The sequence below is a fragment of the Protopterus annectens genome, chromosome 13.part0 (assembly GCF_019279795.1).
Source record: "Protopterus annectens isolate FY-2018-M chromosome 13.part0, PAN1.0, whole genome shotgun sequence".
Lineage (NCBI taxonomy): Eukaryota > Metazoa > Chordata > Ceratodontiformes > Protopteridae > Protopterus > Protopterus annectens.
In genome coordinates, this window is record NC_056747.1 from 434,098,036 (window position 1) to 434,242,214 (window position 144,179).

Below are 144,179 nucleotides of genomic sequence, written 5' to 3' on the forward strand. Positions count from 1 at the left end.
ATAGATGAGTTTAAACAGCATGTTATGTTCTATCGTAGGTTTGTAGATGACCTTTTTATTCTTTGGAATGGAGATGAAAAGGATTTAGATGTATTTTTTAGGAAAATAAATGATCTTACTGTTTTCCTTAAATTTACTATTCAGAGTTCTAGGTCCAGAATAGACTACCTGGACTTATATATAGAAAGACTAACAGATGGATCCTTTAACACTGGTGTATATCGTAAATCTTGTTATCGAAACAGTCTGCTAGCAAGATCTAGCATGCATCCCAACTTTGTATTTAGAAATGTCGTTAGGGGCCAAGGAATGAGAGCTTCTAGATTAAATCCATCAGAAGTAGGATTTATGAATGAGCTTGGTAGCTTAAAACAGAAATTGATAGATAGAGGCTATAATGAAAGTGAAATTGATGAGCAACTGGTAGTAGCAATTAGCCATAGGGGAGATACAGCCGCACCATACTTTGGCCCAAGGCCTGATATACATAGGGATGTCCTATGTAATAGACCATCTCTAGTTAAGATCTTCACTTTTTATACCAGTGACAGAGCGGTATTGAATAGAATTATATCCAAGAACTGGCAAATACTACAGACAGATGAGGACATAAGAGAGATAGTGGGTGAAAGACCCTATTTTTTTATATCGTAATAAGCAGAATTTGAAGAGAATTCTTTGCTACCCCAAGAATAAGATAGTACAAAATGGTGATTTTTATACTAAACCATGTGGCCATTGCAATTTTTGTCAGTATATAGATATTAGTGATAATTTTCTTCATCCTGACTCAGGTAGAAATTTTAGAATATCTGTTAAAGCAAACTGTATGACATCAAATTTGGTTTATTTAGCTGTATGCCAGCAATGTGCCTCCTTTTATGTTGGAAAAACCAACAGGATTTTTAAAGACAGGATACGTGAACATGTATACCACATTAAGAAACAGCTAGAGCATAATGCACTAGCTAAGCATGTTAAACATAATGGTATAAATCATAGTTTCCTCTTTCGAGCCCTAGAAGTGATAGTTCCTAGTATATGAGGAGGAGATATACGGAACCATACTGAGTCCAGAGAGAATGACTGGATTATAAAATTAAGGGCAGATAGAGGTAAGGGGCTTAACGAAAGAGCATCTATAAAACCCCTATTGAAAAAACGTCGTAACATCAGATGATGGTATTATATATTATATAGTATTGAGGTTTGTGTATATATACGTACATATATATATGTTTATTTATATTTGTACTCGTAGCATACTGTATGCATACATATATATATATATATAATTTTGTATGTATCTTTATCTGTTTAGTAGTTGTGATATTAATATTTGTTAGTAGAAACATCTTTACTCTATAACAATATGTATTAGTAAGTTATTGATATGGAATATTTCTTTAAGGATTTAATTAATTATCAAGTCTGATTGGATAAACTTTTTTTGAATTTATTTATATATAGGTGCTATAATGGTGTTTTTTATATGGATCTGAAGAAGCTGTATTAGCGAAAGCGCGCTTATCCTGTTTTATCGATTTTAATGTGAATAAATACAGGTTTTATTGGGACATTCCTACTTTGCTTCCGTTATTACAACAGTGTTTTTTTATAAACAGTTAATGATCAACTTATATTCAACAACGGCTTGATAGTAATATAGTCATTAAGTCCTGGTGTATTAGAAGCGTCAGTGTATAGCAGCCACCAGATTTCTTTGTAGGACAGTATTCCTTTGTAATCACCCCCTCTTGTGTCGATTTGAACACTGTCTAAAATTGCAAATTTAAAATAATGTCTATCCCCATATTTTTTAATGTGCCTATATAAGGCATTATTTACATCTTTGGTCTTAATACTGTATAAATGTGCATATATACGTTTATTAAATTTTCTTTCTGTTTTTCCTATATAAAATCCAGGAAACACCATACATTTTGCTAAATATATAACCCATCTAGTGTTACAATTACCTTGAATAAACCTAATACTTGTCTTATTTACATTTTCTAAAATGATGCTCCCATCCTCTAAAATGGCATGACAATACTTACAACTTCCGCACTTAGTAGTATTTCTGTGGGTAACAGTCTTAGTAACACCAGCTCTCTCTTAATAACTCTTGATGTTACGCCCCATTTTGTTAACAAATAGTGGCTGGGTTCCCAATATCTTAACTATATCCTGGTCTGCCTGTATAATAATCCAATTGTTAAACATAATTTTCTTGATTTTACCAATATGTGGACCAAATTCCAAAACACATGCTCTCCCAAAATCAGTGCCAGATTTTGTGTTGGTCTGTTTTACTCTACTACTCCCTCTATTGTTATAATTCTGACCTAATAACGGTGTATATTTCTCACCCCATTCTTTAATGATTATGGTACTTGTGTGAGCCATCATATTAGTGTCATAACCTCTATCTCTGAAAAGAGAGGTAATAAAAGACACTTCTAACATCTCTTAATGTGTAGAAGTCATTCTAATAGCACGTATGGTTTGTCCTTTGAATATGTTAGTAAAAAGTTTCCTAGGGTGATTGCTAGAGAATTCTAAATAACCGTTAGAAAAAGTGTTTTTTTCTGTAAAGTCTGGATTTGAAACCGTTATGACCTTTGGAGATGTAAGTATCTAAATATGGAAGACCTTCCCTATTGTAAGATGATGGAAATTTCAAAAACTCACTACTCAAATTTAGATAATCTAAGAATTGCTTTAACATGCCTGTGCCGCCATCCCATAAAATGTAGATGTCGTCAAGATAACGGGAGTAGTATTTAATATGTTTGTTGTACTCACTTGTAAAAACCTTGGATTCCTCCCAGTCCAGCATAACCAAGTTGGCGTAGATGGGAGCACATTCTGTTCCCATTGCAATGTCTTTGGTTTGCCTAAAGTATTCCCCCTCATATTGGATGTAATTTTGTTCCAAAACCAAAGAAATCAGTTCTAAGATCAAACAAGCTTTGTCCCATTCTATTCCAGCGTACTTTCTAATACTGTTGGCAAAAGCCTCCAAACCTGCTGCTTTCGGGATCCAAGAGAATAGGTCGACGACATCCACAGTAACAAAAAGTAACTCAGCATTCCAAAAGTGTAATGAATAGTTTCTCAAAAATTCCCACGAGTCCTTTACTAAATGTGGTATTGTGTCATAAATGTGTTTGAGAAACTTATCAACAGTTGTCCCCATAGGGAAGGTTTTGGATCTGCTGCCTGATATGATAGGTCTAAAAGGGGGGTTGTCAATATGCTTGTGTACTTTAGGGATGCCTACTATGGACGCCAGAACAGGATGTTCTACCTTTAAGTAGTTGTAGGTGTCCATGGTGATTCTTTGATCAGTCAAAAATTCTTCTATATGAAGGTCGATGTGTCTGTAGGCAATATTAATTTAATTTAAAGAAACTATCTCATAATTGCCTGAATTATATAGTAAGTCATGCATTTTAGAAGCATATTCAGTGCTATCGTAGATGAGTATACCTCCCCCTTTGTCAGGTTTCATTACTCTGATGTTCCTGTCATTTCTAAGCTCTTGTAAAATCTTATACTCCTCATCAGATGGATTAAAATTGGTTTTAGAGCCATTTAAATGGTTCTGTAATTGGTATATTTGCCTAGACACAGATTTGTCATACACTGAAATAATAGGATGTATGGGAGGCATGTAGGTGCTTTTCTTTCTCAACATACCACATTCTTTTTTATGTAGTGGTTTATCCTCTGTACTGTCGTTGAACATGATGGCTAGATTTAATTTCCTAATATATTTCTTAATCTCATTAAGACAGTCAACAAGTCTAAATTTCGTGGTTGGGATGTATTTCATCCCTTTAGAGAATAACTTAAAGTGAGAAGTGTTCAATGGAAGGTCTGTGTAGTTGTAAATATTAAAGTTTTGATATGAATTGATAATACCATCTCTGATAATATACTCTCTGTGCAAACTGTGAGTGCAGGTTGGTGTCTCATCTCTACCTTCATTTCTACAAAAAACTTTTCCCTCATTTCCTATGAGTATCCCTGATTTTTCTGTGGATATCTTTGATTTCCCCAACTCATAACCTTGATTTTACTGGTGATACCCTGGATGTCTCCAGTGATATCCTTGTTGCCGATACCCTTGATACCCTTTGTGGTACTGATGGGGTCTGTAAAATGTCTGAGGGTGGTGTTTCCTCCAATTCCTTCGCCATTTCCTGTCCTGTTGTTGTCCCCTGTTGTCCCCTTGATATAAAAAATGTGATGTCTCTTCCCCCTGTGGGATATGATCTGAATAGTCATTAACATGTGGATTGGTGTGTATGTACTTAATATCAAAATGTTCATCAAGATTTTTGCCCCAAAAATAGGCCTTACCCTTTTTATACTGTTCAATATCTCTCCGAAGTTTTTTATTTTTTCTTTGGTATGCTTTCTTGGTGTTGGTATCGACTGTGTTAAACTGTTTCACATATAATTTTTCCCACTGGGGAAAAAGTAAATCACTTTGTATCTTGTCATTTAACTTTTCTACTTCATGCATTGTTTTAACCAACTTCCCATCATTGCATTTAATTAATAACTGCATGAACTGTATACCAAATTGATCAAACATCTTGTTACATTCAGACTTAATGTCCTCTGTCATTTCTATTCCCATAGGTGTTTTAAAAAATCTAAGTCCCATAGGGACAATTTTCAATTCAATACATTTTGTGAGATAAGCATTGTCTAGCTTCAAATTATTAATAATACTGAGCTTTTTACCTAAATAATACATAACGTTTCTGAGAGTACCTTGCAGTACAGGTGAGTCTCCAGACATATTGTCCATTGTTCTGTGATCAAATATGCAATCAGTATCCAAAAATTGTTTTAAAGGATCGGAATGAATGTACTGTGACTTGTCCTTAAAATATGGTGATTTCGTGGTACATGCATTGATTTGACCATTGGTTATACTCCTATCAGTTTGAGCATAAGTCTGCTTAGGCAACGGCCACTTTGGTTTGGTGCCTATGCATTTCATCTCATCCTCTAGTTCACCAAAGGAAAAATCAAAAGTGAAGTTGGAGATACCCAGCCTGCTGCTGCTCCATTGTACCATAGGCTGTAAGGGAACAGGTAAATCTATTCGACTCGCACACCTCTGTGCTGTCCCTTGTCCGTTAGGTATATCGGACAATTATTGACAAAAGTTGGTGGATGCTTCTTTCACATTTCCTGAAATGTTGTTCAAAGCTTCTTCTTGATGAGGAATGGAAGCAACAGTGTTGTAAACTGAAAGGGCTTCCAAGTTTATATCACCACTGGCCGTTGTTTTACATTTTTCAGTACTATTATGACCTAAATTAGTTAATAAAAGAGACAATTTGCATACTTCGCCCCTTAATTCAGCCAATACCATTTTGACCTTGCTTGATTCACCTCGAGAGAAGTACCGTGATAGAGGTGGGGTGGCGTCCTGATCAGACTCCATGAGGACAAATTCAACAGAACCAAAACCAAAGCAATTCCAGCATTCAGTGAAACAACGAACTGAAGCAAATGTGATGAACGCTGATCCCCTGTGTCTTGACATGCCAACCTCAAGATAAGGTCACAAAAAATGGAGAGTTCAGCCGATATATATTAAAATAAAGTATTATCAAAAGTTAAGCGGTTTCACTTGCTACAATGTGAGCTTCATCAGAACTCCATAAAAGTGTTGTAGTAACATTTAAATAACCTCATTGGTGCCAAAATGCGCTGTGTTAAAGCAACATACACTTATAAAGCAAACAACAGTATGAGTTCCTTAAAATACTGAGTGCCAGTAAAAAGTCATTGAAATAACACAGTCATAAAAATACAGTCATAAAAATCATTTACACTAATATAAAAATAATGATTAGTGTACAAACAAACATGTATCTGAAAACCTGTAACCCTTGAAACATAGCAGATTTTCACAAGTCAAGAGGATGATGATTAACTGTTTATACCTATTTTTATTTTTATACTACCTGACTTGTGAAAATCTACTATGTTTCAAGGGTTACAAGTTTTCAGATACATGTTTGTTTGTACACTAATCATTATTTTTATATTAGTGTGAATGATTTTCATGACTGTATTTTTATGACTGCATTTTTATGGCTGTGTTATTATTTCAGTGCCTTTTTATTGGCACTCAGTATTTTAAGGAACTCATACTGTTGTTTGCTTTTTAAGTGTATGTTGCTTTAACACAGCACATTTTGGCGCCAGTGAGGTTATTTAAATGTTACTACAACACTTTAGCGAGTGAAAGCGCTTAACTTTTGGATAATAAATACTTGATTTTAATATATATCGGCTGAACTTTCTGTTTTTTGTGACCTTATCTTGAGGTTGGCGTGTCAAGACACAGGGGATCAGCGTTCATCACATTTGCTTCAGTTTGTGATTAAGGGTACTGGTGGTACTAGTCTATGCCATTTGTGCGTCTCTTATTGTGTATGCAACATTATGTCAAGTCTCTAATTTGAGGTATTTGTGGAAATGCAGGTTGTGCTGCCAATATTAAGTTTATTTTGAGTGAAACTGAGCCTGCTACATGACAAAGTATTTGCCCCAATGTTCTGTCTAAAGATGTCAAGGGGTGTTATTTCCATTATTCACGGAATATCTGGAGGCAGGCTCAGTGCTTGGGTTTGGCAGTTTGGCTCCTTTATACACTAGCAATTCCTGTTTTCAAATGCTAGTGAAACAGCTGGTATATCTGTGCTTTCTGCCTACATGAATTCAGATTCAAGAATCTGATGCCAAAAGACAAAAAACAATGTTTATTGCAAAGCTTTCGGGTCACAAACAGTCTTCCTCAGTGCTACCTGATTTGCAATAAACATTGTTTTTTGCCTTTTGGCATCAGATTCTTGAGTCTGAATTCTACTGCTGCTTCTTCACACCATTTATTGCCATACAGACTGTTGTTTTGACTTTCTGCCTACATCACAGGTAGTGACAGTTTTTGAGATTTGTTTCCAGATGTTCTTAAAATGCTTGGAAGACTACCATATTTTTGGAAAGTGTCATCCTGTCTGTACTAGACCTGACCTTTCTTGTTGGCTGGCTCAGCTATCTCCTCCATCACTGTGGTGTGTGTACTCTTTGAATGAGTTTTATTTGCCTTGGACAAAAAAAAGTTGGTGAGGGTTGGTATCAACAATTTATCTGCTTACTTGGATGCCACACTATTAATCTGCATGTAGTCATATTTTGCATTTTACATGCTTTTTGTAGTTTTCAATGTTACTTAACAACTTCTTTTATTTCTTTCCTGGTGATTGTTCTTAAGCAGAAGGGAGAGTAGGGAAAGATTCCTTATAACGGTTCATTTGGAAAGGGAGTAGTTTGGGCAATAAATTGTATATTCAGTAGAGCAGGTATATGACTAACCTATTCTTTAATTTCATTTAGAAGTCCTAGAGAATGTTTTGGCAGCTTTATTTGTGGTAGTGAGTATTTTTGTTTGAGCCCATGGTTTAACTGTGTCCCAGAATTTCATTGACATTTTTAATTGTGTTTCATTGTGTTTCCTATAATGTTTTACACTAATTACCTTTAGCAGTAGTATTATTAATTGTTGTATATTTTCTATGGTATTTGACAATGGCAATCTTATTTTGGCCAGTTAGGCTACTTTTCTATTCCTTCCAGGCTGTAGTTCTATTTTTTATTTGCTTGTATAAGCTGCTTGCTTAGCCATGTTTTTTTTCTTCTACTTTAATGTCCTATTTTTTAAGGGGTATACTTTATCTTAAATTTGAGTAAGAATGGCATGTAAAGTTGTGTTGTGGTTTGTAATACTATACAATAGGGTCCTGACAGATGAATGTGGTTCAATACATTGATGATCCATTAAAGATTCAGACAGTGCTGTAATTGTTATATAAGTTGAAGGAATTATTTTTGATTTTACAGTACAAATTGTAAGAACTTGGTTATGATTTCTCATAATGGTGGGGAGAATTGGTAACGAGTGTAGCCTTTTAGGACCGTTAGTTAAAAGTAAGTCTTGAGCTGTGAATTTTTTTTTTAATCATCCTTGAGACTGTCTTTGCCAGTTGAGTTGGACTATATGATAGTGATAATTTGTTTAATTGAGTTTTGAAGTGGTTGTTCCAATCTAGGTCTATGTCTCTGAATACCATTAACTTATGATGCATGGTATGCATTAAAATGCTGCCCAGTATGATACTGGGAAGACTGGGGCTTCCTGGAAGGGGAGTATATACCAGTGTCATGAATATTTTTGCATGGTTATCAATAGGCTCTAGTAACAAAAGTCAGTTTGGGATCAGTGTTATTATTAATGTTTCTTTTGGGTGTTAACTTTGGTGATAATGTAATGTCTTTTTGTGTTAATGTTAAAACTCTACCTCTGTGTCTTTTTTGTGGCAGAAAGCCATTAAATAATGAGTAGTCACTGACTTCATCTGGAGCAATCCATGAGTTATCCTTGAGCTAGATCTTGATGACAGTTAATGTTTTAGGCTTGTGCTTTTGGAGTCAGACAATCAATTGCTGTCATTTCTTATAGATAATGGCTATATTCATGGTCCTATTATAAATGTATTTTGTGGATGAGTATGAGTTGTTAATGGACCCCTGAGTTAAGATAGTGTCATCTGGTTGTATTATTAGTAGATGAGCATTAATAAGGTTTTTGATGGTTGATATTTCTTTGTGATATAAGGCGATATAGCCTTTATTTTGGATATTAAATGTAGGCATTTAAAGTATTTGGTTTACCACACTAGCATGTTGAGTTTGTTCACTTATAGCAGTTTGCATCGTTATGCCAAAATTAAATTTTTTTCCCTTTTTGGTGGTGGCTATTATGAATAATGTATATCAGTATAATAAATATTTTTTTCTTATTTTTGCATGATTGTTAATAATGCCTCATTAGAACACGTCACCTAACTTAAGTAACTCTGCTAAGCCAACTAGTCATAGTAGTGTACCCACTTTGGACTGTTAGTCTATACTCATCCCATCTCTCCAGGAGTTAGGGAAAACTACCCCAGCAATGTTGAGCTTTCCATAAGCAACTAAAACCAGGAGAAGACATATTGTAAATCAATTTGTTATCCTTCTCAACTAAAACTAGGCAAAGACATATAGTGAATCAATTTGTTATCCTTCTCAACTATAGCAAGCATCATCTGCTCTCTCGGAGCCTTATTCTACGTCTCTCTGCTTTTACTCTGATAGCAAATCTATCACAGGAATCCTAAACTTAGGAATATCTTCTAAAATGTAACATTATATTTTAGACAACGAATGTATCCTATCTGTTAGTTAATATGTATGTCAAAGTCTCTTCTATGGAAATTGTATGTCAAAAGTCTGTCCTTAAAACTATGTTTTGTAAAAAATTGTTCTCTTCCAGCTTTTCTCCCTGGGTCTCCACTAAAAATGGACTTGTAATCCAATTGGACTCTCCCGGTCAACAAATGTAAAAATAAAATAAATAAATACACACTTACAAATGCCCATTAAGTATCAATGTCAATTTCTAGTATTAGTTTTAGCTGTTACTTAAAGTTATTAGAAACACTAACCATCCAATCCAATACCATATCCATGAGTAACTTTAATTACCTCACTATTAACTGGGAATCCTATACGGCACAAAACATACATGCACAGAGATTCCTGAATTTTGTAAACATAAACTCCCTGGACCAGAAAGTCAATACACCAACCAGGGGTGCAACCATACTGGATTTGGTCCTCATTAATATGGAAGACTGCTGCACACCCCCTACTATAATGCCTTCCCTGGTCAGGTCACACCGCAAAATTGCCTCCTTTGAAGTAAAAATAAAACCTGGATCCCCAGCTAAACCTAAATATTCAGGAACTATTCTAAGGCTAACCTCCTGCTGTTAAGTGAGAACCTGGCAAAATTTCAAGCCCCCATAAACCCTGAGAACACTTCTGCCTATGCAGAACTGTTCACAGAAACCCTGTACAAGCATCTTAATAGCTGCATAGAGGCAGCTGAACCCACCAAGAAGAACTACAGAACTAACTCAAAAAACAAGCCACCCTGGTGGAATCACAAAATCAATTGGCTGTGTAACAGGAGAAAGAAAGTCATGGCAAAAATTAGGAGGTGCAACACCCAGCAGGATAAAAACACTCTCATCAAACTAAACAAACAACGCAGAGGACAAATAAAGTCTACCAAAGCCAAATTTGAGGTAAGTTTGGCCTCCCAGGCCAAAGACAACCACAAAACATTCTTTAGCTATGTCCGCAACCTCAAAGGCAATACACAGTTGTGTGAAAAGCTCATTGTAAATAGAGCCACCTATACTGAGTCAGAAGATATAGCAAACCTCCTGGCTGATAAAATCAGCTCCAACTTTATCCCTCTCTCCCCCTCAACCTTCCCTCAGGAAATATCCTCAAATGTAACTCCCCCTACTATCACTAGGGAACAGGTCCTTAATTATCTCTCTAAGACCAAGAACATTGCATCAATGGGCCCAGACAATATCCCAGGATGCCTTCTAAATAGCATGAAACATTTATTTATGTATTTATTTATTTACAGTGGATAAAAACATTTTACACACCCCTGTTAAAATGCCAGGTTTTTGTGATATAAAAAATGAGACCACAATAAATAATTTCAAAACATTTCCCACCTTTAATGTGACATATAACCTGTACAATCCCACTGAAAAACAAACAAATCTGTTAGGGGAAAAATATAAAAAATTAAAAAGTACAATACGCTGGTTGCATAAATGTGCACACCCTTAAACTAATACTTTGTTGTGTGCACACCCGTAAACTAATACTTTGTTAAAGCACCTTTTGATTTAATTACAGCATTCAGTCTTCTTGAGTACACACCTGCCATCAATTAAAGAGACTCTGATTAACCCCAAATAAAGTTCAGCTGTCCTAGAAGGATTTTCCTGACATTTACTCAGCTGCCTGCTACAACAAAAGTCATGGTCCACAGAGAGCTTACAAAGCATCAAAGGGATCTCATTGTTAAAGGGTATCAGTCAGGAGAAGGGTAAAAAAAAAAATCCACAGCATTGGATATACCATGGAACACAGTGAAGACAGTCATTAAAAAGTGAAGAAAACATGAGGCAACAATGACGTTGCAAAGAACTGGACATTTTTCCAAAACTGATGAAAAGACAAGACAAAAACTTGTCAGGGAGGCTGCCAAGAGACCTACAGCAACACTGAAGGAGCTGCAGGAATTATTGACAAGTACTGATTATGTATTACATGACAATAATCTCCCGTATTCTTCATATGTCTGGGCTATGGGGTAGGGTTGCAAGATGGAAGCCTTTTCTTACAAAGAAAAACATCCAGGTCTGGGTAAAATTTGCAAAATAATGCATCAAGTCATCCCAAAAGCATGTGGGAAAATGTGTTATGGTCTGATAAGACCAGTGATGAACATTTTGGCCACAATTCTAAAAGGTACGTTTGGCGCAGAAACAACACTTTGCATCACCAAAAGAGCACCATCCTCACAGTGAAGGATGGTGGTGGCAGTATCATGCTTTGGGGTTGCTTTTCTTCAGCTGGAACTGGGGCTTTAGTCAAGGTGGAGGGAATTATAAACAGTTCCAAATCCCATCAGTTTTGTCCCAAAATCTTCAGGCATCTGCTGGAATGCTGAAAATGAAGAGGAATTTCACCTTTCAACATGTCAATGACCCCAAGCATACATCCAAATCATCAAAAGAATGGCTTCACCAGAAGAAAACTAAAGTGTTGGAATGGCTCAGCCAGACCCCAGACCTAAACGCAATAGAAAATCTGTGGAGTGACCTGAAGAGGGCTGTGCACAAGTGATGTCCTCACAATCTGACAGATTTGGAGCACTTTTGCAAAGAAAAGTGGGCAAATATTGCCAAGTCAAGATGTGCCATGCTGATAAACTCCTACCCAAGAAGACTGAATGCTGTAATTAAATCATAAAGGTAACAAAGTATTAGTTTAAGGATGTGCACACTTATGCAACCGGCTTATTGTACGTTTTTTATTTTTTATATTTTTTCCCCTAACAAATTTGTTTGTTTTCCAATTGAATTGTACAGGTTATAGGTCACATTAAAGGTGGGAAATGTTTTGGAATGATTTACTGTGGTCTCATTTTTTTATATCACAAAAACATGGCATTTTAACAAGGGTGTGTAAACTTTTTATATCCACTGTATTTGCATTTGTTTATTGGGATGGTCCACTGGGCCAAAAGTGCCCATTTTCAGTGGAGGTCTGAGGGGAAAAGCTCCACAGTGATTTATACAAAACAACACAGTAAATGTTGAGGAAAACATGACCTATCAGGGCCTCTGGAATTACTATTAGACTGTAGCTTCCAAACAGGCTTTGTGTCTCATGAAAGGAGAAAGGCAATAATCATCCCTCTGCACAAAGGTTGGCCATCTACAGACCCTGGAAACTACAGACCCATAAGTCTCACTAGTGTGGTATGTAAAGCCATGGAAAGAATTATCATGGAGATGATCAAAAGAGATATAGTAAACCTCCAGACACTGGACCCAACTCAGTTTGGTTTCGTCAAGGGCAGATCATGCCTACTCAGCCTGGCGGACTTCTTTGTGAAGGTCATCAAAGCAATGGATGACAGCAAAGTCATTCACACTGCCTACTTTGACCTGGCCAAGGCATTTGACACAACACCCCACTCGGGTATTGTTGACAAACTCATGAAGTTAGGTACAAACCCATATGTCACCTAGTGGCTAGCCAACTGGCTCACAGACAGGACACAGGAAGTTTGAATTGGGGGTCCACCGCTACAGAGTCCAGTCACAAGTGGAGTCTCTCTGGGACCAGTCCTTGGACCGCTCCTTTTTGACATTTACTTCTCAGAAGTCAAGGCCAATGTCAGTGGTCTCTGGCTGACTAAACTTGCAGATGATTGCAAATTAGGAGCTGTCATTGAATCTCGCACTGACAAAAATGTTCTCCAGGAGAGGTTGACACAGACAAACAACTGGTCTTAGAGCCATGGACTAAAACTAAATGCCAATAAATGCCTAATAGTATCCTTTGGGAAGTCATCCATCCCTGGTAACTATCATATTGACAACACATCCCTTAAAGTTGATGCAGTAGTCAGGGACTTAGGGACACACATAGTAATCTAGCCTTTGATCATCACACGTTAGCAGTGGTGAGGAAATCATTATGATGTGCAACTTATAAATAAAGGTATGGCATCTAAGTCCAAGGAAGTCATTTTTCCACTGTATTCAACATTCAGCATACATATCATTGAGTACAATGCCCCCTTTGGTATGTACCTAACCAGGCATATCCGACAGTTGGAACATCCACAAAGTTTCCTCCCTGAAAAAATACAAGGCGTAAGTAATATGTCCTATGCAGACCACATCAAGGACCTATCCCTGTATTCTGTCTCCTACACGCTTTTGAGGAGAGATCTATGCCTGCCATACAGGGCATTGTTAAACCCTACTCCAGTGGACCTCCTGCATATCCACAAAACAACCCACACCAGAATTATCCATTATAAAGACTTAAACCTTGCCTGTAATATAAATAGTACCTGCTGGAGAGATAGGCATGTATCCCAGAGACTACCTCGTCTATGGAACAGGCTCCCCATCCATGTGAAGCAGACTTCCTCCCTAACCCAATTCAAGTGCAACTTAGATAATTGGATAGGAATCCAGAAATACATCCCTGGTTTGGCACATATGTCTCTAATGGACAGAGGTAACCTATAAATGGCTCATCTGCCAGGCCTATGCTTACACTTATCAAGGGTATCAGAACTTGTCAGAGATTTGGGATGTGGTTGTTAGTCTTGTAAACACCTATGACCCTATAACTGTGATGGTAGTTTAGCATTGCTCTGCCAGAATGCCTCCTCCTTGTCTTTTTCCTGGCAGAACATCACAAAAGAGCAAGCAATCCTTAGCTGTTTCCAGAACAATCCATGACTTATCCTTGAGCCAAGTCTCAGTGATGATTACTATTTTAAACTTGTAGCATGGGGACCTGTACGATTGGTAAGGGAAGAAGAGTAAGTGAATAGGCATTGTTTTCTCACCTATCCAGGTGGGAGGGATGGAGGGAGAAAGGTGGGTCTGGCTCATCACATAGGTGACGTCTAGCAAGAGCACTAGGTTTTCACCTTATTGAGTTCAAGCCAAGCAAGCCTGGGCTACTATGTGCAAGTTGCACAATATGTCAAGAGGAATTCAACTTGTGGTGGCATGCTTCCCTTCGAAGAGTAGCTATAGCAGAGATTGAAAAAAGCTGCCAAAGGAGGGGATGATCTGCCAGTGGTGACTGAAGACCACCATGAAAGAATGGCAAGCTGACCCAAAACCTATCACTTAGCTGTTGCCATAGAGACACTGAGCTGGTTGGGAATTCCCAGGCAGAAACAAATGGGTCATAGTGCTCTTGCCTTGCATGGTGATTCCTAGCTCTCAATATAGTGGGATGAATAAGCTAGTTGTATGCAAGTTGAAGAGCCATTGGTCTCAGTCCTGTTTGCCAGGGTGGAGATAAAAAAAGGTATTTTAGGTATATGTAAAAAAGTATTTACGTATATGCTTTTAGAACTAGATAATCAGATGAGGCTATCTTTTGTTGACAGAGGATATATTTACACTTCCTGTTGTAATAGCTGTGTTTGGTGGAGGAGTATGGGTTGTCAAGGGGGCCCCTGAGATAAGGTAAACGTCACCTGTTTGTAGGGTAAGATTTTTTGTGGAGCTATTAGATGTAGATATTTAGTCCACCATACCGGCATGCATGTCAAGTTCTGGGTGCTCACAGAAGTTTGTATTGTTCATTGCTGAGATATCGCTCAACATTTACTTTTTTGTCAAATGAAAAAGGTTGTGGATATTAGGAATAATGTAAAGATGTACACTGGGAGTTTTCATTTAAGAAATTTGGTTGTTTAACTTGGGGTTCTGATTATAGTTTAGGGAATATTATGGAATGTTTGTAAAGGTATAGCTGTCCACAGCAAGGTTCTTTTGTATTGCAATGTTATTATTGTCATAATGTAATATTTATGAACTTGTATAATATTGTAGGATCTCATGGCATGTATCTAAAAGATTGTGAGATTTTTAATGAAATTACAACATCCGAAAGTTATATACACATATTACACCTTCAAGAAAATATAAATCCAGTCAGCACAAAAAAAATAGTGACCCATAATTAAAAACAAAGACAATTCCCTTACAATTTTTGCCATGACCATTTCCACAATTTGTGCAAAATCAAAAAATGCTCCCACAATTTATTATAGAACATTTTTTTTACAACATCTTACCCAAAGAGTCAATGCTGTACTGAAAATTAATTTAGCACTGAGATAAACATCTATATATAAACCATCTGGATAAGGACAATACAAAATCATGTTCTTATTGATGAGATATAACTACAATAAATTATAGGTGGTGTGACAATAGGAGGTACTGCCGGCAATATAGGTGGTGTGACAATAGGAGTTACTGCCAGTAATGCCAGGGAGAAGTAGGGTAGTGGATGCATGTCTTGTGCCAGCACATCTAGCTGGAATTCTGTAAATAACTGTATGCCATTTGTATATCAAGATGATTTGTACAGATGTTTGTGCTGAAAATGTATTTGTGAGCTCTGCTTGTGTTAATTGTGCTAAAATGCATCAACAGCACACCCTGCTGAAATGAAGAGAACTGTGCATGTATTATGGTATCTGAATTAAATGTATATGTTTTTATAGAGGACACTGGCACAGCAAAGATTAACAAGCTGGCTTATTTTAAGGAAAGTAAGGTAAATGTAAATGAACTGTTAAAACATTGAACGGCATCCCACAGTCCTGAGTAGGCCCAGAAAGAGGTAGGTCTGGAAGCAGATATTTCTGTTAACTTTTTGTATAGAAGGTGGTAAGTGTTGTAAATGTTTCTGGCTCCAGGGATTGCCATAAAAGCTCTAAATGTGTATTGTAGCAGTCTTCTAAAGTCCTGTCTCAAATCTCAAAAGGAGATCCTGTGAGAACCTAAAGTCGTGCCCAGATGAGGTCATTCTGCAAGTCATCTTAGATATTATATTTTACAGGGAATAATCTCTATTATAGAATATTCTGTTTGGGAAGCCTGACTAGAAAGACTGCTCGTGTATTTCCTCTTGCCTTGCCTAAGTACGTTATTAGGGAACAGTATAATTCTCTTACCTTCAGTCAAGAATATAGTGAAGCTTAGTTTAGATATTAGTTTTCTTAATTTGTCTGAGTCTGTCCTTCAAATATAAATATATATATATATATATATATATATATATATATATATATATATATATATATATATATATATATATATATTCAGTCATTTCATGTTCCTTTATTATTTATTATTAAATATATTTAAAACTTTTATCATGGCTGGTTCTTGTAGAGAGCATCTAACCTTTGAGAGTACTTATACTTATTTGTCACTGTGTGGGCCACTCCACAAGGCCTGGCCATCTTGGTGAACTACTACTATTTGTATTAATAGTAATATTAATATTACACACTATAACTGGACACCCTTTGTTAAGGGCCATAGAGTAGCTGATTGAGAAGTGTCTGATGGCAGTGATAGCTACCTTATACTCTGGGCAGAAGGGGTTACAGCAGGTAAACCTGTGCCAACCTTTCCCAGGTGTGTGTGTGTGTGTGTGTGTGTGTGTGTGTGTGTGTGTATGTGTGAGTGTATATGTGTGTGAAAATCAAATTTCTCAAAGTTTGTGTGGGCCAGCTACTTGGGGCAAGGACACAAAGCACTGGGTTTACAGAGAAGGTGCTGGAGGACTTGGCTTGGACACTTGGCTGAGGAATTAACCCTACAGCTGTACCAGTGGAAGTCTTATTAGGGATCTGGATGGAGACAGATATAGAGACACCCAGACCCTGGGTTGAGTGCATTCCCTTTGTTGTCTTATGGGAAATTGTACTTGATGCAGAGATGACTGCATCTGGAAATATTGAGTTTCTCCTTTTATATTCCAAGTGCACATCGCTCTCCAGTGTCAGGGGTGAGGATTCAGGCTACTTGATTACTGATCTAGCATGGGGATGACACATATTGTTACCCATCACATATTGGCAGCAGTTGTGGGCGTCACAGGTGTTAAGTAATTAATTCCAAGAATGCAATTGTAATATGTGATGAGAACATGTCCCAATGTTTCTTCCACATTAAAAAACATACATAACTACTCTTTCTTCATTTTGTATTTTATCTAACTCTTTGCAGGTGATTTGGCAAGTATCAGCTCCCAAGAAACCTTGCATTTCAGAAGTATGTTTATAGTTGTCTTTTCAGTAAGATCTACAGAACTGAATGGACTTATCTAAGTGCCTACCATAAAAAATAAATAAATAAAAATAAAGCTGTCCATAACCTTTTCATACCATCAGTTTCTACTCTGGATAAATTCTAATATAAACAACTTTCATCAAAATATTTTAGAAGCATATTTCCTCATATTATAATATGTAATCAGTCTCCTTTCATTATTCTGAAAAGTTTTATAGCAATTATTAAATTTCTCCAAAACGAATCTACCTAATATGACGAACGAAAAAGCTGAACAAACTTTTAAAACACAAATTACGAGGAGATCACCAGCAGGTACTGCCCAACTTAAATTGCGAACTATCACCAAAATCCAATCTTCTTTAACACAACTTTATTCGTGTTTTCGGAAACGTCTATGCGCTTCCTTCTTCAGAATACAAAGCTAAAACAGAGCAAAATGAAGCAAAATGAAACAGTCCTATACAGCCCTTACTTAAAAACATTCAAAACTGTCATGTGGTACTAATTAATTAATTAATACTTTGCATCACATGGCATCAACCCTTATTAACATACTCAAAACTTGCAATACCCCACTAAACATTAATTAAAATTGCTATATACTGAATATATTATACATTGTTGAATACATTTAAAATAAGCATAATTATAGAAAAATATGTATATATGCAACATATAAAAAATAAAAAATAGAAAATAAGTTCATGTTAAATATGCATATAAATATAAATAATAAAGTCATTAAAACAGTAACCTATAATAATCCATATTTAAAAATTAAAAACTTTAAACAGAAGTAAACAACTGATCAAGGTTTTTATCATAGAATTAATTGCTAATAATCATTTAATGTATACTTTTTTACTTAAATATGTCCAAAAACACTATGATCTTAGGGGACACAAGTAATAGGCTCAAATGAGTTCTACTCTGCTAAGAAATATAGTCTCCAAAAATGTTCCAACCACCCATCATCTAGTGCCAAAAAAGTGGCCGCTGAATCCTCAAGTAAGGGGTGTGGGGTTATGAAACAGAACCTCTTTATCTGTTACATGCCAACTTTTTTAATACACAAATGATAGATACATGCTCGTTTAGGCCAGGGGGGAATGTAGCTCCAGTTCTTATCTGCCAACATAATTCTTGCATCTCCAAATGGATTTGCCATGGCCCCACATATAGAGCATCATCTATCTTTGTCAATGGATTCATGGATTCAGCGGCCACTTTTTTGGCACTAGATGATGGGTGGTTGGAACATTTAACATGAACTTATTTTCTATTTTCTATTTTCTATTTTTTATTTTTTATATGTTGCATATATACATATTTTTCTATAATTATGCTTATTTTAAATGTATTCAACAATGTATAATATATTCAGTATATAGCAATTTTAATTAATGTTTAGTGGGGTATTGCAAGTTTTGAGTATGTTAATAAGGGTTGATGCCATGTGATGCAAAGTATTAATTAATTAATTAGTACCACATGACAGTTTTGAATGTTTTTAAGTAAGGGCTGTATAGGACTGTTTCATTTTGCTTCATTTTGCTCTGTTTTAGCTTTGTATTCTGAAGAAGGAAGCGCATAGACGTTTCCGAAAACACGAATAAAGTTGTGTTAAAGAAGATTGGATTTTGGTGATAGTTCACAATTTAAGTTGGGCAGTACCTGCTGGTGATCTTCTCGTAATTTGTAATCTACCTAATATGTCATTGTTAATATTTTCTATATTATATAAAACCAAAAATAAATGCAAAGATGATATATTATATGATTTATTAAACAGAACACTGAATCTTCTTTATTTTTCTTCTCTTGATTGGTTTCAAACAGGTGTTCCATATAAAATTAAAGAAATTATCTAACAAAATATTGGTCTTATCTCTAAGAAATGGAAAACTCATGGCAAAATAACCTAACTTTTCCAATACCATTTTATGTATCTGTTCAGTGATTTGTATCCGGTAACCCAACAATGTCAGTTTGAAATTTCTTTCAAAAGTCGAGTATAGAAGTACACCTATAAGTATTAACAGGTAAACTATGTAAAGGTTATCCCATCTGTTTTAGCAGTCTTTTTGTGCCTTGTTTCAATTTCCTTTTACTCACACTTTTACCTATAATAGTAGCTTTTCCCTGCAAACTGTAACTCACATCATCATATAGACCTTTACTGAAACAACCATTTCAAACTCATCCTTCATTAGCAGAACATACATTACTGTACACATCAACCATCCACAACATAAATGAATGTACACATCACCATCCTCAACATAAATTATTGTACACATCACTCACCATTCAACATATATTACTGTACATATCACCCTCCCCATGATATACATTACTGTACACTTCACCCACCCCACTACATGCATTACTGTACATTTCACCCACCCCATGACATGCATTACTGTACACGTCACACTCCCCACAACATATATTGTGGTACACATCACCATCTGCAACATAAATTACTGTACACATCACTGTCCTCAACATAAATTACTAAACATGTCACCTACCACACAAAATAATTACTGTACATATCACTCTCCCCACGACATACATTACTGAACACATCACCCATGCCACAACATGCATTACTGTACACATCACCCACCCTACAACATACATTACTGTACACATCACACTCCCCACAATATACATCACTGTACACATCACCATCTGCAACATTAATTACTGTACACATCACTGATATCAATGTAAATTACTCTACATATCACCCACCAAAAAACATACATTACTGTACACATCACCCTCCCCACATCATGCATTACTGTGCACATCGCACTCCACACAACATATATTACTGTACACATCACCCATCACCCAACATACATTACTGTACATATCACCCTCCCCACGATATACATTACTGTACACATCACCCTCCCCATGACATACATTACTGTACACGTCACCCACCCCACAAGATACATTACTGTACACATCATTCTCTCCACAACATACATTTCTTTACAACTCACTCTCCCCACAACATACATTGTGGTACACATCACCATCCGCAACATAAACTACTGTACACATCACTGTCCTCAACATAAATTACTAAACACAACACCTACCACACAAAATAAATACTGTACATATCACTCCCCCCACGACATACATTACTGTGCATGTCACCCACCCAACAACATACATTACTGTACATCACCCACCCCACAACATACATTACTGTACACGTCACCCACCCCATGACATAAATTACTGCACATCACCCACCTCATAACATACATTACTGTACATGTCACCCACCCCACAAAATACATTACTGTACAAGTTTCCCACTCCACAACATAAATTACTGTACACATCACCCACCCTGTCTTCACTCACTTCAGTAGGAAATTTTTCAGAATCATGTTGAGCTTCAACTCTGCCACACTTAATAGGGGTGTGTAGCTCTATGTCATCTAAATTCTGATCATAGGACAAAGCAAGAAATTACTTTTGCTTTGATATTTTCTGCAATACTTTTCACATTTTACTTTTGTATGTTCTATTTCCACACGTTGTGTACATTTTCTTTTAGGATAGGATTGATTAAGTGCATATTATCTCCACAAGAAAAAAAATAATAATAAAAAAGTTTTAGGTTGAATAGAATAAACTCTGTATCCTGCTATGATAATTACACTAGGTATATTACAGCCTTGTCCTTCTACAAGGTTTAACACCGCATATACTTCCCAAGCCTTATTCCATAGTTGTCTAGTGTCATACATTTACATATTTTCTCTGACAATTACCTCTCATCTTCTAATGCACTAAACATAGGTGTCCCCAGGGATCAGTAGTAGGGCCTTTGCTGTTCTGACTGTTTATAAATGATCTTATGCATAAACATTCATACCTGGATGTAGTTATGTACACTGGTTCAGGCCCATAGGCAATGAGACGTTTCCCAGCTGTACATTTGATTGAGGCATGTACATGGCTGCAGTGACAATCAGCTGCAGAGACATATAGCTGTTGTAAATTTCCTGTGGTCAAAAAAAGCATGCAATGCCACATGCAGCACTTCAATAACCAAATGCACAGGTGGAAAATAAGGTCTGTGCCCCAAGATACCATGAGACAGGAGGCAGTATGGCAGGTATCAGTATTGACTGACCAGTGGGCATTTCACTGTTAGTAAAACTGCAGTACTGAATGGACAGTCTGCCTTTATTATTGGTGTGGTCAATTACCCTCTTCACAGAGCCTGGGCAACATTTCCTAAAATGCATACTAGAGCCTAAGTATGATTACAATACTATGCAGGATTTCCTCAATGCTGCAGCACAATTGTATATGTTGTACTTACATAAGGCATGTACTGTACAACAAGCACAACAGACATTATTTCCCCTGCCCACATGCACTTGTTTATTGAAGTTGGGGGCATGGCAGTGTATGCTTTACTTTGCCCATAGGAAATTTGCAACAGCTATATATCTTTGCAGCCAAATGACATTTTAACTATGTGTCCACAGCCACATGTACCACAGAGAAAGGTCTCACCACCTAGGAGCATGAACCTTATGTACGTAGATTATATCTTACTAGTTGTTGCACTGAAATCCCACTGTAGGCATCAAATATCCTTGCAACTCAAACATCTTCCCTTTATAACTATACTTTAAATAATAAAATCTTACCAAATGAACTTTTGTGTTGTTCAATACCACACAAAATGTATCAAACCTTTCTCCCTTCTCTCTCTCTGTTTCAGATAACCAGTTGTTTAATTATGAAAATGCCTTGTAGACACTCTGGACCCCACCCATTTCTTCACCTCACACAGAAAAAAAATATGAACTAGAGACGTGCACAGCATAAAATATGTACCAAAATCTCCGTTCTCCACTCTTCACCTATTGCATGCAAGTCTCTGGATAAAAATGTACTCTTCTTAAATTTAAAATATAGACTCACACTACTCTGTCTTCAGCCTAGCACCAATCTTCAAAAATGTCAGATTACTGAAAATAAAATTTTGTAGATATATCCTTCTTGCCAACAACAGGACCCAGCATTGTGAGTTATGGAAAGCATGCCATACGTTTCCCATAAATAGCAGAACCCTAACTGCTGTTACCACACTAACCTTCAAAATAGCCGTGTTTGGCACTGCCAACCACTAAGATTGTTGCTTGCTATATTCAAACTATCCTCAGTCTCAGAGGAAGCCATAACAATGGTATTACGCTTATGAGACCTAGATTTAGGGCACCAGTTAAGGAGAACATTTTCTGCAAGATAGGTCCTGTAGCTTGGAATCATTTCCCTGCTGAAGCTGGATCTCAACTTGCTCTAATTAAATTCAAAATATCACTAAAAGAGAATCTTCTATTGGACAGAGTATGCAGAGCTTTTAGAGACCTGGCATAATTGGCAGATTTACCTGCAGCAAAACTTTACTTGTCTACTAGGATTCTTATTTTACCTACTGACAATGCTTAATTGGTCATACAAATGTGTATGTAATGTATATATTGCCATGTGATCATTTCTTTATGTGCCATACAAGCCTGTACATAACGTATATATTACTGTGTGATAATCTCCTTGCTCTGATTACTGCTTACAAATAATGTATATATGCAAAACAATTACCAGTACCTTGTTTACTTCAGTAAATGAAAATCAGAATGTACAACTATGGATTCCACAGTCCATGTCCTTGCATTTGTACTTCACCTGTTGTATGTGTGCTCCTCTGTGACCATGGGTCTTGGCTGGAAAGTCCCAGTAGACCAACCCAGTTACATGGATAACACATTTCAAATAAATAAACAAATAATTAAATAAATGTGTGTGTGTGTGTGTGTGTGTGTGTGTGTGTGTGTGTGTGTGTGTGTGTGTGTGTGTGTGTGTGTGTGTGTGTGTAAATAAATGAACAAATTGTTGCATGTTGCTTCACCATAGTAATCTCCCTTTTTTGTCATATAAAAATCAGTTTTGGTCATTTGTTAATGTCTCTGGCAGTGCTAATGAAATCAATTTCATAACTTCATAAAGAGCAAAATAATGCTTCTCATTATCAATGTAAAATGCTGTATATTGCTGCCTCTAATCATAAATTGCAAATTAAGAATGCTTCAATTATTTACTCCTATAATTAACAGCATTTGTGAAAATGATGTAATTGCCTTTTTTCAAGAGCAAAGTACGCCATTGTCTTATGATAACGTCTTTTACTTCAGATCTTATGAAATAATGTTTAGCTGTTTCCAAGCACCACTAACAATTCCTGTGAAAATAGTATAGGTTTGCTATCCAGAACAAAATATTCTCAGTAAATGCAGGAGAAGTAATGTTTTAGCTTCACATTGGTAAAATCAGTACCACTCATTTGCAAGCACTTCTGACATTACTTTAGCAAGAAATGTAACTGACTTTTTATTAAGATCAAAGTGCTGCATCTTGTTTTCTCATTATATTATTTGAAGCTTGCAAAATCAGTGTCATTTGTTGACTTACATTTTGACAATGCTTGTAAATGCATTGCAATTTGTTTTTATCAAAACAAGAGTGATGAACATTTATACTGTAATCATTCTGACAACATATCTTTAATAACTACTGTTCCAATATGTTTGATAATATTCCTGCATCTGTTTCTCCATCTGCTACCTTAGTATATGTGGATTAACCTAGATATCTGCTTAAATGGATAATATCCTGCAATAACCTGCAACTTCTAACTTGTGTCTGTGTTATTCACTTTCAAATATCTTCTGTTAGATTAGGTAATACGTTTTATTTTTACAAAATTCTTTCAAATTTTGTTATATGCTGTCATGCAATCCTAAACTCAAAACATTTTTTCCAGCTATAATATGTATTCAACTGATCTCAAAAATTGATCTTATCCTAACAGTAAGCAGCTATTTAAATGTGGGGCATGTTAGCTTCCTAAATTTCCTTCCTCTCTGCAGGACAATTAGCTTACTTGCCTTTACTTCTACTACATGTTTCTAGCTTTATTCTCTGATATCCTTACTCTCTCTCTTCCTTCTTGCTGCCCACAAGTGCAGCCATCCCTCTAAACACAGTATTCTGTCTTGGAATGTCTTGAAGTCATGCTGTTATCAGATGTTGATGTTGATTAAGAAAACAGGAAAATAAGATTTAATCTCAAATGACCAAACTTATAATTGGTGGTTCTGGAAGGGTGATTAGTGGCATCTGAGTTTCCACACTCCATGATTAAGTTTATTTTCCCCAAAATCCCATGTAATTGTAAAGTGTAGGATGACAAATAATGAGTTGCCTGATCTGATTATTAAATTAAAGGAAACAACTTTTGATGATGAACTCTTAATGATATTTGAAAGAACAATTTCATGACCCATGACATGGATACCTTACAAGACCACCCAGTTGCACAGAAAAATACAGATGGATTGGATGAATAGATAGCTGTAATGGGAAAATGGAATGATGCCCATTCATTCTATCTCTAAACAATTCATAGGAGGATGAGAAAATTAGAACTGATAAATCAGCAGCAAAGAAAGAAAGAAAACTAATGGCTTAGAAAAGTGTTCTCAATAAAACTATATCTGAATAATATGTGTCCTTTTCTCCAATCAAATTCCCAGTTAATGACTTGTGGGATTTTATTACTAGAATTATTTCTAAAAGGGTCTACTTCATTAGATCAAACTTTTACTTACCTGACACTGAAGTTTCCCAGATGAAAGCACCGACAGCTTCAGAAGACCAACATCCGGAACACCGTCTTTGCATGAGAGTTATGTTACCGCTTGGCCATCCTGTTGAACTTTTCCCCTTACCCCTCGTGGTAGTGCCATCTCACAGTTAGTATATTTAGTTAGGGAGGTGTTGGTGGGTTTAGTTTAGTTTAGTTTCATTTATTGTTTTTGTTTAGGATGGCCAAGCATTTACTTACCTCGTGTGCGAAGTCGGTGTTCTGGATGTCGGTCTTCTGTAGTTGTCTGTGCTTTCGTCTAGGGCAAGTGAGTGTAGGGTAAGTAAAGTTTGTGCTACTGAAGTAGACCCATCTGAAGATGTATATCCTCAAAAGACTACAAGTGGAATCCAGAAGGAGTAACGGAGTCAGGTGAAATACCGGTTATAGTAGAAGTGTGCTGCATGTGCTAATGGTCCTCCATTCTTTCCTAGCAAAGGAATGACTTATAGCAAACAGGTGATACTATAGATGTATTCAAAGAAACTGGTATACTTCAACATTTGCTGTGGATTGTTCAAAAGATGTATTTCACAAGAGGAAAGTAATGTTATTTTATAAGTTGCACTTTTTAAGCCATCATGCCTTGGTCACTTCACCAGCCCTCCTTTTGGTTTGACACTGAGATAGCAAAAAAAGTGATTTTCTAGTCTCACACAGAAGTAGACAAATTCCTGTGTAGTATGGATAAAAAACAAGCTGAATTTGGAAAAATCTTTGTTCATTGATGTACATAAGATGGAAAGCATATAAGAGATGTGAGTATTCTAGTTTTTACAATCCAGAGCCAGATACAGATGAGTCATATTGCAAAAGGACAAGCCCTGGATCAAAATTCAAAACTCATGCAGTGCAGAAATTCAAGAAATAAGGAGAGAGTGGTATTCTGGATGCAGATGCTTATGGAGGACGTGAAGAAAGGAGCTGCTTCCAGCACAGCTAGCTGGAATTTTGTAAATAATTATATGTTATTTGTGAATATCATACAAATTTATATGAGATGCTTGTGTTGCAAATGTATTAGAACTGCACGTCATGTGTATGCCAAACTGCTTTGTACAGATGTTTGTGTTGAAAAGGTATTTGTAAAGTGCTTGCTTGAAATGCATCAACAGTGTTTCCTGCTGGAGAGAACAGACATGTACATGCACTATTGTAACTATTTAAACGCATATGTTAACAGAGGAAACAACAGTGTTCACCTCAGTCCAGCAAACTGTAGAAAGATATCTGAAATTACATTACTTTATAGGCTAGGCCAAAAGATGTTTCAGTGTAGCTACAGACACAAAGTCTGTATTAGGAAGCTTTCTGTATTGTCTTTGGAGTGAACTAATTGCTACTTTGGAAGCATAATGGAATGCAATTGTTTTATGACTTCCAGCATCTGCCAGAAATCTGAGCAAATGCACTTGTGTGAGTATTTTTACAGGTAGATGCTAAATACTGCCATCTTCAGCCATGTGGGGTTACCTGGGAACTAGAAGTCAAATGACCAGAAATTATGACATTCTGCAAGCTACCCAGCAATAATATTTTTGATGTTATTTTGAGAAGTCTCTTAGTGTGATAGAGCATATTGCATTCTGTCTTAGACCTGACAATAACAAGAAGCACCATTTACCACATCTGCCTTGCTCTATTAGAAAGTTTTTAGGGTATAGTAACACTCTTAGATACAGTCAGGAATATAGAGAAGCTTAGTTTAGATTTCGTTTTTCTTTATTTGTGTGAGCCTGTACTGCAATGTTATTTTTAAAATGTCCTGTGGTTTTAAACTTTGATGTCACTGTGAATATATATTGGGTCTATATTAAATAAGCAAATGCTTAAAAAAGTGAATGCTTAATCATCGACCGTAGTTCAGCGAATGCTGAAAATGTCGAACACTCGGAACGGCGATTTTTTTCCCCAGGGAAAAAAAATTGCTGTTCCGCAAAAAAAAAAAAAAACTTAAAACATTATTTCATGTGGGGGGTCTTCACCCCCCACAACACTGATGTGGGGGGCTGTGCCCCCCATATCCCCCTACTTAAATATACCAACTCCGAGATTGCACCACAGTGGAGGAAACGGCAAACTCCCAAAACCAGCCCAGCAATTTTTTTCCCTGAGAAAAAATTTGCTGTTACGGGTGTTCGAGATTTTCAACGGTCACTGAAATAGGGTCACTGGATCAGCGTTCACTTTTTTAAGCATTCGCTTATTCAGTCTAGACCCTATATATATAGTATTGTTTTGTTTGTTTATTATTCATTACTAAAAATATTGTAACCTTTCATTGTGGCTGAACTTTGGCATAGATATTTAAGTTTTGAAAGTACTTGCATTTTTATTGGGTGACAATGTGTGGGCCACTCCTAATAGCCTTGCTGTTGGTCAAACTACAATTTGTATTACTATTAATATTAATATTACACAGTAGATTTGGTCACCCTTTGTAAAGGGCCTTAAAATAGTTAGCCACACTAGGCTAGTAGCCGCTTTTCAGTTGACACCTGGATGGTATTTATACTACTGAGGAAATTTGGCCAGGGCATTATGGAGCATTATGGAGATTCGTCTACTATTTTTGATCAGTGCCATAGGATATTTTATATCTACCTGAGCTATCACCAAATGAACCAGTTGGGACCTTGGTTCCAATGTATGATTACATTTATAGGTGTTTCGTTAATGTACTGGTTATCAATGATAACCTTCAATAAAATCATTTATTAAAAAAATGAAGAGTGACATTTTGGTGCATGCAATAAGTTAATGTGCACTGCATTGAAAGCAGAAATCATCAAAAATTATTTATATGTTGAAGCATCCATAATGTATGAGAAGACCCTGTCACCCATTTTTAATATGAAAAAAACAGCCTTATATCCTGGATTAAAAGGGAAAGCAAATCATATAATGTGGCACCAGACCTCTCAACTGTCCCTGTTTTTGGAGCCATTTCCCTAACTTGATTTAGCCCTTCACACAACTTTCTGAATCTCACTCAACACCTGTGAGTTGTGAAGCTGTCTGTTAAACAGAAAACCACACTACATGGTCAACACACTAATGGCCCCAATAATTTAATGAAAGAGGACACATGTCTTACTTCTCCCCTTTTCAGAAGCAAAAATAAATGACCTTGTATGGTAGAATTTTGCAATACAGACTTTACACTGTCTCTTTGATTATGTACTTATATTTTTCTATCATGTTTGTTATTCTTCTGTTTTTACATGGATTTCAGAGTAGTACTTCACATTACTACAAGAAGCAGGACGTGTTATGTGCTATTTGATGTTCCCATTTTATAATTGGATGTCCAGATTTTTGGCTGAATGTACCTACTTTTCAAGGCCCTATGTACCTATTTTCAATGTATGTAGGTTGAGACATATGTACAGTACATTGTAACCAAAGTGGTTTTGCCATCTTGGGTTTGAAAGATTTTAATTCATATAACGTTGACTTGTCAAAAACAAATACAGCTAGTAAAACAAAATTCAGTGTAGAAGCAGATCTGTAAGTCCAGTGAAAGAAATGCAGGCAATTCTAATACCGTTGGCATAAAGAAATGAACGTGGATACAAAGAAAACTCACAGATCAGCACATCAGGTCATCATCCGTCAAAGTTGTTCTTCTTTCGGCTTTTCCCAGTTAGGGGTCGCCACAGCAGAACTCCGGTCTGCTAATGATTGGCAGTAGATTTTTTTACGGGTGCCGAGGTGCCAGCTTGACGCCCAACCTTCAGCGAAGGCATGCCCATTCTACGCATGTCTTTCGAATGCCACTCGACCACGGGGAGAACATGCAGACTCCACACACACAGAAAGCGATCCAGCTGCGAATCGAACGTGAGAACCTCTTGCTGTGAGGCAACGCTACCGCTGCACCACCAAGTATGAAAGGAAATGTTAGCAGAGAAAAGGGCAATCAGTCCAATAAAACTAGTGTAAACTAGGAGAACCGTGGCTTTTCCTTTGGACAGGAAGTGATGCATCAGAGTTAACTGTTTTTAAGAGGCACACCTCTATATGTGTCATACAACACTGTGCTGTAAAGTTGCAAAAGAAAGAAATAAGGCAGTTACCTGTCTGAACACTTTAGAGAAAGGCTGATTCTGGCAGAGCTTATTGAATATAGGAAGTCAGTAGTTCTTCTGAGGTATAACATGATGTCACAGACAGACTGTAAATATTTGTTTGGTTTGCCTTTCTTAAACAGATAAAATCCACCACACAAAAATAAATTTCAGTTTACAGCAAACAACAGGAAGCTTTGGCTTACTGAAAATGTACTGAGAATTGCACAGAAAAGAAGTAGAGCCCATGAGAATCAAACCCAAGTCTGGAAGTTGCACCTGAAATCTGTTTAATTTAGGAGTGCAATCCATAATCTTGAGAGCATAGACATTGAAATTATGAAAGCCTGACAATCAGTATCAATTTGGCTGTGCAAAACAACTTGCTCATATTCATTGTTGCATACAGAAATGTGAAACAGAAGCTCAGGAAGGGACTGGAGCAACATGGTCATATTACTGACACAAGACAGTGAGAAATTTTAAAATGAAAAGTAACAGAAAATGTATAGGTGGAGGTAAAATACAAATTCAGCCAGAGTGAGCAGGGAAAACAGATTACAGTCACTATGTGGTCAGCAAGCATCATACCTTGAGGAATATACAAAAAAAAACAAGTATACTGGAATGGATGCCATCTGTGTATACCATCCTTATCTAGAAACAAGCAAGGAGTGAATAATGGTAGAACACAGTGTGTGAATGAACATTTAGTCAACTAATTCATGCAAGCCTTGGTACTACAAGGAATAACTAAAGAAATGCAACAGACTTCAGCATATGTACTCCTGACTTAGTAATGGCTTTGTCTGCAACAAGACAGAAGCTTTGCAAATGACATCCATTCAGATATGGTACAATCATATTTCTGTAGTCTCCTGACAGGTTAAATGAGACAACATGAATACCTAATTGAACATAACTAAACTTTGCTGTATACGTTGCAAGCAACTATCTCCAAGATATTTAGGTCATTCAGCCTTTAATACTTAGCGGGAATGTTGCTTTATGTCAACAACTTCCCACCAAACAACAGACTTTGCTTGAGATTAAAAGAGAAGTGTTGCCTCCCTGTTTTCTGCAGTTGCAATATTGTACTGCTATTTTAAGTGATATGACTGGGTACTTGAGAACAGAATCAGGCCTGCACTAATAAAGCAGGGTGGGAGCTATATAAGTCTCTCTCACATGCTGCAGTTATCTCTGTGTGAAATTCTGACAGCCAGAGAAGGAATGACCTTCTGATTGTCCAAATCAGGCCTTCTCTAATTTGTTGGAATATGGACTGAGCAGTTAATGCAGCACCCACTGAGACAGAGATGAAGCTATCATGGGGGACTTTGGGAGGCAAGTAAAATTCACAGTAATATGACACTGTGTGACTGCAGGACACAGCGGTATAGCAGCATATCATACAAAACAGACATTGTTAACTTTTTGATTGGTTAAAAAAGACAGAGAGAGAGAGAGAGAGAGAGAGAGAGAGAGAGAGAGAGAAACAAAGAAATCACTAGAGAAAGACACCATCAGGAATGAAAATGAATCACTAGTGCAGTAGTGTTTTCATTATCAGAAAATATACACACACACACACACACACACACACACACACACACACACACACACACACACACACACACACACACACATATATATATATATATATATATATATATATATATATATATAAAATTTGATACAAGGGTAGATGGGCAGTCAACATGACATAAAGATATAAAGCTTAGTTTCACATCATTTCGTTTCTGAGTTCTACTGCTGCTGTATTATGCATTAATTGGCTCCCTTTAGACAGTAGAAGGTTAGGTTAGATATTCCACTAAGTTGTGCCAGAGCTCAAAAGTTTTCTTGAGGGATTTTTATTTAATGTTAAGCTCCTGCCCTCGTCTAGTTCAGACCTATAAAATTATGACAAGTTTATTAGCTTCAGTGGCAATAAATTCCATGTCATAGGGACTGAAATGAAAACCAGCCATCCTTTTTTTATATTAATATCTAGATGTGAAGTGTCTCACATGGTCTAGGAGAGGCTGAAGCAAATCCGAAGAGCTGTCTTCTTGATGATGGAATTTGTATAGCTTTTTGTAATAGTCTGTTGCCTCATGCAAAAAGACTGCAGTTTGTAAAATACTGTATATTTTTAGAAATTGATACTGACTGAAAATTTTATAGATCCAAGATGCTTTTACAGATGAAATGGTAAGGGGGAACTGTGGTAAATTGAAAAACTGGATAGCTATGTAATGAAAGGAGCTTAGCTTCTGATGTGCTTTGTGAATTATTTTACTTTACAGTGGGTAGTGATATACATTATCATTTGTAGATATTTAAGGATGTTTTGTTTTTCCTAGGGTATAATGAGGCTCTGTATACAAAGTCTGAGATTGGTTTTCATAACTTGCTCATTATGAGTATAAAGATTAGAAAGCAATGGACACACTCCTCTAGTAACAATAATACACATTTGTTAACTAGGTAGACACACTGGACATGCAGTCCCTTTTCAGGGGTGACCAAAGAGCAATGTCTGGTTAAGTGACATGCTCAAGGTCACACAGTAGTCAACTGATAGCTGAGGGAATCAAACCTTGGACCACAGGTACTACAGCTCACAGTCTTAAACTTCTGTGCCAGCTGTGAAGTTGAGCAGAATTTCACTTGAGTAAGAAGGGAATTACATCATTCTCAGGCTCTGTATCTACTTTCTGGTTCCATTGACAATGTTTTTATGTTGTTGTTTGTCTTTCGGCTTTTCCCGGTTAGGGGTTGCCACAGCGGAACTCCGGTCTGCTAATGCTTGGCAGTAGATTTTCACGAACGCCGAGGTGCCAGCTCAACATCCAACCTTCAACAAAGGCACGCCCATTTACGCATGTCTTTCGAATGCCCACCCAACCGCGCGGAGGACATGCAGACTCCACACAGAAGGCGATCCAGCTGAGAATCGAACGTGAGAACCTCTTGCTGTATGCCACATAAATTCCACACCTCAGGAGTAGTTCATCAGGCACATTCAGAGCAGTGCTATGCTCCTAGAACTTGCAGTGATGTACTTGCTAGCATATTGAAAGCAGCACTGAAATCCAGACTGAGGGTATTCGTCACTATTATATTAAATACCGAGTTTCATAAGGAACCTGTTTGCTGAGAGTGTTTGTAAGCTCTCAATATGTCAAGACTGTCACAATCATAATTTATGTGTCACCATAACTGCTTGGTCTAATATCACTCTTGCATGCAGCACTACTACAGGCACAAAGGTAATTGAAGTTTTGTAAGGATTACTACCGCAGTGAGATGTGTCATTTTACAAACTAGTATATACATTCATATTACAGCTTTGTGAAGTGTGCTGTGTACATAGTGTTGGTACTTAAATCTGCCATGATATTATTAATGTGCCCTTGTAATATCAAGTACCAGAATATCTGTAGTCAGTCGCTTAGCACACAGCTACCACATAAAAGTAGTCTGTTGCCTGACAGTACTTGTCTTGTTTAACATGAGTTATTGTTATGGACTAGCATGTGTGTATGTTGTGATCCTTCCTGATTATATCAATATCTGTAAAGGTTGATAAGGGCTGTAGTCCTTGGTTCCATTCCACTACCCATATTAATGTGATGGTTACCAAGAGTGTAACAGTCCCTAATCCGTGCTGGTAATCACCATTGACACCTGTGAGGTATGGCCACTAGGAACAAAAATGGATACACACGGTATTTTCAGATGCATATCTCTGCACCAAGCATAATTTCCCTTAACACCACACAGGGAGCACCCTTCAGACCTGGGGCTGGAGACTCTTTCTCTCTCCAAGCCCTAAACAAGGCTCCACACTGACCACTTTGGAGCAATGTGTCCCTGTTCCAAGAAGCTGGCATACATATTTGGATATTTGATTACACACACACACACACACACACACACACACACACACACACACACACACACACACACACACACACACACACACACCTGGGAAAGACTGGCACAGATTTACTAGCTGTGCTCCCTCTACCCAGACTATAAGATAATTATGCTGCTACCGGACAGCTACTGTAAGGCTTGTATAAGGGTACCCAGTTATACTGACTAAAATTAATACTAATGCAAATGGTAGAGTTTGACCAGTGCAGCAAGGCTTTCAGGAACATCCACAGTGTCACTAAAATAAGCATAAGTGCTAAGCCGCAGTGGTGCGGCAGTAGCATTGTTGCCTCACAGCAAGAGGTTCTTCTGTTCGATTCTAGGCTGGAGCACCTTCTGTGTGGAGTCTGCATGTCCTCCCCATGGTCGAGTGGCATTCAAAAGACATGCGTGAATGGGTGTGCCTTTGTTGAAGGTTGGACGTCGGGCTGGCACCTCAGCATTGTAAAAATAGACTGCCAATCATTAGCAGACCGGAGTTCTGCTGTGGCAACCCCTAACTGGGAAAAGCCAAAAGAAAAAACAACTCTTAAGATGTTAAAAATATTCTCTTAAAGACCAGCCACAATGAAAGGTATAGAAATATTTAATAATAAAATAGAAAACATGATAATACTGAATATCTAGTTACAATAAACAGAGTTTCAATCACAGGAGATATAAAAAAATAACATAGTTGAATAGATTCACATAGATACAGAAAAGCAATACTTAACTAATCTCACTATATTTCCCCTGAATAAACTAAAGAATTACTATCCCCTGATTACTTAATAAAGCAAGGCAAGATGAAGTGTGTTGAGTTGATTACTACAGCAAGATAATATGAGGTGTGAGGTTGTGAGAGATATCTGTGAGAGTTCTTTCCTGTCAGGTTTCAGAGCACAAAGTGCTGCTGCTAGAGTTTCATCATATTCTCACAAATATCTAGAAAATCATTCCAGTGCTGGTTCTAGAATAACATCACATCTGGTCATCTGACGCTGGTACAATTCACACCCAGAGTTTTGCTAAAATCTGTTGCTGCATCTGAAAGCTATAAAACAATTTCATAAAATTTCACCCCTTCCAGGGTAGCAATTAGTTCACCACTAAGGACAATACAGAAGATCCCTAGTCCTGGTTTTCCCAGACATTTTTGCCTCTGGCTGCAATTAGACCTTTAAGATAAAGTATTTATGCATAAACCAATCCATTTGATCTTCAACCTATTTTTCAAAATCAGATAGAATGAGATTAACCTCTTCCCTTCCAGAAATCTCTGTTAAAACATATACATTTAATCAGTTATAATAATACCTTCTGACATACATGTATATCTCTTTTCTGTCCAGCAAGACCAACTGTTGATGCATTTTAACACATGCAACTTTACAAATAAATTTTTAACACAAGTATCTGTACAAATCAGTATGATAGTCAAATGATATACAATTCTTTATAAAACTCCAGCTAGTTATGCTGGCATATGTTGCACATGCACTGCTCTACTCTTCCTGCCACATATGGCACTGTCTCATATTATCACAAAGGATATGGTCTTATGATACACCAATCAAATTGAAATATATAATGTACACCAAAATGAATAAAAAAATAAAAAAAAAAAACTCACTAAGTGAAGATTGGCCTCAGGAGTATGAAGGCAAAATGTACTGCTTCCTTTGGTATGGGCTTACACCACCCATTCTCAAAAATAGGTTTCACACCATACCCCCACTCGTCAGGGATTTTTAGCTTCCCATACCCTGTTTCCACTTCCCTATAGAGTCAGTGCATGCCAGTGCTTCCTTACCGACTGTAACAGAACTTTAAATAAACTATTACACAAACACACACATGCACACACACATGCACACACACACACATACACACACACATGCGCACACACACACACACACACACACACACACACACACACACACACACACACACACACCCACACAATCACTCACTCACTCACTCACTCACTCACTCACTCACTCACTCACTCACTCACTCACTCACTCACTCACTCACTCCCAATACTACAGCTTTGTCTCCTGAGCCAAGTAGATCACCACAATCACAACAGACATATTAATTCACAGGAAAACTTTAATTACTGTTCCGGTCTTGAGAAATAAACCAAATAACCATAAACAAGGGTGGTAACGTATAGCTGAGCAGTGCACACAATCAGAAATGGATATCAGCAGCTAGGTGGCTTACACAGTAAGTACTCTTTTGTCAACTAATAAATAAGCAAATCAGTATGTAAATAAACAAATCAGCCACAAACTTTTAAAGGCAAATCATTTTTTTATTTATTGACATTTGATTACCTTGAAAGTCTTATTGGGTAGGAGCCGCAGGGGCCTGGGTAGAAAAGCTCCAAAGTTTTACAAAACATTTTAAATATAAAAATTGTACAGTCTTTAAAAATAATACAAAAAAGAAATGCAGTTTAAACAATTATACCAAATTAGAATAATATGAGAACATTGGTTAAGAGTAGATACAAGTTATATGATACTGATTTAGAGAAATTTTAGCCAGTTTATAGAGCAATTAAAATTAAGATAGTATAATGCAAATAGGAATTGCAATACACACTGAGAGAAAAGCAGAGAAAGCTGAGGAGCAAATTGATAGGAATAAGAAAGTGAGTGAAGAAGTGGGAATAAGGAGCTGTACTGTATGAACAGGTATTTTTTATTTATTTTTTTTTTTACAATGACAATTGTAAAAAATAGAGACAATGCCCAGAAGATTTCATAGGTTTGTTGACAGACAGGAGATTTTGGTCAGTCAGTTGTAATGACCGACTAGGAACATAGTTGTGTAGAATGTTATTCACTGCTGGATAAGCAGATGCATTTTGGATAATTTTATAGGTGGTAACACACTGTGTATGTTAGTAGATGGGGTAGTTCTAACCAATTTAAGGTTTTTAGTGCTATATAGTAGTGGGTTGTGACATGAGTGCTTGTTGCAAATTTAGCAACTTTATTATATAGCATTGTTCAAGTTGTGATTTTTGTTATGCCTGTAGGTTTTTATGGATGGGAGCACCATAAAGAAGTGCAGGAAGGAGATACGTAGTGGCAAATATAGCTTTATTCATGTTCGTGAGCTAGTTTTTGGCTCTATAAAGCATACCTAGCTTTTGATGAGTTTTTCTTATGCAAATGTGTACATGCAGGTCATATTTACGTTTATCATCCACTATCACTCCTAATAATGTGATACCAATGGTGACTTCAGTGGTTATATTATCAAGTGAGAAGAGTTTGAATTTTGTTTTTTCCCATGGGAGAGGGATGTGGAGAAAAAGTAGAAGTTTTTTTTTTTTTTAGGGATGAGCATGAATTGTGAGTTACACAGTAATGTTTCAGTTGCTGTTAAAGCTTCTTGAGTGTTATTTGGATGTGTACCACTTCGTCAGATGTACTAATGATTGTGGAGTCATCTGTGTACTGTATTACAGAGGCCTATTGAATGAATGTGTTGTGGGTGTTGGTGAGAATGTTAAAGAAGTGGTGACCAAGGATAAAGCCTTGTGGTACACGGTTGGTAACTGGGAGGTATGGAGTGAGGATGGAGGGCCATTTTACTGACTGATGCCTTTTGGATAGGTAGTTTTTGAATCATGAAGGGTGGGCTGAGAGAAGAGTAATGAGGACATTTGAAGTAGAAGTTTGCTGTGACAAACTGTGTTGAAGGCTTTAGCGAAGCCTAGAAATAAGAAAAAGATATTTTGCCATTATTTCTAGCTTTATTGACAGTACCTATATAGATTAGAAGTGCAGTGTTAGTACTAAGGGAAGCAAATAGGAAAGCCATGTTGTGTGAGGGATAGGAGTTCTTCCTGCAGGATAGAGTTTAGTAATTGTTTTTGAATACATTTTTCAAGCATTTTGTAGATGGGAGATAAGATTGCTATATTTCTAAAGTTAGTAATGTTTGTTGAATTTCCTCCTTTGTGCAGAGGGATCATGTGTGACTTTCCAGAGTGACAGAATCTGGGATTCCTGGACTGACCAATTTATAAGGATTGAAACAGGGTAGGCAATTCTATCAGCTATTATTTTAAGGAATTCATTTGGGAGGTCATCAGCTCCAGCTGAAGAGGGCAGGGTTTGAATTTGATTAAGTGGGGTATTATATAGCATGTGGGCACAGGTTTGATGGTGAATGTGTGAGCATTGGATGTTGAGGAATCCTTGGTTAGAGGTGTTATACTACCTATGAAGTAAAAGTTGAACTGTATTGTGGTTTTGAGTGATGAATTATTGGGAGAAGGGTTATAGCTGAATTTATGGTCGGGATGCAATATTTCTTTAATGGCTGTCCAGAATTTTTTAGGGTTGTGTTTATTATTATTCTAAAATGCATTATAGTATAATTTTTTGTCTTCATTAATTTGCCTTTTTAGTATGATTTTGAAGTATTCTGAAGTTTTCAAGATATTGTGGTGTTTTATATCTTTGCCATTTTTTCCATGTTTTTTCTGTATCTTGCATTAGCATTCTACTTTTTTGTTTAGCCAGATTGTATTATTTGTCTTTAGTTTCTACCTCCTAGGAAGTGTAAGACTGTTAGGACATTCAGGAAAAGTTTTACTGAATTCATTTACAACATCATCTAAGGAGAGTATTTTTAGGAAGCTCCAGTTAAAGATGGTAGGTTGGTAATGAACATTTATGAGTTAAACTTGGAATGGTCGTGTGTTGTTTCATAAACATGCTGTTTAAGTGGATGTGTGAGATGTCTTGTTGTATATATTGGGAGATGGTCACTAAGACAGTCAGACATAGTACTTTGAGGTATTGTATTTCTAGGATCCAATACTAGGATCCAGTCTAATAGGGAATTTGTTGTATTGCTATAATGTGTGAGGGTATTAGTTGTGTAAAACCAAATAAGTTCATGCTAGATGTAGGTGAGATCATTAAAAACACCTTACATAAAAAAGAAGTTGAACATGAAAAGAAATATATAATTACATGGGGCACAAAGATAAGAAAAACATTTGAGGAGGGAGGATGTTAAAAAGAAGAATCTGTCAAAGCAGCTAAATCTTTTCTAGTAATATGTAACTCAAAATAGTAATGGTAAATATCTACACAGTTTAAATCTGAAGCAATTAGCAAGCAGAGATACAAATGCAGAAATAAATTCTCTGGAACAGAGTAGCAAGACAGTCCACAGTCAGCATAGTTCTGTGAAACACTTGTGCAAGCAATAAAATGATGGCTACAGGTTCAATAGTCCTTGGAGTAGGGCATTCCATCTGGCCCCTGCAGAGATACCATAAAACGCATTCTCAAAGGGAGGCATACCGTTAAACAATTCTTCCACATCCTTCTGTCCTCATTGAATCACAGTCCATGGTACTTTCTAGAAACTTTCCATGAGTTCTGTCCTGTTTTAGTTAATGGGTTTTGTTTTTTTTTACCTTTTGGGAAACAAAACATTAAATTGTGTACAGATTACATATAGTTGTGTTGCTGAAAGAGAAACTCACAACGACTTTCAATTTACTCCCCACAGCTAAAGACGATTTTATTTTTTGCATTCTACATATCATCTGTACATTTTATATTTTATGTTTTTATGTATATATATATATATATATATATATATATATATAGAGAGAGAGAGAGAAACTCTGCATACCCAGAAGAACACAGCTGCAAGCCTTACACACATACATATCTGTGCATATATCTATCTCTCTCATATATTTATAGGAGCAATACATTTTGTCTGAACTATCTTTGGTCGACATTTGGTCATCTAAGCAGATGCTCTATGGGTGTGAGAGATCACACAATTCTCGGGGTTGGGGAATATACCCTTTCCCTGATATTGTGTGATCTCAGAGTTAGTGTGTATATAATTAGCAAGGGGGGTGGGGAGGTGCAATCCCCCTACAAAATATTATGTTTTTTGATATTCTTTTATTTTAAATTTTACTTGCATCAGGGTTATTGCACAGCACATGTGTAGTAGAGTTTTGGTGTTTCTGTTGTTGACATTTTCATATTTTGATGAAATTGAGTACATCCACATATAAATAAGTACCCTGCAAAAAACAAGTTTTGTTCTTTTGGTTAGGTTTTTTTTGTTTTGATTGGCTGCTAACTGACAAGTTGTGCTTGATCAGTTGCCTTTCAATGAATGTCATTTTTTATAACTTTTCAGACATCAATATACATGTGTGTGTGTGTGTATATGTGTGTAGATATACATATGTAAGTGTGTATTTAGCTCTCTCTCTATATATATATATATATATATATATATATATATATATATATATATATATATATATATATATATATATATACACACACACACAAACACACACACACACACATATATATATATATATATATATATTTTTTAATAATTTTATATATATATATATATATATATATATATATATATATATATATATATATATATATATATATATGTTCTACTTCACTTTACTGAATTACCATATGACTCAAACTGAAAACAAGATGACAACACTGAAATGGCACAACAATGAGCATTCACAGATCTGAAACTCTAGATACTGAAACACCATCTGTGGATGTTACTCATCATTTTTTTTTGGAACCTCGTAGCTTTTGAATGGAGATCAAGGTATAGTGATGTTCAGGAAATTCACTCTTTTCCCCACTGTAGTGCTATCTCAGAGTTCTTATTATTATTTTTCTTTCCGGCTGCTCACTTTGGGGGTTGCCACAGTGGATCATCAGTTTCCATTTCTTCTTGTCCTCTGTATCTTGCTCTGTCAAACCAACCGCAAGCATGTTCTGTCCCACCACATCTATAGCCCTTATCATAGGCCTTCCTCTTTTCCTCTTATCTGGCAGCTCCATCCTTAGCATCCTTCTACCAATATACCCATCATCCCTCCTCAACAAATGTCCAAACCAATGCAATCTCGCCTCAGTGGCTTTGTCTCCAAACCATCCAGCCTGAGCTGACCCTCTAATATACTAATTTCTAATCCTGTCCATCCTCATCACACCCAATGCAAATCTTAACATATTTAACTCTGCTAACTCCAGCTCTGACTCCTCTCTTTTTTGTCAATGCCACCATCTCTGACCCATATAACATAGCTGGTCTCACTACCATCTTATACACCTTCCCTTTCACTCTTATTGGTACCCGTCTGACACAAATCATTCCTGATACTCTTCTCCACCCACTCCACCCTGCCTGCACTCTCTTCTTCACCTCTCTTCCACACTGACCATTACTCTTACATACTTCTCTGCCACTCCTGACTTCCTCATATAATACCACAACTCCTCTCTAGGCACCCTGTCATATGTTTTCTCTAAGTTCACAAAGACACAATGCAACTCCTTCTGACTTTCTCTATACTTCTTCATCAACACCATCAGAGCAAACATTGCATCTGTAGTGCTCTTTCCTGGCATGAAACAGTATTGCTGCTCAGTAATAATCACCTCCCTTCTTAACCTAGCTAGCACTACTCTTTCCCATAACTTCATGCTGTGACTGATCAATTTAATCCCTCTGTAGTTACTACAGCTCTCCACATCACCTTTATTCTTAAAAATCGGTACCAACAAACTTCTTCTCCACTCCTCAGGCATCCTCACCTTTTCCAAGATTTTGTTAAACAATCTTGTTAAAAACCCCACTGCCATCTCCATGCTTCCACAGGTATGTCATCTTGACCTACAGCCTTTCTCTTCTTCATCCTTTTCATAGCTGCCTTACTTCCTCCTTGCTAATCCGTTGCACTTCCTGACTCACTATCCCCACATCATCCAACCTTCTTTCTCTCCCTCATTCTCTTCATTCATCAGCTCCTCAAAGTACTCTTTCCATCTGCTCAACACACTCTCCTTGCCTGTGAGTATGTTTCCCTCATTATCCTTTATCACTCTAACCTGCTGAACATCTTTCCCAGCTTGGTCCCGCCATCTAGCCAATCAGTACAGTCCCTTTTCTCCCTCCTTTGTGTCATCCTTTCATACAACTTGCCATACACCTTATCCTTAGCCTTTGCCGCCTCTTTTTTCACCATACACTTCATTTCCTTGTACTCCTGTCTGCTTTTTTCATCTCTTTGACAATCTCACTTTTTTTTCACCAATCTCTTCCTCTGTATACTCTCTTCTACTTCCTCATTCCACCACCAGGTCACTGTCCAGATGTCACACCAAGCACCTTTCTAGCTGTCTGCCTTACCACCTCTGCTGTAGCTGCCCAGCAGTCCAGTAAAACTTCACTGCCACCCAGGGCCTGTCTTAACTCTTCCCTGAACTCCACCTTACAGTTATCCTTTTTCAACTTCCACCATTTCAGCCTTGGCACTGCCTTCACTCTCCTCCTCCTATACTGCCTAACTATGCTACAATCTCAGAGTTGGTATATATCATTTGTAGGGGGTGTGAGGGATGCAGTCTCCTACATGGGGGGTGCAGGATGGTTCAGTCTCCTATAAAAACATAGAAAAGGGTAGTTGTGAAGCTAAATTGAGCACTACATTCATCATTTCACTGGCACAATTAACATCTAGAAAGTGCTCTGTGTTTGCCACAGAAGTTGCTGTAAATCACAGTTTAGTTTAAAGGGACAGACATCTATTTCTCCTGTAATGGACTAAATGTGTTTGTTTTGATCTTGTAAGTTTCACTTTTGTGAATGTTCATTGTTCTGCAGTTTCAATGTTGTCTTATTGTTTTCAGTTTTGGTCATATGTTAATTCAGTAGAGTGACATAGACCCGTGTGTGTGTGAGTGTATGTGTGTGTGTGTGTGTGTGTGTGTATATATATATATATATATATATATATATATATATATATATATATATATATATATATATAGATATATATATATATAATATATATATATATATATATATATATATATATATTGTGAAGATAGGTGAAGGCTGCCAGCCTAGCCAGGTAGAATTTTGTAGATAATTCTGTCATTAGTAAATATTAATATAAGCCACAGGCTTGTTCTCTTAAATGGGAAAAATGGTGTTAAATGTAGAACTGCAAAAATGTAACAACAGTGCACTCTGCTCTAGGAAAGCTAATAAATCAAGCATTGTGTAATTGTTTGATGTCAAAACTCGGAGCCGAGATGTCTGAATGAAGGAATTCTTCCTATTGTTTTGAGGCCAAAATTTACATGTATAATTTATTTTATTGCTCTGGCTTCCTGACCAGCTGCAAGATCAAAAGGGCTATTAAGAATGATGTAATTTGAAGCAGCACTGTGTTATCAATTTAAAGAGAGAGAATCAGAGAGCATTTTTGCATTTGTCTTGAGAACATCAAACTCACCAGTATCTGTCTGTGTTCTGTATGTAAGTAGGATCTTAGACTTCAGTATCTCTTTTAGAAATAGCTAGGAAATTAGAAGATTAGACAGTTGTTTTCTGTATTGATGTCAGATCTATTCTACTGTATTATTTTATGCATTTTACTGTGTCTGAATTCTTGACTAGCACTGTGTAGTAAGAAGTATTGTCTTGTGTATTTATTATTTATTATTAAATATTTTTAAACCTTTCAAATGTGGCTGTTTTGTGGAGAGATAAATTAAGCTCTAGAGTGCATTGCATGTATATAGTAATACTGTCCAAGCCACCCCAAATAAGCCTTGCTGTTCAGTCACACTTATCCTTTGGATAATAATAATATTGCAGAGTAATAATTGGACAGCCTTTGATAAGGGCCTTTTTAGTAGCTGATAAATATTAATGGGTGGTGGCAGCTGGTCCTACCTTTTAGACTGGGCAGAAAGGGGGCACAGCTGGAGAATCTGTGCCAGCCTTCCCCAGGAGTGTCTGTGTGTTTGTATATAACTCATATCTCAAAGTGTGTGTGTGTCAGCTACTTGGGCAGGGGCTCGAAGCACTGGTTGGACAGAGAGGGTGCTGGAGGTTTTAGCGTGTCTACTAGGCTGAGATATGAACCCTATAGCTGTGCCAGTTGGGAGTCTCATTGGGGATCTGTAGAGAAAGGGAGAAACCAGCCCCAGACTGACTGTGATCTCTGTGTGCTCTTAAGGCAATTTGTAATTTACTGTGTGTGTATTTGCTATTCTTTCCAATGTGGACGCCCCTCACTGGTGTTAGTGGCAAGGATTGAGGATTCTGGGCCAGTGCACGGGCATCACATATATATATGCTTTTAAATGCTTTTATTTCCCCTTTATTTTGGTCTTTAACCTAGATATTAATTTTGGTGAACATTGTACCTTGTGGTGACATTATGTTTTTGTGCAAAGTATGTACTTACTTTTTTATATTGATGTGAATAGGAGACATGGTCTATGTTGTTTTATTATTATTATTATTATTATTATTATTATTACTATTATTCAATTTCCTTGTTTAAGTTACGTGTAGATCTGGGATTCAGGGATTCTTTTTACATGTATTAGCTTTTGTTTGTATGTCTATCTGTTTATATGTCTGTCTATCTTTCTCTGTCTCTGTGTTTTGACTTTGCAGTGTGTGAATTTAGTGTTAGTGAGTAGCAGATGGTGGGTTTATAAGACATATGAGGTATGGAGAATGCAGAAAAGGACTAATGATGTTCTAAAGATGTAGCTAAAGTTTTAATGGTGTGCCACAGACTGCATATTTACAGGATTCAATGTATTATTTGTTTGAGACATGGATGTCAAGAATCTCACCTTGACAGTTTGGAATCCATTTCAGGAACATAAAATAAAGGTTAAAATTGGACAAGTCCAATCATAATTCATTGTAGTTTTAAAACTGGACAAGTCCAATCATAATTCATTGTAGTGCATGGAACTTTATCAGCTCAATGTACTACTATTTACAGAAAAAAAAGGAAAAAAGTGATTTGAGTCCCAGGTGAATTACCTGCTTTCAAAGCCAGTGAAATACTTTAGCATTGTAAATTAAAAGCAGGCATAAACAAAGCAATCTTCTAACGAATAAACTGATTTGAAAGATGCTGGATAATGTTCTACCACTCTTTTTGATTATATGGCTGTTAGAGGGAAGTATCTAATGGTTTTAAAGTAATGTTACCTTCTGACCCTATTCACATACTGCCCAATGTCAATCCTCAGCATGAGTCCTCATCTTAGTGCTTATGATTGCTTAACAGAACTCATTAAGCACCTTTTTGATGTCAGAAAGGTACTTAATAAGCTTGTCTTTTTTTCAAGTTTCTGGAGAGTAATAGCAGCACTTCATGCACCACAAAGATTTTCTACAGTGCACCAGATACACATTTGTTATTACACCCTTTTTGTGGGGCTACCCTTACAATATATATATTTTTTATATGTGTGTATATATATATATATATATATATATATATATATATATATATAGAGAGAGAGAGAGAGAGAGAGAGAGAGATAACATGAGAGAGAGGGCAGTTGCGCTTTTATACATACTATATATTCACTGTAGAATTACAGATTTTTTGGTAAAGCCAAGAGTCAGAAAGTGAGCTCCCTAATCTTACAATTCATGTGTCACAAGGACCATTTCCTGATTTATTCCATTTATCTGTTTTTAACATGTTTGTAAGTTGAACTACTATCTCCCATTCAAATTGTTTGGGATGCAGTGAGTATATTATTTGTATGGTTTCCCCATTAAGTAGTTTCCTTAAATGTCCATTTGTATAAATGGGCTGTCACATGACACTTTACTTCAAAACTGTGAACAACTTAGAACACCTTATTGACAGATAGTGTCAATGTAGCCATGTTATATACTGAAAAGTAACTACATACAAATGCAAGGTAGAACAGATATTACGCAAACACACTATTTTTTTAACAGTGTCTGTTTCAGCATTTTTAGACTGTTTCAGCTTATTCATTCATATACTTTGTTTCTCTTTGATAAGTATCAGTCAGCTTTTTAAACACAGCATAAGACCCCACTTTACGTATTCTGTCAGGTTGTGAGTTACCACAAAATATCCTTGAGGAATTCCAGCTCTTCTGTTCCTGGTAACAAAAGCTTTCACATCCCTTTTCTACCAAATTTATTAACATCCGTCGTATTTTATCACTTTTTGGGAGCTGTGACTCAAATCCTGTCCCATGTTATAGGAAACCTCTGTTTTTCTGTAACATACTTGTAACCTGTGTATTTTTGCATACTGCAAAATTCATCAACTTTACCTTATTAGGTTCCACCACCAGCCAGACCTCTGCCACCACCCCACATCCACCACTCTCCATTCCATTATTTTACTTTAAACATGTTAAGGTCTTTATATTGACCCAGTCCTAAACCATATCCAAATGGATTGTTCCCTAGGTTTAGAGAACCTATAGGGATACATATATAAATGCTCTATCTTACTCAAGATTGCATAGAAGGCATCTAGAAATCAGCCATAATTAAATCATTATGCAAAGAACCTAAGCTCTCCACAGCTGCACACCACAGTCCAATTTATATAATTTCTACATTAAGAAAAATTCTTGAAAAAGTATTTATACCAAACTTCTGCAATACTGCCTTTCTGGTAAACAACATGGATTTTGGACTGAACATTGAACTACCACAGCAATCTGACCTCTAACAGATGAAATATTACTTATCATGGATAAAGACATGATTAAAAGTGCCATGTTTGTAAACTCATCAAAAGTTATTGACATTATCATCCTTACACGTCATATGTTTGATATGGGTATTATTCTAAAAGTAAATCCTTGGTCCCAAAACTATCTTACTAACCCCAACTTTGTACTAAAAATTGCATTCTCTAAATCACTAAAAGTCTAACTTGTCAAAAGAGTTCCTTAAGGTTCTATCCTTTTTCTTATTTTCAGTTTTCTTAAAAAAAACCTCCAGAACAATTTACCACATCTTTCAATAACTGTACATTTACAACATGCTAATAATCTACTCTAATCAGTCTCTTCTTTCCCCACAGCTGGACCTGCTAACATACTTCCAGTCAATTATTCAGTTTATCAGAAATAAAAATCTAATTTTCATCTACTCCATAACTAGAACTATTATCTTAGGGAAAAAGTCAGAAACTCTAAAAAACTGCCAGTACACTGCATTTACAGATCAGTACAACTCAGCCATAAAGAGCATTTCCTCCTGTAAGTGTTTTGAAATTCCACTTAGCCCTTCACTGAACTTCCATCTACATGTAGAAGAAAAGAACAAGACAAAACTCATGTCTGTTTCAGGACAGAAAAACATCCCCCCTCTTTTTTCCCATTAGAACAGCCATGATATCCTACTCTCTCATCTGGAATATGAAACTCCATCTTACAGCTTCAGCCACTAAAAGGAGCACCACAGCTATTCAGTCCTTTGGTCCTGACATCTGTAGATTCATCACATTCTTCCCAAGGCAAGAACACCACTGTAAAACAATAAAAAAATGACATTATAATACATGAAGAAAAGATCTAATCTAACTTCTAAAAAACTAAATGACCAGTATCCAAGCAAAACTCTAATGTCCTACTCATGTTTTAGCTAGTTAAACTTCTTAAAGCTCAGACAAATACTATTCCATTCCTACAAACTCAGAGATTATAACCATACAATACCTCTTTTACACCCCCCACCAAATCAAAACTGCAGAACTCTAACCACTACGTTTAAATCTTAGTCCCAAAACTATAGGAATCTGCCCTTTATCTCAAGATATATGCTCTGTTTCCAAAAAATTCCATGCCCAGCTAAAATGCTCTTTTCAGAAACAGGCAAAATTCAACTTCCCTTCTGTAGAACATATAACATAACTTAATATACCGCCAAATTAAGTTTTGTCAGCCTCTATACATTTCATCTCAGCTATTAGCTATCTGTGATCCATGTTATCTGGTTTCAACTATGTGTCCATCTGTACGTAAAAATCTTGTAGACAATGTATGGAATGTTTGCTGCATATGCCATTTATTCCACTTGCTTTTTCTTGCATTTATTGTACTGATATATTTCTTTTTACCTGTCTAGACTGAACTTGAAATTGGTCTACCCTAGTTAACACATTTAAATAAATAAATGTATGTTGCTTTGATGTGTTGGGTTGGGATACCTTGTAATTTACTTGTCTTACTCTTGCAGGGGTTTATACAATGACTGCCAACTAGCCAGGAACTTATTTTCAGATGTTGGTATGAAAACTACAACCTGTTCCCCTGGGTAAAACTGCTTTACTCTTGAAGTCCTATTGCAAGTGTGTGATTGCACTTTCTTAGGTATTTATCATATGCTCCTTAACAAGTGGTACTACAAATCTCCACTATTTTTTATAATACCAGAAACAGTCTCACTGTAAAGTTTTACTGCGTTTATATCACGTTATCGAAAGATGAAAATAGCGAATGCTATTTCATCGGCCCCAAAACATCTAAACATGAAAATATCAAACATTCAGAACAGCAAATTTTTTCCCATGGAAAATAATTTGCTGCTCTGAAACACATACACACAACACAAGCACATCAAACAAACAGCAACCGCACACATACACTTAAATTCCTACATCTAACGCTACACTAAACTAAACATACACTACTATCTACCCACTTACCTCCACCCAAACCCTAACCCTAAGGTCCATCACTATCCATACTCACCTAACCCGTGCCCTAACCCTAACTCACTTAACCCACCCCTAACCCTAACGTACAAACAATAGCACATTTACCTGAACTCAACCCGTAACTTTCCACCACAGAGGTAAGAAAAGCAAAGCCACAGAAATGGCCAACCGAATTCTTTCCCGAGGAAACAATTTGCTGTTATGCAGCTTTGCTGTTCTTAGCCTTTGCTGAATAGTGTTCGATATCAGAACATTTGAAGTTTTAATACTGTGATGTTCTGATATAGACCCGTTTTACCTGTGTTTGTGGTGGTATTTATAATTTCACTGCATTCACTGAGGACTCTTTCTCTCAATCTAGGTTTCTTTCACTATATCTAACAATTCTTGGTTTAATGCAAATGAAGGAATTCAGTGGGAGGCAACTCCATACAAGACTATTTCATTTCATACAATACTTGGTTCCAGAGTTTCCAGGTATAACACTTCTGAATAATTTTTGATGGTTTGTTGAACTATGTAAGCAATCTGTTGCTAGGAGAATGTCAGACTAATGCCCTTGCTTACTTATTTGAGCTGTAGTCCATAGTACAAAGTTACTACTATCAGGGACTTGATGAAAATACCTTGGTGTGTCAGAATTTCATTTGGTATCCAAGTCTAGCTACACAACAGGATTACCTCTATTGTCAGGGTTTCATCATTGGATGTCTGTAGTGAAATGACTTCTAGGTTCCCGGAGGCATCATTTAAAATTACTGGTAATAAAGGCACCCTCAGCCCTGTTTTGGTTGAGTTACTGGAGTTATAGAGTATTTTTTCACATGGCTTTTATGCTGCTGGCATGGACACTAAGTGAGCCCTGATGGATTTTTGGACAGACGTCCACTGACTTTTTTTGGACACAGGGGACATCTTTATTGTATTGCTGCATTAAACCCTGGACAAAAGAACTCATTGTGTACCTTTCCCTTCATCTTTCCTGTATTAAAGTATCTGTGTACTAATCTAGTATACAGTGTGTGCACTGTACTACAACATACAGTAAATTTAAAATGTGGCCTAAAGATTTATCTGAGAAGTCTTTGGAAATGTCCAGCCATGAAAGTGCTGAAATAAGTGTAATACGAAATGTGTATCTTTCTCATTACACTTTCATATGGAATTTACAGTAGCCTGACATTACTGTATGGTTCAGTATTATCTAATATGGAACAAGGGACCGAGATAATGCACTCTTTAAGACTGGAAAGGTGCTGCTATTATCTTAACAGGGTGGAATATGGGGTCATACCTGAGAACAGTACCACTTCATATCTAACAGATTTTACATGCGGTGTTAAGCCACATTTCCTCCTGCTCATCTGAAGTTTCTTTCCCATTAGATTTTATGAAAGGAGAGTGAGAATTCCCTAGAGCCTCTTGGTAACAATATCCAGGTATGGTTTAAACAAAACAGAGGCTACTTTATAAACAGTTCATGAAATTTCACTTTAATCCCCAATGCATACAACTAACTCCCAGTGGTGTTTATTGGTGACTAACAGATGAATTTCCTGTTCTTATTTTACTGATTTATGACTTACTCTGTTCTTTTAGTTGTTTCATATGTATGTATGTATGTGTGCTATATAGATCTATAACTGTCTAGCAATATCTATATATTTATCTATATATATATATATATATATATATATATATATATATATATATATATACACATATATATATATATATATATATATATATATATATATATACACATATATATATATATATATATATATATACATATACATATAGATGGATATAGATTTTAAATATAGATTTGTATATGTCTGTCTATCTAGATAGCTGTGTGTGTGTGTGTGTGTGTGTGTGTGTGTGTGTGTGTGTGTGTGTGTGTGTTTACAATTAATGTTAATGAACATTCATTTTATTTATGTTAACTGCAGGTTATTTTGGCTGAATGTCTGCTTTATTGAATCTCTGGCTACTTATATGTTGATGTTGCAAAAAAGGAAGGTGGTATGTGTAAGAAATGTGTGTGTGCATACATTTGTGGATTAGGGTTAGGGTTGAGTATAGTTTTAGTTATGTGTGTGTGTGTGTGTGTGTGTGTGTGTGTGTGTGTGTGTGTGTGTGTGTGTGTGTGTGTGTGTGTGTGTGTGTGTGTGTGTGTGTGTGTGTGTGTGTGTGTGTGTGTGTGTGTGTGTGTGTGTGCCTGAGTGTCTTCATTAGTCTTATTGTTAGGGAAAGACTTTTTCGTTAGTTAATGTGACAGGTTCAGAGTTAGGGGTTTAAGTCGCAGACATGAGTAAGGTGAAGTGGGATGAACCATAATTTTAAGTCATAATGCTAATCCATATTTAAGTAATACCATTGAAATATATTAAAATCATCGGCATCCGTAGCATTGTATTATTAATGTGTTTATGTATTTATTTATTGTTATTCTTTAAACAACACTAGACATTAAAAAGCGAACATATGTGTACAACTCATATATTCAAAATACATTTTCTGAAGATGTTTTTAGTATATAAAAAAATCTTTAAAAAGAAATGTGTATGTCAAAAAAACTCTATACATAGGAGATTTCAGAACTTTTGAATTAAAAAAGACAAATTTCACATTTATTTATTTATTTATTTATTTATTTGTTTGTTTGTTTGTTTGTTTATTTATTTATTTATTTATTTATTATTTATTTATGAGTGGACGTAGGTCCATTTTCAGCAGAGGCCCGGGGAGAAAAGCTCCACAGTTAAAATAAACAGACAGTAGTTACGTTGGATTACATAGCGATTAACAATTTAACATAGCAATTACTTACAACATATTTACAGATGAAGAACATAGTACATCAGTAGACAACTAGAATCTTTATCTGTGAAGTACATAACAGACATTAACAAATGTTACAATAAGAAGTTCCTGCTGTATAATAAGTACTAGGCTTATGAGCATCTGAGCTTGCTATAATCAAGGTAGTTAGGGGAGTGGAAAGAAAGGTAGTGGTTGGATGGGGTGGGTGATATTAGAGTGGGAGTTGCAAGGGCATAGCCAGCATGTTTTAGGTGCACTTTTAGTAAAGTTTTGAAGTGGATGCATGATGGTATGGAGGTAATTGTGGGTGGGAGGGAGTTCCATAATTTGGCTATGGTGCAAGAGAATAGTGCTTCACCAGCAGAGTTATTGGCTTTAGTGATTTGCAAGTGAATTTTGTTGCTGGATCTTCGTGGTCTGTTGGTGCGATAGGGTTGGAGTAGATTCTGGAGTGATGGGACATTTAGTGGATTGTTTACTAGTTTGTGGGCGAGTGAGAGTTGATACCACTGAAGGAGGTGAGGGAGTTCAAGCCAGCCCAGTTCAGCAAGTGAGAGGCAGTGATGACTATGGTAAGATGTCCCTGTGGCGAATTTGGCGATTTTGTTGTAGCAGGTCTCTAGCTTGTTTAGATCGCATTGCCTTAGGTTGGTATATATTGGAGAGGCATAAAGTAGGGTGGAGATAAGGTGGGAATTTGCTATTGAAATCTTTGCTGCTTTGGTGAGAAGTTGAGGCAGACAGACATCTTTTTATAAGCTAATGCACCTGCTTGTATTACTTATGACACTGGGAGATACATGTTTTGTTAAAAAAAAAAAAAACTATGTAAAAGCAACATATATCCAGTCATATTTTTAAAATGTAACTGACATGATTTTATAAATAATTCAGAATGATCTGTGTTTTATGATGAAAAAAAACATAAAATGTAATATTGAATGATAAAACAATTCTCCCTTCTTTAAATAACTTTCTACACAGCCCATGCAAACAGAAATCAAATAAAATTAATATAAAAAATAACAATACATATTTCCTAGCAACTTTCTGAACATAATTTGTCAATATGGAATTCAAATGATAAGTTATTATCCACCTACTCAACTACATTTACAGTTTTTTCACAAACATGAATATTTGATCTGCCCACAAAAAATGCCATGTTTTGTTTTTGTTGCATTAATTGCTGGAGTGTTCAATTACTCATTGTTATAATTTATGAAAATCTGACCGAGATACTTTCACAACAGAATTCTGTTTAAATTCAGAAATAAATAAAACAGTGCAATCTGCATAGACTAAAGTCATTGATTTCAATTTTAAATAGCCACTGGTTTCATAATAATGAGAAAAATAAAGACCCAAGTAAGGAGCCTTGAGGTACCGCTTATAAAAAGAGTCAAAATTGGACCCCATTGACACTGACTTGCTTCATTAAAGTCTGTCTGACATGTATAAATTTTTAAGTAATCTTTTAATAAATAAACAGCTGTATGGCCTTGTATTACCAAACTTATCTTATAAAATTGTTCTACTTATCTCTCCCTTAAAAAAAATCAGTCCACACCTACCACTAACCTGCTAATTTAATTTTCAAGCCTTTGAAAACTTGTAGCTTTTACTGTAACTATTATATAACTTTGCTTTGTATGCCAATGTGCTTCAATTTGCTGGCCTATCCTGACCTGTGCAAGACTGTTACTTCTGCTCCTCACTTTGATTTGCATTTAACCAGCCCCTTTAAGGCTAGAGAAATGAATATGTTTTTTGTTACTATTTCCAGCTACTGTACTGCTGTTTTTTGCTGATTTTGTTACCACTTATTGTGTCAATTGTTTTCCTTTAGTTTAGAATACTTAGATGTAAGTTTATCTAGTTAAAACTGCTAACATTCTGTGCATCTACTCATGCCCGGTGTAGCCACGAGTACTTTTTTGATGGCTTCTTAACTTTTTTTTTTTCTGTAGCTGTTACGTTACTCTGTGTACCAATGCCATTTGGCTGGGCAGCTCTGAGCTACACTTCATGCACCAGTGGGGAATAGTGCCCTTTATTGTCAACAAGTCATTGCGTATAAAGTTCAACCACAACTTCTATGATTTTTACACTATCTCCCAACACACAGAACTGAGATTCCCACTTGGAGTTACATGCTTGCTGAATCTTTGCTGTAGTATATTCTAGGGGTACCTTGCTGCACCAAGCTGCAACCTCCAACTCTTGTCTGTATGGAGAAATGCTTCACTGTGCCAAACTGTGTCCTGTTGCCCTTTTCAGAGCATTTCCCTCCTCCCATCATGACTTGGCAGCTGAGTGAAGTGGTTTGCTGTTACAAGATGGGCCCAGGGTAAAACAGATACATTTCTTTAAATCTGATTTAATGGCAATTTCTCTCCTAGATATATAGTTAGCTTATAAAAATCCTATGCGACCCCTCTATTTTTCTACTAGACTAGATATAATGATAATCCTTTTACCTGGTCCATAGTTAGTTTATTAAAAAAAAAAAAAAACGTACATGACTAGAATTGTTTTGCTATGCAGGATAAAAAAGCCTAAAATAGATAAAACTCCCTGCTAGTTTATTATGCAAGAGATTGCCTATTATCTGCAAGTTCTTCTTTTTCTTTTTGTCTCATCACTGCTGACTTCAGGTACTCGCCATGCATTTTTCTATGGCCCCTACATCTGCAGTTCCCATAACTTGATTAGCTCCCTGATGTGGCCTACATCTGGTAGAATGACACAATGGGAGAACACCTATACATGGATTCTCCAGTTCAATGCACAGGCTGTAGGGTCTGTATCTGCTGGCATGACAGAGTGGAATGGGAGAAGCAATGTGCCATCATATTGCAGCCAATGAGGAATTTTTCTCCCAGAATTAACTCCACCCCTTTACTGACCCTTTTATTGCATGTGTGCTAGGTAGGACATGAGTTTTAGCTTCAGTGTATGCCAAGTCCACCACTGCAACCATGCATTTTCAAGTCCCCTGCCCACCTAAGAATGGAAATCCCTCTCTGAGTGATGGCCTCCATCAGGCCCCATGAGATGATCTGTCAAGCATGGCCCTGCCCCCACAGTGGGCATGCCCTTACTCCCACGTTGCATCATTGAGCATTCTAAGCCACTAATCAAACTTGGGTTCCCTGGGCTATAGTCTGGCAGTTATCCTTCAGTGCCACTGATAAGGCATAGCTTGCTTACTGAACCACAGGACCACAATTTACCCTTGTGCCATTTGCTGCCAGCTCAGTAACACTAGACATGTTTAGGCAGTGCACAGTCTGCCTCATGCTTACTGACAACCACTTACTTTTATCACATATTGAATGTACATATGATAGGTGTACATACCTACTAAAGTTGGATGTCAGTCTCTCAGTATAATAGATTGTTAGCACCAACCAGGTTGCCATTTTCCATGATACCCTCACATTAGTGTTTCTCACACTAAAATTAGGCCTTCTTATGCTGATGTACCTAAGACGTCCCTGTCTAGGTTTCAAAGGACTCCAAGGAATATGCTCAACTTACCAACAACTGAGCAACACAAATGTAGTCCACCAAATGTATTTATAGTAATATCCAACACAAACACTACAAAAAGGATTCTCCAAGATGGCTTATCTCAGCTCTGACTGTTTCTTGGGCCAGCTACTGCAAGCATTAATATCCTAGTCATATATTACTCCATAGTGGAACACACAGATTTACCACTCACCTCTCTGAGGTGTGGTAATCTCGGAGTTAGTTTATATAAGTTTGAGGGTTTGGGGTTTACCTCCTGCGAAAAAAGAAGTTCACTCTTCTTCTTCTATGATTTTAGCCTATTTTTTACATTATGTTGGCACTCGGCATTTCAAGAACTGACATTTCAATAGGGAGTCTGCCTGTACACACCTAAAATAGATCAACTCTGATTAAGTCCTAAGTAGTCACTCTGAGATAAAAAAAACACTATCTGTGTGGGACCTGACAGTATTTCAGGGTGCTTCCTTGTTAGTGTGAAGCAGAAACTCACTGACCTACTCTTGAATCTGTTCATCCTGTGGAGAATGGCTGTTGTCATCTGCCTGCACAAGGGTAGACCCTTCATTGATCCTGGCAGGTACAGACTAATAAGAATTACTATTGTTATTTGCTAGATAGAGGAATGCAACATTATGAATCTTAAAAACAAAGACATTAACAGCTCATAATCCTTCAACCCAAACCATTTTGGGTATCTGAACAGATGTTCCTACATGGTTAACCTAGATGAATTCTTAAAAAAAGTCACGCAGAAAGTAGATGATGGCAAATCAGTGCACACAGCATAGTTTACCTGGTTAGTCCCTTTGATACCATTCCACTCATGGTCATTAGAATTAAGTTAATTGAAGTAAATGTAAAAACTTATGTTATCTAGTGGATAATAATCCAGGCAGAACAAGTTAGGATTGGGGACACACTGTCCTATAAAAGGTTCGCTGCTACTGGGGTCCACCAGGGACTGGCTCTAGGGCCACTCCTATTTGGTATTTCCTTTTCAGATGTCAAAGTTGATTTCAAGGTTTTTTTGTTGAACAAGTTTTCAGATAATTATATATTTGGAGCTATCATCAGCTCTATGAAAAACATGACAAAAAAGAAAGCCAGCTCCTTAGGAGCGTGAAGATTTATTGAGAAAACCAGACCGGTTTCAGCTTATTGCTTTCATCAGTGGTACATGTTCATGCTCCTAAGGTGCTGGCTTTCTTTTTTGTCTGGTTATAGTTTGCCTGGCCTGTGCATCTACCGTACTTGCTAGCCTGCCTCTTTGTGACTATGAAAGACATGCAGATTCTACAAGAAGGGCTAAAATATACAAATAAATGCTGGCAGGACCGTGGTCTAAAAATAAATGGTAAAAGGGGTGGTATCATTTAATTTGGAAAACATGTGCAACCATGTACCTACCATATACATTATGCCCCCACTCCCAAAATCAGTACTTATTTGTGACTTATATTTCAGACAGTGAGCTCAACCACTGTGCATCTGCAGTCAGTAGAAAATACCACTATCTAGCCAATTTCCAAGGGTATATTTTCTAGGTTCAAGGATATTCTCCTCCCTCTCTATACCCTACTTATTAGGCCCGTAATAGAATATCACTCTCCCTTTAGCACAGATTTGTCCAGACAAATGATCCAGCTAAAAAATCCTCAACATTTCATCACTAAGGAAATTAAGGGTCTGAGTTCCATTACTTATGCAGAATGCCTTAGAAGTCTGGTTCTCTTTTCTGTCTTGTACAGACTCCTAAAGGGTGACTGCTGACCAGCCTACAAATGATCCTGCAATCTGTGACCTCCTACATGTTTGCAGTGGTGGCTGGTGACTTGAAATCAAAGGGGGGCTGCAGGAGACTGCGGAATGGGTGGGGCCAATGGGAAGGGGTGTGACCAACTAGAAAGGGGTGGAGCTATGCTCAAAACCACAAAAACTGGGACTTTAAATATGCTGCCCTGGGTGCCAAACAGTCATTATGAGAGTCCAATAAAGACAAAATGAAGTGAAGAAGAAAAAAAATATTTCAGTGCATTGGCTACATGAGAGCTTACTTAATATCTAGATGGAAACAAAAAGGTTGTAAGACATGAAAAAATAAATTACTTTTTAAATACATTACTGGAATGCCAGTCAAAATCAGGTATAAAAAAAACAAGCAGCTCTCAACTCAAACCACTTCTCCTTGCACTGCAGATTTAATTATAATTGATATTTAGCTTTATAAAAGTACCAACCAACATACTGAAAGAAGCAATACCCCCACTTGTAAAAATGTTTCTTATCCAAAAAGGACCTGCTGCCTGACAACAACTATCTTCTTGTTTCATGGAGAAAACATGATCAAAGTAAAAATTGAATAGCAAACAAGAAACAAGCTCAAGATAAATTGCTTAAAGAATTACTGCACAAGTTACAGACTGGCATTGTGTTTAGTTTACAGGTAAAGCCTGCAAAGATGACTGAAGTTCTCAACAAATGTAATGAGCTTCTGAAAATACCGTAATCCTGTCATTTATTACAAATAATGTCATATGCATTTCAGTACTTAAGACTTACACGCTATCTAGTTATGTAAATATTCTCTGCATGGCAACAACAAAAAGGCCTTCAATGTTGGTAATTCTTTAACAGCATGCTTATTAAAGCTTACTTGGATCTTACAGTCTCAGACAAGCTTACCTGATGGTTATTAAAGCATTGTTACTTAAACACAGAGCAACAGGCACTGCAATGACATGCATTTTCTGAATAAGAAGCATAAATCAACAGTATAAAAATATGACAGAAAACCAGAATAGTCTTCAAAATCAAGGACAGATGAAAAGCCACTGTAGTACTTGTGTTTACTTTGGATGGGGGGATACTCTGCACATTTACACTGCATAACTGCTCCTTGCCTTGCTTGGACACATCCAGAGTCACTAAGTGGGGGAGTGAGTTGCAACAAGTATGTCACAATTAATTGTCTCTGGCTGATGGTGATGGCCTTGAGCAAGAAATCTGGACAAAGCCATACAGAGAAGTGGGACAAATGCCCAAAAAAAGGGCAATTTTTAAATATTGCTCTAATAAATTTAGAAAGATAATAGAATAGTAGGTCTTACGTTAGTATGAATTTTCTGAATGGTATGAAATCTGAAACTCAAATGTCTATCATTATTTTCTCACTTCAGTCTGTAATGATTTGCCACTAATTTGCCAAAAAAAACCATAATTTTATGAAAAACGGACCAAACATGATGCAAAAATATAAAATACCCACACAATACAGCTGAGAACCTGTCAAAGAAGGGACACTTGTAATATTAGTACTGTTAACTTGAGCAGCCAACAAAATAAGAGAATCTACATGCATTTCCGAAATTAAAAGTAATCTGAAACCAATCATTACAATTATTTATTAATTGTAAACCCTCCACATTTTCTTCCAAATTTGTCATTTTGTGGAGGGATTGTTAGGGGAGAGCAACATTTTGAGCCAAAATCAGGGACAGTTGAGAGTTTTGGATATACCTAATTCTATAAAGTGATTTATTTGAGTGCACCTCTCATCCTCTTAGCACAGGAAATTTGGACAAGGCCAAATATATTGGGGGAACATATGAACAGTACTAAAAGTTGCTCTTGTATAAACATAGTCAGTTGACAGAACAACAGGTCTTGCTTTGGCATGCATTTTTCTGAAAAGTATGAAGTCTGAAACTCAATGTCTGTCATTATTTAGTGACTTCATTCCTAAATGATTTGCCAGAAAACCACAATTTTTATGAGTAACAAACCAAAAATAAGAAGCAAAAATCTATTAATTCTGCAAAAATCTGGACAGTTAAGAGGTATAGTTCAGCTGGGGCTGTCTGGGTTTGCCACCCTTCTCCTCCTCACAAAATCATGGTCAAATGGGGCCTCCCCCCTGCAGCTATTCCAATGCACCATGATTTGGCTATTTCACCACATTTACCATAAACACTGTAATGTGCATACTGCTTTACTTCTACAATGATTTGGATTTCATTTAAAAGTTTTATTTTACATTTTACAGCACAAACAATAACAGAAATCTGCTAAACAAAGCAATTCAGTCTCACAATGAAAATAGACAGCATTAAAACTTCTCTGCTCTTGAAACTCACATTAATTGAAACAGCATTGAAACCCACATTCAAAGAAAATACATTTTGCCAGTGGCAGATAAAGATTAATTTTGGGCTGTTTTCAAATAATACGCCCCTTGAACATGAAACGTACACAATATACTTCATACCCTGATGCAAATTCATGCTAATGCTAAACCTGTTATTCTATCAACTTTCTCGGTTTGTAGGGACAATTGTCCCTTATGGCTTTGTCCAGATTTCTTACCCTGATGGGTTGGGAGGTGTAATGAGTGATCTTGCTCTATTTAAATTGCCATACAACAATTCTGGTGTGCAGGAGATGTGTGTATTGTGAGAAACCTGCTCTCAGACACAGCCCCTGCATTCTTACACAGAATCATGTCTGTATTAAAACACGGCAGAACCCCTTCATGAATATGCATGGTGCACCGTCATGCTGCACAGGAACAGTCCCTTCCATGCAGGAATAAGCTATTCCTGCATGGAAGTTTACTGAATCCAGGGGGTACAACCTTAAGGCTTCATAGTCTGAACACAATTATAACACAACTGTGCATGACTCCATAAACTCCATAATGCTTTGTGACACAAACACTATCAGTTTTATTAAATGTATTATGTCTATAAAAATAAAGAATTAATTCCCTTGTCAGGAATTAGGAGACGAGTCAAGGTATGACAATCCCATGTCATGCACCCATTGTTTTCAAGAAATGTATTCAGGACACAAAGATGGGTGGTAACCTTGGTGTTGGTGTTAGTTGGAGAAGAGATCTAGTAAACACCTCCCAACAAAACTAGGTTCCACTTTATCTTTTAATAAACATTGAAATGAACCTTTTGCTTTTTTAACACTATAGCTGGATAAAGGTAAATGAAGTAGAAGAGTAATATGTGATGGACATGCTTTATGGCTGCTTCAACAAAGGTGCTTTATCCCAGAGCAAATGTGCTTAAAACCTCAAAAGACTGCAGCTCTGTGCACAACAGAATGGCTACACCTTGCTTTTTCTCTGATGCATGCAATGAAGATGCTGCATTATATATCTGAAGTCAGAATGTTTGGAGTGATCTTCCAATATCAAATGAGTCTCCTGCATGACCAGTGAATACAGTGTCTCGCTCTTGTCCGATCCAAATAAACTGCCTTGCTCTTTTTATAGGGAGAAATTAATTCCATTAATTTTATCTGGTAGAAGTTTCATTCAAGATCCCAGGACAACTTATAATTAGATTATCACATATAACAGGGCTCACTATTTTCAGATCAACAAAAACAATTTCTGAAAATTGCTGCAACCCCACCTTTCACTGTCTAAAGCTGGAGTTTGCAAAGACCAGCTTACAATAAATTTGAAGACAAAATATATACTACTGATATACACCTCATAATGTCAACTGAAGAAACTGTCACACAGAACCATTGACAGTGAGAAGTCATACCAACTACATAAAATTAAAACTAACATGGCTTCCAAGACCCTCTGGCATATCTTGCTATAATCATTTATCCACCTGCAACTATGTGACAAACTAGGTTCCATTAACATTTTAAAAACCTAATAGCAAACCATGTTTAGTATTGGCATTACATTGAAACACCTGAAATAAACAGTTTGCCATAGACAAAATAAGTAACTGTCATTGTCAGAATACTACATACTATAGCTTCCAAAATACCTGACTGCTTATAATTGTATGACACATTTGTAAATAAGTGTATTATAGTTTGGATGTATGTTTAATATAACACTATTTATTCTTTTTATATGTAGCCTGTGTGTGAAAGTGTTACTTGATTTTAAAAACTAATCTATAAAGATTTTTGAAAAAAAAAGAATACTGCATACTACTGGTATACAACTATATGACAGAGTGCTATGTTTATCAACATTAATATATTGTAGAGTCAGTAAATAAGCAAAATGCAGTACACAGCAAACACAGAGGGTAAATAAATTAAATCTGACAATAAAAATGAAAACTTAGGATGAATAACCATCTGTGCCTACAAACTGTACTGACACCAACCCTAAACATTGGAAAAACAAACTGGACAGCATTTGTAATTAGCTGCTTCAGTTATAACCAGTAATCTTCCAGACACCCCACAAAAGTATAAGCATTACGTAATTAAATGCCCCAAGACCTTCAAGAAAAAAGGATAATATTCACACATCTCAGCCAAATTCTCCTAGCATTGGGAAACTGACACAGCTATCCAACATCTCACTACATCCACACTAAATATTGGCGGAAGGTATTCACTCATCCATCAGAACCAGATGCTGAGTGATTATATTTGTAACACATCTCCATGTAGATGCATCTGTATACAGGGACAATACATTTGATCAACATATAAGGGCATGGAGACCCCTCGAGCATGCAGCCTCTGAGAAGTACCAAGCTTGCATGAATATTGCACTCTGAACTAGAATCTTTATCTTTAACAAGGATAGGAGAGGGGACATAGGTAAGTAAGATACAGTCACTTAATTACAGTAGGTATCTTCAACCATGGCACCAAGTCTAACACAATCATGTGCCATTGTTCTGTACATCATAGTAAATAGTGTCTGACTATGGTCATGCTTTAACTTCAATTACAACAACATGGAATTAAAAAGTCACAAGGGTAAGGTCATGTACAGCAGTGTACTGCACTGCTTCATAATGTTTTTTGTCAGGTTTAAGTGTAGCATATGTTAAACTGTACTGGCATTATTTCTCCCATTGAGGTGAGCAGTACATCTCTTCCAAAATCCGGGCTCAGATCCTTGTCTTATAGGACCTGCATGGCATATCCAGGATCGACACACACACACACACACACACACACAGACACACAGACACACACACACACACACACACACACACACACACACACACACACACACACACACACACAGACACAGACACACACACACACCCTTACCTGCTGTTTCCCCGATCGGTCCGCTCTTCCAAGCGATCCATGAATGCCCCAATCGGTCCTCCTCTACTAGTAGCAATCCTCCTAGCTCGGTCTCCCACGATATCCTCCATAAGCGGTGGTCCTAGCCCGCGCTCGGTCTCCCACGATATCCTCCTCCTCCATAAGCGATCCACATAGCCCGCGCTCAGTCTTCCATGATATGGGAGGAGGCTGGAGCCTCCTGCAATTGCCCCAGCCTGTGGGCGATGCAGTCCTGTGACCGTCTGGTATGTGCAGTCATCACCGCACAGATCTCTGGGTCGGAAGAGAGGAGTTAACTCCCTTCCCTATCCGGACTGCTTAACTAAGCAGTCTGGAGCTCAGGAATGCCTGAGCATGCATGCTTTGAGTTCTGGTCTGCCTAACACAGCAGCCAGGAACTAAGCACGCATGCACAAAGTCCAAGAATTTTTATTTTATTTTTTTATATGTTCTACGGGACGGTGGGGGGACTGGGGACTGGGACTTTATTTTATAAACAGGTGGGGGGCACATTTTACAGGTGGGAGGGCTGCAGTCCCGCAGTCCTATGGCACGAGCCACCCCTGCATTTTTGCAAAACCCATAATACCACAATCAACCAGGCAAGAGTCCTGAACCTCCACTGTAGCGTAAACAGAACAAATATCTTTCCCAAAGAATTCTTGTCCTTTGGAACAGATGGTAACAGAGGAAATTGCACTGACTAGACTAAAAAATGATGTATCCATTTAACTGCCTAGTAAAAGCCTATGACTCTAACAGCCTACAAAACAGTAGAATAGGTAAATACGAATTCTGTTCCATAATGGTAACCTAAAATGTTTATCTTTCAGCATGACTAAAATTAATTAAATGAAGTTGTTCTGCATGGGAAAAAGAAAAGGAAAACATTGTTTTCAAAAACAGAAGCATAAAATTGCCAGCAGATGTTTTGTGCTGTGATGAAGTATAGGATACAGCATGCAGTGCTCATTTTGGGATTAAACCTGAATTAAAATGTTGAGGCTATATTCACGGAATCTCCTTTCCACAGAGGTGTCCTGAATAAACTTTTTTGTGTTACAAAGCAAATTGTCATCTGAAAAATGAATTTTTGGAAGAAGAAGCATTTTGAAATCAAGGTCATCCTTCAAGGAAAAGGAACCAGTAACACCCTTTACCCTTTGTCAGTTTTATTAACTGATTTATAAGGCGCATCCCATTTTCAGGTGGGTGATAGATTTTTAGGCATAATAATTTAGTCCACCACATTTTTCAGCTGTTTGAAACAGGAATAATGTTAGAACAGTTCTCTTCATTTAGTGGAATGACATGCATAAATTTGGAATTAATCAAGTTGTTAAAAAATGAAGTTATATTATCTAAAGGATAAACCTATCACAGGATGTCCATCTACAATTTAGCACAGGATGCACTTAATGACAGTGAGCAGTGTCTAATAGTTTCAGGGTCTGGTGTTCAGTTTTGGTTACTATCTGTGTAGAATTTGCAAGTCCCCCTATGTCTGAATGGGTTTTCTCCTGTATTCCCTAAAATGGGTTGGTTGAATGGCTGACCTTCTTTGAGCTATGCCTAGGGGCCAATGCTAGTCATGAGAGGGGTCTATGTGCCTCTATTTGTTATTGTGTGCTCACCATAAAGCCCATCAGCACCGGCTTATTAAGCTGCTGGCCAGCCAATGTCTAGTGGCCCAGCCTAGGTTGCCTGGGATATCTCTTTTGAACAAAAGCTGTACTTAAAACCAATTAACCTTCCAATCATGAAGTAACGATTGCTAACTGAATATAAGTTTACTGACAAGATGCAGCTTGGAAATAGATGACATGGTGTTATGGAGGGGACTGGACATCCTGTGTATCCAAAGGACAAGGTGGAAGAGTAGTACAGCAAAGCCACCCTAATTTTAATCCAGAGTATACTACACACGAGGAGGGCAGATTATTAATGATGTGTGAATTTTGTTGAGGGAGGAATATCTGAAAACAGTAATGGATGTCATCCGAATAAGTGATGGACACGTGGCAATTAGTCTCCATTGTAATGAGAGAGCAATATTCTTTATCTCAGTTAATGCCACACAGTACGGTTGTGATAGTGGAGAAAAGAGTGGATTCAGGCAGCAGCTGTAGGACCTACTTGATAAAGCAAGATGACATGAGTTGGTTCAGTTAATGGGGGAATGGAATGCACAATACACAGAAGAGAATATTAGGACTGCCTGGGTCCACATGGATGGGCTACAGGTAATAGTGAAGAGGAAGCCATCCTAGACTTCTGTTTGGCAGATAGCTTGAAGGTGGCTAACTCCTGGTTCAGCAAGAGAGAGTCATTCACAAGCTTACATACAAGACTGGTCATCATGTAACTTAAGAAGTCTTTCTCCTAGTTTGTAAAAGGCATTGGGGTGAATCAGGGACTGCAAAGTCATCTCCAGTGAAACAACCAGACAACTGCATAAACTTCTGGTGACCACAGTCAGCTGCAAGCAGTAGTCAGAGAAGGCCCTAAGTTCAACAGAGACCAGAATGAAGACCCGCAGGTTGACTGGATTGAAAGCAGCACAACAGTTCAAGGAAATACTCGTGGTTCGAGCACCTCAGAAAGAAGAGGAAATAGAGTTACAGAAGAATAGCATATTTCAAAACAACATATGTGAAGATCATAGAATAGGTATGCTGCCAAGCCGGGCAACACAAGTACAAAAGGATAGCTGGTGGCAGAATGCAGAAGTATGGGAAGTTATCAAAAGAAAGCAACTGTGCAAGAAAAAGTGGGGGTAGAAAGGATGGAACATGCTAAAATAGAATACTGGTTGGCTGGCAAAGAGACCACGACAGCATCTGCAATAGCAACAACAAGGAAATAGTGACAGTCTACCTGCTTCGGGAGAGTTACACAGTAGATGGCACAAACAAACTCTATTGGGTTGCAAGGCAAAGAGTGAAAGATTAAGAAGAAGTCATCTGACACCATTAATAAGGGATGCCAACAACAACTCAGTCACCAGTCCACAGGACTTCAAAGGCAGAAAAGGCAGAGTGAGAGAATAATTCCAGCAACTTCTGAATGAATAAATTCCCACAGAAGCTGTACAGCCCTAGACACAGCTTGCAACATGAGAGCAAGAAGAGCCCACCCTAGAAGAAGTAAGAACAGCACTAAGGAAAATGAAGCCATGGAAACATCCGGCTCAGATAAGGTCATTAATGATATGCTCAACATGTTGAATGAGTTGGAGGAAAAATAGATTCAGAGGGTACTCATAGCAGTATGGAGAGAAAAAAGTACCCATGTTGACTGGAGAATAATCATTCCTGTGCCAGTGTATAAGAACAAATGGGGGGTGTCACTGAAACTCATATCACACTGCATGAAAATGTTTGAGAGGCTGTGTATTAAATGAATATGCAGAGCAGTAGAAAACAATATCAGAGATGATGGCAGTTTGAATTCAGATCGGCATGCAGTACAACAGACCCAGTGTTTGCAGCGTGACAAATAGTGGAGAAGAAGCTAGGGATAAGGAAAGGGTGCAACCGAGCATTTCTAGACTTGAAGAAAGCAAATAACAAAAACCCAGGAAAACTGACTTAGGCAGTCCTGTGATGGTTCAAATCCCCAGAAAGATTGCAAGAAGTATGGCAGGCAAGGTGCAAGAACAACAAGGACATAGTGACATAAGCACAGTGCTCAGCCTCACAGAGGGTCCCAGTGGGAGCGGGTGTGTTTTGTGTTCAACTCTTATCCTACCGCTCTTCATACTGATAATGGACTACATTAAAAAAGAAGTCAGGAAGCACAGATCAACAAAGCTGCTCTATGCAGACAATGTTGCATTACAAGCAGACTCTGAATAAGAACTTCACAAATGATAATGGAACAGAATACAAAACTGAAGGTACCTGGGATGAATCTGAGTACAGACAATAAAGTTGCCATGGCAGTAAATGAAGGGAAATCAGGAAAAAAAAAACTAAATTGAGATAAAAACAAAATTAGAGGAACAGATCTACAGCTTCAAGAATCTGGAATGGGTTGTTCAGAAGAGAATTCTCAATGAGAAGGTCAAAGCTAGAATTGCAGGGGTTGCAGTCAACTGGTACAATGTGTCAGGTGTATTTTCTGACAGAAGAATGCCAACAAAGCTGAAAGATAGGTGTACAAATGGTTTGGGATTAGTGCTTCTGTATGGTGCAGAAACCTGGGCAATGAAGGCAGAGCAGTTGGGAAAATAAAGTACCTTATAAGGTTGGTAAGATGCACACTGTAAAACAGACAAAGAAATTATACCAGAGCAGAAGCCAATATAGCCACAACTGCATACAAGGCCAAACAGAACAGATTACTGTGGTTTGGGAACATGTGCAAGAAACTAGAGGATGAGTTGGTGATAAGATTTGTCAGAAACAGGAAGAAGGCATGAGGAAATGAGGATGTCCAGTAAAGTGATAGATATATTGTACGAGAGAAGACTTGTGACAGTCAGACATGACTGCTAAAGAAGGTAGGAGACTGGCACAAAACTGAGAGAGATGGCAACAGTTGATACAACAGCCAACCTCATGTAGAAAATGGGGGTGGATGATTATTTATTTATTTACTTACCAGGGAGACCCAGGCTTAAAAATAAAATAAGAATTTAACAATAATACATGAGCAAAAAATAATATGTATAAAAGAGGACTAGGCTGAAAAACAAAATTTAAAAATAATAATACATGATTAAAAATATTCTAACCCTAACATAATACAAGAGTTAGAAAATGTTTATTATACACAGAAATAGTACGCATATGTGGATGTACACCATGATTAGGTGAATGAGAAGGTATGAGAAGAGAGGAAGAGTGCAAGCGAGAAAATGTAGTTGCAAGAGTGAAGTGAAAGTGTCAAGTTATGGTATGGTCATCCAGGTGCTGTGCATAGGTCGAGGCAGTTATTGGTGTTCCTTGAGGAAATATTTAAACCTGGATGGGGTTGTGATATGTATGACTTCCTGAGAGATGGAATTACACATTCTGAATATTTGACTAGAGAAGAGAGAGTCCCCAAAACTATTGTTTGAGTTAGCAACTTTTAGTAGGAATTTGTCAGATAATCTCAGGGTTCTATTATTAAAGTAGGGTTGAACCAGATTTTGTAGGGCTGGGCATTTATTGGGTTGGTATATGATGGTATGGGCAGCTGTAATTTGATTGAGAGATAGCAGATTGGGTAGCTCTAGCCATTTTTAGTTGGCAGAGAGCAGCACAGTGGTGGGATCTGTAAGGGGAGTCTAAGGTGAATCTTGCAATTTTGTTGTAACATACCTCAATTTTCTTTTTTTTTCAGATTTATGAGGATAAGAGAGGTGTACAGTATGGTGTAGAGTAGGTGAGTCCTTGCAATTGATTGTCTGGTGGAGTGAGTTAGAAATGGCTTTACTCTATAGAGTGAGCCTAGTTGTATTTGGACCTTTTTTATGACGTGCTAGCTGTTTGTCAAATCTCAGGCCATTATCAATGGTGACTCCAAGCAGTTTGGTGTGTGTGTGAGACTAGTTCAGTTTTGGTTTTGCTGAATGAGTAGATGAGAAAAGGAGGAATATGGTCAGTAGATTTGTTATTAGAGAAAAGCATTCATTTAGTTTTGTTTGGATTGAGAATAAGTTGATAGTTAAAGAGAATGGATTCGACACCTGAGAATGATTTCTTGGGTTATATCTTGGAGTTGTGAGAGTGATGGTGCAGCACAGATGAGAGAGGAATCATCTCCATATTGAACGATGGTGGCAAGTTTAGTACCGGTGTAGAGTTTGTTGGTAAATACATTAAAGCGGAGAGGTCCTAGTATTGAGCCTTGTGGGACACCAACAGTGACAGGTAATTGAGAGGAGAGATCATTTTGCCACTTAACACCTTGTTGGTAGTCAGGTAGTTGTGAAACCATGATATAGTTGCTTGTGTTAAATTGAAGGATGAGAGCTCTTTGAGTAGAACTTGGTGGGAAATGGTATCAAAAGTTTTGGCCATATCTAGGAAGACAGAGGAAACAAGCTGTCTGTTATTTCTGAGTTCATTTATTGTATTAATGAAACTTATTAGGGTGGTTTTTGGTGCTGTGTCTGAGATGGAATCCATGTTGGGTGTTAGTAGGTTGTTATGTAGTGATAGTCCATAAGTTGTGAGTGTATACATTTTTCTAGAATTTTGGAAAGTGGAGATAATATGGCAATAGGTCTATAGTTTGGTAGTTCTGTTGAGGTGTTGCCTTTGTGCAGAGGGATGACATAAGATGTTTTTCAGAGTTTAGGGATATATTGATCATTAATGGATTGGTTGTTAAAAAGAGAGATGGAGTAAGAGCATCTGCTGCTAACTTAAGCTATTCAGTTGGGAGTTGATCTGCATCGAGGTATGTGGGCTTCAGTTTATTTAGCAACTTTTTATGGTGTTTGGATAAGTTTAAAAGAGAAGGAGTCAGGCATTAAATCTGTTCCTGTAGGAGTAGAGAGGGGTGTAGTATCATTAGTTTTCACTAAGGATAGTAAAGTGTTGGTAAAGTATAAGTTATATTGGGTTTCTATGCTTTCTGTGGCGTTTTTAGTGGTAGGGGTTGGAGTTGGGGCTTGTCTGGGTTGTAATAGTTGTTTGCTAGAACTCCAGAATTATAGGTGATCGTTTTGGTGTTGTTGCTGGATTATAGTGTAATAGTTTATTTCTCAGACTTAATATGTTTTTGGATTTATTTCTTAGTTGCCAGTAATTGTCAAGGGTGGGTTGGCTTTGTTGCTCTGATATTGGGGCCAGGCTTTGTCTCTCTGTTTTAGTAATTGTTTGGTATCCTTTGTTAGCCATGGTAAATATTTAGGGTTAACTCGGACTTTTCTGAAAGGTGCAAGATTGTTTAAGATGTCAAAGAATTTGTCATTATAGTATTGGACAACAGAGTCTAGCTGGAGGTCTTTTAGTGAGGACCAGTCTCACCATTGTAGTACTAAGTTAAATATATCTGGTGATTTGTTTTTTTATTCCGGATTTGTTTATGTATCGGATTTTTTGGGGGGCTTGGTCAATGTCTGAGTAGATAGATAGGAAGATGATCACTGAGGCAGCTGGAATCATAGATCAGTGAGGGTTTATTGGTTAGGGTCCAATCAAGTATGGACTGCCTTTAGCTGTGCTTATCTATCCTGGTTGGAGATTGTAGTGTTATAGCCTGGGGTCAAAATGTCATTGTCTTTTATGCAGGGTTTTAACCAGGTTTCTATTAGAATTGCGATATCAGGAGAATAAAGGGAGAAGGATGTAATTTGTGTATTTTGTTTAACAGACATTTCCTATTCATGTTGATGAGTAGAAGGTCTGAGCTGTTAAATGGAAGGTTTGTGATGATGTGAGAGTTAGTAGTTTGTGGGGTTTGGGGTGTTTGTTGTGATGATTTGGGGCCTGGGTTAGGGTTGATGTCTCCACTTAGTCTGAGCTGTGATGTTGTGTGTAGGAGTGGGTGTAAGAGTTTTGCTGAACCCAATCAGAGCAGTGCACAAAATAAATGACTAACTTGCAGTCAGCTCATACACAAGCTAAGGAAAGCTAAGGAGAATAACGAAAAAGAAGTTGTCAGAAACTAGTGTTTACTACTGCAAGTTATTAATAGTGAGAGAAAAGTAAAGACAAAGTTAATAGGAAGTAGGTGGTGCTATCAAAAAGATTGGAGGCTTGATAAAGGTAAAAAAGTATCATAATGGGTAGAATGAGAGAGACAAAAAGGGACTGAGATATAGAGTGAAAATAAAGAGAATAGTTACGTTTTTTTTTTAAAAAATATTACATGTGGTGTTTAGGGGTAGCTAATATGTTATAACCTTAGGATTTATCAGAGTAATGCCTGTTAGCTAGATAGAGGACATTAGAGACTAGAAAAGATATAGTAACAGATGGAGAAGGAGAGAGAAGAGAGTGTGCTGTGGTGATATACAAGGAACCGATTATTAGTAAAAACCAGGTTATAAAACGATTTAACCATTAAGTAGGGCAACATACATCAAAACAAGGAGGTAATAAATTGCAGGGTTTCTGTAGCTTAGTGAGACGTCTTTTCATCTGTGCCAAAAATATCCAGAATTTTCTGTTGGGTCTTGAGGTTTAAGGACACTGGACTGTAATAAAGAGTATTTACCTATGAAAAAAGGAGGGAAAAAGGGAGAGGTTAACTAGAGGAAAGATTATGGATATTGTAACAATGTGAGGTATTGCAAGCTATGCCTGAAGATGTAGGGCAGTGGATATGTATAATATGCCAGCAAAGCTAGCTGGAATTTTGTAAAGAATTATATGTAATTTGCATGTCAAACTGATGTGTACATACTTGTGCTGAAACAGTGGATTTTAGTCTCTCATCCCCATTATTTCTCTGACAGTGGTACACTTCCCGATCCCCTTAGCGACCACTTACCCACTTTCACACATCGACTCCCTTCACCCTTACACCATACACATAATTATATTACTATTCGCAACCACAAAAAACTTTAACCCAATTACCTTTTCTAACTCTCTAAAAGCAATACATTGGAACATTCTAAAAACACTATCTCTAGATAATGCTGTTGCCCACTTCAACTCAACCTTCTTAAACCTCCTAGACTACCATGCTCCCTTAAGGGCAAAAAGAATAATCAAAACTGCCCCTTGGCTAACCAAAAACACACTAGCAACCATGTGACACAGAGATAAAGTGTGGGCACATTACCAGAAAAATAGGACTCCCCCCATCCATAAAGAATACAAAACACTTAGAAATAAAGTAAAAAAGCTCATCATCACTGATCGACAAAATTACTTCTCCATACTCCAAAACAACAATAAAACAAACCCTCAGAAATTTTGGAAAGGAATCTCCACCCTCCTTAATCCCAGCAAAACAGACAACCCCAGCCCAGACCCCGATGCTCCTGACATAGATTTGGCTACACAATTTAACTCTTTTTTCATTGATTCTATTTCCAAACTAACCTCATCATTCTCTAACATCACCACACCCTCCACTTCACCCCCATCCTCCTCCACTAACACTCTACCCTCCACTTCTACTTCACCCCCATCCTCCTCTACTAACACTCTACCCTTCACTTCTGCTTCTCCCCCATCCTCCTCTACTAACACTATACCCTCCACTTCTACTTCTACTCTCATTTCTTCTCCATCATCATCACCTTCAAATACCCCCCTTCCCATCCCCCACCTTTCTCATTAAAACCTATACCCAAATCTACCATAAAAAAACTCCTTCAGAAACTGAAGCCATGCTCTAATGCTCCAGATAACATTCCTTCACACTTTCTTAGCATAGCTGCCGAAGTCATTGCCTACCCCATTAGCATTCTAATCAACCGCTCTATCCAAGAAAGCATAGTACCCCAAATTTGGAAAAAGGCTTTTATCATACCTTTACATAAAGGCGGCAATAATAACAATGTTACTAATTTCTGTCCCATCGCTATCCTGTCTCCCATCTCTAAACTCCTAGAAAAGTGTATCCATCTACAACTCCTACCACATCTCTTAGACAATCACCTACTAACTCCCACACAACATGGATTTAGACCAGGTCACAGCACTATGACAGCCCTCCTCTCCTTCCTGGAAACTGTATATAAAGCCCAGGACTCTGGTCATATTGTTTCTACCCTACTACTTTACCTCTCTAAGGCCTTTGACACTATCTCTCTCAACCCACTTCTAACTAAACTCTCTAAGCTTAACCTATCACCTTCCTCTCTGAACTGGTTCTCCAGCTACTTATCCAATAGATATCAAGCAGTAAAATGGAAAAAGGCCACCTCCTCATTCCTTAATACCCCAACTGGAGTTCCCCAAGGTTCCATACTGGGTCCCTTACTTTTTAATATATTTATAAACTACTTCCGCAATTCTATCCATTTCTTAAATATTATCCAATACGCAGATGATTCAACTATTATCTGTTCTGCCACATCCATCCCTACACTCGTAAAGCTTACACAAGATGCATTCTCAACCACTTAACAATGGATGAAAAAAAATCACCTAGCACTTAATGCCTCTAAAACCAAATTAATGGTATTTAATCCCTCTAAAGTCACCTCTTTTAATACAAACACATTCTCTATCACTAGACATAACAACACATCTCTGGAACTGGTGTCAGAGGCCAAGTTAATAGGGGTCCAAATTGACAGTCAGCTTAAATTCAATTCCCACCTTCAACTACATATCAAAAAAGCCCATCAAAAACTAGGCATGTTCTACCGACAAAATCATTATCTCACACCCTCCACTAAAATCACTCTCTCTACCTCATTTCTTATCCCCTCCCTTCTCTATGGAGCCCCACTCCTAACTAATCTACAATCTTCCCTTAAAACACAACTTTCCTCTTGCTACAACAAAATCGCCAAGTTCGCTACCAGCCATAAGTCCTCCACCCACCACTCTTCTTCTCTCCACAAACTAAAATGGCTAGAACTATCCAATCATCTCACCTATACTCAACTTACTCTTGCACATAAGCTCATTTTCAACCCCTCCCTCTGTCCCTCCCTTTCCTTTGCCTTTAAAATGCACCTACCTGACAGAGTACTAAGGTCTAACAACCAAAACCTAATGGAATTGTACAAACCAACTTGTCCCCCAGGTAAAAATCTCCTATCCTATGGTCTAGCACATCTCTGGAACTCTCTACCACTATCCATTCGTACCACCTCTAACCACTTTATATTCAAAAAATCTCTTCACTCACATCTAGTATCCCAGTGGAAATGCTCCTGCTCCCACCCCACATAATTTATACTGGCAATTTCCATTTTCTTTTCTCTCCCCCTCTTTATACTGGCAAATTCCATTTTTACTTTCTCTTCTAACTCATACATCCTTCCCTTGTACTTTCTAAGCTATTTACAAAGAATGCATTAGAATGTACCTCTTAAGTGCAAGCTTCCTAAGATGTAATGGCTTCTCAGTATTTATACTGTAATGTTCCTTTTTTACTATTCTGTATCATCTGTAATGTTCTTCACTAGTCTGTACTATTTGTAATGTTTTGCTCTAGTCTGTAACATTTGTAAAAATTGTAATCTAAAACCTATTGTAACCTTGCTTGTTTTGGAGCTTTTCTCCCCAGGACTTCATTGAAAACAGGTTCATCTTGGCCCAATTGACTATCCTGGTAAACCAACTGCAAATAAATAAATAAAATACATAAATTAAGTCTGCTTTTGTTACAAATGTACCAACAGTATGCCCTGCTGGAAAGATAGAGAAATATACATGCATTTTTGTAACTGCTTAAATGTATGTGCTTTAACAGAGGTTACTGGAAGAGATGAGGTTAATCTCAAACTTTGAAAATAGTTTGAAATTAAATTACTTAATTTAAGCCATAACTATTGTATCTTACAGTCTTGAATGCAGCCAGAGACAAAAAATCTGTACTAGGAAGCTTTCTGTATTATCATTGGGATGAACTAATTGTTACTGTTGAATGGTGGAGGTCCTGGAGCAGCAGATCTTAGAAAGGCTAAGTCTGTATGTGTGTGTGTGTGTGTGTGTGTGTGTGTGTGTGTGTGTGTGCATGCGTGCGTGTGTGTGTGTGTGTGTGTATTATTAACACGTGTGTTAAATCTTGACAGCTTCTAGTCAAGGAGGGAAGCATTGTTACCAGAAGTCAGATGACCAGATGTATGTAATGTCATTCTGTAATCCATTGCTAAAAATAATGTTTAATACTAGGTAAAACTGAAGTCTCATAGCACTCTGTTTTTGTAACCTGACAAAAAAGGATTTCTCACCTACTTCATCTTGCCTTGGTCTAGTAAGTAACCAGGGAATAATAAGCCTTTAAATCAGTCAGGAAAAAATAATGAGATTAGTTAAGTATTATTTTTTTCTGTAACTGGGTGAACCTGCCCACCTGTGTTATTTTTAATATTTCCTGTGATTGATGTTTATTGTAAATAGATATTTAGTATTTTCACGTTCTTTTCTTATTATTAAATATATTTAAATGTTTCATTGTGGCTGGTCTTTTAGAGGATATTTTAATGTCTGAGAGTACTTATATATATATATATATTTGCTGACGACTCTGGCCACTCCTGAAAGCCTTGCTGTTGGTCAAACTACCATTTGTATTAATGTTAATTTCACTCAGTATAATTGGGTACCCTTGTAAGAGCCTTAGAGTGGCTGGCTTTGGAATGTCTGGTGGTGGTATAACTACCTTACAGCCTGAGCAGAAGGGGGCATAGCTAGGAAATCTGTCCCAGCCTCTCCCAGGTGTGTGTGAAAATTAAATATCAAAGTGTGCGTGTGTCTCAGCTGCTTGAAGCAGGGACACAAAGCACTGATTCCACAGAGAGGGCACTGGAGAACTTGGCTTGGACACTTAGCTGAGGACTCAACCCTACAAGTGTGCCAGTGGGGAGTCTTATTGGAGATCTGGAGAGAAATAGAGAGAGAAAGAGGACCCATCCCCCAGACTTACTGCGTTCCATGTGTGTCTCTTAGGGAAATTGTGCTTGATGCAGAGAGCTACATCTGGAAATAATGGGTGAATCCATTTTTGTTCCAAGTGAGTGCCACTTTCTAGTGCCAGTGGTGATGATTCAGGCTCCTTAATTACTGGCCCAGAGTGGGGACATCACAGATATAATGTAGTTGGATTACCGTATTTGGAGAGAAATTTAATAAATGGTAGAGTGTTAACAGGTATAAGGAAGGGAAGAATTTGCTAGTGTTTCTTTGGATAGTTTTAAGGAAGTTATAGATAAAAAAAGGCTAGATAAGAGGATAATGTGTTTAGTAGTAGCAGTATAATAGGCTGGGAAAGGTGGTTAGCAATAATAGTAAAATAGGGGTTGAGATAGATAAGATGAGCACAGATATGTACTCTAATGAATATAATAAACATTTAACCAGTGAATACATGCATTCAACTATAATGAATTAACTAGTGCCTCTGCTGATTTGCCAGTGTTCACAGTAGTTTTAGAATATAACTGGTTAGCTCTTCATACATTTCTTGCAATTCAAAAATAGATAAGAAAACCTTCACATAGTAATTGACCATGACAATTAAATCCTGGTATGCAATGCACACTTTTATCAGCCCCTTCATTCATTTTCAGTAATTCAAGAAATACATTAACATTCGTATTTTAACTAGCCAAGTCTAATAAGTCCAGTAGTCAATACACAGGTATATCAGCTTTAGGTGATATTCAATGATAGTTGGACATTCTTTAACATGGTTGTGATCCCCTAATCGCAGAATGTAATAGCCAGTAGTTTAAAATTAATGTCTGTAAATGTAGTAGCCAGTAGCTTAAAGCTAGTTTCTGGAAAGCTTTCAAGCAAAGTAGCAAATAATTGAACAAAGATACTTAGTGGGACACTCTTTAAAGTGGTTGCAATCAGCTGATAGCAAAATATAGTAGTCAGAAGGATAAAACTAATATATAAAAGCATTCAAACACTGCCACATCTGTTAATTAGGCATAGGATGCTCAAGTGTGACTAGCGTTGTTGTCTCACAGCAAGAGCTTCTCCCGTTCGATTCTCGACTGGAGTGCAAGGAGTGCCTTCTGTGTGGAGTCTGCATGTCTTCCCCGCGGTTGGGTGGGCATTCGAAAGACATGCGTAAATGGGCGTGCCTTCCTTCGTTGAAGGTTGAACATCGAGCTGGCACCTCAGCATTCGTCAAAATCTACTGCCAATCATTAGCAGACCGGAGTTCCGCTGTGGCGACCCCTAACCGGGAAAAGCTGAAAGACAACAACAACAACATGCTCAAGTGTGACTACAAGTTCTTTTGTCTGGTGTTAAGCGTCATAGTTTAGATAGTGATTGTATGAGTATTGTAGCATCCTAATATTGATAAATACCTTACAGACTGAACAATATATCCTCTGTATAAGGAACATTCAAAAACGGTGATTTTACATCACCCGAACAGCAGCAGGTAGCAGGGATAGAGTCATACTGAAGAAAAGGTGGTGCCAAACAGAGCATTTTAAATGGTGCAGGGCATCAAGGGAGAAAGGAAGTGAAGAAAGCTGGAAGGAACAGTGTGGGAATGGACAAGGAGCGAATTACAGAATAGGACCAAATTGGAGCTGTGCACAAAATCAATCATAAACTTGCAGTCAGCTCATAAACAAGCTACGTTTTAAGGAAAGCTTAGGAAAATAATGAAAAAGAAGTTGTTAGAAACTAGTAAAGTTTACTACTGCAAGTTATTAATAATGAGAGAAAAGTAATGACAAAGTTACTAGGAAGTAGGTGGTGCTATCACAAAGACTGGTGGCTTGATAAAGGTGAAACAAGTATTATATGGGGTAAAATGAGAGAGACAAAAAGAGACTGAAATATAGAGTGAAAATAGACAGACTGATGGCAGTTTAAATTCAGTAACATATGATAAGACACAGCCATAGCTGACTCATCTACCACCCTGAGCCAGTACTTCATGCCCCACCTTTTTGAGTGATGAACAAAAAACAAGACTTCTGCTTACTACAGAAAGAAGATTGGCTTCTTACAACTCAGCACCCAATCCCCCCAGCTTTTCCAGAGAAGAGCACTAAAAAAAAAAATCTTCTGATTATTGTTGGAAATCACCTGTCATCTTAAAGTAAATCTGCCAATCACAACCAAACCCCTTAAAGCTCTCAACTGCAGAGTAAAAAAAACACACTAACATCCTGCAAGAAGGTCTAAAGGACACAAATAACTGGTTCCAAAGCCACAGATTAAAACTCAATGCATTACAGTTCCTTTAGGAAAATATCCTCCCAGGCACATTACTTCATTGATAAGACATCCCTAAGAGATGGCCCAGTAGTTAGAGATCTGGGACCATATGTAGACAGTAATCTAGCATTTGAACAAGACATTGCCAAGGTAGTGAGAAAATCATTCTATGCCACCAATTTATAAGTAAGGGTATGGCATCCAGGTCCAAGAAAGTCATAGCACTACTCTACTCAGCCCTAATCAGATCCATCATTGAGTGCAAATCCCCCTTCAACATGTACCTGACTAGGCATATGCAGTAGATGGAATACCCATAGAGGTTCCTTACAAAGAGAATCCAGGGTATTAACAGAATGTCCAATACAGATCACTTTACAGCAATGTCTTTATACTTGGTACCTTATGAGCTGATGAGACGGCATCCTTAGATCCAGCCCTGCTGGATCTTTTGCACATCTGCAAAATGAGCATCATCAGAAACACTAGACCTATTTTTGCTGAATTTTGCTTGTGACATAAATAGAACATGCTAGCGAGACAGATATGTGTCTCAAAAGATCCCCAGCCATGTGAAAGAAAGTACATCCCTAACCTTATTTAAACATAACATTGACAATTGGATGGAAAATCATAAATTCATCCCCAGGCTGGTCCACATGTCTTTCATAGACAGAGGCCAACAGTAAACATTCTATAACTAAGATAACCTACCCCCAACATAAGTCTTTGGCATCCTCCAAGTAATATACCCCTCCTAACTAACATCCCCCTCCAATTAAGATGTACGTGTTACAAGGGGGCACATTTCAGTTGGGTTGTGTGGCTATGGTTCTAAAGACTCTGGTGGTCGATAGCCTAATATATACCTCTGAACCTATAAAATGACTTTGAGTTTACTGTGTGATTGGCTATCTACAGTATGACAGCCAATTTACAGCCACCAAGTAAAATAGAAAAAAAAGCACATGAAACTCAACTGAGTTTCTGTACAGCATTCTATACAGAAAAGTACCGCAGAGCTTTTGATCATGCACTTTGCAAATGGAGCAATTGCTCCCTTCACCCCACTCTTTCTATGCTATTGTGATTGGGTTATATAAAATCACAGAGGAAATTGATTGAGACACTGAATTTACCTATTTCATCTAACACATTGTACATCACTAAACAAAAGTATTGAAATACAAAGACTGCAAATGTAAACATTCCATTTACATTTGCAGGTAAACAATAACATATCTAGTTAACATAAGCTATAAAACAAAACCCAAAACACCTAGATAAAAAATGCACAATTCCTACACAAATAAACAAATTATTTTTATGTGAGGAGGTCTGACCCATTATGCTACAGTCAACATAACACAAGTCAATTATAGCATAATTTAACAAAATTTACCACCAGAGCTTTTCTCAAAAAAAATCTGTCAGCTACAAAATGAAAATGTGAGCAAACGTGTGTGAACATATTTAATGAAGCAACAAAACATTTTCAGAAAGCATACCCTGTTCTGAATTTTAAAAACAAACAACAACAAAAGACAAGGAGTGCTGCATACAACTTTAATTTAAATGTGGGTACTTTTCCGTTAAACCCTACAATTCATCACGCAGCAGAGACTTGAATTAGCTACTTCATGCCAGGGGGAAGTAATAGGTGCCCTTTTATTGGTAGCATAGCTGAAGCCCGAAGTGTCCACCACGCTCATTGGTCAGCAGTCTGTCAGTCAGTGTGAATATTGTAGTAAGTGTACCTTACCTTGTCAATGGCGCCTCCTGCCAGCAATCTTGTATTATCAGATTGATAGACAGAGCCCATTCAAAGGAAAAATAGCCTGGAAATAACATCTCTGCGGAAACAGAAGTGAACGTACCTGGTCCCGTATTGAACAGAAAAGTACCCAAAATGATTTTACATTGCAAGTGGGATCATAAGCAAAAGAGTTATATTTGGGTCTGACTGCCCAGTTGTCCCAATCCTTGCAAACAGTGTGAAAGAACTTACACCTACCACAGCAAGAAAAAGTTGTTTGTCAGTTTTAGAGATCTAGTTGTCACACAGGAAATGAAACACCAGCATTGCAAACTGAAAGGGTTATTTATCATCAAAAATAAGTACTGCACAATGTTTAGAAGATGTAGCTGATATGTTGTTTATTGAGGTGATGGGTTATTCACGAATTTACAATCCCTTACTGGATGTAAACTCTTCAGAAACTTTAATTTACTTATTCTGTAGTGTATGAATACTTAGAAATGCAACAGCATGAGGTACGGCTTCAGTTCACAGCAATGCGAAGTGGTAGGGCTTTAATGGAAAAGTACCTAAATATGTTTTTCACCAGATGTGATAAAGGCCAAATTCAAAGCTTAAAGTTGGTTGTTATGTGCAACATTCCCCATTTTTTAATATATGTGTGTGTATGTATATGTATATATATATATATATATATATATATATATATATATATATATATAGAGAGAGAGAGAGAGAGATGTGTGTTGTGTGTGTGTGTGTGTGTGTGTGTGTGTGTGTGTGTGTGTGTGTGTGTGTGTGTGTGTGTGTGTGTGTGTGTGTATATATATATATATATATATATATATTTAATTATACTATGAGTGGGTATGTATGTGTAGATGTATATATCTATTTACATTTATCTACTCTCTGTGTGTCTATCTACATTTATCTGTCTGTCTACCTATATATACATATACTTAGTTCAGTAATGTAGCTAGGGAGTGACAAAGCACAAGCTGTTAGAGGTACGATCACAGTGCTGAAGAGTTGCTGATGAAGATATGTCAGTACCAGCATTCATTTAAGCAAGCATGGCTGATATTCTGATTGCTTAAATCAATAAACAAATGTGTTTAGTAGTTAGTAACTATTGCAGAGAGGGGTTTTGGTATTTTGGTTGATAGAGATGCCAGTCTGGGGATTGTCCAGTATGTTAAATGATCTTGCAACATAGCTCTGACTCTTTATTTACCCATACCCTTGCGGCACTTGTCAAGGTTAAAATGAAACACCTGATCAACATGATTATGAAATGAAAAATGAATATATATATGTGTGTGTGTGTGTGTGTGTGTGTGTGTGTGTGTGTGTGTGTGTGTGTGTGTGTGTGTGTGTGTATGTATATATATATATATATATATATATATATATATATATATATATATATATATATATATAAATTAACTATATGCTGATAATACAGAGCAGTGCAGCATGGTGTACACTTTAGTCAAAGTAATGTACAAGGTGCGTTGAGGGTTTACCGAGAGTGAAACGTAGCACAGCATTTTGAACTGAATTCTGTGATAGTGGTTACATCCACAGACAGCTATGTGAACGAAGGTTTTATAATCACATTCAGGATATGGAAAAGTCTATGTAGAACAAAGGTACATGAAAGATGTATTCAGGAGGTAGAAAATGCATACAGAACAAAGGCACTTGTAGCAGGGTGCTGGGAATGAAAGCTGTTTTCAGACACTTTGTACTGCTTTCTATTCATATTCTTTCTAGTTGGGTTTACTACCATTTCCCCATCTACAGAATCAACAAAACATTATTCAGAAGAAACAAACTAATCACAGCTTCAAATAGGTGATAAAATCAACAAAAAACATTTCTATAAGAAACTAACCCCCCCCCCTGCACTCCTCATGTTTGATGTGGGGAGATTTACACCTCCACTCCCCCCATACCTATTCATACTAACTCCACAGCTGCACAACTACAAGAAAAGGTATATTCCAAAAACTCTTGAGTCAGTGCTGGAGCACTTTTAAAAAGCACTTTTATAGAGATTTACTTTTAAATAGCAACAGTTAATAAGTTGCTGTATAAGGGACTAAAATTCAATGACTTTAAACTTGTCTGCTTTTTCATTCACCCAGATGTAGGGCACCAATTTCTACAGATGGTGTCATGTTATATCATCTTTAATTGTATTCAATTTTATATTGTGTGATTATTCTTTTATTTATTACTTGCATCGTTTCTATTACATTAATTTGTATGATGCTTAGTTAGAAGCACACTAATAAACTTAAAACTTTGCTGCTGGCAGAAATGCACATTAATGAGAAATATAATTCAGAAAATAAACTGCATTATGTTTATTATCCATTTCTTTTCATTTGCATCTCATTTTGACCTTGTAGTCTTACTGCCATTACAAAAGTTAAGAATCCTGCCAAGTTACAGAGCTTTTTCACTTCTATAGTAACAGCCAGCGGTGCATGTGGAAGTAGTTAAGGTACTATCATGCATATTATAATAGTGACAATTATATGCAGGACATTTGATGTATAGACCATAATCTACTTATTTATGTATGTTTGTGTGTGAGAGTTTATGTGCGTGTGTGTCATGAGAGGCTAGGGGATCACAGGCTTTGCTTGTAGCAAAAGGTACCCACCCCTCTTGGTATACTTCTATAACTTACATGTAATGTATATCCTATATGCAGCTTCCACATGTAGTATATGTCTAAAATCCTTTAATATTCTTATTGAGTAGCTCATTTGTATAGGAACTAAATGTCATTTATCTGCTAGGCACACACTTTCATATTGCATCTGTAACCTAACTGAACGCATTGCCTTATGTGTCGTCCCAGCGTAGTAAACATAGTGTTTCCAAATCACCCCTACGGTCTCCTATGCAGTGATGCGCAGTGTTGTATCCTATGCAGCAGCATAAGATGTGAGAGATGTGCATGCTGATAAATGTGAATATTACATGTTAGGATCATAGCAGAGTATATAGGCACCTACAAGAGAAAGAGATATTAAAAACGAGTAGTAAAAGTAAATTGTGATACTTCATGGGGCAACAATAATGGGACAGAGATGAGTTCTTCCAAGTTAAAAACTAGAATCACTGCTGCTCTGCACAGTTAAAAGCAGAAAAAGAAATGTGCTTGCCATTTTTATTTTATTTACTTTATTCTTTGTTGAAAAAGGTTAGTCCCACTCAGCTAGTAGTCTCTTTTCATGGGGAGACATGAGGTGGTATTTATACTGTTAGGGGAAATTTAACCACAAGTTCTACAGAAAAAAATGACTATAAAATCAAATAATCACTAATTAATCTTAAGCAGTACATGTAGCCAATTACAGAGCTTCTTTCCTGTACAACTTATTGCTGAAAACAACACAAAACCTTTTCAGCAAAAGCTTAAAAAAAAAAACAACAACCTGGGTGTGCTGTAGTATGTTACCTTGAACTATTGTTACAATATATGGCAAATAAGTAATTATTTCTAGCCCACATGAATTATATTATACTCCAGCAAAGATTTTTGTTAATTGTTTTACATATTTGAATTATTTGCCATCTTTTAATCTTGTAAATGAGAACATGAAACATATATATATACATGCAAGAAGTACATTTGCTTACTTATGTTTCTGTGTCTCAATTTCATCTTCATTAATTTTGCTATTTAATTTGTAGTGTGGCGCTTTCTTCCACATGGCTTCATAGGTTCATAAGTTCATAGGTAGGTGCTAGGTTATCGGCCCTGGGGCCTATATAAGCCTAATGAAAAAGGTTCCCTGACTTTCACCACCCAAGAAAATTATTTTCCTGTGCCCCTGTCAAGCAGTCCCACAGAAGTGATCTCTGGGGTGAATTTTCTGTTTCCCATCCAGTCATCAAGATTTTTCTTAAAGAGGGCCAATGAGGACATGAATGGGTAGTTTGTTCTAGAGTATGGGTATTCACTGAAATGGGCAGTCCCAATTAACAAACTGTTGGGTTTAATCAAAAATATTTTTCACAGAATAGCCCATGAAAATAAAAACAAATTTATATCATACAGATGTTTCATACATATTATAGTATATGACCCGTATAGTGATATACTGCTGTGTAAAGTAAATTTTTGTTGTGTAAGTAACTCTTTCTCTGAATGGAGTATACTCTGTACCAAGAACCTTGAATTTGTCCTGTCAGCATTACATCACTGTAACTCTGTTACATAATGTATTAAGAATCCAGTCTCTGAATTGCAGTAATATACCTGTATTACATTAGTGCAACTCTAAATCACACAGTACCAAGAACCTTGTCTTTGAATCACCTATATGTGTCATTATTATGCTGAAATAACACCCCCCCACACACACACACACACACACACACACAGACACTAAGAACTTTGCTGTGAATCATCTTTGAGTACCAGCCTTATTGTAGTATAAGAATGTAAGTATTTTCTGAATGCCATTCTTATATATAGAGTATTAAACTTCCCCAGTAAAGACCAGCTTTCTGAATTACACATCTGAGTAAGCTGATACTCTGACCATAATGATAAATTAATGTTAGTACCTCAAGCAGTAATGAAAACTATTTCAACAACCTTCTTCAGAAATTTGAAAAAAAAAAAAAAACAAAGCTTCCGCCACGTCCAATGTAAGAAACCAAATAAAAACTTTATTCCACAGGATAAGCGCTTTCACACATACTGATTCATCAGATCCATAAAGAAACATTGCAGGTGTACATATATATAAGGAGCATTAGTCAATTAATCAATTTAGATAAATACCATTTACTGATGTATATTCAATTTTTTTCAAGGCAGGTTTTAAAGGTACAGTTAGATTCAGACCTGGCAGTTTATCTGCCTGCAACCTCAATTTCCATTTTGCTTCCACATTCTCCAACTTAACATTAAAATCTCCTTTCCGTTTATTAACATGCACAATTTGCAGAACATAAAATACAAAAAAATGACCAGGAGCCACTGAAATATGCTTAGCTAGGGAAATTAACAAATTCATGCGTTTAATATCTCCTATATGCTGCAAAATGCACTCTTTCAACATTCTAATGGTCTTGCCTATATAAAAGGATGTACAGGACTTACATCTAGCCACATATATCAAACCTTTTGACCTGAAATCAGCATAGAAACATGGTCTAAAGGTAAAATTAATAAAAGGATGTTGAAATACCTGCTCAGTGCCAATGTATATGCAAGCTTTACAATGCCTGCATGCTTATGGCCCCTGGCGATCAGATAAGGGTAAAGGAACACGAGCTGTTTTGTAACATAGCTGTCACTTCAAAGAGGAATTATTTCTGAATGTATAACTTGGTTTAGAACCTACAACATCCTTTACCTTGTCATCAGAAAGCAAAACTGGCCAAAACTTTTTTACAACTTCACATACTTGTTGAATATTATTGCCATACATTAAAGATAGTCTGACATTAGTGGACACAACATCCTGTACATGACCCTTATATGAAGTGTAAGTATGATGGAAATAAGGTTTACCATTGTCATGGCACATAGCAGCTACAGTATTAAAGGACTTATCTAGTGATTGCACATTATAGCCTCTAATAACTCATCTTTCAAGTTAAGCATTGCTTCATTACATTGCTCATTTGTATGCAAGCGTGACATACGCAGTTATTGCCCTTTGGCAATGTTCCTAAAAATGTGCTGCGGATGCATACTGCTAAAGTGAAAAGTGCATTCTTCCTGCATGCTTTCCTATGTAGGAAATGAGATAAAGCACAATCTATTAAAGAAATGTTTACATCTAAAAAGTCAATACATTTACAATAATAATTTAAAACAAATCTAAAACAGGTGCTAGTGGACTGAAGATATCCGCAGAGATGACAAGGTAAAGGATGTTGTAGGTTCTAAACCAAGTTATACATTCAGAAATAATTCCTCTTTGAAGCAGCAGCTATGTTACAAAACAGCTTGTGTTTTTTTGGTTCTACCTGACATAGTCGAAACCACACAACACCGACAACCACATCACCGACACCACATATTCGACAGTCCATAAACACGAAACCACACATAACCGACAACGAAATAACCGACGGTACACAAACACGAAACCCCATACACTGCACACACCACAATAACAATTAAAAACAAAACACATCCCCATTCCACAAACCACACACACAACACAAGCACACCAAAATCCTTACAAGCCCACACTAAACCTTACCCTAACCCTAAGGTCCGTCACTATCGCACACTTACCTACCCGCTCCCTAACCCTAACTCACTTAACCCGCCCTATCGCCCCTAACCCTAACTCACTTAACCCACCCTATCCTAACCCTAACTCACTTAACCCACCCCTATCGCCTCCCTAACCCTAACTCACTTAACCCACCCCTATCCTAACCCTAACTCACTTAACCCACCCCTATCGCCTAACCCTAACTCACTTAACCCACCCCTATCCCCACAGACCGTCAATCTCCACACTTACCTGCCTCGCACCCTAACGTCCGTCACTACCGCATACTCACACAGCCTTTCCCCATGTCGGCATCCTCGGCGTTGGTGTTGTCATCCGTCGTGTCGGTCTTCTGCATTGTCGATGTTCTGCCACTGGTCTTCTTCGATGTCGATCTTCTGGAGCTCCGGATTCCGTTGTCGGTCTTCTGTGCTGTCGACGAAGTCAGGTAGAACCGTTTTTTTACCCTTATCTGATCGCCAGTGGACATATGCATGCAGGCATTGTAAAGCTTGCCTATATATTGGCACTGAGCAGGAATTTCAACATCCTTTTATTAATTACACCTTTAAACCATGTTTCTATGCTGATTTCAGGTCAGAAGGTTTGATATATGTGGTTAGATGTAAGTCCTGTACATCCTTTTATATAGGCAAGACCATTAGAATGTTGAAAGAGAACATTTTTCAGCATATAGGAGATATTAAACGCATGAATTTGTTAAATGCCCTAGCTAAGCATATTTCAGTGGCTCCTGGTCATTTTTTTGTATTTTATGTTCTGCAAATTGTGCATGTTAATAAACGGAAAGGAGATTTTAATGTTAAGTTGGAGAATGTGGAAGCAAAATCAATATTGAGGTTGCAGGCAGATAAGCTGCCAGGTCTGAATCTAACTGTACCTTTAAAACCTGCCATGAAAAAATGGAGTATGCATCAGTAATTGGTATTTATCTTAATTGATTAATTGACTAATGCTCATTATATATATGTACACCTGCAATATTTCTTTGTGGCTCTGATGAATCAGCATGTGTGAAAGTGCCTATACTGTGGAATAAAGTTTTTTATCTGGTTTCTTACATTGGCCGTGGTGGAAGCTTTGTTATTTTTTTGGCTATTTTATGATTTTACTCAGCAACCTTTAGCTGCTTGGATATATTTTTTCTACTTTACTTTTCTTCTGAAATTCCATTCATTTGTTAGGGTAATACACAATGATTGATAAGTATAATGGAAAAAATAAAAAATCCACAAATGGAGAGCAATGAAGAACCCAAACAGCAATAGCGTACAAATGATTTAATTTCCGCCGACTTCCTCAGAATGCATCAAAGAACATCGCAAATCAACACTTAAATACCAAAATGTAATTAATAAAAACAATCAATTAGTTTAAAAACAATTAGCACATTTACTTCAATAACAACCTAATGTTGTTATCTTTATTAATATGTAATTTTTGATGTTTTAAAAAACACTTAATGTTAATGGCATCATTGATGCCAGGAAATATGTCAGACTTTAATCTGACCTGCCAAACAGTTTCACGTTGCTCAAGATAATTTTTAAAGTCACCCATTCTTAAATCAGGGAACACAGTCTCTAATACAGAAAACAGAAACTTTTTAAAAGAAGAACAGGTTAACGAATGTTTAAAGAGAGCGTTATTGTCATCTCTAGTTTTTATACTGTAGAGGTGTTCCCTAATCCTGGTCTTGAGGCTACGCGTCGTCATGCCGACGTAAAACGCCGGACATGTCGAACATAAGGCGATGTAAACAACACCACTGGAATTACAATCAACATAGCCTTCAACCTTCAATGTTCTCTTAATGGATTCAACCAGAATATAAGGTCCCTCTGAAATATATCTGCACATGTTGCATGAATAACATTTGTGCATACCTGTTCTACAAGTGAGGGCACGAGTGCATGTTCTATTATCAAACTCCAAAATCTTCTTAAGATTATTATGTTTCTTAAACACAAAAGCTGGACAATCGCCTAAAACTTGTTGAATGTCCCTATTGCCATTAATTATTTTCCAATAATGGAAAAATGGAAAAAATGTTTATAAACTTTAAATTGACCAATGAGTCTATGGTGTTATAATCCCCATCCACAACATCTTAGTTTATTACTTGTTCATAATATAGATTTTTACCTGAGTCTGTAGTTCTAATTGAAATAAAGCAGTTATTTTATAATAAAACATTCAATAAATGCCATAACTGTTGTTGGTATTTCTAAAAATGTATTATAAAAATCCTGTGCTGTAAGGTATACTATTGTAAGCTCTTTGATTATATGTGGAATCTGGCCAGCAACTTTTTTCATTTAATATTCTAAATATATTGATTTTTCTATCAAGCACTTAATTATTAATATTTTTTTCTTGGAGGATTATAAACTGATTTATAAATTTGAAAGAAATATGATTATTTATTTCAGGTTTAAAGTTTAAATAATTTGAAATATTTTTTAAACAAGCTATATCACTAGAGCTGTTTTATTTATAAATTTCAGTAACTAGAAATTTGCCTTAATTACCAACAAAAGTATTTTTGAATATTTAACTAATTTACTTATTTTGATGTTATAAAATTAATGAAATTACCTCTCTGAAACAAAAAAGTAAATAAATACTTACTGATGTTTATCATTTCTGTTGTACCTTTAACAATAATCTGATAAAATATCTGTGCTTTCTAACAATTTATGCCAGTTGATATATGATATGATTTAATTTCAGATAAACATTTAAATGCTTCATATATAAAACTAAAAGAAAATGTCTCAGCACAATTATTGTTTCAAAAATCATAAATAGGCTACTTACTAAAATCATTAAAGTCCTGCTTTGAGAATAAATATATTAACTCAATGTTTTACTTTTCCATAAAATTATCTGAAATATTTCTTGTAATTTATCATTGGCATAAATGAAATGGACCATAACATTATTCTCTTCATTAGATTAAGAGATATACGATATATTCTATAAATATTTATTTGATATAACAATTATTATAGCTATGCTGATGTTTTCATCCTTCTTTTCTCTACACATGAGTTGCATTATTTGCTTTTCTAAATATTGAGTTAGAACCATGATACGTCCCTCCTATCCAAATCATTGTGTTAGATCAAACTTCACTGTTCCCTTCCTTAATATCATGAATAAATTTATCATAGCTATAAAACACAGTACAAAATGAGCTAATTACATACTCAGAAATTGAAAACTTTACTTAAACAGCAAAGATCTGCCCTGCCTACAAAGGAATATGTGCAGAATGTTTTGCAGTGATGACACCCATATCTAGGCTTTTTACCAAACCCAAGAATGTAATAAATACCTAATATAAGATTGTATGTATTTAACTTACCACATTCCTTTACAGATAAATGAGCTTCTTATAACAACATACTGGGGCAGTCTTTCATTGTAAATTGTACTAAAATGAACATGCATTCCTTCTTAGAATATGAGCAAAATGGGAAACACTAATAATGCTATAATATTGTACGAAATAACTTTAGATATTATAAAATGGATTACAAAACAATCCTAATATACATACATACATGCATACATACATAAATAAATAAGAAGGTGGGGTAAATAGAATATTTAGTTAATATTTTACTTTTAACTGGACTTTATGAATTAGAGTACAACACAGCCAGCCAAATGAGAAAAAAAAGATTGGATGAGAAACAAAGATTTCATGAATGCTTTAATGTAAACTAGACATTATGTATTAGAGTACAAAAGAAATGTCAAACCAAAAAGAAGGTTGAATAAATAAGCATTTCATTCATTCCTTACAGTTGATTATTAAACTAAACTTAAAAAAAAACAACATTCTTCAGACAAAAGTCACACATAATGTATCTACAGCTCTAGGTCATACTGTTTGTCAGCAAATCTCTTGTTTCAATACATCTAAGCCTCACAGTTCTATCCATTCTTCACCTAACAAAATAACAAGCAATGGTCTTATAAATTTCTTTAAGTTTGGTACACTACAAAAAGGATCTGGTATTTTATGTCCAAAAATGCTGCTTCAGACTTGGCATACAATTAAATTTTTTTGAAGAATTTCTGAGGCAAATCAACATACTTAAGAAGTATCATATCATTATATTTAAATCATATTTGTGATTGCACCAGTAGTAATTTCTTTTTTATCTTTTGAACTTAGAACATTTACTATGGCAGATATAGAAGGAAGATGGGCATCTAATTTTATTTCATGAAACTTGTGAATTCCCTGAGATCCATATTCCGATATGGCTTGGAAATATAATTATCCATAAATATTACAAAAACTCAGCAAATTAATTCATGTGAGGTAGTCACATAGTCCTATTATTCAGGCATACTACAAATGTTCATTTTTTTTTGCATCTTGTCCTAAAGATATACTTTGCCCTCGAGTACAGAAACTGTGACCATGTGGCTATCAGTATGTTTATCTGTGTGCCTCCTTGGAGCAGCTGTAACACAGTGGAAGAAATGAAGAAAGTCATACTTCACCAGAAGGCTATATTTTGATCAAGGCTTCTTGTGTACAAGACATGATCCTAAATGACAGCTTGCTTCATAGCACCTACTGTGTACTCTCTGTCCCTTCTATTTGTAAAAAGCAAACTACTGTACTCAGCTTCCTCTGGAAACTACAAACAGAGCAACTGAATCACCATCCTGGTGATTTCTAGAAATTACCGCAGACAGTATGTCAATCCTTGATCATCAAGACAGCTGTAAATGAATCCACATAAACTGAAAAAAGTACTAAGAGAAACATTAATTTATTTTAACTTGCAAGTTCTTTTATCCAAAAAACTTCATCAGATTATAAGAAAACCAGTTAAAAACCATCTTAAATAATGGTAAATATCATATGACCATTAAACACCACATAAACATAAAAAAACAAATATTGTAAAATATGGTTGAAACTACTAAACTTTGCTTATCCTTTGTAATGCATTGTTTTTACAAGACACACTTAAAATTTAAAGCCTTATTAATTCCAGGCATATTGCAGGTATCCAGCCTCACTTGCCTTACAGATGCCTTATAATCTAATTTATTCTCTAACTAGTGTTTATTGTAATTTACAGTAGATTAATGCCTATCTTAATGTTTCTTTCCTATTTATTTGGATACAAGTTATTTCTGGCTGGATATATTTATGGAAAAGTTAGGTGGTAGATCCAACTGAATGTTAAACAAATAAAATCCACAAGAGAGAAGGAGACATTCATATCTTAGTCAGCAGAAAAATCTCAACAGAGCTCTTCTAACTGCAAGTTCAATTTATAGGGCTATCATTGAGTCTTTAGTCACTTAAAGTAGCCATTCTGTTTTACTATTATTGTGAAATCTGTCCTAGCTAGGATATCCTATGTAGATTTCTAAGGTTTGTGTTCCTTCTGTCTAAATTGTGTGCTTTCCTGGGAGAGCCTAATAAAGTTATTATTATGCTAATTTGACTAGAGTCCTGCTTCTCTCAGTCTTTGCAGACAGTTTGGCTGAACAGTGTAAACTGAGCAGTCAAATGTTGAGTGATTTAGCTGTGTAGAGACTAAGCCATTGATTTCTAATTTGAGTATATGCCCCTTTGATTGCAAGACCAAGCCTTCCTTTGTCATTACTATTATAAATAGGAAATTATATAAAGTCATTTCTTCATTACAGAATGTTTTTATCACCGGGATATTGGCTGGGGATGGGAATGTTCAGTTATGATCTGCTAACTGCATATCATTTTAGCAGTAGAGAATGAAGGAATTACTCTTAAGAGAAATGCTTGCTGAACTGCTAAGAAGTCAGTGGTAAGCCAGACTTGAAGAAAGGCCGATCTTTAGGAATTTGGGGTTGTCATAATGATTAAGGTGTTTACGTTACACACCCTAGACTCAGGGCTTGATTCTCCCCCTTGAAGAAAATTGGCTAGGCTTGAAATGATCCACAAGGGCAGCTAGCCTAGTACTAACCTATGAACCCATATATTTAGAGTATTTATGAGACCATGGGAGCTGAGTAGAAGAATAAAGAGGACATTTGATAAGGCTATCCTACACTGGAGTATGTAACTGAAGCTTTAATGTGGCATTTGATAAGCACCACATAAAAATTAGGTTAGATGGCACTGATGCTTATTACAAAGTGGAATTATGAATAAAATATTTGGGCAAAAAGATTCAGCAAGTCACTTTAACATGGTCCACTAAGAAAGATTCTGTAGTGAGGGTATACATAAGGAACGCAGTCATTTTTACTACTTTTATAAGTGTCAGTATACCTTTCAACTTGCAGACATTGAAAATAGGTGCAAAAGCTTTTTAAACTAGGTATATCCAGACAAATATGTGGACACCTAATTAGCATAAAATTAGAATACTAAATTCAAATTTTGAAACAGGTGTAAAAGTTCTTGTGGGCACATAAATTATCATAAAATGTGAATACTGAGTAGCACATAACTCTTCATACTTCCAGTCAGACTGTAGAGTACTACTCAGAAGCATAAGTTTAAAAAACTGACTGATAAAACTTATGCCAAAAATATGCATATTATCACAGACAAAGTATAAAATCTACAGAATTAAACATATGATATTGCAAAAACCCAGGTTTGTATCATTTTGTTGAAACTCAAATGAGCAAATGCTCATTTGTCAAACACCTATTCAGGGAAAACTCTATTCATCGAGTGACATTTTAAGCGAAAAGTTTCCTAGAGCAAACTGATGGTAGTCCACCCTAGCGACCGGAGTGACTGTAAACAAAACCATAAAACTTAACACCAATGCAGGTGAGGGGCTGTGCCCTCCACACCCCCATAACTAAATATACCAACTCTGACATCATACTATAATAGGGAAAAGGGCAAATTCCAGATGGTGGCCAACCATCGATTTGGCCTAGAAAATTTTTTACTTAAAAACGTCGTTCGAGGAATAGTGTTTTCACTGAATAGGTGTTTGACAAATCAGCCTTCGCTCATTTGAGTTTTAACAAAATGATATAGACCCACAAAAACCCTTAGAAGTCATTTATTTTTGTTTGGAAAAAGGGAGATGTAATATCTGAATCCTCTTTCTTTAAATTATAGGTAGTATCACTATGTTAGTCATGTAGCCTAGTTTCCTGTTTACTAAGCAGCTTCAAAATCACGTGAGATTTGAAAGAATTTAAAAAGAAAAAAAAAATCACTTGAAGGGATAAATAAAGACTAACAAAGGGAAAGAAGCTCCAACGATAAGTTCATCATGATGGGGTAAATCAAGTCTCAAAATAGGTGCATACCTGCAAAATAAATACAATTGAGAGATCAGGGTGTCAGTGCACAGGATCTTGAAGAAATGGTAAGCTTTTGCACAGATCATACAAAGATTTGGAGCACTATAGCAACGCAAAGTGGTGCAAGTTGCAAACAGGAATTTGCAGGACTATAGAAATGGTTAAATATATGTCACTGGCAAAATGTATGAAGTTATGTGCCTGGTATACAAAACCTTACAAATGAAAAAGAATCAGTTCCAACAATGCAAGACAAAAATATTTCAGATAGAGGTATGTAGTAACTTAAACAAACAATGATAAAGTGATAAGAAGAAGTGTTGGAAAACTGGAAGAACTGAAACAAAACCAGTGTAAATTTAAAAGCTACTATAACTGTTTACAGACAGTGAGACCCCAACATAGAATAATACAGGGCAAAGCTCAAAAACAATTAAAAAATAATGCTTTAGAATAAATTAATATGCAAGTCCTTAAAGAAAGGTCAGACAGTGAATGCGTAAGAAAATTTTTAAAGTGTTTCAAGGGACTCAGAGTCTAAGTATGTCAGCTTTCAGAAAACTAGCTAATTGGATGCAAGAGAGCAAGATGTAAAGAATATGGTAAAATGTTCAGGGAAAGGGGAACTACTTTTCCTTCAGAAAGATTACTATTGATCCATGGAAATTTTTCCTTATGGGGTTAAATCTGTGACAGAACTGAAAAGAAGTATGCTACAGATGTAATTCAGTTCATGTGAGTGTGATGAAGGACTCATTGTAGGATAACCAGAAACTACTGAAAATTATTAATTAAGCTTAGGGAGAGGCATACAGCCTACATGGACCAAGTGACACTTATATGCTTTACATATAACAGCAGGCAGAACAGTTGCATTCAGAATACTAGCCCATGATCATTTAATACCCAAAGCATTTTTTTGTTTTCAGATCTCTGCTGGGTGAAGCTAGTAACAGCTTGGTTTCCATGTGCTATATTTACTTCTTTATTGGCTGTTGCAGGCATTTTCATAAGTTGTTAGACTGTATATAGTTGCATGGTCCCATTCTTTTATCAGTTCAGCAATTAGTGCTGCTAAACTATACTCTGTCTCACTTAACTCAGAAAGTATGGCAACATAAAGCAGATTGTAAATTATCGGCATGAGCTAGCTATAGATTTGTCATGCTCTCTGCAGCAACAGATAATGCAGGCCAGCTTTGAGTACAAAAGATAGCTTTTCACAGCTGTCTGCATTGCTGATATGCTGTTAATGATGACACTGGCAGTAAACTTGTCTCTGGCAATATTTGTTATCTAGCATGATTTCACTTTGTATAGCATCAGAATGTTCCTCAAACTGTGGCAATGCTGTATTAGATTAGGACAGACCAGCCATCAATATCCCTGGATTCTGCAACTAGAGGTGAGTCAGATATCTAATTTAAAGTACCTTTTTATAGGGATTTCAGAGCATGAGAGACACTGATAATAAACCATAATTTCTAACAGTAATACCTAGGATCAGGTTCAGGACAAATCGTTAAGCTTTATGGAACATGACGTGCATTTCTTTGAACTGTCTTAACACAGATTCAATGAATGTCCCTTGGAAATTGGTATGTGTGTCCATGGAAATCTCCTCAGAGGCATATATAAAACTCTATGTGTGGGTTCTAAATGTTGTTCGTCTGCTGTTAAATTTTATAGATGCTGTGAGCCAAAAGGCTTATAAATGCCAGACAGTTTATTTTCCATAAATCAGACAGTATTCTTGTGACATATCAAGAGACAGAATTTTAAACAGGCAGGCTCTTTTCTAGCAATACAAGTGACTATAATTTCTAAGATTTAAAATGAATAAAGAAATTTCTTGTATTCATATTCTAATTGTATTTGGCTTCTATTCAGAGGTGATCATTTTGCAAAGTACATCCATTTTGTTATTGTCCTGTTTACATGTTCAAGTGGTCAGCATTTTCAAACTACTGGCTATATAGTACAGAGTAAGTGACCTTGCTGAGTGTTTGGTTAAAAGAAGACAATGAGTTTGTACCTCAATGGCTGAAAGCCTAGGAAACAATGAAGTTCTGGAATTTGCTGCATCTCGATACATACAATGTAGACATCTAAATGCTTTCTAAATGAAAGTTAGAGCATCAGCCTTTTCATGACATTTTTAGATTTGTTTACTTTGTCAGAGTATGTTTTTATTCTGTCACATACAAGATTCCTGACATTCAGGAAGGTTTATATCACTGCAGAAGCCTTTATCTTGAGGCTTTTCACAGTGCATTAAACCCAAGTGATTCAGAAACTGCTCTCCGGCTATGGCTTTATGTGCTCACTAGCCATAATTTGGAGAGAGGTGTTAGTGATAAAGATGTGTGTAGATGCAACAGTTTAAGGCATAGTTAATGGTTATCAGCCCTGTGCTCTCCCTAGAAATGGCAAAGGATTATTATTGTTATTTTTGTGGAGAAAGTGCATGCCATCTTTTTATGCTATGCACCCATTCACTGCTATGTACTGTCTGAAGCTTGTACTCTGACTACAGGTAGACATCTGTGAGCTGTCCATAAGTCTATGGCACTATAGAAGCGGCTACCTTGATGTGTGTGTGTGTGTGTGTGTGTGTGTGTGTGTGTGTGTGTGTGTGTGTGTGTGCGTGTGTGTGTGCATACATGTGTATAGATAAATATGTATACAAATAAATAGATTTAATGATAGCTTTGATTGTGTTGACTACAAGCACTACAGCACTGTGTGTAGGGAATTCAAGGAAATTAGCATTACTACATATATTTGTGTGCTGCAATTAAAATGAAGATATACTGAATCAAGTTTTCAAAACTCAAAAGATATTCAGTTATAACTGTTTTAGTCAAACTTTTGCACCTTTTGGCTTTGTACCAAGCTTTCGAGTGACGCCTCCAGGTGCATCTGCAGTTACCTCCTACTGCTCCTCTAGGCGTCAAATATTACTTGTGCATATTTGCATTAATAATTCCAAAACCATGCTACATACAAGGTTTAAAAATATTTTATCTTGAAGCATACATGATGGCAAACACAATTGTATTGATATCTGACCTCTGTCAATGAGTATTTGTTAGAATTGTAAGGTGATAATTAAATTTTTAAAGACTCAGGTCACACCCACTAGGAGTTAAAGGTACATACTCAAAATAGTTGTACTGGAGTGAATGAGTTCCACCTAGGTGCTTTGTTGATTGTTAAAAACCACTGCAGCAGCAGAGAGGCAATTATATAGTATTTGTCATGTGATCAGTCTAGCAAAGATTGATTCTTCATTTAAATGTGTAGGAACCATAGTATAATATTTGAGGGAAAATATTTTAAAATAAAATACATACATAAAGGAAACACCAGTTAGTATTTAAAACCTTTAGTTTTAAGCACTAGCATGAAAAAGCAAAACTGCCATTCTGGACTGGCTGTTTCCTGTCTCATAGGTAAGGGATCCAGAACATATTAACACTATTCAATGCATGTTTCTATTTTTCTCCACTTCTACTTGGTAATACTAACTCATGTTACTCATAAACAAAAGATATGAGACCTGTCTCATTAATCTGTTTAAAGAATGCATTTGAATTCTATAAACTTTAAATTTATGTCTGAGTAAATGTTTACCAGTACTGTTTTTTAACTTTCTTTTACGTTTCCCCAACATAAGATGACATATGTTATTTAAAAGTATTCATATAAATAATGTTGGTAAAGTCAAAGTCAGCAATCTGATTACAGATGTTTATCTTCTTACTTAAAAGACAGAAAAAAAGACTTGTTATATTATTTATGTAGTGACAAAATGAAACCATTTTTAAATAGTAGATGTTACAAGTTTGTCTATACAGCAGCTTCAGTTATCAGTGCTCATAATATATCCTTCACCAAGCAGCTCTCTGTAAGGCTGTTGGTGTCCAGTCCTTAGAATATAAACATACCAAAGTTAGGCTGTCTATGTATGTAGTTATATATTTGTTTATATGACCATTTGCTTTCCAGAGTGGAGGCGAAAGCATCAAAAAGTTAGTAAAACACCCAATCGCACAACTGGAAAGTAAGTGCTACCATATGTCCTGTGTGTGTGTGTGTGTGTGTGTGTGTGTGGGGGTTAGTTAGTGCTCCTTTCTTAGATTTGATCAGTTTTCATTCAGTGGTTTTAAGTACTTGAGCTGCAAGTTAAACAAACCATGGTTTAACTAAATGTTCCCCTTAAATCTGCCGTAGGGGGCATAGGTTGGTTCGCAGATGATGATTAGCTGAGAGATTTTATACAGCCAATATGGGTGGATTGGACCTCCGTGGTATAAGCAAGCACATTGCTCATGCCCAGTTGAAGGGTGATTGCATTATACTTCACACATAAGTAGCCTTGAAGCAGTCCTAGATTTCTGTGTTATTATAAAGGTAAAGAAGCATCCATAGAAAACATTTTGCCAAAAGCATATGAATGCTGGTGTAGGCTGTGCTGCAAATTAAAGGTATGTAGGTACATGTGGAGGCAGTTAATTTACATAATATGGTAAGGATTTGAGTTAAATGTGTACTTCCCTCACTGCTATGCATTCCTAACTTCCTGTTTTATGTCCCTTAGATATGCTTTTTAAATTCAGGAATATTTAGATTGTTAGAAATTTTTTTTTTTTTTTTTTTTTTTTTTTTTTAGAAAGCAGGCACATGGGCTAACTATCTTAGGTTTCAGAATGTTATGAGGTAGAAAATGGCACAGCCTTTTGTATTTAGCTAGGGTAAATATGACTAGAGTCAGAACCTGGAGTTTTGATCATGAGCTGTGTATGATGCAGTTGTGGGAGAGTTGCTGTAATAATTTGATTTTGTTCTTATCTGTCCTTGTTTCTTCTATGTTTGGACCACACAGAAGTTGATTGATGTGGTTAATTATTGCTCATTTTGAGACTGGTGGTTGTGGTTGTGCTCCTGGTGAAAGAAAGAAGGAATGATTCTGCCCCTGCCTGCCAGAATTGGCTGGTGTTTGCCCTGAGTTTTTCCTACTCATTTCTACCTTGTTGTTCCTTGGTTGCTGATTGTCACATTTCACCTTTGGCTGAATATCTCTGCTTTGTATGTACGTTGTGAGTGCCGGGGATTTATAGTCCTGACCTGTGGTGCACTGAGCTTGTTTGAGTCTCGCTGCTCTAACTTCATTTTGTTTATATATTGCTCTTGTTTTACCTGGGTTTAGACATGCTGCACTAATTAGGTGTTGTTTCTATCTGCCCTTGTTCTGAGTTTTGACCAGGTAACAGTTGAGAGACTTGGAGCTTTTGGCTCTGGTGGTTTGACAATTATTCCTTGTGAGACAAGGAATGATTACAGGACTGTAAACTGGAATTCAGTGCTATGTGTTCTGATTTTTTTTTTTTTTTTTTGGTTGTCTGTTTTTCTCTTGTTGCAGAATGGATCTTTCCCATTTGGGCAGGTATTTGCCTAGTGTATAAGTAGATGACCATTTGAAATAAGACTCCTTATAGTGAGTCCCAGAATACCAAGACTGAATGACTGAAAATAAGCACTTATATATATATATATATATATATATATATATATATATATATATATATATATATATATATACTAAGTCTAAGATTGCTGTTTCTAAGAATATTCATTTTATTTTCAAAGGCATGGTGATCTAGCAGTTGGTGAATATCTACTTATTAATCAGGTAGGCCTAATGGACACACAGGGTTGCCCCAGAACCAATGCTTGGTTAAGTGACTTGCTGAAGATTATACAGTAGCAAACAAGGACTGACAAAATGAAACCCTTTGCCACAGGAACTGAAGCTCATAAACTTAATCTCTGCACTAAAATCCAGATAAGTTTGGGGGGGTGTGAAGCTTGTCCCTCACATCATAGATGCAAAGAGACTTACCATCCCCTGCCAAAAAGAACCTTAAAGGAGAAAATTGGTGTTTCACATTCACACTTTCCGTGTGTTTTCTGCCCCCCTTCCCAGTTTTTTCAGCATTTCAGGCCTTGCTATTATGAATCTCAGTGTCTCAATAGGGAGCCATATAAATAGCTTAGTTGTATGCACCAGTGCTTTATAGTCTTAAATTGGGGTTTATTTTGCTAAAATGTTTCCCTTGTACCACATGGGATTGAACCTGTTCTGCTAATTACATGTTGTTGTTGCCTGCCCTTGTTTTATCTGAATTTTAACTAGACAGTATGTGAATGACTTGCGGCTGGTTATTTTGGTTGCTGTTTCTCTTGAGAGGAGGAATGGCTCCGTAAAGTCTGCTTTTCAATTTTTCCCTTAGAACTTCTCTACTTGCAATCTAAACAGTCTATTCTCTATCTCAAAAGCTCAGCACTTGCTCCTAAAGCATTTTTATATAGGTAAAACTCAGCACTTGCTCCTAAAGCATTTTTATATAGGTAAAGTACTTGTATACTAAACAAAGTACTACATTAGCCTAGAATCCCCTTGAGTACCCATTTCACTATAGGTCCCTTCTGACTCAGTTACACAGCAAACTTTTTCACTTTTTCTAGCATGTCGAAGGGTCAGTTGCTAGCCTCCTCTCCTGTTCAGCTGGTAAATCTGGGCATCTTGAGGCAATGTTACAATTGCCTCATGTACACAGACAACCCACTCCTTCTCCCACAAAACACAAATACATGTGAGAGATGCAACTATATAGCCAAACTGGAGGCTGAGCTCTCTCAACTCAGGACTGGCAAGACCAGACAGGAGGAGAAGGAAACCACACACACCACAAACCCAGTTTCACATAGAACTATCACAACTGCAAAACAAACACATAAACACACAAAGACATACTCGGAGGCACTGATCAAAAATCTACCAAAACTACAGAGGCCTCCAAAGCAGACACCCAAGCAACTGCCACCTCAAGACATAAGACATGCAACACATAGTTCTCAAAGTCAGTGTGCTAAACAGTCACAGCCCTTAAGGCCAAACACAATGCCAGACACACTTGTTATAGGTGACTCCATAGTCAGACACACTGACGTCCCACTCACCAGACTGAACAAGGAAAAGATCACAGTAAGCTGCCTGTCAGGCGCTAGAATCCGCCACATAACACAAGCACTCAGGTCACTCCACAGCAAGTACAAGTATGACTCAGTCATTGTCCATGCTGGTGTGAACGACCTGAGACGCACCTCCCTGGACTACATGAAAAGAGACATAGAGGAGCTCTCAGATTATGTAGCCCAGGCCGGTATGACCCTGACCCTGAGCAGTATCCTACCCTCACCAAGAATGATGCCACAATACAGAGACAAAATGATCAGCTTTAATAATTGGCTTAATTACTGGTGTCATTCTAAGGGGATCCAATGTCTGTCTGCCTGGGATGACATGCTTGACAAGCCACGCTGCCATGAGGGACAGCTTGCACCTGTCACCCTGGGCTTCCGGATATTGGCAAAGGCTCTTGCCACCCCATTGTGCCTTTTTAGGCAAGGCTCAAATGATAAACCTACCACCCTAGAAAACAAAAATGGAGAAAAACTAAGGGTAATACTGCTCAATGCCAGAAGTCTAAACCTCAAGATGCACGCCCTCGAAGCCCTCCTCAGTATGGAGAACATCGATGTCTGTGCTGTGACTGAAACCTGGTTCAAGGCTCCTGAGAGCACCCCAGCACTATCAGGTTATACCTCATATCATGCGTTCCGGCCCCAAAATCTGGACCGAACCACAAAAGGAGGGGGAGTATCCATATTCATAAAGGATACCCACACCTCCAGGTTACTGGCATCGCACGAAGCATCGGAGACCATCCAGGTGCAATTAACCATAGGTAAAACTGCCCTACAGTTTGTAACATGCTACAGACCACCTTCTCAAACTCAAGAAACCCACACAGCCTTCCTGAAGACACTGGAGAGTATGAATGTCTCTCCAAACACCATCATATTGGGTGACTTCAACTACCCAAACATAGACTGGGAACATTACTCAAGCCCCAACACTCTAGCCCAAAGGTTCCTTGAGTTCATAAACTCAAATGCTATGGAACAACTAGTCACCATTCCCACAAGAGGAGAAAATATACTAGACCTGATCATCACAAACATGGGGACAAAATGCTCCACACCGGAAGTATATCCCTCATTGGTGAGATCAGACCATAAATTAATCTCACTGGAGATCCACATCCCGCCCCCACCCCAGCAAAAGACCACAGTGAAGAACTTCTCAAAAGCAAACTTCACACTTCTTAAGACTGGAGTGGTATCCTTCAAGGCCCCCGAGCCAGTGGAAACCACAATCCACGCTGCTGAAACCCTTACAAATGCCTTCTACGAGCACCTCCAGGAATGTATGGATCAAGCAATCCCTAATAAAATCAAGACCCTTTCCACCAAAGGCAGGCGCCCGGTCTGGTGAACTCCAGCCATAAACAAACTCTACAACAAGAGGAGAAAGCTACTACATGACAGAGCAAAATCCCTAAAAGGGAAGGTATCTCTGATCAATACTAGCAAAAAACTACGATCACTCATAAAATCATCCAAGGCCAACTTTGAGAGAAAAATCGCTAATGACACAAAAGACAATCATAAAGCCTTCTTTAGCTATGTTAGAAACCTGGGTGGAAACTCCCAGATATGCTCAGAATTAGTCCAAAATGATAAAAAAATCACTGAACCCACAGACATTGCCAACATACTGGCAGACAGGTTCAGTGCAAATTTCTCCCTCCCCCCCCAAAAGGAGAAATCTCTATCCCACCAGAGTCTAGCCTCCCAAACATCTCAGATGCCCAGGTGAGAGCTGCTCTCTCTAAAAAACACAGCATCAAAGGGACCGGACGGTGTCCCCGGCTGTGTGCTACACAAACTCAATGAGGAACTAAACCCACACATAAGGCTGCTGTTTAATCTTAGCCTTACTACAGGATACGTACCCAAAGAATGGCGTACGGCAACTGTGGTCCCACTCCACAAAGGCGGTGCTTCTACGGACCCTGGAAATTACCGCCCCATAAGCTTGACGAGCCTTGTCTGCAAAGCTGTGGAGAGGATCATAATGGAACTCATAAATAAAGACATTGGGGACCTACAGACATTGGATCCTACCCAATTTGGCTTTGTCAAGGGCAGATCCTGCCTCTTGAACTTGGTCGACTTTTTCGAAACAGTCACTAAGGCCATTGATGAGGGTAAGGCAGTTCACACAGCCTACCTTGACCTAGCAAAAGCGTTCGACACAATACCCCACTCGGGCATCATAGAAAAGCTCACCAGCTTAGATGTAAACCCATATGTCACAAGATGGGTTGCAAACTGGCTCAAGGACAGAACACACAGGGTTAGAGTTGCTGGTGCCATGTCAGACTCTAAGCCGGTCACGAGCGGTGTCCCACAGGGCTCAGTCCTGGGCCCCTCTTGTTCGGCATTTATTTTTCTGAAGTGCAGGCAAACATAGGGGGATTGTGGCTGACAAAATTTGCAGATGACTGCAAACTGGGCACCATAATTGACACTCCATCAGACACAGACATCCTCCAGAAAGGTCTCATAGAAATGGATAACTGGTGCCAGAGCCATGGCCTTAAGCTAAATGCCAAAAATGTATAGTCATACCCTTTGGGAAAAACAAGGTAACCCAATTACCACATAGGTGGTAATCCATTAAACACGGAAGAAGTTATCAGGGACCTGGGGACCCAAGTTGACAGTAACCTCTCTTTTGACACTCACATTGCCAAAGTGGTTAGGAAGACCTTCTACATTGCCCACCTGATCATGAAGGGATTCACATCCAGATCAGGAGAGGTCATTGTACCCTGTACTCTTCACTTATCAGACCAATGATTGAGTACAACGCCCCATTCGAATGTACCTTACCCGACACCTGCAGCAGTTGGAAAGACCCCAAAAGTTCCTCACCAAAAGGATAAAGGGGCTCAAACATATGTCATACAATGCCCGACTGAAGAAACTCCAGCTCTATTCAGTCGCATACCGTCTGCTCAGAGGTGATCTGTGCCTGACATACAAGGCCATGTCCAACCCGGAATTAATGGACATGCTCCACCTCAAAAATCCAAATCCACCAGAGCCACGAGAGCAAGAGACTTAAACCTCAACACGGATATAAATAGGACATGCTGGAGGGACAGATTCATCACCCAGAGACTCCCTACACTATGGAACAGAATCCCAGTCCATGTGAGGCAGAGCCCCTCACTGACTCTGTTCAAGAGAAATCTTGACGAGTGGATGGGAGATCGTAGGTTTACCCCGGGAATCATCTCTGTATCACTGCTGGACAGAGGCACAGCAAACTAATGGGTATAGTATTCTCATCCTAAGGGGTGGTGAAAGCCACACACACTCTGGCTAGGCTTATAAATGCCCTAGGGCAGATAGCCTAGTATGAACCTATGAACCTATGAACCTATGAATGACCCCGCTGGGTGACTGTTAGGACTGATTGCTGTTTGTCTTGCCTTTTTTTTTTTTAATCTGATGTTGGCTGTTTTCTCCATTGTTGCCTGTTTACAACTTTTCCTCTTTGGGCAACTGTTATATAATAAGCTGCTTTTAGACTAGGTGTTTGCCTAGTGTCTAAGGAGTTTTGTTGCATACTTTATTGATACTTTTGATACTTTATTATGCTGATCTGTAGTATACTGATCTTTTTTGAGTCCTGCTGCACTAACTTGATTTTGTTTGATATTTTCTTTGTTCTACCCAGTTTTGTATCTGATTCGCTAATATGGGTCCTTCCATCATGTGGGTTTGCAAGAGACAGCAGATCAGTAACTTGAGACTGACTGCTGCTGATTTTGCACCTGATGACTGTGGTTGTGCTTCTGGTGAGAGGAAGAATGGTTCTGCCCATACCTTCCTGAGCTGGTTATTGTTTGTCACTTACTAATAGGCTGTGTGTTGTTGCACTGATGCCAATTTTGGTTTTTCCCCTTTAGGCTGGTGTTTATCTAGGATATAAGGAGCTTAGTTGTGCAGGCTGTTGCTTTATGATGCTGTGTTGTGATGTGCAGAGTTTATTGGAATCCTTCCGTACTAATTAGATTTTGTTTGCAACTTTCCCATGTATCACATGGGTTTGGACCTGCTGTGCTAATTTGGATTTAGTTGTTATCTGCCCTCATTTAGTCTGAGTTTTGACCAGGCAGGTGAGTAACTTATTTATTTTATTTATTTATTTTACATTTGTTTACTGGGAAAGTCCGACTGGACACAAGTCCTTTTTCAGGGGAGACCCAGGAAGAAAAGCTCCTCTTGAACAAAACTATGTAAAATACAGATAAATGCACATTATAGACTTATATTAAAAATACATATAAAAGAAAAACAGGTACATTCAGTTTAAGGTAACATAATATGTACACATACGGGTAACTCAGCAGACTAAATTTGACTGAGAATAGATGTGAAAATTACTAAAAATATCATCACATAGAATGAGTTATAAATCATGTTTATTTAGACAAGGTATACTGGCATAACAAACTACAGAGCTATAGTTTAAAATAATAGTAAGACGGTAGTAGAGTTATTGAGAGTGAGTATAGGGATATGCTGCTGTGGGTAAGTACTAACCAGGATTGGTACAGGAGCAGAGCCATGTATTAATTAGGTAAGTTAGTAGTAGTTTTGAAACTGTACTAAGGAAGAATTAAATGATATATGGGTGGGCATTGTATTCCATATTTTGGTATGAGGTTGGAGGAGAGGGATTCATCAGCTATATTTTTGGCTTTACTTACCTCAAGAAAGAATGTATTACTGGAGTGGAAAGTTCTATTACTGGAGTAAGGGTGTAGTAGATTTTGGAGGGTGGAAGTTTTCTCAGGCTGATGTAGAACTTTATGGGCTAAGGTAAGTTGTTTATATAGAAGGAGGTGAGGGAGTTCTGGCTAGTTAAGCTGCTTTAGAGCAGTACAGTGGTGTGACCTATAGTCAGTTGCAAGCCTGGCTATTTTGTTATAATAGGAGTCAAGTTTGGCTAATTCAGCCTTTCTAAGGTTAATGAGAATTGGAGAGGTATAAAGGAGTGTTGAGAGATGATTGCCTGCACTTGGGATTGAGCCTGGTGGTTCTGGTGCTGTTTCTGCAGAGAGGAGGATTTTTTTCAGCCTAAGTTGACTTCTGCTTGTCCCAAGTGTTTTGTACTAATTGGCTGTTGTTCTTTGTTGCTACTTCTATTTTACCTCTTTAGGTAGATGTTCTAGTATAAAAGGAGCTTAGTTGCATGGGACAGTTCTTTATAAATGGATTTTGCTGGCACATTGCCCTTGTTCCACCTGGGTTTGGACCCGCTGTGCTAAACTCAGTAATGTTCACCAAGTTGTATTTCACTTAGAGTATCTCAGTACTTAATTTCATACTTATCAGGTGCTGTGACTTTCATACTTATCAGGTGGCGTGACTATGAATTTCTGTGTTTTTAATTATTTTTCTGAGGTTCTTTAATTTGAGTTTGCATCAGATAATCGTGCTCATTTGGCAAATTTCAGGACAGCTGAGAGCTCTATGTACTTAATCTTTGCATGAGTTCCTCAGTTTGGAAGTCCCTAATAAGGGCTTGTTCTGTCTCCTTCTGTTACCAGCCTGCTTGGTTTATGAACTCTGATGCTGTCTAGTAACTATTGCATGCTTACTGGCCTTCTTTTAATGCTATCATATTCTGATGCGATTTGCAAGAGCTGTAAATATTTATTAAATCAGGAGCCTAATCTCTGACACATAATGCAGCATATTAAGATTAAATTTCAGCCATCTAAGCAATGACCCAATTTTGCCATGATTGTTAAGAAATTGTTACTTAAGCTGCCTGGTAAGTGTTTGAACAAACCTTAGCGATATAACACAACTAACTGTAAAAGATTTTCACTTGCATCTTCACCTGCAACTGCAATAGTCACCCTTTCTCTATGGCTACTCCCATAAGGACTGCTAAGGCAGTAACCACACAAGATAATGTGTTAGTAATGTGATATTGTAGTTAGGCACACGAAAGCTCCACTCATGAGGTTAGGCAGGGATAGGACCTCTCTGGAGTCAGAACTGAAAATATGACCAAAACCGTTAGGTTCCTGCATCCTAAGCAGGAGTATGCTCTCATTGTTCCATATTGGAGCAAATGACTTCAAATGCTGTACATTAGGAAGATGCAAAGAAATGTCACTGAGCTTTATATGCATGTTTCTAGGGTAGGCAAGACACTTGTCTTGGGCAATATCTTACTTCCTCCAAGAATGAAGCCATAATTTCAAACAAAAATAATTGATTTCAAAAACTGGTTTATTAAATTATGTCATTGCAGTAGGATTCAGTGTATGTCAACATGGAAGGTAATGAGTGGTAGACCATACTGCTTTGCCAGAGATGACCCTCACCTCCCTCCTCAAGGCTACCTCATATTATTTAAGACTTTGTGTGCCCTAATAGTGCATTCTTAAGTAAGATTTGATTGTCTGTCATGCCAACCGAGTGACCCAATCCATATTAAGGTGTCTCAGCTCAATGCTAGAAATGTGAATAATAAATTATACAATTTAGAGCCCTTCCTGATGCTGGAGCACATTTTTATATGCATTGTTACAGAAGCTTGGTTTCATTCTTCTGATAACACTCCTGCAACAAAATGCAGTACCTATCTTTTTACCCCATCTTGTGTGTGGCATGAGGGGATGAGAGGATCTCTTTACAAATGCTCAAATACTAATTTACATGGGTCTGAATTCAAGTCCCATGATATTTTTTTTAATGTCGCCAAATGCTTTGGGTTTGTAATACCTTGACATGAATAGAACTCATTTGTGAGTCAGGATATGATTAAACTACATTAAATTAGTATTTTTTTCAATTTTTAGTGTTTGCAAAGAGTGCTCTGTTCAACACCTGCAATATTCAAACTCTGCTTCCAATAGCCTATTCAATTTAGTGTCACATGATGACCACAGACGGTACCTTGAAAAATTGGATTTAATATCTTGTAATCCCTTAATTTTAGGAAACATCATTTATCTATTTTTAATTAGAAATCTTGCAAAATTAGAAATAAGTATGTGCACTGTTTCTTATATTCCATTAGTACTAACCCCCCCAGATCAAATTGTCCAACTTGCCCAGACAGGAAGAAAGGCCTTTACCATTGATACCTATGCCTGCATATCTACAAATGATATATCCTCCATGAACAAATCTGACCACCAGACTGTCACCTTTTCCATCCAGACTAGAAACAAAGTTCCCATCAGTTTTGTTACATATACAAACTCCTCCAAAATCAGCTGCATATCCCCATCTGTGGATCTTAAAAATTTTTAAAATGCATTGTACCCCGTTGACCCAATCTCTAAGCCCACCACTTTCACCCATGATTTTTATGGCCATCTCAGCCAATATATAGGTAAATCATAGTAATCATGAGTATTAACAGAAATTCATGTGGTATAACAGAAGTAAATAGGATATACTATTGTGCACTTAAAATAATTAACAAACAGTCGTACCGCAAAAATACAGGGCAATAAGGCAAATAAGGAAGGGAAGAAATCAAGTGCCATCATGGAAGTATCAAATAGAGAAAACTATTAAAGCAATTTAGATAAGAAGTGTCACTATAAGAGTATTGAACAGGGAACAAATCAACAAAAATACTTCTAAATATAAATGTGATAACAACAATGTGCTGAATTAGAACAGACCAAAATCTATCATACACTATCACAAATAATAAACTAAAGGTATCGGCACAGGAAGAAAAATGTAGAACATAGTCAGATAAATATAAAGGAAAAGTACAAAATAAGCAATTTATTGATTACCAAAAATGTTTTATGGAGAATTGGGAAACAAAGCAAAAGAAATAGCAATACTACAAAAAAAGGAAATAGAAACATTTTGGAGAAATATCTATAAAGGCCCCGTGGAATATGACAAAGACATTGGATATAGAAGAAGTAAAAGAAACAGTGAGAAATTCAAATGTACATGTTAGGAAATGAGATGAAGTAATGGTCAGAAAAATTGAAACAAAAATAAGAAAAGCCACTACTTGGAAAACCCCAGGCCCAGATGCAGTACTTAACTTTCATCTAAAAATATTAACATCTTTATACAAAGATTTAGCCCTGAGTAAGAACTGCTCATATGTGTACCACAAGCAGACACAAACCTGGTTAACAACAGGAAAATGATGCTCTTCCATAAGAGTGAACCTGCAAGCTATCCTAAAAACTGCAGACCAATTATTTGCCTTCCAAGGATGTATAAACTGTATACTGGAATTGATGCTGACAGAGTTTATAGTCATTTTGAAAAAAACTCAATCATGGCAATAGAACAAAAGTATAACAAAAGAAAGTCATATAGAACAAAGGATCATTTTTTGTTAAAGTCATAATGGAGAATTATAAAAAGGGGAAGAATCTAAGTATGGCATAGACAGAGTACAAAAAAGCATTTGACAGCATCCCACATTCATTGATATTTGAGTGCTTAAATGTATAAGATACACCCTATATTCATCAATTACACAGCAGTGATCATGAAACAGTGGCAAACCACTTTGCAGCTAAGCCATGAAAAAAGGTACATTATTATCCAAGGGATAAAGATTCAAAGGTGGATATGCCAGGGTTACTCTTTGTCACCACTGTTCTGTTGTCTTGCCCTTAACCCATTAAGCTGTCTGCTTAACAGATTAGGTTATGGTTGCAGTCTGGCTCCCAGACAGCAACAAAGTGTAAAGATTTCTCATCTTTTTTTTGTATGATTTAAAACTGTATTAGTTCGTTAAATGAATAGCTGAAAACACAACTGGAAGTGGTAAAAACTTTTTTAGATTACATAAGAATGTCATTTGGTCTTGATAAATGTGCAAAAGCAACCTTTAAAGCAGGAAAACTGCAACACCAGGAAAACATCAGTTTGGGACAGGAATGTGATATAAAGGAACTTGAGCAGGAGGGAGTGTATAAGTATTTGGGAAATGATGAAGGATCAACAATAAAACATTAACAAGTGCGAATGAAACTATAAAGAATATTTTAGAAGACTAAAATGAATACTTAAAAACAGGCCTGACATCTAGGAACAGCTGTAAAACAATTTGTTCTTCCTCTTCTAACTTACAGTTTTGGGATGATTGGTCCCAAAAGGTATTGGATCAGTTGGACAGGAAAAGAAGAAACATTCTTCATCCTTATCAAATGATATATATAAAAATCAGTGTATAGCAAGTTTATACATTCCCCATTCCGAAGGAGGTATGGGCCTCCTTGAAATTGATTACATGTACAAATCTGTTGTCACATCTGATCTCATCAGATCTGAATGTAGTGAAAGTTTTGAAACATAAAGAGAAAAAAAAATCTAAGATGACTTCTCTGCTTAGTTTAGCAGAAGCATATCGATGTCAAGCAGGAATGGAAACCAAACCAGAAGTAGACAAAAATCAGGCAGCGACTCAATGTGCCAAAAAACAACAGACATAATATAAGAAGGATCAGATGAGAAGGCAAGAGATGTGGAAAAGGCATAAATATAGCTGCAAGTACAGAAAACTCCTGGAAGAATCTCTTGTCAACTGGGATATGATATAGAAATGGTTAAGGAGAGGTGAATTTAAGCCAAAAGATGAAAAGTTGATTTTAGTGGTCCAACATAGTAGACTATGTACACTTTGGTTTACAAAGCCCATTGAACATGTGGAAGAAACAAACAACTGCAGAATCCGTAAAAGAGAACTGGAAACAGTCACTCATCTTGTTGTTGGGTGTGAGACACTAATGGCAGAGGAACTGTATACTTAAAGGCATAATAATTTGGCAAGACTATTGCATTAGGGATTGTGCAACGATTACTTTATTGAAGTAGCTAAGAAGCATTGGAAACATGAGCCACAATGCATTACAGAGAATGGTGAAGTTTATATCACATGAGATTACCCATTACCAACAGTTCAAAAAATAGGTGAGTGAAAAACAGATATAATCGTCTATGAAAAGAAGACAAAAGTAGTACTGGTTATTGAAATTGCTAAACCCAGTGATTAGTATCTTATGCACAGAGATGCACAAAGTCCTAAAATACCAGGATTTGCTGACAGAAACAAGGGCAATATGGAAGAAGAATACCCAGACTGTTACAATAGTAGTAGGAGCAATAGGTTCATAAAAAAAATGTACAGTGTTATTTAGATATGCTACCAATACACATAACCCTCTATGAATTGCAGGAGGAGTCAATTCTAAGCACATTGTGCTCACTGCGATGAGCACTTTTAGCTACCATCAAAGAGTGAAACAATACTAATTTCATGAACTTTGATCATATTTTGACTTAAGAATGGGGCCCATCCCCATCATGGTATTAGAAACCCAAAAGACTTGGAGAAATTAAATTGAGGTAAGTCATTACCCATTAGGCATAATGAATTCAGATAGTACTGCACTGAATTCAGATAGAACAGCACTGTATATTCTGATAACGAGGCCACAGCAAATGTGGATAATAGAGGTATACTGTTGCTAAATCTCTCATTAAAATTTTAATGTCAGTATCAGAGTTTATAAGTCTCCCACTTCCTCTAACAGGCCTGTATACTGTCTGCATGTATGTCTGTATCTGGATTTTGAACTTTCTCTGGGGTTTAAATACATGTATATGTGTGTGTGTATCTGCATATATATGTATATATATATATATATATATATATATATATATATATATATATATATATGGATCTTTGGATGAGACCATCTGATTGAGTTTCTGAAAACTTGAACATCAAGAGAAAAAAAAGAAAACAGAAAAATCAACTTTTTTTTACGTTCATGTTTAGACTGAACCCCCTACACCCCCTGCAAATTATATATACCAACTACAAGATTGTACTACACTGATGAAAAAGGTACATTTCCCAATCACCTCTGTACCGCAGTCTCCATTCAAAACCTTTGAGTTTTCAAAAACTAGAACATATGGCCATATGAATTTTGACTTTCTGAAAGCTCGTTCACCTGATAGGGATCTCTCTCTCTCTATATATATATATATATATATATAGATAGATATATCTAGATATATATATATATATATAGATAGATATATCTAGATATATATCTTTACATATGTGTGTGTGTGTGTGTGTGTGTGTGTGTGTGTGTGTGTGTGTGTGTGTGTGGATTTCACACCTCATACAGAGAACATATGTATGTATGTATTTATGTATGTATGTATGTATGTATATGGGTCTTGCATTACTTGCTAGATGCCTTTTGGGGTATCCTTATAATTTCATTTTAGTCCATTTATTTTATTTAAAATTAATATTAAAATTCTTTAGTGCATTAATAGTAGAACTGTTATACAGAACTAAAGTAGAGTGTCAGGTGGGTTTGTAAGTTAATTGCAATGGTTAGGTATAGTCAAGAAAGAACTAAGAGAATTTAAATATGGAATCATTTAATGTCAGCTGACTATACTTTCAAATAAATAACTCAACACAATTTACATAAATTAGACAAAAGTTGCAGTTGTATGTCTTCAAGAAATGCATGTATCAGGGGTCTATATTATCTTGCCAAAATGGCATAACAGTGAATGCCATTTCGGCGACAAATAAACAGCGGACTGCAAATACAGTGAAAGTCAAGCTCACCAATTTTTTTCCTAGGGAAAAAAATTGGTAGACCGACAACACCATTTAAAACATTTCAAAGTGGGGGGCTTTACCCCCACATCCCCTCAACAAAATTTACCAACTCCGAGATCGCATTACAGTGAGGTAAAGGGCAATATCATGGCAACAGTCAAGTGATTATTTTCCTCAGGAAAAAAAATTGCTGACCTCAGCTTTTGCATTATTTGCAGTTCACTGTTTATTTGTTGCTGAAATGGCATTCGCTGTTTTGCCATTTCGACAAAATAATATAGACCTATTTATCAGGAAAAATGCATAAAATACTGTAAGGGCAATTTATGAACTTATATTGCCTGCGTGGCTTTCCTCTGATAGAAGAAGGGGTGTAACATTTTTATTTAACCTCTGTTTTCAGATTTACAAACAATAAATGATAGTCAGATAAGTCAAGCTTTCTTAGAGTGTTAAATTTGAATATATAGTAATAGAATACTTACAACAGATATAATTTATTTGTATCAAGGGTCAGGTAGTATGGAGTCTCATCCTCTGTTTTATAAAACATTTAATTTAAAACCAGAAGAACTGTTAATGTTAAAGGACTTCATCTAGTGAAGTTGATTCTTTAGCTGTGTGAAAATAAGCTGTTTGCCTTATCAAAGTTTCAAAAATATGTATTAAAAGTATGAATCTTGAAGAAATGCTAGACTCTTAATGAAACACTGTTTTTGCTTCTAAATTAATCGTAATAATTTTGTATTACTGAAAGAAAATTAAGTTACACAGTGCTGGCCTTTTCTTCATCATATATGTAGCTTATAAAAATACTATATTTCTTCCACACATTGGATAAGATACAATCATAAAACAACTTTAGATAGTACTCCCAATCTGTTCTAAAGCATGAATGTTTTCCTTAATTTTAAACTCACATTCCTTACCTGTTATCACTTTCCCTTCATTGTAAGACTTATTTTTATCCAACTATAATCTTCATTGCTATTTTTCGCACCAGGGGCTTTAATGTGTCTTATGTTACCTTATTTAACAATTTCTGCTTCTGTCTATTAGAGGTTTCTTTCTTAACTCATCCTAATACTAATACAATTTCTCTTCTTTACTAAATGGACAATTCTCCTTCAGTCTTAATTCCAAATATGCATAAGGACCAATTATTTTCATTTCCTGACATCCCTTTCTAAATCTGTTTTATTTTTTCCTACTCTATTTTTGAATTAGGAAATGAAGATTATCATCTTCTGCCTCTTCACACTCCTAATATTCTATATTTAATAATTGTCCTCCTGCCTTGAATTTCATGGATGATTCAGATCATCAGTGCAAAAATCTGCATTGCAAAGTATGTATCAGTCCAACCTTACTTTGGTCAGTTCCTATATTTAAGATCTCTTCACACAGCTCCTGTCTTAATGCCAGTGCTATAGCACAGTGGGATAAAGCCCTAACTACAGCCCATATGCCCAAATTGAGTTAGTGGCTTGAGCATCTAAGATGCTGATAGGAAGGGTAGATGAGTAGATGAGCCTAACCTATGCATGATGGTCTGTACTTGAGCAACTTTGCAGTTGATCCCTTGTGTGTGTATGGGGGGCACACAGACCTGATATTAGAGGGGAAATAGGTGGAGACATTGGTTGAGTCAATACAGTGGTGGACAACACACCAGAATTTCATCACTGAATGTGCAATCCAGACATTCAGCAACTACACACGGTAGGAAGGGAAAAGGTAGGGCATAACAAAAAATACTCCTCAGCAGCAGGATATCACTGCACCAGAGTTCTCAGCCTCATCCCCTGCTCTGGAATCACTACACCAGAGTCCTCAGTCTCATCACCTGCTCTGAAATCACTACACCAGAGTCCTCAGTCTCATCACCTACTCTAGAATCACTACACCAGAATCCTCAGTCTCATCACCAGCTCTGGAATCACTACACCAGAATCCTCAGTCTCATCACCTCCTCTGGAATCACTACACCATAGTCCTCAGTCTCATCACCTGCTCTGGAATCATTACACCAGAGTCCTCAGTCTTATCACCTGCTCTGGAATCACTACACCAGAGTCCTCAGTCTTATCAGCTGCTCTGGAATCACTACACCAGAGTTATCAGTCTTATCAGCTGCTCTGGAATCACTACACCAGAATCCTCAGTCTCATCACCTGCTCTGGAATCACTACACCAGAGTCCTCAGTCTCATCACCTGCTCTGAAATCACTACACCAGAGTCCTCAGTCTCATCACCTGCTCTGAAATCACTACACCAGAATCCTCAGTCTCATCACCTACTCTGGAATCACTACACCATAGTCCTCAGTCTCATCACCTCCTCTGGAATCACTACACCATAGTCCTCAGTCTCATCACCTCCTCTGGAATCACTACACCATAGTCCTCAGTCTCATCACCTCCTCTGGAATCATTACACCAGAGTCCTCAGTCTTATCACCTGCTGTGGAATCACTACACCAGAGTCCTCAGTCTTATCACCTGCTGTGGAATCACTACACCAGAGTCCTCAGTCTTATCAGCTGCTCTGGAATCACTACACCAGAGTCCTCAGTCTTATCAGCTGCACTGGAATCACTACACCAGAATCCTCAGTCTCATCAGCTGCTCTGGAATCACTACACCAGACTCCTCAGTCTCATCATCTGCTTTGGAATCACTAGACCAGAGTCCTCAGTCTCATCACCTGCTCTGGAATCATTGCACCAGATTGTTATGTCTCATTCGCTGCTCTGGATGTGGGTTGGGTAGAGCCTAGTGGAGGCTAAGGTGGGTCCAGTACATCTGGTAAATAAGAAATTGGAGGCTGCTGACAGTCAGCTGCAAGAAGAAAAAAAAACAAAAAGAAGGAACTGCTTTAAATGTTTTAAAACCATTTACTATTACATTTTCTCCATTGTTCCATTTAATTTTCACCCTTTTCATCCCAGTTCCTATTCATCTCTCCAAGGACTCCTCCTTGGTTTTATTTTAGCACTTAAACTATAATTTCCATTCCCTTCCTTCCTGTTTCTTTTTCCCGTCTTACTTATCCTTTTACCTTTGTTGTAGTAACATTTACACTTCCTTCCTTCCTTTTCTTCTCCCTTTTTTCTTTCATCTTCCACTCCTTCCAACTTACTTCTATGTGTTCATCTCATCTTATTTCTACCATATTTATTGCCATTGTATAATATTTTATGCAAATTAACCACCATCTCTTAACTTCCCTTCCTGATCTAAATGTGTTTTTCCATTTCTGCCTATTTGACCATATCAAAAAAATGTGTTTTTTTAATTTTATGCAGCTGCCATGTTGTATCTCTAGGATTTAGAACTGCATTCTTTATCAGGAACTGAATGTTTGCACAAGTCAGAAGGGTAAGCACTAGAAAGAAAGATATGACTAATGAGTGGGCAGGATCAGAAATTAGTTTAAATGTCTTGATAGGTATGAAAGAGAAAGCAGGTAAGCTGATCGATTAATAGCATGTATTATCTACCAGCTGGAACAAGACAGCAGGATAAGAGAGTGGAGAATAGAATAAATTAATTCAGCAGGAGGAAGAGCACAATATTCATGGGGGATCTTACTCGGCTAACAAACGATTGATAGATTTCTAGTTTTAAGATAGAGAAGGAAGGTAAATTGATTGAGGTCTTGGACCATGAACTATTTAAACAATTGCTGTAGGAAATTGCCAAAAAGGATAGCTTTTTGGATATGGTCCTAACAGGCTGCTCAGATTGAGGCAGCATTAACCAAGAGTAGTTTTGCCGTGGTGTGGTTTAGAATGAAGGTGAGGATAAGAATGTTTGGACAAAGTTTATGGTGCGGACGTTTAGGAGAGTGGAGTAGCTCTCAGGAGACTCTGAGCAAAAAGGGAAACTGAGTAAAATATGGGATGGTCAGGGATGCAATACTGAGGACTATGGACAAAGGAATGAGGGAGAGGTAAAAAATGTAAAAGATAATGCTAATGTTACTTCACTGGAATTTGAGTCTAGCAAGTGGAGAAGAGGATGGGGCTACATGACAAGAAAATGATGAAGTGGGGAGATGGCAAGACATTACAAGTACTCTGGCAGTGGGGCTAGCAGAGATGTTGCGGGCAAAAAGGTGAAAGTTTCAGGGGAAGTAGCAGAAAAGATCAAGATGGGAACAAAGGCTTTTTATGCACTTAGTATGAGGGAAGAAAGGATTAACAGAACTTCCCAAGCTACGCAAATATGGGAAGGAGAGAGATCACAGAAGTCCAGGAAAAAGCAAAGATACAACTGGAAGAATCAGCTAAACAAAATAGAACTACATAAACTGAACCGGCAAACTGTGTTCCTCAAATAAAATTCAGGAAATACATTTGCCTGCATTTCATAATATTCTATAACCAGTTCAGAATAGAGTATTTCCTAAAAGATTACGATGCATGAAAGATTCATCTTGGTCATAGATTACTAAAGAAAATAGATCACTAACTCATTCAAGGAATAATACCTGGCATACATATAAGTTAAATTGATATAATTGAATTATAAATTCTATTTTCTATATATTAATAACAGCCACAAGAATACCCTGCCAATTCTACCAAATTGGCATATATTAGAAATAGGGAAAAGGCCATTCTGAATATATCAAAAAGTTCTGGACATCATTCAAATCCTTAACTAATAATTTAGAAACAACTGAGTCTGCTTTTACAGATACTGACAAAAATACTGAATAACATAAACCACTTTATGTCCCATTTTCAGACCTTAACAAATATTCATGCCAGTAATGACAATTTATCAAATATAACCCAACACCCTGTAATTTGTCAAACTGTACCTACTTTTCAATTTCTTCCATAAATGTATCTCTTTATACCCCACCTTTTACTACAGAAATAACAGCAAAATGAATAAGTAGCATATTTCACCAAGCACAACAGATGCCCCACCAGGGCTGATAGCCTAATGCCCTGGTTTATACTACTAGGTAAAGATTCAAAAAATGCATGCCATCTCAACAGACCCATACACAAATTTCCAAAATCCAGTCACACCAAAGAATTTCATACGATATCAATACTTCCCACCCTGAAAAAGATTCTTGAAAAAAATATTTTTACACAATTATCAGATAAATTAAAAAGTACACTGTCCTAAGACCACATCAACATGGGTTCAGTTGAGGATACAGAGCTAATGACTCTGACAGATGCCAGTCTGCAAGGGATAAACAAAGACCTTTTAAGCACTACAGCATTCATTGGTTTCGCCAAAGCCTTCAGTCTGCTAGACCATGAACTCCTACCTAAGTCCCTGATCTGTACAGGTATCAGAATAAACTCACTAACATGGCTTGAAAGTTAGCTAACCAACAGGGAATTTTAACTCATATAGGAAAATTTCATAGGACCAATCAACTCTCACCAAAGGTATACTCAAGTGTTCCTTTTCCTCGCCCCTACTGTTCTCTAGTTTCATAAATAATCTACCATCAAACCTCCTGAAACCCCTGTAATGCTTTCTGCAGTTCAATTGGTCATCTACATGTCTGTCCCATCACATTGCACTATTAAGTGACTTCTAGAAAGTCACCTCATCTACCATCTCTCAGTGGTGCTCACTTAACAACCACATCCTCAATACTAAAAATAACAAACCCATGATCTTCATCTCCAAAAAAACCTGACAATATTTTCCAAACTAAACAAAAGTACACAACAGAAAATGCCATATAGAAACTCAGTGCACTTTAAATATTTAGTCATCTAGCTAGAACAAACTCTAAAGTTCTATTTCATTATGGCAAGCGCTTAAATCAACACCCTTCTGTCCTGGTTTAAAAATATTAGTTTATCTCAACTGATAGCAGAAAGTCTAGAGTCAAAAGAGTCCTACTTGCATAGTCTGAGTATGGAATCCCGCAACAGTAACCCCCCAACAACATCCAAGAAAAATCTGACCACCCTCCAGACTACAACAGACTACATGTGCATGCTTATCACCTTTTCCCCCCTCAAAGAGCATCACTGCACATGCCTAACTAAAGCCAAATGTTTTGCTGTAAAACCAAGATGTATACACTATCCCCGGGATTCATGAAGCTCGGCGCAAGGACGGCGTAAGGCCTGCGCCGGCGGTGCATGGAATATCCAGCGCAGTAGCGCCATATACATATTAATGAGAGTGCACCGGAATCACAGACACGTGCGTAGTGTACGTGAGCGAGCCCAGGTAGGATGCGTCTGGAGGCGTGTCTAAGCCGGCATGAGGTGAGCAACCTAATGTGCTGACAGCCACGGTCCGCCCACAATAGTAATGGCAGCAGCCAGGTCCTGTGCAGAATGAAACGCACGTACAGTATGCAACATAGTCCCGTCCCAAATTAGCGGAGAAGCAAATAGAAGCCACGAAGGCATAAGTGTACCCGTCCAAGGAGCAAAGGATACGCATAAGACCGCCTTCGTCCCGCAATGCACTGTCAGTGTTTACACTCAGAGAAGGTGTACAGCCGCATGTCAGCGCACCGCACCGACATAGGAGCAGCGACTAAGGTCACCACCTGTCCCACTTTGGTTGGGGCAGTCTCTCCATGGACAGTTGTGTCCCGAAAAAACGTATTAGAAATGGCTGATGTGCTACGATTGTAGGACACAATGATATCCCGTATGTAATGTAATGGTAGCATGAATTGGTTATTTCTGTAACAGAAATACCTAAATGACACAATAAACAGAATAAGCAAGGAAATTGCCACAATAATAAGCATATTATTTAGGCAAACAAGTGAATTTCTATGCTATATAGTGACCGTTTGTATGTGTCGGCCTGTAAAGTCAGATGTGAGTCCCGGAAATATCCCAGATCGGAAAATGGAAAAGGTGGAAACCCCAGCAGCGACATGGGCATGGTCACCAGGGTTACCTGCTGTCCCAATGTGCCATGGACAGTCCCTGATTGGACAGTCGTGTCCCTGCAACAATCGTAAAATGGAAAATGACCTCCGATCCCCTGCCACGCAAATTCCGCAATATACATGTAAATAGTAGCATAAAACATATACATTACGATATGGAACACAGACATGGCATAAGAAAATAAATAAGGAACCCAAGCGCTTACAGAATAAGCTCATAGTATGGCAATCAAGTGAAGTTCTGTCAGCTGCACTAGCTCTGGGTATGTGTAGTCCTGCAAATTCGAAGTGTCCACATAACATGCCCCACTATGGGCATTGGAAAAGGTGCCAACCATAATGGTCACAAGCAGTAGTGACAGTACATAGCCGGGTAGCTGTGCTGACATAACAACAGTAAGGAAGCAAGATACCTCAAACACAGGCAAACATGTGCATAGCAACATATCCCAGACCCAGCAACGTCTCTGTTGCATACACTGGATGGTGTATGATGAAGTGTAATATCCAGAAGCAGAACCCATGCATTCGGATGTACTACACAATAGCCTCATTGTACATGTCAGTCACACCCATGTATACCCCTGCACCCAAACCTGCTAGCATCCGTGTGCAGCTATACAACCACACACAATGTGCATACCTGAACTGTGGTAAGAAGTTTGTGTTAGGCAATGCCACAGCGGGCAAATCATTACCCACATGTCACCAACCCACCGCAGGTACAGATATGTAAATGGCTGCATGTGAATGTGTCAGCAGAATGTGTACATCCGGCATGTAGTATGTACCCGTCCAAACCATCTAGGTTTGCATACGACACGGTGCACATAAGTGTACACATGTGGACAAGTCGGTCGTTGGACCACCGCATCGATGATTATCTTTGCAGTGAAGTCGATCACATATAGCGGAACAGGTGCCTACCACACAGGACGTCCTAACAGGGTGCTACAGGCAAAGAAGGAAACTGGCACATCACATGTGGAGATTAGCGTGGCTGGACGGACAAATACACACGGGCAAGGTAAAGGGCGGAACAACATGCATATGGCTGGATGGATGTTGTTCGTAAAATATATAGAAACACATATGAAGTTCCAGTTTACACTCTAAATACTATATAATGTATTGAATTGTACCGTACAATATGGCAGTAGAACTAAGCCTGCATGTAATTGGTGAAGCTAAGCTGTACTGTGATGGAATTCTGAACCTGGCAGTAAGCAGGACAGCAGGCTCATGTCTGTCATCATTAATTATTTGCTGGGTTACAGAACAATAAATGTATGTACATGCATAACAGCACTCCTTCCCCAGAGGAGGATGGCCTTGTGAGCTCAATGGAAGATAGCAGTACAACTCCCTACCAGAGAGACAAAGCAACGTATTAAGAAATTAACTGTCCACTGTATCGTAACAGTCTAGGGTCCTTGAAACAGCTACAATCACAAAAGGATACTGTAATGTACAAGGTGCCTTGCAAGGCTGTGTTATTCCCATGAGAAAACAATTTAAAAGCACGAGCCCAGCACCCACGTATGTATAGACTATTGCGGACCATAGTGATGGAAATGCCCTGTGACCGACCACGTCAGTAAGGTGGGCAAAAGCTGATTGTAAACACTATATAAAGAAACTGCTTACTGTATAGAGTCAGACAAAACTCTCATACTTGGACTGTACATTATTTAGCCTGCCTGTGTACACTACTAAAACTTTCGAACCCGAGCCTCCTGTGTTATCGGCTGTCACTTAGAAAAGCCTACTGATAACTACAGTCTGGTTGTAACAACTTATTTCACATCGTGATCCTTGTAATCCTGAATTCCCTTGGTAAGCTACAGTTCAGAGTGCATGGCTGGTTAGACAGGTGCGCTGGAGAATATGCATAAATGGTTCTTCTTGAATGAAAAGACCTCCGACTGAATTGTTGTGTGTAAAGAGGCTGTTTACTGTCTGATCTGTGGCTGAAAAGCGGAAAACTGGATCCCAAGAAGAAAACGTGCAGCCTTAAACAGGAGGCCCAGGTAAGGAGTGTCTGCCTTTTTGTGTCTATTGTAGATCAGGGACCAGACTACATTGTGTTTCTGTTAACAGTAGTGATATCGGGTGAAGACCTACCCACATACTGTTAAATCTGAACATAGGTCAGGGGAACACACAGCAGAGTAAATAGTGATTGTAGACACTACAGTGGATACAGGGAAGGAGACACACGTGTTATGACAGAAGGGTGCGTAGCAGTCGTGTAGAGGATATGGGAGATTATCGAAGCAACAGATCATGTGATCCAGCGTTTGACGGGTGCCGTGAAGAATATGCAATCGCAGAGAGCACATAATTGTGAGTTACGCAGCAAAATGGGGTAATAAATATGACATTGATGGTATATTAGGCAACATATCGTTACTGAAACATTGTAATCCCTGAAAATTTGATGCATATGTTCCAAGGTAAACACCTGTTCCACCCTGAGAGGGATATGCCCTCTCTGGCCAGTCGTGTCCTGTAAATAAACCGAACAAATGTCAAATGTCCTGATATCTCAGGACAAACATTTCCCAGATATATATCAAGATGGTAGCGTAAAACAGTAAATTTGTATGTGGAACAGCAAAATATAATAATAAACAGAATAAGCAACTGAAATGCTACAACAATTGGTCGCTCTCCTGGCAAAACGTGAATACCTGTCCTATGTACTGGCCGTGGGTATGCATTTTCCAGGCAAATTACACGTTCCGAACACTAATGTCCCCCATTGTGCAATGTAACAGCTGGCAGCCCTAAGATGTGCAGGCGACAAAACAGCGACAATTGGGTATCCGTCATGCACATCGGTGGACTGAGGTAGTGTACTGAAGGGAATAGAACACTACAAATGGCTAAGCATCATACGTACACAGAGAAGATCATAATACAGTAGTACCGACCCCCCCCCCCCCACAACACCCTACCACCTCAGATACCACATGCAGGATATTAAGCGGGAGGGCAGGCTAGTCCCCACACGTTATCCTGTGGCAACAGAGGTAGCACAACGAACAAATGTAATAGAAGCTATTGAAACCACATCCCGAACACGTAACATACCTAGGGACACCCGAGTAAGAACACAGTACTAAAACAGAGTGAGGATATCTGTCAATTAATTGAAGTACCGAACCATCATGCAGGACAGGAAGGCCAGGACCCAACCCCTGTAGCGTATAGACCGTGGACACCAGAAGATATCTGCAAAGTCAGAGAGAATTCCCCATCCACAAAGTAACCGCTATTCACCATGCAATACCCCTGTATCTCCTGATCGGAAACCAAAAGGGGAATGGCGGATGGTACAGTATGTATAAGCTGTAAATAATGTAAGAATACTTAGGGTAGCGTTGGTGCCAGACCCACACACTATATTCAATGCTATGAACATGCCACAGAAGTATCTTACCGTGGTACATATAAGCTATGCTTACTTTGCAATACCTATACATCCACATAGTTCGTATTGCTTTGCTTGTACAGTCAGGGTGACAGATACAGCCATACCCGGCTATCGCGGGGCTACTGTGAAAGTACAACGATATTCTCACAGGGGATGGCTAGCTACATTCGGTGTCAACTCCACCCGGGGCCAGTCAAGCTCCACTTTAATTGGATGATATTCTGCTTGCGGCCCCTACCCAGCAGCAATGTATGGAAGATACAATAGCATTATTGAGATAATCAGCAGAACAGGGACATAAAGTAAGCAAGCATAAATTGCAAATACAGAGAATACAGGTCAATTACATGGCATATCTGGTATCCAAGTAGGGTAGAACATCACATGGCGATAGGAAGGTAGCAATATAATAAGCACCCAAGCCAACTAACAAGAAGGGAATGATGTCGTGTCTGGGCCGACTAACACATGTTAAATCTGGATACCAAACAATGCTGTGGAATCCGCTGTATTGTTTGCCTTAACCTTTAATACACCTATGGCAGCACAACACATAGTACACGGATTACAGTAGCAGAAACAGCGTTATGCAGACTAGAGCGATTGATAGCCTTAACAGCTGTAGTAGGTCTCGTGAATAATCATAACACATGTTGTCAGACCGTAGATTGTAAGCGGAGATATATGTCGTCAGTCTTGATGCAACATCAGTGCAGTAAGCAACGCCAAATAGATGACTACTCATTGCAGTTGGACACTGTGGCATGGTCACTGCCACATTGTGTACAGGCAGTTGTTGTAGCACCCATGGCAGTACAGGCCCGGCCATAATGTTACTAGACCACCCTCTCACTGTGAGAATGTGTCATGCAGTTGCGATCAATCTGCTGCAAGAGAAGATAGAATTCCTGACTCGTGCTACACATGTGTCATGTCTGACCATACCACTGAGTCAACCTCACATGGTGATTGAGCGTTGTACAACATGAAACCTATCAGCGTCACGTCTGACACCTGTGTATGGCACATCACACAGTAGCCTATATGAAATGGCTTAAATAACTACACACAGACATGATAACACTGATATACCCTTAGATGATGCAGAGGTGACAGTTAATGTGTACGGATCATGTAGACAGAGTCCTACAGGAGCGAATGAAGTAGTTTATGCAGTAGTTATTGATAATGACATTGTAGGCGGCCAAACCCTGCAGCATAACGTGTCTGCTCAAGCAGCAGAATAGATAGCTTTAACACGTGCTTGTACTGTAGCGGAAAAATGATGTGTGGACATATGTCGATAGTCATTCTGTTGTCTGTGCAGTGCATGTTTATGAGCAGCAGTGGAAGAATAGGGAATGATAACATCCACGGTAAACCGATTAATCATGCATACGAACCTGAATGCATTACACTACATGCAGTTACCCACTGAAGTAGGTAATTGTAAATGTGCAGGGCATAGAATGCAACAGGATAACAGTAGGAAAGTTGAGGCATGAGCTCATGCACCTGCAAAACAAGCAGCGTCACAGTTGGAAAGTGTCTGTGTGAATGAGGAATGACAAACCTCAGACTGTTTAGATGTAGAAACTGTACAAACAATGCAAACAGCAACTACGAAAGCAGAAAAGCCGACGTGGTTATGACGAGGAGCAATCCTTGAACACGGACTGCACATATCCACAGTGAGAAAGCCAATATTAACGTCTAATATATTCAGATATGCGGCTTTGTGGAGCCATGGGTACAGACATGTCTCAACAGGCGGGATGGTACATTTGGTTAACAGAATACCCTAACATATGGAATTACGAACCACATACAAACCTCATGAGCAGCGTGTCACGTTTGCCGTAGATATCATGCACAGGGAGTATTTAAACCGAAGGGAGTGAGTTTACCTACACCACCCTAACCGTTCCGTGCTATTTGTATGGAATTCATACATCTGCATAAATGTGAAGGGAACAAAGACTGTTTAGCGATTACACATATAGATAATCAAAATGGGTAGAAGCATTCCCAACCAGTAATCCGGATGCAGCAGCAGTGGCAAAGGTGCCAGTAAAATTAAGTATCCCTAGATCTGGCATGCTGTAAAGAAGCTACAGTGACAATAGAACACATGTAGTTAACCAGACAATCACGCTACCTGAGGGATTACCATTATTACCATGAATGTCAATTGCATGTACAACCCACACTCAACACGACTGCTGCCGCCGCAGAATGGGATCGAGAAATTAGTAGAGGAGTGGAGTGGGTGACATCCAGGCGAGTTACATGAGCAGTCTACCTCTAGCATTGCTGAGCATAACAACAGTTCCAAATGTAAAGTGCTGCACCCACTTGAAGTAGTATGTGGAATGGCATATCATGTGCCAGAGTGGAAAGCTGTCATGCCTGCAGAGCCCGAGGTCGATGACTCAGTAGTAGGTGACATGAGAGGATTGTTAACTAGTAACACTGTTCCTCAGTTAAAGTCTGTTACAGATAAGAGCAAGCGAAGGCGGAAGCATAGCTGACACCAGTATCCTGTGTGTATGTCACTGTTATCCAAAGAACATTATTGCCAAGTGGACAGTGCGAATGTCTGTACCGGGTACTGTTGGCAGCGCCTACCGCAGTAAAGTTTGCAGAGAGGTCGTCCTGGGTCCACCTCACATTTCTCAAACTGGTAAAGGATATCAAGTCTGATTGACATCTTGTAGCTGATATACCAAAGAGCCGAATCACCCGAAGACTGTATAACAATACAAAGCAACCCCAAAGACATTTATGTTTGCTGTCCTAATGATTATACACCTATTAACCATGTTTGTGTTTACGTTACAATTTCCGGGACCTCACCTGCATATAACTACACGGATACAAATACTGATACGTGATGAACTGGCCACAGAGTGTCTTCCACACCTCAACAGATACCTAGGCATGATGCGTGTGCATATAGAGACCAGGAACACTTTAAATTGCTGTGTTTGTACTGCCATACCTACATCATATGGAGGACTTCCGATGCATGTGGTCCCCTTGGGGATAGATTGAGACTTGTGAATATCTACACTTTGATACAGGTTCTGTGAGATCACAGGACAACGTGGCAATGTACTTACCTGTTACACAAAAGGAATTGTATGTTATCATAAACATGGTACAGTTGCAGTTGGTGGGAGTATTTGTAACATAACTGTGTCTTACGAATGTCATATAACAGCCAAAGATCACAGTACTACTTGTAGCACCATTCCTAATTTGTATTGAAACATCATGAGAACAATGTTGAAGGATGTGCAGAAACATCCTGAATTGTATAAACAGTACTCTGTTAGAGACAGGAATTTGTTACATGCAGAGGTAACCCGCATCAGTAATAAAGTAGAATATAGTTATGTTGTTTGTGGGAAATAAGCATAGCAATGGTTACCTGGGAATTGGTCCGGCAGTTGTTATTTGGGTTATCTGGCTCCAGTCACATGACATACTGTACAATTGCCTGTGGGTGCGAACGAACTATAACACATATAGCTCGAAGAACTGGGAACACAGTCGGGAAACCTACTAATCCAGTGGGTGAAATGGAAGCTGTTCTGACATGTCAGTCCTCTGCAAGAGATAAAGGAATACCGATTCATATGGACTTCAGTGACAGCGTCACAACCTGGGCTGGAACACCCCAGCTTCTGGAGTAGTGAAAGCAATCAGGGAACAGAGGAAGTTATCAAAAACTGTCGGAGGAAGGATGAATGTGACTTCCGCTCCTGAACATGTGACTGATGAACTGGATGCAATGAGAACTGTTGTGTCACAAAATGTAATAGTGCGACTGCACCGTGGCTGAGAATTGAGTGCGTCTTGGCTTACTGAAGAAGATCGCTGTGTCCAACTACCACATGAAGAGACCAAAAGCAACGCCCACCTACAGGTAATATAGCAGGTGTCATCCATGGCGGAAACAGGCCCAAACCCACTGCCGAACCATTTCCACAAACCATTGGGTGGATGGGGTCAGTCATACTGAATATCATGAATGCCATTTGTGTTGTTCTGCTCATATTGGGAGCATGTGTCTAGTGCGGGATACTGTGCATGTAAGTATTAGTCAGGGACTCTGGCAACATACCTGTACCAGAGACTATGGATCAAGACCTGTAGTGGTATTTGTCAATAGAAAATGCAATCCTACTTGCAATGTACATCAAATTACCTGCCTAGTTAAACGTTCCACAGAGGAAGATGCCAGGGAATGAAATAATGTTGTATATGTCTCTGGATAGAGTAGAAGCAATCAAAGGAGGGAGAATGTTAGCAAAATGCATATTTAAACATAATATGACGTGCAACTTTAGAAGCTAATAGTGTATAATGCATATTATTCTACCTGACAATATAGCAGTACAGCTTCTCATGCATGTAATTGCTTGTAGTGTAGCTGCAGTGTGATTGAACCCTAACCCTAGCAGTAACCAGTGCAGCAGGTGTATGTCAGTCAGCATTAGTCATCTGCTCGGTTACAGAATAATACATGTATGTACAGGTATATCTGTCATCCTTCTACTGAGGAGGATAGGCTTGTGAGCTGTAACACAGAGTACAGCTGCTCAGCAGAGAGACACAGGAACCTAGTATGACACGGGTGAGGACTGAATATGAACAGTGTTGGAACCGTGTCAGAGCAGAACTTACCAAAGTACAGTCTAACTGAATATGTGTCTCGCAAGGTTGGGCTATCCTCATGGGAAAACATGTAATAAGCATTACCTGAGCACTGTTGTAGGAATACAATGTTCTGTACTCTAGCAATGTAAATGCCTTGTGACTGACAACATCATTAATGTGTGCAAAAGATGATAGTATACAGAATGCTCATACAGATGTAACATGTATAGAGTTGAACAAATGTCTAAACTTTGACTGCATACTCCTTTGCCTCCTGCTGCACAGTAATAAAATGTTATTAATCCCAGCTTCCTGTGTTAATGAGTGTCATGTTGAAAATACGAATGAGTGTTACAGTTTGATTTAAAAGACTTAATTGACAGATGTTTACGTTCTAGCATTGGAATAGGTCAAGACAAACATCACAATGTCCATGTGTACCACATACACACAGCCAGTAACATGCAGTAGTAGTGCATGAAGGCATACACGACTGTGGGAATAGTACAGGACATATGGCACGTGCCAAGTGCAGATGCATGACACAAACACCAGGATGGGTGTCCCTGCAAAGAGGAACATGTGCCAACTACACCTCCCACAGATGTACTGGCAATAAAACACATGGCAAACACACAGACACACTACTGTCCAACACATGACTGCAACAGAGCCTGGTCAAACACCAACATGAAGCATGCACAAACAGGGACTTGAGTAATGTTTGCCTTAACACCCCCCCATAGGCCAAAGAAGAATAGAATGGACATATGCATGGAATGCTGTGAAGGATGTGTGGTAGTCCTCAGTATCACAGTGTTAGGGACACAGATACACTGTCATCAACTGTGACGTATGTGCAATGTACACAGCATACCTGCATGTAATACAGAGGACAATCATGTGCCACAGAAATATACAGTGGCGAAAGACTATAGTGGATAGACAATTGTACATGTGACAAACTATGAATATAGGTTCACACGTCCATAGGTACAGGGTAGGCCATCGTCCCAGGCCCAGCCATAATACTACACCATAGTTAGGATGACTTTGCCAACCTTCTGTGCTTCAGATGAAATACCCATGATATTGCTGTATCTCCGTCAAGCAGTGATAATGATGTAATCCCTGGCCTATACCTGCAATCCTCCATCCAATGGACAACATAGCTGCGAACAAGGCTAGGAAGGATGTCTGTCTCACATGTACTGTGATGTAGATCCACAGCATAATGATTGTCTGGGTGATATATGTGTCACCCAAACACATCCCATGAATGACCGTGACAAGGTAAATGTCACCTGCCCTAGTGATTCTGAGGGATGCGGATACAGTAGGTGAAGCATACACATGACATATGGGTTGACATGGCCTTGTATGTCAGGCACAGGCCAACAACAAACAGCAGGTATGTGGCGTGATGTGGCAGGGGTCCTACATGTGGGGCAGCATTACACAAAATGGTGTCATCCTGCATCTGTACAACGATCAACCTATGTGGGCTTCACAGCTGCTGTAGGTGTATGGTCAGATACAGTCTGAATGGGGCAATGTAGTAGATCATAGGTGTAACACGTAATGGGTACAAGGGAACAATGACCTAGCCTGATGTAGATGTGAATCCCTGCACCAACAGGTGGGCAATGTAGAAGACCCACACAACCACGATAACAGCGTGTGTGTGGAATGAATGGTGACCATCAACACTGTCCCCTGATTCCTGGTAATCACCCCTGTGCTGAGTGGACAGCCACCTATATGCTGGACAGGGGTGACCTAGTACTTCTCCACAGGTATGATGTTGCATGGCGTTGCATTTAGCTGTGGGACATGTCCCTGACAGCAGATATGCATATCTGGGAGGCGCCTTTGAAGGATATCTGTGTCAGATGTCTGTCCCACTATGGCACCTGTGTTGCAGTCATCTACAAACACTGTTGCCCATAGCACCCCTGTGTGTGCCTGTACCGTGAAGATGTAGGTGTATGACAGGAGTGCACACATGGAAGGGCCCCATGGGACACCACTTCTGACAGGCAGTAGGTCTGATATGCTGCCAGCAACTATGACCGTGTGGGTTGTGTCACATAGACAGTTTACAACACATTCTGTGATGTGCGTGTTCACATCCCAGCCAATGGGTTTATCAGCGATACCTGAGGGGGGTAATGTGATGAAGGGCTTTGCCAGGTCGAGGTAGGCTGTATGGACTGCAACACCCCCATCAGTGGCCTCGGCGACTGTCCTGAAAATGTCAACCATGCTTTAAAGGCATGAACCGCCCCTGAACAAGACAAACCGTGTGTGAGGCAAAGTAAGTATGTCCCCTATGCAGTCATGTACGAGCCACAGTATGATCCCTCCCCATGTCTTTGCAGATAGGTCTCCTCAGGGTAATGGGACAGGAATAACCAGCCTCAGTGGAGGTATTGGCCTTCTGACGTGGGACTACAGTTGCCATGTGACACAACCTGGGTACCCTACCTGAGGTGAGGCTACAAAGAAATAGCTGTCCTAACTGTGTGTCCAATTCATAACCGAGATAGTGGAGTACACAGCGGGGTCACCAGCTGGTCTCATCGATGCTATGTCCACTACCCTGGAGAGAGCATGTCCCACCTGTGTGTCACAGAACATTTGGTGACCACAAACCTGTGGTACACACATCACCTCATGTGTGGGAAGGGTGTGGAGATGTCCTCACTGGACTTGTCAGCCTGTATGTTGGCAATGTGTGTATGTTGAGTAAACCCCACCTCTATGTGAACCCAGTCAGAGCATATGTGGGACTGAGCTCCCAGGTGTCCAGCATAGCAACTGAAGGTGGTATGATTGTTAGCCAGGTCCATGTAGGTATATCTGTGGAATGTGCCCTGGACTATTTCATGACAGTGTGTAAGTCTACACATATGATGACCAAGGGTGTCACACCTCACAAGGTGTCTGCTCCACCTTGTAGTAGCCACCTCCTCGTGTTGTACATTTTGTGTATGGCTGGGGTACACCACACTGGATGCTTGGCATTGGTACAGTGAACCACAGTTGGGTAAGTGAATGACTGGCTCATGCAGTCCTGTAGGTACTGGTAGATGGCAAATGTGATTGATGCAGTGGCTGCCGTACCATCGACCACTGGCTCAGGGTCCTTAAAGGAGACCACAGTACTGCGCTGTATTGTGTAGTCTGCCTGTGAGCAAGCAATGTGTATGGTAACTGGCAACACTCACAGCAACGGATGCCAAAAGCAGAAGCCAATGTCCAAATAACATAGATCAACTTCTGCATGACAATATGTGTTATCATACATGTATTGACATGTGTCTGCCAATTACAATTGGAAATGGCGGTAAGACTGGCCTAAAGTTCCCATGATGTACACAGTCTGGGGGTGTTGTTCCGATAATAAAGTGGCAATACCTCCCAATCGTGACCTCTGGGTATGGTATGAAAGTGGTTGTTAACCTGCAACATTGGATGTATAGCATTGGTTTCTGGTGTCGGAAGACATGGTTCCTGTAGCACAACACAGTATGGGTAGTCAAGCACACATACACGATTGCTGAACACACAGCATCAGTGAAACCCACTGCTCACAAGGACACAGTCCGACAAGCTCTACACTTTACATATGCACAGTGGTGTCCATCGTAGGACCCAAAAATTGTGGAAAGAATCGAATAATTTCTTATTTCAATGCGTACCTGAAATCATTGTCGTCACAGGTACACATATGCACCCCCAGCGTGTTTAATGTTGCTGATAGCTGTCCATGTAATGCAGCACAGATGCACAGAAATACCCAGGGTACCGGGTCCATAGAACTGCGTCCACATCACAGTTCCGCACACATGACGGATGTGTAATGGGTACTGTCAATTGTTGCAGTCAAGGGATTCTGGGTATGTAGGCGCGCTGTGCTCGGTGTTGTTTCGCAGGCAATCCTTTCTCCCGCCCGTGGGAGGATGTGTCGTAGCACCTGCCTTACTCTCCGCTAATAATGCAAACCATACTCCGGAGAATGCTAAATGTAGGTGTGGAATGTGTACAGCCCTATACTAGTGTCCAGTAGGCAATTGTCATGGATGGACACCCGTATGGCCAGGATGGCACCTACAACTGCAAACCGGGTACATGACATAGCCGCGGTAAGGCATAACACAGGAAATACACATAGGGACTACAGTTGACATTCCACATACAAAGCAGGACCGTCGTGCCAACACCGGCGTACACAGCACTCAATCTGCCAGCAACAGACTGAGGAGCACCCGCTACCGTACAGCGGAACAGATGTGCGACCTGTGGAACACATACTAATGGCACACACACAACGTCAAGTAGGATATGTAAACTATGGCATTCCCACCTATGAAGACAACATGGTTAAATGAATGCATAGGTAATCAACATGTTCCGGTGGTGTTATATTGGAAATACAGTGACGGATATGTCCCATTGGGGCGTCTGCGGTTTATATGGAGCATTTGCTAACCAGCATCATTGGATGTATGTCATTTGTCCACAGTACTAAATCACCTGGTTATGTAGCACCATGTGGAATGGGTGGTCAAACAGACATCCGCGATTCCTGAACACACAGTATCAGTGAAACCCAGTGCTCACAAGGACACAGTCCGACAAGCTCTACACTTTACAAATGCACAGTGGTGTCCATTGTAGGACCCAAAAATTTGTCTAAAGACAGCTCTTCCGCCTTATTTAATCAACTAACGGAACTCATTGTAGTCACAGGTACACATATGCACATAGCGTGTTTAATGTAAGCTGATAGCTGTCCATGTCATGCAGCACAGATGCACAGGAATACCCAGGGTACGGGTCCATAGAACTGCGTCCACATCACAGTCCCGCACACATGCCGGATGTGTAATGGGTACTGTCAATTGTTGCAGTCAAGGGATTCTGGGTATGTAGACTCTGTGCTCGGTGTTGTTTCGCATGAGCAATCCTTTCTCCGCCCGTGGGAGGATGTGTCGTATCACCTGCCTTACTCTCCGCTAATAATGCAAACCATACTCCGGAGAATGCTAAATGTAGGTGTGGAATGTGTACAGCCCTATACTAGTGTCCAGTAGGCAATTGTCATGGATGGACACCCGTATGGGCAGGATGGCACCCACAACAGCAAACCGGAAATGACATAGCAGCGGGAAGGCATAACACAGGAAATACACATAGGGACTACAGTTGACATACCACATACAAAGCGGACTGTCGTGCCAACACCGGCGTACACAGCACTCAATCTGCCAGCAACAGACTGAGGAGCACCGCTACCGTACAGCGGAACAGATGTGCGACCTGTGGAACCTGTGGAACACATACTAATGGCACACACACAGCGTCACGTAGGATATGTAAACTATGGCATTCCCACCTATGAAGACAACATGGTTAAATGAATGCATAGGTAAGCAACATGTTCGGTGGTGTTATATTGGTAATATAGTGACGGATATGTCCCATTGGGATGTCTGAGGTGTATATGAAGCAGTTGCTAACCAGCATCTTTGGATGTATGTAATTTGTTCACAGTACTAAATCAGCTGGTTATGTAGCACCATGTGGAATGGGTAGTCAAACAGACATCCGCGATTGGGGAACATACACCAGCAGTGAAAAGCACTGGGCAGGTGGACACAGTCCAGCAACATTTAACTTGACATATGCACATCGGTGTCCATTGTAGGACCCAAAATTCTGTTCAGAGAATGCCTGCTAGCTTCCTGCATTACTCACGTGACCTCATTGTCGTCACCACGTCACAGGTACACATATGCACGCAAGCGTGTTCAATGTTGATGATAGCTGTCCATGAACTGCAGCACACATGCACAGAAATACACAGGGTATCGGGTCCATTCAGCTGCGTCCACATCACAGTCCAGCACACATGAAGGATGTGTAATGGGTACTGTGCACTGTTGCAGTCAAGGGAGTCTGGGTATGTAGAATCTGGCCTCGGTGTTGTTTCGCAGGCAATCCTTTGTCCGCCCGTGGGAGGGACGTGTGCGTAGCACATGCGTCACTCTCCGCTATTAATGCACACCATACTCCGGGGAATGCAAAATGCAGGTGTGAAATGTGTACAGCCCTATACCAGTGTATAGTAGGCAATTCACATGGATGGACAAGCGTATGACTAAGATGGCACCCATAACTGCAAACCCGGTGGAATTACACTGCCGTAGTAAGGCATTACACAAGTCATACACATAGGGACTACAGTTGACATTCCCCAGACAACAAACACAGACAACCGGCTGATGAAGTCTAAAGCAAAGCCGAGGTACTGTAGGGCCCGTCAGTGACCAACCAGAGCACACCAAGAATTAAACGCAGTCACCATAGTCTATTGGAGCCCGCCGTCTGCTTCATAAGCAGACTTATTCAGACTACATACAATGCAGTCCAACCTACTACATTTACAAGCATTAATTGGTCAGTACATTACATGTGCTAGGTACTAATTACATGCCTTAAAGGCAGACAAGCGAACAAACCTTACTTGGGTTACAGATCCCACACAGTGAGGACATCAGACATTGCTTGAAGGTACAGTCTTCATCGGAAAATAGAAATATATGTACATATATGAAACATGAACCAACATAAAATGTTTTCCAAATGTCTGACTGTGTAAGATACATATATATGTCCTACGGATTGTGCCAATATATTAACAGAACTGCAGACACCTAGTAATATAAATGAACCATAATATATACACATAAACCGTATGATTATGACTACTGTAAAATAGACCAACGAAATGTAAACATTCACAATGTGCTAATGTAAATATTCAGTTAGAAGGTTACTTAAATAAATCAACTCAGTCATCCATGTGTAAATACTAACACAAGGCCAGCGAGGTGCTTGCCCTCACATGTACTGGGATGTTGTTCCACAGCATAGTGAGTGTCTGGGTGATGAATCCGTCCCAACAACACGTTCGATTAATGACAGTGTCAAGGTGTCGTCAGCTGCCCTTGTGGTTCTGAGGATCTAACTTATTTCGTGAAGCATAGTCATCAGATCTGGGTCCGACTTAGCCGTGTATGCCAGGCACGGGTCACCTCTGGGCAAGTGGTATGCAACTGTATACAGCTGGAATTCTTTCAGTCGGTCAGTATAACACATATACCTGAGACCCTGCATCTGTTTGTCGAAGAACTGTTGGTGCCTTTCCAGCTGCTGCAGGTGTTGGGTCAGATACATTCTGAACGGGGCATTGTACCCAATCATAGGTCTATTGGCGATGAGTACAAGGGGACAATGACCTCCCTGATCTAGATGTGAATCCCTTCATGATGATGTGGGCAATGTGGAAGGTCTACCTAACTATGTTAGCAACATGTGTGTCTACCGAACGGTTAACAACAACACATGTCCCCAAATCACTGGTAACCCCTCTGTGCTCAGTGGATTGCCACCTATATGGTAGCTCGGGGTAACCTTGTTCTTCCCGAAGGGTATGCCTATGCATTTCCTGGCATTTAGCTGTAGGACATGTCTCTGGTACCACTTATCCACATCTGTGAGGCACTCCTGAAGGATATCTGTGTCAGATGTGTGTCTGACTTTGGCACCGGTTTGCAGTCATCTGCAAACATTGTCACCATAACCCCCCTGTGTATGCGTGTACATTGGAAACGTAGATGATGGAAATAGTGGACCCAGGACTGAGCCCCATGGGACACCACCTGTGACTGGCTGTGAGTATGACATGGCACCAGCAACTATGGCCATGTGTGTTCTGTGACTTAGCCCGTTTGCAACCCATATGGCGATGTATGGATTTACATTCAAGATGGCGGGTTTACCAATTATACCCGAGGGGGGGTATTGTGTCGAAGGCCTCTGCGGGTTGAGGTAGGCTGTATGGACTGCTTTACCCTCAGCAATGGCCTTGGTGACTGATTCTACAAAGTGAAACACGTGTAAAGGGCATGATCTGACTCTGACCAAGCTAAACTGGGTTGTATCCAAAGTATCACGGGTCCCCTATGTCTTTATCTATGTGTCCCATTATGATCCATCTCCATGGCTTTGCAGATAAGGCTTGTCAAACTAATGGTATGGTAATAACCAGGGTCAGTGGAGGCACCATCTATGTGGAGTGTGACTACAGTCGCCCTGTGCTACTACTCAGATACGTATCCTGAGGTGAGGCTAAGATTAAACAGCTGTCCTAAGTGTGAGTTAGAGTTCCTGGAGTACACAGCTGGGACACCATGCATGGATGCTGTGTTGACTGCCTTGGGGCTGGATGTGGGTAATGCTGGACATACCCACGGCTGGCGTGTACGTTCGAGTCCGATGCCCAAGGGACCACACACATAGCCGGCCTTAGGCATAGGCCAAGTAGGTAGCCGTCTAGGGTGTTGCTCTACTCGGGGCACCTTTCCAGACTCTATTTGGTGTAGGTAGACCAGGAGGGTAGCGGGTGATGTATCGGTGGCAACTTCTGCCTAGGTCACCACTTACCCTAAGGCCACTCTTCCCGTGGGTAATACAGCAGTACCCACACCCAGACGCGGGTCATTGCTAGGGTCATTGCTAGTATGGCACATCATCTATGTAAGGAAACCATATATCCCCAGACATAATGGCACAGCATAATGCCTGTTCGCCGGCCAAAGGCAGACATCACCACCGGCGGTGCGGGCGTACTGCAGCGTGATGTCCGTTAACAATGCCGACATTGTCTCGCTTTGTGAAACAAACTCCACAGAGACATTCAATAATAGACAGCGACGGACAACCCGATGTCCTCGTGTCTGAGCTGTTCAACCTGTTACGCCATGTTAAATGTGTGTAGCACAGCGGAACCGGGCCAAACAAAGCAGCGGACATGTCTGTGGCTCAGTGAAAGTCGTCACGCAATGTTAAACCCTTGTAATATTGCGACACAGGCCATACATACGGAGGGTTAGTAATGGAAATTGGTTATTTCGAGCAGACCGTGTGCAATTAGTATAACGACATCTACAGCGGGTACACCGCCAATCGGCGCACGATTCTGAATAATTGGGGGCGTGACATGGTACCATGGACACGGACAAAACGTGCCCATGTGTCTCATCTAACATTCGTACAGGGTCAGGGCAGTACAGTGGGCGGCCAAGACCAAACCCAAAGCACCACAGCAACACCCTGACAATCGAAGGCCTGTATGCGTATGGGATATAAGCAGCTGTCATCTGAACAGCCCTGCGGTGACGACATATGCATCCTGGGCCATGTGCGGGCGAGAATTAGGAATGTGCAACATGCAGTACCGCACCTTTCCCAGCAGGAGAATGGATGCCTGTGGCGTGCGTGTGTGCGGGGGGGGGGATATGTAAATGTACATGGGTACCATGGGTATGCATATTAATGACAACGAACAGCTAACGTGCACTGGTCACAGTAACCGTCAAACGTGAATGCAGTCACGTTTGAATTACGACTATTTATATTTATTTTTATTTTATTTTATTTTATTTTACATTTGTTGACGGGCTAGTCTAGCTGGATATATGTCCATTTTCAGTAGAGGCCGGGAGAAAAGCTCCACACATAACATGATAATGACAGACAGACATATTATTAATAAAGACATACAATAAAAATAGAAATATAAATCAATTTTGTTAATAAATTCAACATACATTAAGGAACTCAAACAGTTTAATATCATACATAATGTTTGGTCAATTTCAAAGCATTTTATCTAGTACATAAAGGTTATGCAATAAGGGATTTGCCATATGGATAACAGTTGAAGCTCAGAAGGATACAGTAGTAAAGGGAATGTAAGATGAATATAAGGGAAGAGGCAGGGGTTAGGAAGAGAGGAAAAGAGGAAGACAATAGAGCATATAGATGTGCACGTGTATGTAAAGCGTCCATGCTAAAAAGACTGTTACATATATAAAGCTGTAAGTGCTTTCTGCACCGTCCGTCAACGGATCAGACATATGTTACGGAATAGTCACAAGTAGCATAAAACACGTAGCCACACAGACACTGTAAACATATATAAGCGGACTACGGATATGCATGTAATGGCGTCTTGCGTAACCCACAACCGGACATGCGGTGTGCGTGCGTGTGTGATCAGTGGAACCAGGGAAGGTTACGGATGTCTCCTCCACACGTTTACATTCATAATTGTCAAATATATGCTTAAATAGTACTTATTAATTCCATGCTTTGTTATCGTAATGCTACTATTATACACATTGATATACAATAACCTGATCAACACACTACATTCTAAGGTGCACTCACAACAATTATCAACTATGTGTCCGGATACTGATTGTATTTACCAATATTGTATATATATTAACACATTGTTGCCGTATTATTGTTTCCATGAAGTAAGGCATGCAACACTGATATGTATATGTCACGTTATAATCAAGACTTGGAGCACTGTCCACCTAACTATGAGCTGGTTTATTGATTATTTCGCTTTAAACCGACTCTGAAGGAAGTGTATAAGGGCCGGCTATGTCATGCATTCCGTACTCCGACGATGACCCATGTTAGTAGGTGAGAGAGCTCAGTATCCTTTCACTGTGGAGTCTATCGTATTTGACAGTGTCTGTTTTTGCCGATATATGTTCCATAATGTCGTTTATGAAGATGGGCAGGGCGCAAGGTTTGCTGTATTTCCGCATACTGGCACGGGGATATAGATAGGCCATGTCATACAAGCGATGGGTAGTCAAGCAGACATCCACGACTGGGGAACATACAGCGGCAGTCAATACCACTGGCCAGATGGGGACAGTCAAACACGTTCTACACTTTACAAATGCACATCGGTGTCCATTGTAGGACTCCAAAATTAAAGCGTTAAGACCTTTATCCATCGAGATCAGCCAATCAGAGTACAAACCGTGACTACGGCACAGCTGAACATATGCACCACCAGCGTGTTTAAGGTTGATGATACCTGCCCATGACATGCAGGACATATGAACAGAGGTCCCCAGACTGCGTGTCCATACATGTGCGTCCATATCCCAGTTCCGCACATGAAGCATGTGTCATGCGTGCCGTGTGGGGTTGCAGCCATGGTATCCTGGGTATGCAAAATGGGGCTCGGTGTTGTTTGGCAGATAATCCGTTGTCCGCCCGTGGGAGGGCTGCGGGTACAGGGCGTGCCTTAGTCCCCAGTAAGGATGCAAAGCATCCATAGGGTAATGCTAAAGGCATGTGTGAAATGTGCTCAGCCCTACATCAGTGTCAGTAGGCATTTCCCAAGGATGGACAAGCGTCACGGACAAGATGGCACCCATAATAGCAAACCTGGTGGAATCACACAGCCGTAGTAGGGCATGACACAAGACATTAAGATGGAAACAACAGTAGATACACCCGTAGACATCCATCCTGCCGTGCGAATCCCAGCGTACACAGCAGCGAAGGTGCTATCAAGTATGTGGGGATCACCCGCTTCCACTCTGCGGAACATACCTGCGACCTGTGGAACACATATTAATGGCACACCAACAACGTCAACTAGGAAGGTCATACTATCGCTAAAATATGGCGTTCACACACATAAGCGACATACTGTCATTAATAAATAGGTTCTACATGTACCGGCTGTGTTATACTGACAATACAGTGGCGGATAGTTCACAATGGTACCTGTGAGGATTATCTAAAGCAGTTGCCAACCTGCAGGACTACAGTAACACCCTATGGGTAAATTGTGGAAGGACACGGGTTACGTAGCACTACATAATATGGGTAGGCGGACAGACATCCGGGAATGGGGAACATCTGGCGGCAGTCAAACCCACTGGCGAATGGACACAGTCCAACATGTTCTAAACTTTACATATGCACATCGGTGTCCATTGCAGGACCCAAAATTACTCCTTAGGTAAGTGTAGGCAACATAGTGTGAACCGGAAGAGGTGACAGCCGTGACTACGGCACAGGTAGATATATGCACCACAAAGCGTCTTCAAGGGTGATGACAGCCGTCCATGAAATGCAGGACATATGAATAGGACTCCCCAGGCTGCTGCGTCCATACGTCGTTCACATCCCATTTCCGCACATGAAGGGTGTGCAAGGGGTACTGTCGAGGGTTCCAGACATGGGATCGTGGGTATGCAAATATGGGTGTCGGTGTGGATTGGCAGATGATTACGTCGTCCGCCCGTGTGGGGCGTGGCCATAACATATCGTTACTCCATAATACTAATACCGATCATCCACGGAAATGGAGAATGCAGCTGTGAAATGTTGACAGCCCGATACTAGTGTCCAGTAGGCAGTTCCATGGATGGACAAGCGTCGGCCAAGATGGCACCCATAGCTGCAAACCTGGGGGAATCCCACAGCTGTTGCAAGGCATAACCCAGGGAATACAGATACGGTCTACAGTACACACTCCCCATTCAAAGCAAGACCGCTGGGCAGATACCGGCGTACACAACACTCAATGTGCCAGCACATCTATGGGGATCACGGCTTCCATACAGTGGAACAGATGGGTCACCTGTGTAAAGATACCAATGGCACAATCTCCACGTCTGCTGGGAATGACATAGGATGGTCAAACTATGGCGTTGACACCAAAGAAAGACATCCTTCGGTGAATTAATAGGATTGATGTCAATACACCATGGCAAACACCCAATGAACAGGGAAGACTTGCTGGCACCCTATGGCCACAAACCATGTCACACATAGGTAGATGGAACAGTCAACATAAACATTTCGTCCACGACAGGTGGCATATGGTATCCAAAGGTACTTCATAGACATGTATGCGCTATCACCCGTTGGCCCTGTGAGACTTACACATAACATGGAAGTATCCAGGCTTTAAATATCCACCCTTACACTTCCATTTGTCACTTTCTATGCGAGCAATGGAGATGTAGCCACAGCATAGAAAGCAGAGACGTACTGCTAACGAAACACACACATGTCAACATCACAGAAAGCATACTATGAACACACTTATTACATGATATTGTACTATGAAACACAAACAAACCAGCAACCTGCAGCAAGAATAGTCCCGTGGTTCGACACAACACAAGTCTTAAGTAACATTTAAACAGTTCATTAAAACATGCAGCGTTTCCGTTGTTTCCACATCGTGTGCAGGAAAAATGCTATGTCTAAGAATGTTAACAATCAACAATGTGAGTCTTAACATGATTTTAAATATCACATTGTTGATTGTGAACACTGTAACAATTTGCTCATTCAGTTGTATTTTTGAAAAGCGGAAACACACACACACACGGAAGGGACGGAGATGAACCTCGCCTATTTACATGAACTCAGTACAGTATGAAGCATTTACACAGCGCTACCGAGTTAACTGGCGTGGCTGTCAGAGGCATACATGTAGGCTGCTGGCGCCACCCAAGACAATATTTGGAAATAGCCAAGGCATGTGTTGCGGGCGTCTAAAAGCATAATCAGTCGCAGAGGCAGCTGGAAACACACACACACAGAGACACACACACACACGGAAGGGGCGGGGGCGAACCTCGCCTATCTACATGAACACACTACTCTATGAAGCATTTACAGAGCAGCTACCGAGTTTACTAAACAGCGCTGTCACAGGCATACTTGTAGGCTGCTGGCGTCACCATAAGACAATAGTTGGCAATAGCCAAGGCATGTGTTGCGGGCGTCTAAAAGCATAATCAGTCGCAGAGGCAGCTGGAAACACACACACACAGAGACACACACACACGGAAGGGGCGGGGGCGAACCTCGCCTATCTACATGAACACACTACTGTATGAAGCATTTACAGAGCGCTACCGAGTTTACTAAACAGAAGCTGTCACAGGCATACTTGTAGGCTGCTGGCGTCACCCGCAAGACAATAGTTGGCAATAGCCAAGGCATGTGTTGCGGGCGTCTAAAAGCATAATCAGTCGCAGAGGCAGCTGGAAACACACACACACAGAGACACACACACACGGAAGGGACGGGGGCGAACCTCGACTATCTACATGAACACACTACTGTATGAAGCATTTACAGAGCAGCTACCGAGTTTACTAAACAGGCGCTGTCACAGGCATACTTGTAGGCTGCTGGCGTCACCCGCAAGACAATAGTTGGCAATAGCCAAGGCATGTGTTGCGGGCGTCTAAAAGCATAATCAGTCGCAGAGGCAGCTGGAAACACACACACACAGACACACACACACACGGAAGGGGCGGGGGCGAACCTCGACTATCTACATGAACACACTACTGTATGAAGCATTTACAGAGCAGCTACCGAGTTTACTAAACAGGCGCTGTCACAGGCATACTTGTATGCTGCTGGCGTCACCATAAGACAATAGTTGGAAATAGCCGAGGCATGTGTTGCGGGCGTCTAAAAGCATAATCAGTCGCAGAGGCAGCTGGAAACACACACACAGACACACACACACACACACACACACACACACACACACACACACACGGAAGGGGCGGGGGCGAACCTCGCCTATCTACATGAACACACTACAGTATGAAGCATTTACAGAGCAGCTACCGAGTTTACTGAGCAGGCGCTGTCAGGAGGCATACCCTCGTGAGTGGTATGGTTTGCAGAGGCAATGCGCCCGATCGGGAGTTCGGACAGAGTGCGCAGTCACGCAGTCTGTTACCATCCCAAGGTCGCGTACACTAACTGCGTTAGTGCTGCAGTCGGGAATAACAAGTAACTACTGATCAGTACATCACTGCATACTGGGCATGCTCAGACACTTAGACTCGGCACAGGGCAGACATGCATACACATGTTGCGACAGCATGGGTGGCGGAATGTGGACCGTCGTGTGTCCAGCCACACAACAGGAACCTGGCCATGCCACAGGCGTGGCCGTTGCGTGGGGATACAGGCATGCACCGGGTATAACTCCAGACGGGCGCGGTGTGCACTGTGCTGTGTGTCCATCTACACAGCTGCCTACTGGGCATGCTCAGACACTTAGAGTCGGCACAGATCAGACATGCATACACATGGTGCGGCGGCATGGGTGGCGGAATGCGGACCGTCCTGTGTGTCCGGCCACACAACAGCAACAGCAACCCGGCCATGCCACAGGCGTGGCGTTGCTGCGGGGAATATCTAGGTGCAATTAACCATGTGTAGGACTGGCCTACAGTTTGTTGCATGCTACAGACAACCCTCCCAAACACAGGATACCTTCACAGATGTCCTGAGGACACTGGTGAGTGGGCATGCTCTCACAACAGCACCGTATTGGGTGACATGAACCACCCATACATAGCCTGGGAACATTACCCATGGCACAACACAGTCGCCAGCAGTCCCAGGTGTTCACACACCTGGCCACTGTTAAACAGCCATGCACCATACATACTAGGGGGGGATGTCTGACAGTTCTGCCCATCACACATGGTGAGGATATGCCCCACACAGGATGTACAGCCCTCAATGGTGATGCAAGACCGTATAGTGGATCCACTGGTCATCCACTCACTGTAACCAACACCAGCATGGGGGACCTCAGTGATGACCTCTCCACAGAAAACCACACACATCATACGACCGGTGTGGTACCCTACAAGTCCTCCATGCCAGTGTTGAACAGAGGCCAGACCTGCAAGCGCCTAGCGAATGCCTTCCCGACCACCCACATGCATGTCTGCAACAGGCAAACATGATGACATCAGGCCCTTGTCCACCACAGGTAGGCACATGGTGTGGTGGACTGCAGCCACTGACTACCTGTACATCAACAGTTGGAGCTACTACATGGCAGAGCAATGACAGTACCACCATCACCCATTCATACCGGCGTTACCATACGGCCCCACATACCATCATCCAGGTCCGCTTGTGGGAGTGGTACTGCAGAGGGCACATGAGACAACCACAGGGCCTTCCTAACTGTGGTAAGGACATGGTTGGGGCACACAGACTTGCCTGGAAATGGTCCAGAATGGTACAACAGTCACTGCACCCACAGACATTGTCTGCAAACCACAGGACATGTTCCATGCATACATCCCCAACAGGAACATATCCATCCCACCAGAGTGTATCCTCCCAAACATGTCATATGGCCTGGAGTGATCCCATATCTCTATGGGACTTCGCACGTCAGCAATGGGCACCGATGGTGTCCCTGGCTGTGTGCTATCCATCCTCATTGAGGCCCTCGGCCCACACATGCGGCCACTGTGTCATGTTAGCCTTACTATGGGCTATGTCCCCAATGGATGCCATATGGCATCTGTGGTCCCACTATGCCAGGGTAGTGCTCCTATGGACTGTCAACAGCCACACCTATCGCTTGACAAGTGTTGTCTGCAAAGCTGTGTGGAGGTCCATACAGGTGGCCATGGTTACAGATAGCGGTGTACAGCCAATGCGGAACATACCCACAACTACATAGTCAAGGGCAGATCCTGCCTCCCGAACCTGCTCGTCCAGTCTGGAGTGGTCACCAAGGCCATTGATGGGGATACGTGGGTTTGCACACAGTACCATGACCTGGTGGGAGCGTTCAGAGCACACTACACATGGGACCCATAGAAAGGCTCGCCAGCATACATGTGGGGACATATGTCACCCGATGCTTCTCAGACAGGTTGGAGGTCACACCACACAGGGTTGGTGCTCAAGGTGCCTTGTCACACTCATATCTGGACCCAGTGGAGGCCCACAGGGCTCACTCCTGTGCCCCCTGCCATATGGCATCCGACCTTCCAATGTGCATGCAATCATAGGGGATTGTAGCAGACAAGGTATGCAGATGACTACGCACCGGCCAACATACCCAACACCCCATGTTACACGGACATCCACCTAGACAAGGATGACTGGTGCCAGAGCCATGGCCTGCTACTAAATGCCAGAGAAGGTGCAGCCCTACCCAGTGTGAAGGACATGTTGGACACAATGTCACATGTGGGTGGTGCGCCATTAAAGATGGTGGGCGTGTTCAGGAAATGGCTACCACACCTGTCGGCAACCTCTGTCAACACACACAATGGCAATGTGGGTGTGAAGACATTCCATTGTGGCCTCCTGGTCTGGATGGAATGTCAACCACATCAGGGGTGTTCATTGTACCCTGTACACATCACACACCAGAGCAATGACTGCATACAATGGCACATGTGGCCTGTAGCTAACCTGGCGCCTGCAGCACTTGGAAGGACATAAGCGTTCCACAAGGCGGGGATGGCGGTGCTAGGACATGTGTCACAAGCTGCGGCCAAGGGGACACCGGCTGTGGATCTTCACAGCACAGCTGCTCCGTGGTGATCTGTGCCTGACATACACGGCCATGTCTGACCTGGGTGACATGGGCACATTCCACCTCAGGCTCCATGCAAACACGGGCACAGAAGCGACTGTCAGACACCTCAACACAAAGATGAGTGGGGCGTGCTGGGGAACAGGGTTAGCGGCCAGACACCCCTACAACACGGGAGGAGTGCCAGGCCATGTGAAGGAAAGGCCCTGACTGCCTTTGTCCAGGACTGCTAATGACATGTGGATGTGTGATGATAGTTATCGCCAGCCAACCTCTGTGTGTCACTGCTAGACCAGGGACTGGGGACTGATGGATATGGCATCCCCATCCTGGGGGTGTTAGGCGCCACACACAGTCATGCTAGGTCCACACATGTCGTAGGGCACATATCCTGTTACGTTCATGTGCGCCTATGTACCTATGTAGGGGTCCATGCTGGATGCGGTAACTGTGCTATGCTGATGTTGCCAGGCATGCCTGTGGGTATGCCACGACTACGTGGGGAACTAATTACAGTGCTCCCAGTAGGCACGTGCAAGTACACCATCAGTATCATACGGGTTAACTGCACCGACATGGTGCTACACATGTAACCACCACACATACTGTGTACACATATCAATTAATGCTGCACCTGTCCTGCATGGTATGTCTGCTGCATGATGTCCGTGCACAACCCACATCACATACATACCTGTCACCAGCCATACACACACACACCACAACATACACATCACGTAGTATGCGGACACAGGTATCACATACACCTCTCACTATCGTGTCCACCCTGTGCATCAGAATATGTTAGCTTAACCGTGCAGTGATGGTGTAGCTCACAGTTATGCGGCAGAGACTTCATCATATGCACAGGGTGATATGTGCCACAGGCATGGGCTGTACCAATGGATGACATCATGTGTGTGTGTAAGGGCCAGTGCATTGAGTGGGCATGACTATGTAGATTGCATGTGGGTGTGGTGGAGCCCTACAGTTGTGTCTGCTGTGTGTGGGTGTGTGTGTACACAGTTCAGTCATCTGTGATGCCTACGGGGTATGCTTGGCAGCCCCTGACTGTACAGTGCAGGTGTTACGGCTCACTGTGTCTGCGGTGGCGACCTGACCAGCCTGCCTGGGGTCGCAGGCACGACCGGGTGGAGTGCGGACTGTCCACTCTCCGATGTCACATGTCCGCTGGAAGCGTGCCCGCCACGGGGCCGTCCAGGGCCGTCCACGTGGCCTGCTCTGTCCTGGTGTGGATGGTGTAGTAGCAGCTGCACTGCTGCTGCTACCAGCACTGTCTGGGTGGGCATGGGAGGTGGCGCTGCGCTGACCTGCAGCAGGTGGTGTTGCTGGCACCGCCCACGTGCCTATGCCTCACCTAACCGGTGTTCCTGCACGGACTGCGCATGCTCAAGGATGGCCATGCCTCGGTCGAGGATACCAGCCATGTCACCCAATCTCCTATCCAGAACATCGGCAAGATGCTGTTGTGCATTTGCCAATGCCTGGATGTTGTCATTCAGGAGTGCGGTTGCGGACCTCTGCAGCCTCTGCCCTTCCTGGTTCTGCCGTTACGTGCGTGCCTGCGCCGCCATTACAGTCTGGAACATGCGTCTGGTTATACCAGCTGCTGCACCCTGTGCGGCAGGTGTATGTCTAGCGGTGCTCCCCTACGAGCAGCACCTGCCACATGCCTGCGTGGCACTGCACCAGTCCTTACACTGGCAACATCGTGTGTACCCACACCTTCTGCAGCCACCACACATTCCTGCTTGGGGACAACAGACGCTGACTGACCATCATCTATGGTCAGCGGTGTTGGGGTATGTGTCGGCATCTGAACCGTGTGCGGGGATGAAAGGGTCGTATGTGTGATGTTCTCCACTGGCACAGTGTCTGCCTGTGACGACCCTGCC